General features: G+C 41.5%; 1 protein-coding gene across 1 annotated transcript; it reads left to right on the top strand.

Annotated features, from left to right (window-relative positions):
• Positions 1-48,720: 48,720 nt before the first annotated feature.
• LOC105683952 lies at positions 48,721-117,643 on the top strand. The gene is made up of 5 exons (XM_020851177.2): positions 48,721-50,140; positions 96,255-96,454; positions 101,771-101,906; positions 106,546-106,679; positions 115,842-117,643. The coding sequence occupies exons 1-5, from the start codon at positions 50,059-50,061 to the stop codon at positions 116,181-116,183; spliced, it is 894 nt and encodes a 297-aa protein (XP_020706836.1). The 5' UTR covers positions 48,721-50,058; the 3' UTR covers positions 116,184-117,643.
• The last annotated feature ends 20,478 nt before the right edge of the window (positions 117,644-138,121 follow it).

Below are 138,121 nucleotides of genomic sequence, written 5' to 3'. Positions count from 1 at the left end.
TCCTCATGTGTAACGTATGTACAGGTGGATACGATGTACATATGTACGGCGTGCATGTATACCTGTATGTATAACAGTAATTCGTCCCGTCGACTCGCGACTTTGTCCTATACTCTTGTTTGTACGAATATAGGTGTGTATGTATATATACATGCGTTATGTATTATACGTAGCATGTATTACATGGGCATGTACATACGTACGTAACTTTTTCGTTGTGCTTTTCGTTTGCACAGGTAGGAAAAAAACCACATTACTCGGGCGTCGACCCTACAACCCGAATATATAGTACACGAATATGTATATTGTGTACTTTAGAAAATGCCCAAGTGTTTATTATAAACCATACAGTTCATAAATACTTCTCGAAGTAGCCTCTTTTGGCTTTAATTACGTGCTAATTAATATCGAACTCGTTCACTGTTCAAAATTTGTTTCCTATTATTTTTGTGATTCAAGTATAGAATCAAGAAATGACATGCTCTTTTTTTGACTTAAAATTGAAGTTGAATCGGGGAGCCCGAGCTTTGCTGGAGCCAGCAGCGTAGCGCTTTGTTTTGAGACGTCACCTTCGGGGCTGAGCAGAGGTGACGCCTCAAAACAAACCGCGCGCCCGTGGCTACCTGACTCCAGATAAGCTCGGACTCCCTCGTAGACCAAAAAATTCGAATATTTCGACCCATGCATGGATTGCGATGAATCGAAGTGGGTCTACGACTAAAACCGATCGATATGTCTTATAATTTTTCTGCTCCCAACAGCGAATAATTGATGATTACTCGATCGATTGCATGAGTAGATGATTTTGGCTTTCAGATTTAGATTCCTGAGCTGATTATACGTGAGATTACCCTTGAGAAGCCAAAAAAAAAATTCGATTTTTGAGCAAAAAATAAATCATATTTTTAATTGGGTTTGATATGCTTTTCTTACGTGTTTTGAGCTTAGGAATCCGATTCTAGAAGAAAAATCGATCTATCTCTAAAATTGACCGAGTTATCGCCAATTTTCAGCTTTTTGGGGTCAAAAATGAAAAATTGATTTTATGGTCTATATTGATGTAATTTGAACTTAGAAATACGAATCCGGAGAAAAAATTGATCTATCTGCAAAAATAACCGAGTTATCCCCATTTTTTCGCATTTTTTGGCACAAATTTGAGTATATCTCGAAGGGAAAAAATCGTAGCTCAATTCGGACAACGGATTCGTGTTCCTGAGGTCAAAATACATAAGAAAAGTGCCATACGATCAATTTTAAAAAATAAAAATTTTTGGCCAAAATTTGAGATTTTTCCAAGGGGTACCCCTTACGATTTTTTCAAATTTTGGCCAAAAATTTTTATTTTTTAAAATTGATCGTATGGCACTTTTCTTATGTATTTTGACCTCAGGAACACGAATCCGTTGTCCGAATTGAGCTACGATTTTTTCCCTTCGAGATATACTCAAATTTGTGCCAAAAAATGCGAAAAAATGGGGATAACTCGGTTATTTTTGCAGATAGATCAATTTTTTCTCCGGATTCGTATTTCTGAGTTCAAATTACATTAATATAGACCATAAAATCAATTTATCATTTTTGACCCCAAAAAGCTGAAAATTGGCGATAACTCGGTCAATTTTAGAGATAGATCGATTTTTCTTCTAGAATCGGATTTCTAAGCTCAAAACACGTAAGAAAAGCATATCAAACCCAATTAAAAATATGATTTATTTTTTGCTCAAAAATCGAATTTTTTTTTTGGCTTCTCAAGGGTAATCTCACGTATAATCAGCTCAGGAATCTAAATCTGAAAGCCAAAATCATCTACTCATGCAATCGATCGAGTAATCATCAATTATTCGCTGTTGGGAGCAGAAAAATTATAAGACATATCGATCGGTTTTAGTCGTAGACCCACTTCGATTCATCGCAATCCATGCATGGGTCGAAATATTCGAATTTCTCAATTCACCAGCAAACCCGAGCTTAGCTGGAGTCAGGTAGCCACGGGCGCGCGGTTTGTTTTGAGGCGTCACCTCTGCTCAGCCCCGAAGGTGACGTCTCACAACAAAGCGCTACGCTGCTGGCTACGCTGAATCCAGCTAAGCTCGGGCTCCCTAGTAGACCGAGAAATTCGAATAGTACCCCACTTGATTAATTTTTCATTCAAAGAACGAGTGGGCTACCTCAAAATATCTAGTAAAAAAATTTTTCCACATTTGAAAAATTTCCTTTTTTCATAAGGCACAAATTCTGCCCTCATGCTGAGAAAATGAAAAAAAGAATAATTTTTCTCAACCCACCCTTACGTGCGTATCGCGCACGCAAATCATTGTAGATAACATTTGGTAGAACGCGTTCTACGTGGTTGACTTTATCCAACGATAATTCAGGGGGTCGAAGGGTTTCCCTCTACTAATTCATGAGGGTACAATACCACACATCCAGCCCATAATCTTTTTACCTTTTTTTGCGTTTCCATTTCTCCACTTCATTATGTGCTACATGGATACGTTGTATGTATTTATGTACTTAACGAACAAAGTTATAGTTGATAAAGTTTTCAACTGAACTTACACATAATGAACTTTGTTTAAAATTGTTTAGAGATTAAAGTCCAAACGATCAACGATGGGCTCGCGTTTACAAATGATTCGAGTCACGAACGTGAAATTTAGGAAAATTTTCAGATTTTTCGAAGAACGAAACTAGGTGAAAAAGACAAATTAATAATCAATCCTACGATTAAAATTTTTGCTCGGCTTTGCCGGTGCCTCGGAGTATTTTTTCGGCCATTTTTATCCTGTCCGCAATTAATGGAGTCCGAAATTTAGTTCCCACCTTAATTGTTGTTTTTTGTATGCAATTTTTTTGTTTCCTTGAAATTTTTCTTTCCTCAATTGTTTTCATTTGTTCCTAAATTCGCGCAGCTGTTGAGAGACATGGGTTCATTCTTTTGTTTCTCATTGTACTGTACAGTATATATAATATATACAGATAATTACAAACAATTATTCAACGCTTGAAAAAGTATAAAAGGAGAGAAATTGTGAGTGTGTACGTGGGTATGAAAAAGAATGTAAGAACGAGAGAAGAAGAAGGAAGGAGGAACGGGATGAACGGGAGGAGAGAAAACGGGGCATATGATGGGGTGGAAAAACTTCCATTGAGACAGGTGCGCGAAGGTGTACCGCTGGAAACTGGGAGAGGGAAGAAGTATAAGGTGGGTTTTGCCGGCACAGAGACGATGAGATCTCGCCCTATTTTCACTGGGGAAAACCCTGAGCAGACGCCATCTCTGCAGGGGCAACAGCAACTCCTCTCCTCTCTCGTTTCCTCTTTCCCCTTTTCACCTTCCTCTTCATCCCTCCGAACCCCCTACCTCCCATTTCTCCTACCGCTTATAATGGATCGCTTCAATTTACTCGTCGACGTTGCCCTGACACCCGCTGTGCTGCTGCTACTCCTGCTGCCGCTGCTACTCCTGCTTCCACGGGTTCCAGGATCGAAAATTTTTCCGAGGGAAAAGAGCAGGCCCGCTACACTCGCGAAATAAGAATCGGTGGTAAAAAAGTGAAGAGAAATTCGAAAATCCATCGGTACATTTCATTAATCGCTCGGATGAAATACGATATGCAGCAAGATCGATTCCAAGCCGATCAACGATCACGGTTCAACCGGAGGAATCTGAAAATAACCTCTGTAAAGGACGAGGGGACACGAGATCATATTTTTTTTTGACTTCCGCAAAACGAGGCTCAGCAGTCGAAAGTTTTCACGTTGCATTTGTTCGCGAGGATCGGTCATTGGTGTTCAATGATCGAACGATCGCGTTGGAACTGAACGCGAAAAGTGCGAAATCGCACCGCCAGTTGGCGCTACGGTTCGCAAATTCGCCCGAGGACTTTGACGTGTAAGCACAGAATTGGGACTGATAGAACCAGAAGCGATAGTACGTTATTTTGCCGTTGCCAGTTTTCGTGGCCTTGAGCGAGCGGCGGCCATGTTTTGATCATGTTGATTGGTACAAAATGGCCGCTTGTTTGTTAATTGATGTTCTAAAAAACGCACCAGAAAATACTTGTCCAAAATATGGCGACCACCGTTCAAGGCCACGAAAATTTACAACGGAAACATCAAAGGAGCCGCCGTTATTGTCGCTTCTGGTTCTACTAGTCCTTATTCTGTGGTGTATGGCCGTGAGGATCTGTTTATACGCGACAAGAATATTGCCGCGAACGTATATTTTTCCTCCTACCATACCCGCAAGAGATACCACGTCAATGCCCAGATGAAAACTTTCGGGAAATGGGTTACTCCGCCCATGACTCGCTGCAAAACTTTTCATATTAAATCCCAACGGATTGCGTAGACATATATCCGTGCGCACCCACACTTCAACGGGACTGCCCGTAATACCTGTCCGAGTAATCGGGTTCAATGGATTTCGGAAATTTTGCAACGTTGCGTTTTCTCCAAATGGATTACTGCAGTTTTTTTTTGTTTTTTTTTACCCCCTGTATCGATTCGAAGAAACATATTCTTTCGGTTGAAAATATTTAACGCGATAATTTCTCGATTCTCGACGCCGACCGAGGTCCAAAAGTTTCGGTTATCCGTTCGCAAAAGACCTTAGAGCGGCGTGAAAAGTTTTTTTCTGATTTTTTTCTCATTCGTGGTATCCGGTCGCAGGGGTTGATGGGAACATGTTTGGCGTCATATTACACTCGTTTACCCTTGGCGAGTCTCCCCTTTTTGGATGTGACCCGAGTCTGCCCTTGTACACCGTGCAGGAGGAGGTGGTTCTGCCTCGTCGTTGACGAAAACAAACGACTTCGACTTTATCAAATGTACTCTACCCATGTGATGTGTCAATTAAGGGCGAGAGGAATTATTCGCACCCTCTAGGTATAGTTATTAACCGTACGTAGTTCGCTTCGGACCATTTTACTTCGAGATTGTGTCAGTCTCTCTCTCTCTCTCTCTGTCTCTCTCTCTCTCCGTGTCACCGAATATACGAGGAGGAAATAGCCTCGTCATTACTTCGACGTCCATAACCTAACATTCGTCAAAATCATCCAACACGTGATTGGACGAGCACCCGTAATGGCGGTTCGCGAATCGGAAATCCATTGGTAATAAATGATTCGAACCGACGCACGTGAAAATTTCGAAAATTTTCACGATCACCAGGAGAATCGGAGTCCCATTTTCTCCTAGTATACGTATAACAAATTGTTGTAATCTTCGCCGTTAATTTCTGAAGGGAAAAAAATTGCAAGAAACTCAGAAAATCGTATACTGTAAGATTCCCGCGATATCGCACGCAGATTTTCGAACACCTGTTGACGTACACTCGAGTTCGCTTCGTGTAGCGATTCAAAACAAAGCTAGGGTGACCGAATCACCTCTACGTCGTATCCACGCTGAGCGACTATATTTTCATTCAGTATCGGGCTACAACGCGGTTCGGCTTGTTGTCGTCGATCGGGACTGTGAATCCGAATTCTCTCTTCGAAAATCTCTAGAGCCGATTGAATTGTACGGATTAAAAATCAGTGAGCATTTTCCGTTCATCCAAAAATGGAATCAGTGTTTATTGTGAGTGGATAAATCGACGAGTAGTAATTTTCGCTGATAATTAGTTCCAACCGCTGCGCAACTCCATCAATCTCGCGTCTGCGGAGAACGCAGACATTTTCAACTTCGACATTTGGTGAGTTCTTTTTCTGCATTTGATTCGATTCTACATTTTTTTTCGACCGATAAAATATGAAATTCGTCTGAACCAACTAGACGGTACTCCAGGCCATCGAATGAACATTGTTCAGAACTTACAGAAAAAATCAAATTCGTTCATCGCAATCGAAAGAGTTTATTACATGTCTCAACTCTTTGTTGGATAAGTTGAAACGAAATTCAGATACATTTCATTTTGCTTCTCTCCGTTGTTTCGAAAGCGTTTGTAGGAAATTTTTCACGGGTTTCTCATTCAACGGATACATTAACTCGTGCTTCGTGGCAATTTCTTTTCTTCTTTCCCTCTCTTTTCGGAAATCACACCGCGTTTTTGCTTGCGATTGGAGAGTGCGAACACTTTTCCGATATTCACGAATACATTGGAGAGAAACAAAAATATCCCAACAACTCTAAGATCACAAGCCCAATAAACATGATCCCAAAGCGTGAGGAATCTCGCGGATGATTTTCCTCACCGTCCTCTCCGCAATTTTAAAGGTCATTGTTTGTTATTTCTGGTTGTAAAGTCAATCCGAATTGAAGTGTCTTCGAATTGACTGTGATGTGCAATCTGCTGTAATACCTAATTACATACACCAGGTGCGATTCGCGAGAGAGAAAAAAGACGTTAGGTCGAACGGTAGAAGGGGGTTGATCGAAAGGGCGACTCTGATTTTACCGTATGTTAAATCGCGTCGTGGATTTGTGGGGACAAGCCCTACTTATTCGAAAGCACGATCCGGTTGATTGAATTTAATAGGATTAACTGTACATCAAGTATACATTACATCAGACATTGATTCACCAATGCTATATACGAATGCCCGCGGAACGAACCCCGTTCTCTTAGTTTTTCAATCTCCTCCCGCGCGCGGATGTATTCCAGACCGACTGAGGAGGGTCGAGGAGGCGAGATGAGGTTTGCAAGTACATTTACATATCGAACGTTATCCTTTCTTTTCCTCTCATTTTTCTACGTAATTTTTTTATTTTTGCGTCGACTCCTTTTTTCCCTTTTTTTTTTTTTTCAAATAAGTTATATGCTCTTGTACACGTATATAGAAGCGAGCACTCGCGTGTGCGTAACGCTGTGCAGAATTTAAAATATTCCGTCAAATTCGCAGACGAAGGGAAAACCGTCGTTTTTTTTTTTTTTTTTTTCTTTGTTTTTATCACAGGTATTTTTCACGCATACCTGTTAGTCGCATCCGGTTTATATTTTTCGATCATCGGATATTTGATGAGAAATTGAAAAAAGTTCATGGAAAAAAAAATTTTCTTCGACAAAAACGAAAAAAAAAAAAATAAATAATCTATGCACCTGAAAACGTCGGGGTGAAATGAATAATGCCAACGTTTTATACCGTAATACCGAACTGCTATGTTCGGTTATCTCCAGCTCGGCCAAAACAATTTTACGTGGTGCCAAGTTTTTTTTAAAATGGATATCGAAAACAAACAAAAAATAAAAAAAAAAAACTACGCCATCGCGTATAATGCCGACAACTTTAATTCACCCCTATAACAGTAATTTATTTTCGCGTATCATAGCATTAAATCCCAACAACGATTTCATCCCAATTTCCGATCGACCAAATGCAATAACGTTCAATTAGAATCCATCAAAAAAATATAAAAAACGAATTTCGATCCAAATAAAATCGTTTTTTTTTTTACTTCGGTTACTGTGATTGTTCATCGTTTTTTTTTTGGGCGAGAGAAATTGGGGGATAAATTCTTTCGCGGGTTCGTACTCTCGTGTTCGAGTACTCGATGACTTAATCAATTTTTCGGCGCGGCAAATTCAAATTGTTGCGCTCAATGTGAAAGCTGGGGAGGGGTGGGGGGGGAGTAGTTGAACAGCAGGTATCCGATTGTCATATCGTGTGAATTACCTGACGTGTGCGCGGGTCAGGTCGGAACGGAATGCCATAGAGAATTTGTAGTATCCGCGGACAATCGACATTGAATTCGTGATTTGAGGCGACGTTACGCGACGCGGTGCGCGGTTTTCCCTTGTAGAGCGCGCTCCGGTAGCCGAACGCGCGGAATTGCGCACGGATATATCCACCCGTATAAATCCGAACGGGGAAGAATTCTTCCGCGTTGGTAACCAGCACCAATCTATGTCTAATGTATATATCTAGGTGTATAACTTCACCCGAGATCCGGCGTTATAACCGACCAACAACCACCACCTAGTCGTATCGCCCATTCTATTATATATTTCCGTATTCCGCGGAATCTCTTGGCATTCGCTGCAAATACCTCCTCCTCCTACTCTCGCGCCGTCGTCCTTCCGTCTCTTTCCTTCGCCCCGTTTCTTTTTATTTCCTTTCACATCTTTTTATCTTTTTTCTTTCCCCCCCCCTTCCCTCCCCCTTCGCCGTATATATCTCCTATTGGATGAACACTTGGAATTTACTTCTGCACAGGTAATAAAATTGTCGTTAATATGACAAATGCCGTTCAGATGTACCGTATCTTCTATTCCCATCTTTGGGCCACTTCCTCTTCTACTTCTACTTCCGTTTCCGCTTCTACTTCCATCGCTATACGGTGGGGCGGAGGGTGGCAGCGTCGTTTATTCGCTCCCCTGCTTTTCGTGCTTATTATAGTTCGATATGCCCATTTATAAATACAGATATATAAGGGCATGTATAAATACGTCTGATATATGGGGTGGTTGCCGGTTTATATAATTCCGCAATCGTTTAATGGAGGATCAGTCAGCTTTCTCTGTATTTATTAACATTAGTCTGTCATTGTAGGTCCATTAGCGATGGTCATTAACGACGTAGTCGCGGTATCCCGCAACCGCCACTGTCTTCTTATATCGTTTTCTTGTCCGCGAAGAAATACCGTCCTCAAAGACATAACATTCCCTGCAAAGCCATGAACTATATGGTATAGAGATACGCATTCAGACTACACGGAATTATGATATATCTGAATCTTCCTTTATTCCAGCGTTCTTTTCATTTTTTTTGTCTACTTCCTTTTTGTTCCTTTTCATTTATTATTTCTTTCTTTCTGTTTTTTTTTATCCTTCTTTTTTCCATCGATCCATTTTTAATAAGCGAATAAAAATTTGGGGGGTCCAAATCCGTCTGTAACTGCAGGTACCCACCTACCTGCTGACCTCTCCAATTAACGTTGTAAAATAAAATAATTGTCGAGGGTTCAAATTTTGATTGGGCGGATATTTTGTGCATTTTCTTTTTTTTGGTTCCTTTTTTACTCTTTATACATTGATTCGATACATTCTTCTACAGTACACAGTTCGTGCAGAATGAATAAAAAAAAATCGAATCCATTTTTACGCATTTTCCTTCTTTTTTTTTTTCATTATTATTTTTCGAAACGATCGAGGGTCAAAAGTTGAGGCGATAAAATTCGCGGTACATGTACGAGTGAATTTGTTTGTACAGGTGGCGATAGGGCGGGCGGGGGAGATATTTATAAAAAATAGAATCCAGGGGTGAAAACTGATGAGATGTATTTCTAATTAGAGTCAATACGGGGGTATAATATCAAACGTGATGTCGATTTCCGTTTCCCTTTTTTTTTCACATTTTTTTATGCATCTCACGTACGTATATTTTATTATTTTATCAAATTGATCGTGAAGATTAATTCTATTCAAAATTTTTCACTCTCTTCGATTCCGTGTATAATTACACATTTTCATCTCATTTTTTTCCCCTTTTCTTGTGCTTTTTTCTTCTGCGAATCGGAACTTGTACGCGATGCAATTAACAAAGGGCCGCCGGATACTCGATACTCGCTCTCGTTTTTTTCTATGATTTTTTTCGTACTCTTCATTTTTTTTTTTGTTTTTTTTTTCCGATTCTTTTTTTTCTTTGCTTTATTAACATTTTAACGAGACCGTTTCACTACATTTTTAATGACGCACAATGTGCAAACGATCCCCAGAGTGGCTACCGTATATTATACATATATCGATCGTCTCCTCTCTTTCTCTCTCTCTCTCTCTCTCCGTTTTCCTAGTATCTCTTTCTTTTGCACTCTTTCTCTCTCTCTCTCTCTGTATGTTCCTCCCCGTGTTATATGTATAAATATATACGTACATACGAATATAACCCCCGCGGAGTGGAAAGTGGCCACTTGCACTTTCGCGATTAAACCCTTATACATAGCCGTTCTCTTTTATTTATTTTTTTCATTTATTTATTTATTTTCTTCTCCTTCTTGTTTCCTCGCGTTTTGTTTCATTCTGTTCTATTTCACCTTATTTCACTTTATTTAATTTTATTCGTTTTTTTTTTTTCACTCCCCCTTTTTTTCGTCATCGTTTTCTCCGGTATTCGTGGTTTCGTATACTTTCGGCAAAGAGAATACTAAAAAAAAAAGGAGAGAAGCGAAAAAATAAAAAAATTAATTTTCCCTAATGACGCATGGGTTTTGAAAATGTTTCCCAACAGTGCCGTTTCCACTCTTAGCTGTACGGTGTAGTATAATAGCAGCTATAAATGCTCCCGTGTACAGTACTCTTAGTTATGTATATTATATATAACAGGTACGTACATGTACGTCTGTTGTACATATGTACGCGTGTTTATATACATATGTACTAAAACTTTGGGGCCGTAGAAGAGGTCCCCGTGCACTTTAAAATTCCTTTGGTACGCGCTCGCGTGTGAGCAATGTCGTGTACGTAGGAACGTAGGTGAGTGTGAAAGTTGGTTTCTGAAAAACGAAAGAAACAAGAGAAAAAAAAAAATTTGAAACTAAAAAAAAAATAAAAAATAAAAAATAATGTAATAAATTTGTAACCCCTTCGCTTCTCTCTATTTCATACCCGGTATCCGCGCGTGTGTGCGAAATAACAAGGGAAAGAGTTTTGACGGGGGGGAAAACATCTGCGAACTGAAATGTCGAAACATGCAAAGTCACTTTACCCCCTTGTATGTACTACGTACGTAACAACGCGACATGTATAATGGCGTTGTACATACCCACGTATGGGGAATCTTCATGAAACAAACCAATGACGGGTGGTATAAGTTGCCTCTTACCATATCTGATGGTACCGCGAGGAAATAAGCGGGACAAAAAGAAGAAGAAAAAGAAGAGCATGATAAGCATGCCACATGTCAGATAGCGAAGCGGAGGGAATCGTGGATATCTCCCTCGGCGGTTACGAACAAAAATTTAATCACAACTGACGAAAAAGAGGTTAATCCGAGAAGAAATGAATCGAGTTGCGAGTCGTACGACTAGTTTCTAGCATGCTAGCTCAGACTCGGTCCGCCCTTTCGTGTGTACCGATATTATACTCCGCCGCGTATAAAAGTTGTGTGCTCACGCATCGTGTAACCACCGCTATACATATGCTAACCGATACATAAGTGCTTCTGCATATTTTATGGCTATGTGAGTGGCTTCTGCTCCTCGCACTCCTTCCACTTTTATTACGCTTTACTTCGCTTTTACTCCTTCTCGTATGATTATTCCTTCGGCTCCAACGCTTGGAACACGCGTTGTTGCCCTACATGAGATGCTTATGGGCACAGAATAAGGAATAGTAGAACCGGAAGCAACGATAACGGCGGCTCCTTTGGATGTTCCCTTTGTCAGTTTTCGTGGCCTTGAACAACGCTGGTCGCCATGTTTTGAACAAGTATCTCCTGGCACGATTTTTACAACATCCAATAATGAGCGTAGCGTTGGCGGCCATTTTGTTTTAATCTACATGGTCATAAGATGGCCGCCGCTCGCTCGACTGACAACGGCAGAATATCGTAATGTTGCTTCTGGTTCGTCCAGTTCTTATTCTGTGTTATAGGTTAGGTACGAGGCGTGATGTGCGCTAGTTGAAAACATTTCTAACCTAAAATTGATCTGGGGAAACATGACCGAAAAGGATCATCGGATATTTTCACGAATGGATTCGCGACGTTGAGGCGATTTTTCCAGTTTCTGATTCATCAAATTGGGAGAAATATCTCGACGTCCGGACTCGGATGCGTGAATTTAGCGTGGCAGCCACCTCGACGGGGTTGACGGTTGATTTTTCGTCATTCTTTCCTTCTATTTTTTCATTTTCTTTCGAACGGGCGATGAGGAAACGAGATAATTCTTCGGGGTATATATGTATACATAAATGTGTTGGGGGTATATACTTCAGGGTGAGATAGTGTCTCTTCGGAGGGTTGCAGCCGCGGGGTTCTCCGAAGTTAGTGCTGACATTAAAACCACGAAATGGACTTAACGACTCTACTTGGCGTGTCGGTGACTGTGGCTGTCTTAATCCTTAGACTTGCACCAACACACCAGAGAGCGTACCCTATATCTACACCAAATCCTGTCCGCTGTTTTAGCATCGCTAGACAGAGGCAACCACCCTTCCTTCCTTCCTTCCTTCCTTCCTTCCTTCCTTCCTTCCGTCCTTCCTTCCTTCCTTCCTTCCTTCCTTCCTTCCTTCCTCCAAAGTATAGCGGAGAAACGGTGCCAATACCCTTTGGTTGGCTTTGTAGCCAAAGCTCCGCGACAATGATGATGTGACGTAACCAGAGTCTGATGTTATACGTCCACCCTGTCGCGGCCCTGACGACCTCCCTTAAACAATACAATCTAATCCTCGGCGTCCTTTAAATCCTGCTACGAGCAGATGTTGCCCCTAAATTATTGCGCGATATTCGTCCTACACTAATATTAATTAAGTCATAATTATCGTCATCGGCTAACTCACCCGCGAAATTTAACCAACGAAGCAAAAATAAGCAATAACAGAAGAATAGAAGATAACGGAAGGGGGAAATGACGCGTCGGTATTGGACGCTAAATTATGGTATTAAAGTCGGAATGAGCAGTGGAACTGGAAGAGGTGGAAAGTAGGGTTAGGTCTGAGTCGAGCTGCGGGCAGGTGTGGGGTGAATTTGGGGAGCCAGTAACCGAGGAAACTTGGCACGTGGGTGTCGGTTTCAAAGGGACATTCGACGAATAATGTATTCGCAAGTGAATAAGACTCGTTTCTCGTTTATTCCTCTTCATTCAATACCGTGGGAATGATCGTCCGCGCTCTTCTCAACCTGTACAATTATCGGAACGGGAAAAAACTTCAATGAAAACGCTCGTGTCTTCGGTAACCGTGTTTCTAATGAAATCCCACCGAGGAATTTACGACCGGAATGCGAAGATCTCCGACTATTTAACCTCAAAATTCTCCGCACGGATTCCACGTGACGTCACATCCGCACGTTGAACGTGTGATGTAAATTTCGAGTGAATCCGAATGAGAATTAACATGTTAAATCATACCCGATCACGCGAGATGCGAAAGAAGTATCTCGACGTTGGTATGAATCGTGTATAAAATCGAGGGTGGAAAATTTCATGGTGGAATACGGGAATATATTTTATGTATGAAGGGAAGGAGAGGGAGCCAGCCGGGTGACACTTGGGGTGGGAAAACATCTGGAACTTTGTCCCAATATACAAAACAAACCTTTTCTTTAATATCTCATAACTCATGGGACGCCAAATAAACGCTCGATCAATGGAAAATTTGCTGGGGGTGAAATTGCCCTAAATAATATCAAAGACACGGGCGCTGGTTCTCGGAGTGGGAACGTCGGCCGTCCAAAGGACGAAGGACGAAGGGTTTCCCAGCCTAGACAGCAATCAATGTCTTGACAACAATGTCCCGCCCCTCATTCCAGAACCCATAAATATCTGCTACCACAATATAGGCGCGTCAATATATAAATGCGGTCGACGGTCACCATAGATCAACCGCAACGCCGCGGTCGGGCAGGTTCGAAAACGTTCCATTATATCTGCATAGCAATTATTACCACGGTTGTACGTCGGTTTATACAATAATGCGCGAATGGCAATAAACGATCATCCATCTCAAATTCATGGCTCGGTCGAGAATTTTACAAATAATTTCGCGTTCGTCCTAATCCACTTGATCCGACTTAACCTATCCACAATGCGAACCTGCAACTGGAGACGGATAAAACAGTAGGATGCCCTTCTACTTAAAACTATACACTCCTGGCCTCATTTATACCGAACTGTTCGGAGCACGGCCGTATCAGAAACTGGAGTCTGAAAACTTTTGGAAATCAAAGTGCGATACGCGAGTGATTTAAACTCAGAAAACCGACGCGTTCGACTCGCGAAATAGCCTGGGGCGCTGGATTTCAGTTTTAGAAAAAAAATCTAATGCAAGGACGAAATCGTAGAAATATTGAGAAAGGGAGGGACACGGGTAAGAGAAGTGGTGTCCGACGATCGATCGGATTTAAGGCAGTGTGCAAATTTACAGAAATCTCATCTCGTTCATCGGATATTGCCGTATATGTACACATGGATCGTGTTTGTATGCACGGAGAGAAAAACACATTCGTATGTAATACGTGTACCACCAGAGCACAAAGGCACGTGGATGTCTGATCGCTGTCAGCGCGTGCGGTTCTTTTTCACTTTTGAATTTCGTCCCGCTTTTCGTGTTCCGAAGAAAGATGGAAAATGAAGAAGAAAAAAAAGAAAAAAAAATGAAAATAAATAAATATACGAGGAGAACCACCTATTTCCGGTTGATATATTGAAATTCCGGGATAAAAAAGGGAAAGAAAGGAAGAAGAGGAAAGAGCTCCGGGAAGTAGATGAGTGGAGGAATAAGAAAAAAAGGATGAAAAAAGAAGAGATGAAGACTGCCTGCGACAAGGATCGATCAGAACCGCGAACGTGCACATACGTGTGGGTACACTCACTAATACCACGCGGTACAAACCAGAGAAACCGTTGTAGAATCCGAACTCCTTGGCCCGGCATTCGGATACCCCGAAAATCTTCGGGACTGACAAGAATACCCCTTACTTCCTTTTCATACTTCTTCCGATATTTACTCGGGGTTGATGGATATTTACACAGTCACCCCTTGATTCCCATGTCTGCGCATATTTCCGCGTGCGGGTTCACGTGCGAGAGGGAGATTTCCCCCTTCCGCTTCCACCTCTTCCTCTCATCTCGCCGTTTCCAATTGCTTCGAATTTTCCTTCTCTTCCAAGACGAGGCGCGCAACAAATCCGAACACTCGGGGCGTTGAGGAGGAATAAAAATTACGAGAAGTTGAGAATATGAGCAACAGCGAGGGGCCGTGGAAAGCGCGGAGGTGGAAAGAAAAAAAAAAAATAAGAAAAAAGAAAAAAGAAACTGAGGGAAAAAAGGGGAAAAACAAAAAAGAGGATATGGAGAAGATGCTGACGAAAGGACTCTTGGGCACGCACGCGAGAACGCACGCACGCGCGTGTTACATGTTTAACCCCCGTGCACGTCCAATAAGTTATACCTTATCCTCATGCAAAATGACGTGGAAGTGATTTAACGGATTGAGTGTCACGCGATTGACGGATTCGCGGAATTTACCGCGCGGGGATAAGGCCGTTGGCGGGGGTGGGGTGAAAAAAAGAATGTCGGAAAATTTTCTCAACGTGTTTTTCGTACCGAGAGAATAATTTTGGGTTTTTCACAAAACGGAAGAAACTCAAGATTTCCGCGATTAAATAATTTCCGGAAAAGCCTTCGAGAAAATCTAGAAAATTTGTGTTGACCGAACTTCAGTTCGCTTTCAGTTTATAATCGGATTACTCGAACCAATTAAATAAACTTACTAAGTACCTACTTTCTGACGAAACAACTGTGCAGAAACCCGGCGTGTGTACCTTCCACTTTCTATTTAGCCTTTGCCCAATCCCTCCTGAGCCTGATGAGATCTCGGAGGAAGAATTATATACACACGTTCAAGTGAAATACCTGCGTCCCAAGAAAGGTATTGCGCAACTTCGAATGCATGGAACGAAGCCGAGAAACAAAATTCGTAGGTTTCTGTAATTTCGAAAAATTTGTTTCTTTACGACCCCCAAAAGCCACTCGTCGAGGCCAACGGAGAGTCCACCCTTCGTGAAAATCTGTTTCCGGTGGCTTGGCGATAAAATAAAAGCGTTTTCTATTTTCTCGTCAATTTTGGTTTCTCTCACGACTTTTCACCGGCGAGTGAGGTATTACAGATTTTTTGCGGGGCGCGATGTCCGTCGGAACATGGTTCACGTTGAATCCGAATATATAGATCATTACACAGTTGAATTTCTGATCATGCGCCAGTAATTCCCGTCAAGCAAACGTAGAATACATACCGGATGATCCTTTGTTACCTCGCAATTAACATAGGGTTCGGTATAGCGGGATTACAACGCGATATACATTATACATACTATACTATGCGTTATATCTGACAGGATAGTAAGTAGAATGCGGCTTCGGTTACTACTACGGAGTAGACTCTGAATATGTCCAAATTAGAACCGCTTAATCAAACACTGTGAGGAGAATCGATATCCGAAACTTCACCGTTGGTGTTTTACCCTCATTTGTACTTGCGATGTGGCAAAAACCGAGGATGCGAGAAAAAAAAAAACAACTGGGAAGCAGAAAAAAAAGCGACGATAATAATAAGAAACCGTGCATAAAAGTAGTCTGGGAATACCTCGAGTTTGTTTCTCAAGTTTGGGAAAAATTTCGAAAGTAGAAAAAAGAAAAATGGAGAAATCCGGAGACAGAGAGAGAGAGAGAGAGGAGAGTACCTGCATGAATCTTTGTGATGCACTTAGTTCGTTTAAATTTTAAAACGATGTTTACATCTTTATTCGAACCCCGACTCCCCCTCCCCCCCGGTGCCGTATAAGGTGCTTTGTTAGGTCGCGTTAGGTGGGACAGGGTGGATAGTTTGAACTTCTTGAAAATCCCTCGCCGCTCTCGCGATTCCCTCCCTTGTTTTGCCTCAGTTTCTGGTGTTCGAGAACGAAATCTTCCGAGGAGTTTCAAATGGGGAAACCCCTTTTGTTAGACCTTCCCAACCTCGCACCCTACACGACCATCATTTCACCCTCCGTCTCTCTCCCTCTCCCTCTCCCTCTCCCTCTCTCTCGTTCTCCGTCTATCCTTCTCTTTCTCTTGCCACCCGTACTCCCCGTGTAACCCAATCCTGATTTATATCAGCGACACACGTCATGTCGTATCATAATGTATAAATCACTGTAAATTGCACACCGTATATACTATTAAATTCTGAGGCTGTATATATATATACACACTGCAGGTATATATAGTGTTATGTGATAATTTATACAACGTACATACGTGCGGGAATAAATAAATTTTGTATGTATTAAAAAGAAAAAAAAAAATAATTCTCATGCTCCATAAAAATCGAACGGCGAAATGGAAACGATCATTTTTGAAAAGCTGTCGAAAATTCGATGAATAAAAAAAAAGTAGAAAGAAAAATGAAAAGCAACGTAGCGTTTTAATTGGTCCGGTGTAAAGCATGATTTTATTCTCGTCACCTATAGGGCGTTCCAGTTATTCGATTAAATTCAAAATTGAGGGTAAAATTTAATCGAGGTTATGCACGAGCTACATAGTGGTATTCGTGTGTGTGTGTAAGTGGTCCCTATTTAAGGGTGAGAAAAGTTTATTTTCAGGTATAACGTGCGACAGAAGTGGAAAAGATAAAGCAGAACTTTAATGTTTTCCTTAACGTTGGAAATGGGGAGGGGGGGGTTGGTAAAGAAGAACTTTTGAATTGTACCCGGTATTAAAACTCCGCCGGTTAAATTTTCTCCCGTATATTTATATACGTATGTATGTACAACGCTTTACATATGTATCGCAGAAACAGCTGATTATGTGATTTAAAATTAAAGGGGGATAATTCCATCCAGTATCGGGCGACGGGTTACGACGAAATTAAAATATGAATTGTCGGAGAAATTTTTTAACCTCCAAACGAACTTCGACGCGATCTTCACAAAGTATTAGAAAATTGGAAAAGAGAAAAACGAAACATAGACAGACTGGAAAAAGAGGCTCGTTACAATTGGAGTGAATGGAAAAACCACAATTTTGGCAACAGGAGCGGAAACGTTCATTTTCGCTCTTCCCAAGCGAAGTGAAATCGAGCGTTTTCGCTCCTGTGGTAAAAAAAAAGCCGATGTAAAAAAAAAGATGGAGATGGTGAGTCCGTAAGGATAACGGGGGATCGTGCAGAGTGGGAGGTAATGTGTCAGAAAACTGGTTTGATAATCGTGATGTAAAGTTTTTCGAAAAAAACAATGGAGTCCGTAAAGAGCAACAGTATGTGAAGGAAAGTCGAGCTGGCCGGGGGATGTAAGATAGGAAGTAGCGGGAACGGGGTGTACGGATGAGGAAAAAGTGGGGAAATATAGAGGGAAAAGGGGGTGGCATCGTTATCCCGGGAGAACCGTAATTCAGAAACCACTTTGAAGGTCGTAGGAAAACTTTGGAGGATGCTTGGGTAAGCTAGCTAGCTAGCTAGATGCTGAAACAGGCTTGTGTCTCGAGCAGTTGTACCTGGTCGGTCGGTCGGTCTGTTCGTACGTATATACACGTACACCCATGTGCCCGCGTATACAGATACATATGTACGACGTATAAAATGAAGCAGAGTAAAATTAAAGCTAGGTTAGGTAAAAGCAAAGCGCAAATACACCAACCCCTACCGGTTTTCTATCTTTACAATAGACCGGCCAATTAGCAACGAATGTACAATTAACATCTGTGATAAAAAAAAAAAAAAAAAACAATATATATCTCACTCTATATTCACGTACATATATATTATGTACTCCATAATTTACATACGTAACTAACGCCGGTCTTTCTTACCGCTTCGCGTTATAAATCCCGGACGCGTATACGTACGCGAGATGATAATGCGATTCTCTCACAATCAGGTCGAAATGAATATGAAAAAAAAAAAAATGGAGTCATTCAATATCAGTAATTCTTCGCCGCCATTTTGTTTTCCGCTATTCGCCCTCCATTTTGACGAACGCAGTCGCTGTCGTTGCAACTGTGCACCGCGGTCTGTAAAAGGTTTTCAATAAAGTTCGTTTTTTCTCGTTTTCCATTAATACTTGAATCGGCGGCGTAATATTGTTGTTATTTACGCGCAGCGTCATCGGTATCAAGTGGATATGATGCGCGACGTAGTGGGTACCGCGGTATGCGTGCACTTGAACAATGGCCGGATCGAAACGACCTTTCTGTCCGTTATAATATCTCATCATTCGATTTATGGTTTGATAAATAACGATCATTACGTAGAACGCATTATTTCATCTGTACGTACTACATGGGGGACGTTGCATTGTGTCGTATCTCCAGCCAGACCGATATCCACCATTCGGATACGTACATACATGTATTGATCGATTATAAGAGATTGATTCGATGCTTATTATTATATCGAATCTCTCGGTTTATTGCCCGTTTCATTGACTCGTATAATTTGAGTGTATACATATATATATTACTTTGTGTCATTTCTGCCAAAATCCCGCATTGTGACCTTTTTTTTATTTCCAACCTGCTCTCATCCCTTTTTTTTTTTCTCCCACCTCATATATGTATTTTAGTCAATCGACCCGACCTAAACTGGAAGAGTAGGAGAGCCCACATTTTTAAACAGTGTTTATAGAGCTGTTGAACTTGGTCCGTTGAAAACGGTGAACAAGGCGCGCGCGGTTGCGGCGAGTGATGTTTGTTAAAGCGATGGCCGCCACATTTATATGTACCACATAACCTATAAAGTGCAGTTCGTACTTTTAACGGAGGAATAAAATTTTATCCCGGTAATATATTAAAGTTTCAACATCAAAAACCGAATCGCGAATCACTTCCATATACTACCAGCGGTATAAAATCATCTCGATGAATATTCAATCTACACGGGTATCTGTAGTTCAGATAACCGATACCAACTGTGAAAAAAAAAAAAACTATACGAAATCTGACAATTTGAAGGAAATTCTTTCCAGGATTCCGAGTCAACTCCAAGGTCCAATTAGTCGGTTCTTTCGGCCGCTTTGACACGAGTATTCGTAGCAGACCCTGTATCGCGGTCTTCCAGAAATTTCGGAGGTACTTGATCCGCTACCCTTGTTAACGAATTTCGAGTTAATCGCGGTCAAGCCGTCTGGAAACAGTTTAAGATCTGGGGGGAGAATGTCCTGCTGTATAAATTAGTCGGGTGAGAAGGATGCGGTAGCGTCTGATATTAGGTATGTACGGACGGTAGGTGCAATCGTTAAGTGGTGTAAAAGTTTCCCAGTATTACCTGACAACCTGATTCAATTATTCAATTACCTTTTAATCAATATGCTCAATTAAACAGCGCAATGGGCCGGTATTATGGTGTTCGCGTATATGTGAACGCGGCTGTGTGACTATCGGGGCGACTACGCGCGGCGAAATAGTGTTGGGGGTGGTCCGATAGAAATTAGTAGGAACGTTTTGACTAGTAGCTAGCGTAGTTGTTGAGTACGGAATGATTTCGAGCCCAAAGAGAGGTGCACGGATAACCCAATATTCGACAAAGCGTTCGCCACAACTCGCCGTAATTGGTAACCTCCAGGAATTAAGTGCACGACCGGCTCTGACGTGATGGCCGTTCTCTGTATCCTTCCGCTCGGTCGAAAATCTGGCCGCCATCTCGTTTTCCAAAATTAGCATGTTTCATTTTTTTTCACACGACCCGTCGATGCGCGTGAAAGAAAGAAAAAAAAATACAAATAACCCGACATCGAATCATAGTGTACACAGCGAAGTTTAAAAATCTGTAAAGCAGCTTCACCGGTTGTCCGGATTCCCACACACATCATCCAGACGCGAAAAAAATCCGCCCATGGATTTTTTTAGACGAGTTCTGATTTTCCGTCTCCAAGGTCGTGAAATTTGTTCTCTCACATCTGATTCATTCGTAGCGTCCGATTGATCGATGGAAAAAAAATAAGTTCCTTACAAGGTTTTTAGGTTCGAGATATCACCATCGTTTGAAACTACGTGTACATATGATATTCACTAACGCTCCTATCGATTATTTTAATTAATATCGAAGGTTAATTTACGCTTGACTTCCGATTGGAACCCTAATTCTTTTTTTACGACCACCCGTATCGCGATTATCTTATCTCAGTTCGAACCCCCGTCACCCCGAGGGTACGGAGATCCGTTTTATCCGTCGTACAAAAAATAAGAACCTCGCAAGAAAAAGATTATATAGCTCAGAGGTGATCCTTCGACCCTTACGTAACACGGACCGAGAGAAAAAAGTAAGAAGCGTTATGAAAAAATGTCCAAAACAGCAAAGTGTAGAAATATGTATTTTGGGGTTGAAATCGAACCGCCTTTGACTGGATATTCAAAATACGAGTATCGCTCTCCTCGACGATACGGCAAAAAAGTTTCTCAGGAATAAACTTTGATAATAAAAACGATTATCGTCGAACGATTCCTCTTTGCAAGAGCTGTACAGGGTGAGTTTACTTTGGTATCGCGTGAGGGAGGTGGCTCATTTTCGCGAAAGCCACGCCCCCTTTTATGCATGCTTGATATCTTGATATTCACGCGCCGTAACAACCAACTAGGTTGAATCCTTACTTTCATTTTTATGTAAAAAATATCTCACTTCACTGGACTGAGCATTTGTAGCGTGAGGTAAGTTACTTTAAACGGTATTTGAATACGGAGGTGGAGGTTTTTGATCTCAAGATAGTGAGCACGAGTAGAAAAGGGGCGGAGCTTTGGCAAAAATAAGCACCTCCCTGATGTGACACCGGATAAAACTCACCCTGTATAGACGCAGCCCTTGTAGACTGGTGCCGATCGAAAATAAGAAGAGGCAACAAAACAGCGCAACTGTTCATCGTTTCAAACGGTAAAAAGCGAACGCGAGTGTTCCGTAAAGGTTATACAGAGTTCGCAAGAAGTGAGAAGAAAAAAGGTAAAAAGAAACGGAAAAAAATATTGCTTTCACAGCGTAAAACAAGACATTCCCTTTTAAACTTTTTTAACGATCCCTTCTACACACCCTTCGATACCTTTCACTCTCCGCTGTCCTTCAGTTATTTTTTTCCCCCCTTATTTCGTCACAAACTAGCGATTGGGATTTTTTTTTATTTATTTTTTTTTTCCCTACGTGATAACCAAATTCACTTACGGTATTTTTGATAAGAATGAACTCGAAATTAACTCGCGAACAAGTTTATAGCTTGTTAATTATTTTAAATCAAGATTACAATTAACGTCTAATAAATAAAAATTTTAATTAACAGCGTTAGGGGGTAACACCGCGTGGACCGTTTATTGTAACTCGACAACTTTAATTTATCGTTCAATTTTCGGACACTTTGCGCACGAAATTCGGGGTCTGGTGTATCCGAAAAATTGTACACCAAGTGTACACCGCAGCGGGTGTTGTAATTCGTAACTTTTCAACGAAATTCGATCGGGATCTGAACTTTGCGAAAGAGTCACGTCTCCCCTCACGAAAAAGCTTGTCCCCAAAGTGCAAAGAAATCTAAAGTGTCGAAAGTTTCGGAAAATATCAAATTACCCATTCGAACGGGTTCCCTGGTCACTTGACTTTTCAAAATCAGTCAATCGCTTCCAAATTTTTTTTCTTCACGCGAAGTATTTTTCTCTCCAGATTCATTTTTCGTTGAGCTGTTAGATTATTTTCATCCCAATGGAGCCGTCAATTATGCATGTGTATGATTGGATTTTGAAATAATGTAAAAAATGAAAAATGAAAAAGAAATTGAAAAATTACCGCGCGGTGTTTTACCAATAACTACGCCGTTACATGTTGCACCGTGCGAATAATTTATTTATCATGTTAATACAGTAATAATTTACAGTGTTATTTACATAAATAATATAATACGTGTGTATTATATACAGAGCGTGTTCCGCGTGTGTGTGTATATGTATACGCCTATCGAATCGATTAAAAAGCTGCAGTAGTAGCATAGCAGCAGCGCGCAACAAACGCTAATTAAAATACTTGATTATGTCGACCGGAGCGTGAATGAAAATGGCAGCAGTAATGAAAAGATAAATAAAAATTCAAACGCCACTCCGTACTCAACCGACCACAACGTATATCTACGTATCGAGAGTATAATTTCATTCTAGCTGCACATAAAAATTGCCAAATGGCAGTTCCAAATCTACACAAAGTTCTACGTAAAAACTGATGTTCACTAAATCACAATTCACATCATTTTTCAACAGTTTTCACCTGAATATGAAAAGAAAGAAATTTTTATTCGACTCGAAAAAAGACTGATGATTCCGAAGAATCTTGTTTTCGGAACGTAACTCGATCATCAAAGAACGATTCACAAAGATTGCAACGATGCGATGGAGAAAAAAGGATAAAAAAAAAAACAATGAACACTCCACCGAGGATAATATTATGTTTCAGCCATGATGCTTTCGAGGATGTATCCAATCAATAAACATTGAGCTGCTGCAAAAGCAAACACTTGAAATGTACTTTCGTTCAGCCCTTACGAACCGCCTATTGTTAGACCGTGAGTACTTCTTTGACGTATAGAAGCACGCATTGTTATTCATTTTCGTGTTAAGTACGTCTGCGATAGTAATTACAAATTAATAAAATTTCACATCGCTATCCAGACTGATTTCCCCCATATTCTCGTTACAATCCGTCTGCACGGATATTCGCGAGATCGAATTATCCACGATTCCCGCGAAATTCCGTACCCGCATCACTCGAACTTCACAATGCCTCCCCTTTCTCTTTCTTTCGTTTCGATACTTTTTGTTCGTCCGCTTCCTTTGTATCATTTTTCCGAGAAGAATATCGGACGAATGTTTTTCGAATACATCTTATTTCGAACCAGTTCAACCCCACATCGTTTTTTTTTTTTTTTAATGTCCTAACGGGAAAAGATCGAAAAATGGCATTGCTTCGGAAAGGAAAAGTAGGCCCTTGATTCGAGGCACAAATTCAGACGACCCCATTCGCTTATCCTTGCGTGCAAATGAAAAGATTTTCGAGAGGGCGCGGAAATGAACGTTTTCGCTCCTCCGGAGCGGAGAGAAAGCCTCGTGTTTTTACTTTTCTTCTTTCTTTCGATCTTCCGACGCTTGCGCGTTGGGAATTTTTTTAGGGGTCACTTTTTACCGATATTTTCTCCTCGTACGTATACACAGTTATATGCCAACGCGGTGAACGCTCCGCTGATCAAACACAATTGAGGACCGTTTGCTTTTTGATTCAACTTCATTAAGCGTGAAAATACGATATCAATAACCTATCTATATACCGCAGCGCCACAATATGCATGAAAAATTGGGGTTAAAGGATTTTTTCATTTTCATCGTAACTTTTAGTCGGTGTTTTTCGAACGGAATAAATTTTTAAAACAAAAACCGAAACGTTACCATTTCACGAACTACATGGAAAGGATAATAGATCACTCGGTGTGACGAAAAAAAAAAAAAAAATTGCAACGTCGAAGTCCTTGTTGGTTTTTATTCAAGAGAAAAAAAAAAAACATCCAGGTCCTACCGCTATGTGTGAAAAACATCCCTTTCCAATCCCTTTCTTCCAGTGCGCCTATTGAAAATAGGGTCTTCTCATTGATCTATTACTCGGATCGTTGAAATTTGTGAGTTCAACATTCACGCGCTACACGTGTAACGCATAGGTGTTTTCATACACATAACGGTATGTGAATAAATAAGTATATGTGTGAATAGTTTATGAGCACAGGGGAAAAAGGGAACGGAAAAAAGATCGATTCAAGGATCAGAAATTTAGTGATATGGTGGTAAGGTATGGGTTTATTAGGTACATATGTATATATAGGTGTATGAACGTAGGTACGGGATGTTATATATGTGGGCAGTGATACGCGTTTATAAATGATGAGTGCGTATAGATGCGGTTACTGGTAGCGCTGCTCCTGTAGGATGATAAATATCGGGATGACAACGCGCGTTTTCCATTACATATATATATGCGCCTATGTATACACGTTACGTGGAGATACATACCCACCTACCTACCCCCCTCGTGATTCTGTATCCAACCAAATGTCGTCCTATATAGGTACGCGAGAAAAGAAGGGGGCGGGCGAAAAAAAAAGGGAAAATAAAAATGGAAAGCGAGAGAGAGAGAGAGAGAGAGAGGAAAAATCTACGACGCGATGTCACGTGGTATGGATTGACGATGGTCTGTAATGGTTTCATACAACGAAAACTTAAGAGCAGAAGGGCGTAACCCGTCTAGAATTGGGAATCCTGCCAGAAAGGCGTATCCTTTGAAATGTGAATCAGATATAGGAAATATGGAAATTAAGTTATTTCGAATTTTACTTGGCTCGGACGTTCGGTTACTCGATCACCGATCGGAGGATTTGAGAAAAATTGGAACGACTCGATTTAATAGGTGAATTCAGTCCTCATTTACTCCCGCGGTATATAAAAAAAAGGAGGAATATCGATGTAACGGAAAAAAAGGATCCGATAAAATAATAAATCTATCTTGGCATTTTCAATCACACTCACTTTCGTCCAGTTTTGATATATTATCTCAGATATCAGGGGTATCCGTTATTTGAGACGATTGAAAAATAGCCCGAAAAAACAAGAGTAAAATGTGTGTCAGAAAAAAAACTTGAAACGAGAAAACAAAATCATCGTTCTCGGAATGAAGATGCTTCAAGAATCCATAAAATATCTTTCACCAGTTGTAAAGAGAAGTATTATGTAATTGCTTGTTTGAAATCAAATTTCTATTTCGAACAAAATTGCTTCACAAGTTCTATGCTGCACATACCGTCCGATTCGAATCAATCGAACGTTCAAGTTCTGTGCCGGAAAATAACTTGTCAAAAAACTTTCCAAAATGTCAGCCGAAACATTTTCATCTGCCTGATTATTTATTTACTAGAGTATTTATTATTGTCATTATTTATCTTGGGTTAGCTGTACTGGTATCCTCGTAAAGTATGAAAAAATGTACTCCATCATCCTAACTGGAGAACTCCAACTCAAAAACCGCGATACTACGTTACCTCCTATTCGTCCCTTTCGCCCTTTTTTCTACACATATGTATCAGATGTACACATATATTTATATATATTCACGCGTAGCCGTATTGAAAGTTTTCAGATCCAAAGAAACGTTGAGGCTCGCAAAGTTTTACATATGAATAAAGTCCCGCGTACGCGCGACGAGCATTAACATTTTTTTTGTGAGGTTAGGAAGAGTTGGGAACAGGGAGGATTTTTTGAGCTCTCCTCAAATTCTATCCGCAGCAGGTATCCTTCGTTCACCTTTATTCTCCTTCACATTACCTCGTTGCCCACTGTCCCCCATATTTATTCGATTCTATTTTATTTTATTTCATTCTTTTTTGGTCCAATTGTGGCCTGAGAGTTCTTATATCGTCGGTAAGTGGGATTGATTTTTATCATGCCAAGCCTCGAACTCAATCAGCAAAAAAGCACCAGAATGAAAAGTTTCTTCGAATTTGGGGGCCAAATTTTTGAAAATTTGGCACTCGTATTGAAAAATAGTTGCGTCACCGTATACGTATACGGTTTTCCCCATCCTTGCAGTACCAACGATTCAATTACCCCTGATTCGTTCCGATTCTTGCCGGAAGCACTTTTTCCCTCCCTTTTCCTTTTTCTTCCCTAACCTGAAAGCTTACCACGTGCAATCTTACACGATATTAAACTCTGGATTCTATAACCTCAAAATTAATTCCCTTCAGGTGATCATAAGGCATTGAAAACCGGAAGTTGAAATCCTTAGGGAATTACAATTTCGAGTTGAGTAAAAAACTATCATATCCGAACGCGTCAATTCGGATGATCGGAGAAATTTATTCATTTTTCATCCCTGAAATGGAGCAGAAAAAAAAAAGAAACTGGCATCTGTTTCATTTCCCTCGGTAGAAGGCGGTTGGAAACTGAAAAAAAATAGAAAAGAATTCAAACGATTCTCTGCGATGGCGATGATCACGTCACAGGAAAAACTCAAGAAAAGGCAAACTGCTTTGGTAATACGTTACACGATAATCGATGTGCGGTATGATCATTCAAAGCGGGACGTGAAAAAAGGTAAAAGTAAAAAGAGAACACATCAAAAAACCTGTGAAAAAATTTCATTCCAATTCGGAATTGGAAAATATCGTCCCAACATGAATCCCGCGTGTCGTCGGCCTTTCACGCTGCATTAGGAAGATAATATTTCACGTGGTATGTATACGTTCCAGGTGTATATAGGTGCGCGCATACATATGTACCGGTCGCGTCGCTGATGCTTCAAAGCAAAGATATGATTCAGATTTTTACGACGTGCCCCGCGCGCCGCGGTTATCGAGATTTTTTCTTTTTACATTTTATTTCATTCTACTTTCAGTTCCGTCCCCTTTTTCTTTCTCTTTCACACAATTCCTTCGACGAGTGTATATGTCGCACAGTAGTTCCCGTTACCATGTGGAACGTTATACTTGATCGAACGTTCCACTTGATTGAAATGTATACGTACGATTTACGTGATCGAAAAACACCCCATTTCACCGCGAATCCATACGGTGATTCGTGTGCCGCGATAATTTTAATTCGAAGCTTTTCAAATTTTCCATTTTCATACCCAATCGAAAACTGTTCGTCGTAGAATTAGTCCGCCATGACCGAACAAAAATCCAAATATCTGAACTTTTTTTTCGAGAGTTTGGAAAAGAAAAAAAGAATAAAGACTGGCAGAACCAGAAGCGACGATCACGGTGGCTCTTTTGATGTTTCTGATGTCAGTTTCACAACATGTTTTGAACAAGTATTTTCTGGCGCGTTTTTCAAACATCAATTAATCAACGTAGCACTGGCGGCCATTTTGTATAAATCTACTTAGTCATAAAATGGCCGCCACTCGCTTGAGGCCACGAAAACTGTGAACAGCAAAATAGCGTATTGTCCCTTGTGGTTCGACCAGTCCTTATTCTGTGAAAAAGATGAGCATTAAAACGGATGTGGAGATATCACATCCGGATCTAATAATTTCTCACGATCGTCGCACGATTGAATCGATTTTTGATTCAATTTTTGTATATCTAATTTTTTTACTCACTTTTTTCATCGAAATATCTGAGGTGGATAGGTATGATCGTTCGGGTGGGTATTTTTATCAGCGTCGCGAGGCGTCAAACTAATCAAGGAAAGCTTTTCCAATCCTCTTCAGATTTGAAAGATTACCGGAGGGGCTTTACTCGCGAGTACGTATTCCGTGCGGTGCAGGTGTTGCGTCTATACCGATCCCGGAGTATAGCTGAAGAAAAGTAAGGATCGAATTTAAGGAAACTATCTTATAGGTGAAGGAACGGGAACGCGGAACGTTGGCATCGCGTATAGCTCCCAGGTATCTCCGAGATCCACCTATGGGGCATTCCGGCCCGGATTCCCAACCCCACTTCACCTTCAACAATTTCGCCAGATTTCTCTAATTCTAATTCGCGCTGAAAATTCTCATCCCCGAAACCGGAACATCGCGTAAAAATCGAATTTCATAAAATATCGATCACTCGAGGTCGCGGGTCGGAGATGCGGATTTGGCAGGGAATACCCCGTACACCTACCTATACGTTTTGCATCGCGATATCACATTTCCGATATCATGTATGTATATACCTTTTTCTTTCTCTCTTTTTCCCCCCCTCCCGTTGCTTTTCACCCCAATACTTTGTGACGACGGAGATGTCCTTCCTTCCTCCTTTTATTCTTACATTTTTTTTCCGTGCCCCACCTGAGGCGTCGCGACGCCTTCGCCCCCCTTTCCCACTTTCCCTAGGTCATGCGCGTCGGTGGATAACTCACGGCTGATACGAAGACGAGGTTTATGTACGGATCAAACGCACATATGTACCGCGTACGTCACGTTACATACACGTGCATATAATATTGTAAACTCGAATGTGTGTTACATTTATCACCATTACACATGCGGTGTGTGCAGGCACCAGCGGTATACCTGTGTATGTGAGCTGAAATTCCTGAAAAGTTTGCTCATCCCACCGTGCGGTAGAGTCCGTCTGAACTTTTGGAATTGTAAGCCCCCCTCATTCCCTTTCCATTTCCGTTTACTATGTATACATACGTATAGGTGGGTACGTACGTATATAGATGCCATGAATCTTTTTAGTTTTTTTTTTTTTCGAAATTTTCCTCTTTTTTTTTTTTTTTTTGTTTCCCCCGTGCTCGCTCTATCCCTTTTTATCCCTTTTAACCTCCGTCCCTCTCTATACACTCGTTTGCTATCTGTAAAAACGTTTGGAAGTACGCGACTTTGCAATTGAAATGCGGAAAGTTTCCTCTGAAATGAATTTCACGGAATTTCAAATCCGAATGCCTTTTAGTGCGGTCTTGCTATGCAGCAGAACGCCAATCAACCGGATCTCAGAATGCTCGGGATATAAGAACTATGAGACCAACAGAAATGTTTTTTTCGTCAATTATGCTCTCGGAAATGTGCTACTCGTAATAATCTTTGAGCTACAATCGTTCTGAGAGGTTTCAAAAATTCGTCGGATTTCGTTGAAAATCTTTTTCACTGACTACAAAGAATTCTATGGGACTTTACCAGATTTTGAATACATTAGAACACCCTATGGGATTTCACAGGAGTTCACGGTGAAAATTTTCTATGTAACAAATTAATGGAAGACCCAATTTTTTTTTTTTATCCATAGCAAGCCTTCGGATGCGCGGTGATCTTGACCGATTTAAGCTTTGATTGAAGCCTGAGCAGCAGAAATGGTGAGTCCATTTTTGACGAGTTAGGCTAATTATTAATTGAATAAAACTTGAAAATTTTATCGAAAAAATTTTATCCGATCGGTTTTTCCCCGATCAGATGAATATCGCGAACCCTGCGAACCCCGTTGCTAATTTCAGGTGTAAATAAATGAATGGGAAACACTTGAAAAGATTGTAGGTACTGCGATAAACGCCAGATAAAATTGAGGCGCGATTAAAATCAGAGTACGCTATAACATATATTTTGTAAAACGATCGCTGGGTATTGGGATAAAAGATCAGAAAACACCGAGAGAAGAATAAGATCGAAGGTGAAGAAGAAAAAAAGTGATAAAAAAGAAGATAGAAAGACCGCACAGCTCCAGTGCTTGAAGATATCGATTTTTAACCTCTGCGGGACTCGATTCCGGTTCACTTGGATTCATTACTTTGGTGTTCGCCCTAATTGGAATGAATTACGCAATATCGAAGCTCGTGCGCGCGGACGAGGTTCGTTTAGACGCAAGTCGTTTGCATAAAATTCGAATCCACAGGGACTTTCTTGTCCTCGAGCCGTTCGCACATGCGAAATTAATACGGCGGAAACGTCTGAACGGAATCCGTGCCACCTCAGGATTTGATTCAGACTCCGGTTGTTCCGCGGTCAGAAATGAAAGTACGAAAGGATGGAAAATGAAACGTACGCAACTGAAATACAATTTACCTCCGATTCATCCATGCGGAGGTCGTGCACGTGTGGACCTATATTCCGACGAACGTGACGACCGAGTTTTTTTGCCATGCACATGTTAAAACCAAAAGCAAGAGTTTTCAGATTTCAGTATAATTATATTTTTTAATTGGAATTGCTTGAAGTTTTTCCTTAATTATGTCAGTGAAGTGGCTCAATCGTACGATAACGAATGTTATACACGCGGTTGGTATATCAGACGCGAAAATTTTCCCAACTCTTTATTGCACTTTGAGAAGTGGAAGCGATCCGAAAATAAACTTTTCCTGCTGCATGAGTAATAACAGTAACAATAATAATAACGATGATAATGTCGTTAAGAAATTACACAAATGAAAACGATTATTTGAAGGGGTTTTCAGAAGAGACAGAAAAAGGGGGAGAGCGCGAGTGTCGGGGGCTATGGTACGCGGGAGAGTAATTAATTAGTTGTGAATAAAGGGTGATTTAAAATAAGAGATGCTTCACTTATATATTATGGGCTTCTATCCCATTATTTATTCTAGTACCTGATGTCTACAGGAAATTCTATTTTAATTATTATTCCACTCACAGAAACGGACGAACGGAAGATATAAAAGTACTTGTCATCGAAAAACGAACGAACGAACGAACCGAACTTGACGTAAAGTTGAACAATCGACTGCAGGAATTATTGAATACGTGAATAATAATAACAAAAAACTAAAACGACATCTCCAGTGTTGCTGAATATTCAATCTGTCGATGTTCAACGGAATTGAAACGTCGGACATTTTTTTTTGCAACCCTCGCATTGCACTGGAGTTGATCTCAAAAAGTGAATTTCTGCTTCAATCATTTTACATTTCTGTTTCGGAAAAAAACTCCAAAATAAAAATTCATGAAAAGAACCTGAAAGAGAAAAGTCTGAGCAGTAATTTCGTTTGAGATTCATCCATTCACCAGCATTTCTTCGAAAGTTATGAGCGTTTTAAAATCGATCATTTTCACCGAGAAGTCGATGTGTCGGTCTGATTCTTTTAAAAGGGGTATCATCGAGTCGTGCAACGAGGAAAGTCACAGGAAATGTTGAAAAGAAGCGGTGACCAAATGAGATCATGCGAATCTATCGCTTTATTTTCTTTCGTGGATTTTCTCGCCGTTGATTGGCTATCGATCGAGGGAGGCGTGGCTTCGATCGGTCTCCGCCCACTCGGGACACCTTCGTTGAATCACCCTGTACATAGGGTATTTTCGCTTGTTCTTTTTTTGCTAGTATCTTTTTTCTATTCACCTTCACCACCGGTTTTCTTGTTCTAAGCTACATTCCACGACTATTCCCGAGTCATCTAAGTACGACAACAACCGACCGTTAAATGCTAATAACAAAAAGTCGGATAGGGTGGTTCCCCGGAAACTTGGTAGCTCGGTAATGAAATAGATTAATCAGAACCGTGTGCGGGTGGAACGGAGGAAGTGGGATTGAAAAAAAATACGTGAGAAACTGTTTAAGGAAATATCGAATAAAGTCCGCGTGTCTCGCGCGGCAAAATTTGTCGCAATGAAGACGGAACGATCGAAGGTTTTGTACCCCGCGTCGAGGTATTTTATACTTTCACTCGCTGTCCATTCCCCCCCGAAAGCATCGGCGACATCGAATCAAACGATGTACAGTAATCGGACGGAGTGGATCGAGGAATGAACGAACGAACGAGCGAACGAATGAACAAACGAATGAACGGACGAACGAATGAATTCCGAGTGTTCGATGATGCCGAACCGTGGAGGCAGGACCGTTCGGAAGAGTTATCAGGGTAATTTCGAGGAGCAGCTGAACGAAATGGGAAACTGTTCGAGGAGCTTGTGCCCGAAAGATTTTTCGAAACGAAGTAGAATTCACCCCCCTGCTGTTTATTAGATACGGTCAATCGATCCTCGAGAAAATCTTTGCCTTACCGTTTTTTCCTTCTCCGGTCAACTTTTTTTCTCTTCTCTCTTCTCACCGATTCGCTGCGTATCTCCGGTTTTTTGTTTTTTTTTTCTACCTCTCAATTTCGAGATTTCTGGCTCTCGCTAATTGCCAAAGTACGGTTGTTTTACTGCATTGACACTGTACGTGCGGGATGGTGAAGAAGTTCTTCGAGAACGACATGAGGAAAATAAATAACCGAGACATCGTATAAAAGTTGGAAGACACTGCATTTCCGAATGAACGCCTCGCTCTCCGGGAAGTAAGTAAGAAGTAGGCGGGGGTGGCGTTGCGCGATTGTTCAACGTTGAGTTCCACGAGGTACGTACGTACGTCGGTACCTACGTCAGTTTCTGTTACAACGTTGCAATTTACTTCCGCACGATGTTGCAATTTTATAGAGCCAATATAACCGCGGTATAGCGCGCGGAGAGAGAGATACTCGGTCGGATCGAATTATGGCTTATAAAAACATTCGAAAATTCCTCTCCGATCGATTAGCCGGTATTTCTTACCCGCCCACCGCCCCGCGACTTTATCGGATCGAGCGAACGGTCGGGCGGCTATAAATATATCAATTCGCGATTATGTTTATACGCATCCGAAATTACCCCGCAGTCGTCTTATCGCCGGGTTATTTCGTATTAATATCATTTATAAATTCATTAGATCGTCGTCGGGTGGGATTCGAGCAATTTGTTTAACCCTGCCGAGTCACTCGCCGAGCGAACCTGCGGCCCACCCCCCCACCCCCCTACGCGGGCGCAAGTTGAGAGTAAACGTTCCATTTCTCTTCCCCTTCCTTTTTCAGCCACCCCCCCCCCCCCCTCCCCCTACCCAGCGATGCTCTGGAATCCTAGCAAGTTAAACAGTCCTATCATTAATATTGATTTATGAAGGGTTGATTAACCGACGGTTCGGAACTAACTCCTCGCCAATTCTACATCCCCTTCTCGAAAAACTCGTTGTTCAAAACTGTTTTAATAAACATCGATCTGGAATCGATTTTTTTTCATCCCTCTCTTCCCGGAAGAGTTCAATTATCATTGATAATAATTGGTAATCAACCGCGTCGGATTAGAGCGCCACAATTTGTTGATTGTCCGTCCGAAGAAAGGCCTCTCCATTATCTCGTTGACCGCTACCACCAGGCGTGTATGACGGAGAAGAAAGAAAAGAAAAGAAAAAAAAAAAGACGAAAAAAAGAAAAAAAAAAAACTGAAACGAGACGAGAAAAAAAAGGAAACAGTATAGCCTGCGGCGATGCATCACAGTCGGTGGTAATTTTGAGAAAAGAGCTTTTCTCGCACCAACAGCAGCTACTAGACACACTTGTCCTTGGATTGTCCTGGGATCGGGAGTCGTTCAGGGGTTGAAAATCCCCGTTAAAAAGAGGAAGCGACGCCGCCACCCCGGCGTCTTGCGGATGGCGTTGGGGGCGGGGGGCGAGGAGGTCGGAGGTCGGGAAGGAACGGGTATAACCGATAGTAGGATTTACCCTTTGATGTTCCTCATCCTTGGATATCCTTCTCGGATATCCATTCGACGGTGTTTCGAACTCCCTTTCTTTTATTTGCCCCCCCTCTCGCAACGTACGCCTAGCGCCCTCGCGCGCGGTTTGTTTCTCGACGTATTTTTGTCACGTAGAGAGACACACGACGCCGGGCGAACGAACGCTCTCACCTCGGCGGGGGAGGCCCGGAATACGAGGGCCAGACAACGCCGGAGAATACCGACCGCCCCGTACACCAACCTCGGTCCCCCCCTTTTCCTTCTTCCTTCTACGGACAAACACCGTTGAGAGACTTTGTTCGCGTCAAACATCTGAAATCCTGCAACGCGTTGACAATCGGTGCGTCCCACTGCTTCTCATTCTACTCCGCCTTTCTTTTTCTCCTTCTTCTCCTTTTCCTTCGGCTCCTTCGTCTTCATCGTCTTCCTTTTGTTTTTTTTTTTTGTTTTCTGCTTTCACTTCCCTCCGATACGTGACCGAGGACCACCCGCAAAGCCTGCAGCTTCTCGACGAACGGCGGACCAATACATACCTAAGTCGACGGCATCGAATGACGTACCCGACTAATGGATCGCAAACACAAGAAGAAAGGAAAAAACGAACCAACACCGACGATAACAGCGGTGTTACGGTCTCACGCACACACCGGAGTCGTACCAAAGGTCACTGACTGGGTCGTAACGCACTGGAAACGAGATGTCGCAATTTCGAAATTATTATTTTCACAGGTAACGCCGAGACGGAGTAAAACACGAGGTTGAAGAAAAAAGGAGCGAATGCCGTTCGCTCGAGGACGTGGGAACGGAACGGGGGTGGTTTGTTTTAAGGATGAAACAGCTCGTTTGAACTTACGGTAATAAGAGAACGAAGGGAAAAGTAAAATTCGAGCTTAGGACTGCCGAACAAAGAAGAAGAAGAGGAGGGAGAGAAAGAAAGAAAGAAGGAGCGGAAAGAAAAAGGTGGCGGGGGTTGGAGAAATAAGGTAGAAAAAAGGGGGATCTAGGAGTGAAATCTGGAAAGCTTACGCCCTTTTCGGGGGTGGGGGTTTGAAGCGGTATAGGTAAGATGTACGAAATGGTCGAATTTCTCGTCGACTTGGAATAATCATTAACATAAAGGGAAACTTTTTCATTTCCGAGGAAAGGATATAGGCGGTCGGTCGCGCGCCTCTGTCCTTCTTCGCTCCTTCCAAAGGTTTCTCCTTACCTCAGGTTTGGCGGCGAGCGCGGGGTGACGCGTGGCGGGATGCCGGATCCTTGGATTAAAACGGGAGAAGAGCGTTCAACTTTGCATTTTACAGTTTTCCGGGGCGCGAGATAACACGATGACGTCGGAGTTTATACCCCCCAGGGATTTACACCACTTTCATAAATAATTCCACAAGTTAAGGATATGGTTATACACTTCCTTACCTAGATATCCTCATACACACTTTGTCAACTATGATGCCTTCTTACGCTTATAAACAGCCTCCGAATTGACCTCGTTCCGACGCGAAAAATCCCCGAAACGCCTCTGACGCCGTTTTCCCATGAAAATTATGGAAAAATTCGTCCGCAAACAAATTTGAAAAAAAACAAAATACTTTTCTACGGCGTTATATCGATATCCTTTGGTCCGTACGGGATGGATGAAACCACCTTTACCTACGACGCGGGGTGCGGGGATAAAGAATAGCTGCCGCAACGGCTATCTAGGAAAAATCGTACGTGCATACGAAATACGTAGCGGAAGAGATTCATCTCCATATTGGTTGGTTCGTTCCGAAAAACTAACTAAAAAAAAAAGAGAAAAGGAAAAAAGGTTGGGGGATCGGTAAAAAGTTTAGCATAGTAACATTCGATGGTTATAGTTCGTCCCTGCAAGGGTGTGAGGAAAGTGCATTTTGCAGTGGGGAGGGGGGAGGGGGGCAGGAAAAGCTTGTAGGAATAATTCGACGTGTGCCTTGAATTCAGATTACTTTATCTACATCGAGGTTAGTTTTTTTTTTTTCTCTCTTTTATCTTTATTTTTATTTCTTTCGTTCTCGGAATCTCGAGTCCTCCGTGTCCTTTTTTTCTTTCATCCTGTTTCAACGGAGCTACACGTATTGTCATCGATAACTCGATTCCTTTTTTTTTCCCCCTTCCCCCCCGTCTTCTCACCTCCGAAGGGCGAGCAATTTATCATCGGACCTTTTTTCCAGGGGTTTAATAGCCGTTAATTGCTATGGAATTTGTACAATTAATGGTTTCGCGGTGAAAATCACACTGTACAATGTGTAGAATAAAATGTTGTGCACCGAGGGGGAGAAAAAGAGAACGAAGAAAAAGAAAGAAAAAAAGAAAAGAAAAGAAAAAAAAAAAAGGAAGAAGTGCGGGATGAAGATAGAGAGAAAAGGGTGAAAATGAGGTATGGTACGGGGATGTAGTCGGAGGTGGACTCTGGCAGAACGAGAGAGACAAAGTGTACGGAGTGTGAGTAGCAATTCCGCACGGTATCACGTGCAAAAGACAATAAAAGAAAAGGACTTCTTTTGCCCGCTCGACAGTGACAAGGATGACAAAGAAGGACGAAGAAAAAAGGTATAAAAAGGTGGGGGGAAAGAAATAGGTGAAAAAAATTAAACCAAAAAAAAAAAAAACGAAAAAAAACGAAAAAAAAAACCTTAGAGTAACGGAGCGGTGGAAGGAAGACAAAAAAAAATATACGAAAAGACTAAAAAAGAGAGCAAGGATGGGAGATCGCGTCAGAACTCCGATGCCCATCTCTTCCGCTTTGCCGCTTCTCCTTTTTTTTTCCCCCTACGTCCCAAGACAAAGTGGCGTACATTTTGCAAAACTGCCTTAAGCAAATAAGCTTTACAAATGCGCTATTATCACAGTCGGCGAAAAATCTCACCGATGCGAGCGATGCAAATATATATATATATATATATATATATATATGTCCTACGCGTGTATGTGGGACAGGAGGGGGGGGAGGACTTATTTCCACCCCCGACCTAACCGGCGAACCGGTTGTTCCGCACCGGTTACGTGGAGAGTAAGACCTTATCCTACCCCACCGTGTTCTTGATGCAGCACTTTAACTTCAACTTCATCTTTTCCTTCAGACGCTAAGGTTGACGCCCGGCTACCCCGATTGCAGGTCCTTCGGTGGCGAAGCTCCGCAAGCTCATCGATCTCCTTCCGCAGACACGGAGATTCTTCTCGTTCGGTTCACTCGCCTCGACGCGCTGTATCTACTTTCACACCACTTGTTCGTCCGTTTCTACGCTTATTCGCCGTTTTTGTTTATCCATTTATCGATTTGTCTAGTTTTTTTTTTTTTTACTTTCGCTCTCGAGCTTCTATCCCCCATATTCGAAGCAAGGTCAAAGTCACCGCGTCGTAACCTTCTTTACTTTCGTCCGCGAACCGAGTCGCTTCCGAAATAATTTTGCACTCACCGTCCGCCGAATTTTGGAGAACGAACGAAAATCGTGCTTGCTAACAAAGTTGCGAATCGACGGCCGATTCGAGGCGAGCTTTTTCGTACCCGCGGGCCGACGTTGGCGTCGTTGAAATTTTGGAGCAAAATATCACGCGCTCGCCCACACGAGCTTTCCGAACGCGGAGAGTTTCCGGTTTAAAAAAATTGCGCACGTTTCGGTTCGATGGAATTTGTGTAACGCGAGCTTTTTCCATCGAAAAAAAAAATAAAGCTCGGAGTACCTACTGAGAATTTTTCGTGAGATCACTCGATCCGAATGAAAATTTGATCTCTTTTGTTTTTGTTTTTTTTCATCGAACACTCACTGGCCGTAGGGGGAATCGAATATAGATTAGTCGGAGCTTGTGCCGAAGGAATGGAGAGAAGAGCTTTTTGGCCGATCTGCTTCTCGGCTTCTCTTTCACTCGACAATTTTTTTTCCACTCTTCTGGCTACTCCGAAACCGATATGACGCGGTGGGAAATACGGTGTACGACGAACATTAGCTCAGCCGTAATCGCTGCTACCGAGAAATGACACGATTATGATGTTCGTGACGCTATTTATACGGCGGGGTTCTCGAGTATCTGGTTGAACTCGCCGCTCGAAGTGTCGGTTTCATTTTCTTCTTAGTTTTTTTTTTTTTTTTTCTTTCTTCTTTTCTCGGTCGAGCATCGTTCAAAGCTGCTTATCGTTTTCTCTCCACCCCCCCTGCCCCCCCTGCCCCCCGCCGCTGTTGTCCTGTTTCTTCACCCTTCTTCATTTTCGTCCTTTTTCTCTTCTTTATTTTTACCCCTTCGTCCCGAACTCGTAGTCATTCTTTTTATTCAACGCGCGCGGACGTCTCATGTAAATGACTTCCTCTTCACCGGTGTGATCGCCGGAGCTTTTCGTACCTTTATATATATATACATATTTATTTTTTATTTTCTTTATATGCACACGTATACACACACACGTATACACACGCTTCGTTTTTATTTTCCCCAAGTTTCTTTTTTCTCTCGTTCTTTATTTTCCGTCCGTTGTCTTTCGCTATTCTCTTTTTCAAGACTTCTCTTCACCGACGTCACTTTCTTCCGGTCTCCCATCGCCTATATTTTTTTCCCCATCCCCCCCCTTTCTTTTTCATACACTACCTCGCGTACGTATATCCATTCAAGTTTTATTGCGCCATCTACTTCTTCCGAATGTTTTTTTCTAGCTTCACGTGCCATTGTTTTTTTTTTTTTTTTTTTTTTTTTTTTTTTTTCAAAACATATTGTCTAGCTCGATCGGAGAGATTCTCATGTAAATTTTGCGAATCTTTTTCCCATCGGCTAAACGGATTATCGTCGTAGGAAACGTTCGTTTCTTCTTACCCCTCTATTTTTTTTCTTCTTCCACGTCAGATTAGAAGCCTCCCTCCGAATGTTTTGCAAATATTTTCCGATCCGACAGTTTTGACGCGAGATATCCGAGGGGTTATCAATAATTTTCAACAACTAATATGCGACGACGTTATATATAGAAGAGCGCTGGTAACTTTCCATTGTGAATATGTGTGCATGCGTGGAAGCCCCATATTCCTCCGAAGTTGTGTTACCCGAGCGAAATCTTTGAACTTAGCAAGAACGCTAACTTGTTTGCAAGTTGCACTCTATGCCCGAAGTAGAAGGCGGGTATGGGGGGGGGTGGCTGGCTGGTTTAGTTCCTACTGTTATCAAGATCGTCGTTTGACCCATTACCTGGTGTTTCACGACGGCGGGATACCGTGAAGTGGGTAGTGAGAAGAGGAAGAGAATCGCGCGGGAGGGGAAAGGGGGGCGGGGGGGGGGGGGGGGGAAGAAGGGCATTCGATTGTTTCCCCAAGTTTTGAACGATCGGCTAATCTGGCAGCCACCGTCGACGTTATTACGCGACGTTCTGCAAAACCTGCGCCCGATGTGCGCACAGTCGAAACTATGACGGATGAGCTTTTTAATTTCACGGTTTTCCGAAACTTCCAAGCCGAACGAAAGGAACGAGGGTTGTAAAAAAAGAAATTTTTCCTAGCTCCGAAAACTGTGTCAAAAAAAAAAAAAAAAAAAAAAACGAATATAATCGAAAAACGGGTAAAGCTGCCGAGTTATGTACACGTGTACACGTGTGTCAACTCTATCTTATATATGGGGGGGGGGGGAGGCTGTTTCCTCCGACGGTGAGAAGCGGAGGAACAGATTTCAGATTCCAGCCTTGGCTCCGGGCCACGTACGTATATACCTCGTCACTGTGGAAGATTGAATCTCCTTCATATTCAGACGAGACTAATTGAGCAGCCAACATTCAAAGCCCTCTAGCGTCGTAATTCCATCTCTGTTACGTATGCGACTATACATATCGAGGCAGTCATTATAACGTTCGCGTTCTCTACAAAAGGGATGTCAAAAAAATGTCCCCGAAAAAACGGTTGTTTATTCGAACGAGAAAATTTTTCGCTCCGGAGAGAGATGAGAAAAAAAACGAGAAAAACCGACGAGATCGATTCTTTTTTACGTATCTCCGTTTCGGGTATGGGAGATTTTACACGGGGTCGGTTCTTTCTTGTTTTGTTTTTTTTTAGTTTTGTTTTGTTTTGTTTTGTTTTTTTTTGAGTCGCGTACGGTGTGTATTTCCGACGTCTCCGAGTTTGGGGGGGGAGGGGGGTGGGTGGCATAAGCGCGAGGTGTGAAATAAACACTATGCCGTGATATATCCTAGGGAAGTTAGCGGGGCGGTGTTACGGCGACGGTACCCGTTGAAGTTAACTCGTGCAGAATTCTGTCCCGCTTTTACCGGACGACGACGACGTTGTCCGGATTTCAAGTAAAACGCTATTCTACTCCTCGACCATGTACGTGATTTCTCGCCGGGAATCCCCGAACCATTTCCTAACCCTATACGGTGCCGGTGCTGGCTAACCCGCGGAGAATACATATGTACACTGTACACACGCACGCACACACACAACCACCGCAAGGAGAAAGATAAATACGAAAAAGAAGAAGACGCGGAAAAAAAAGTAAAAAGTGACGAAAGAGAAAAAAAAAAAAATGAAAAAAATGAAAAACGGGAGAAATTCAAACCGCGAAACCGTTTCTACGCCGCTACACGTTATTATATTTTACCTCGGGGTTTCGCTTCTCGCTAAAATCGTCGTCCATCTTTCATACGTATGAAAATTTCTCTACGCCCCGTAAGTCCGGGGAATAAAAATTGGGGAATGAAGTCCCGCGAAATTAAGAGAACCCCCGCTCGTATTTATTGCCGCGCTCCTTTCTCCTCTCATTGTTTTTTTTCCTCTCCTTTACGCCAGTCTCTCCTTTTTCTTCTTCATCGGGAAAGATGAATGGTTTAGCGCCGTGAGCTTCGGGGGGAGGGGGGGGGGGGGGGGCCTCGAGTCTCCTACGGGAGAGGAACAACCCACCAACAATAGGTTCGTTCTAGGATGAATTTGCGCGAGGTGTTCGAACTTCCCCCCCTTCAAACTCTCTGCAGCAGCCCTCAAAGTTTTCGCGATAAAGTGCAGCGCTTCTAGGTTACAATAGAAACCACCTTCTTCTCTACCAAATGACGTTATAACTGCTCTCTTCCCATACGAGGAAAAGCGAGGGGGAGGGAGGGGGGAACGAGTCGCGCTATGTTTTCGCTCGATAAAATATCGAGCGATAAATTTTTCCTCACCACTTTGCTGCGTTCGTTCGTTTATCTAGTTTCTCTCTTTCGTCGTCGTCGGATCGATTCACGTTCCGGTTCCGGACTGGCAGTCACTTCCGGAAAATTTGCGAACCGGATGATCGTCAAATTTCAGTTGAAAAAGTTCAAAGTTTCAGTCAAGGACGTTGGTAATAGTTATACAGAATAACTCGGCGGTGCCTCCCCTTTGCCCCCCTTTTCCCCCCCGGCTTTGCCCCCCAGTAATACTCGAAGAAATTCAAAGTTTAACTGTTTCACTTCAACTGTGAAAATAATTGAATTACACGTTTCAATTGTTTCTGGAAGGTTAGCATTTCGGTAGTTACCCAGTTAGGCGGATCTACCCACCCGCTCACCTCGCCTCACCCATTTCCATACCCGGTCCTCATCCTTCCTAGGATTGATCGCCGCACTACGATAAGTTTCAAGCAGATTTAGCAAGCTGTCTAAAGCTCACGTGAGCATTAATTTCATCAGTATAATCAGTACGAGAGGAGCCTAGCTGCTTCCTCCTGAATTCGCTCGCCAGAGGAATCCTCAGCCAACTATCGAACGGTCCTCAACCATTTTTCTTCTCTTCGTCAATGGTCGAATTTTTCTTTCCTTGGTCTTCGATTCCTCGACGAAGACGATCCGGAGAATCCAGAAAAAAAATAATCCAGAGGCCAAGTACACCCGGCTAAAAAAAATGATAGAAATGAGAAACTAGTGCAAATATAACGACGGAGAGGAGTTTTTTTTTTGGCGAAAATATTTCCGAACAGGACAATGCCTCCCCGCAGGAGTAACTGCGGAGAATTTTTTTTCTCTCCTCCCAGGGATAAAACCGGGGACACGGAATACGAACAGCTATTTTTGGTCGTCAATCTATCTCCCTGAGGAAACGTTTCCAGACCCATATTCATACAGCCATTTCGACTCGCACAATCAGATTGACATCTTGATGTTACCAGATCCTTCCGTCTCTCTTCCCATTTCTGTACACTCTCTCTCTCTCTCTCTCCCTCGCCTCTCTGTGTCGTTTTCTGTGCCGGTGGTCCCCAGTGTTGGGGATGGTTGAAAGATACGTACGTACGTGCATATACGTATACATATATATATGTATACAGACGTGAAATCCTTCTCATTGGTTGTAACACGAGCGAAACGATATACGTACATACATATAATACCTACTATACCTATCCGCTCGGGGGATATGCCCCGCAGATATGAAACTCACTGTGAATATTCAATACCGAAATATAACCGAGCTCATCGTCACGCTATATATACGCTGCAACGCAACACGCGCGAACGTAGGTACACAGAAAATGTGGCTACATATGCGAAGAGAAGGTAGGAGAACATCCGTTAAGTTGTACTGTATGTGTATTGTTTTCTTGGTATTCTTCTCTTTTTTTTATTTTTACCAGACAACGGATGCTCGTAACCGCGAAGAAACTGCATCCCCAAATTAGAGAACGTACTTAAACCTCCAGGGGTGGACATCCGAGCGTAACCCCTACCGGGAAAACGGGGGTTAGATTAATTAAGGAAGACTGTCCAGGACGGGATGTATAAAGTACATCAACTGTGAGGGACACGCGCTTTTTACCCCCCTTGCCCCTGCCGTTTTGTTTCACCTTTTTGCGAGACAAGAAAAAAAAAAATTCTTGTCAAAGATATTTATCGAACTTCATGGAACAATTTCAAAGTTTTGAGGGGTCTCAGTAACCATGCTCGGACGACTTATGAACGCTGATAGTCAAGATTTCCTCAAGCTACGATTTATAGTACAAATTGCAAATTTCAAAGTTCTCGATATTTTGGATATTTCTGCCCTAGTGGACCTTTATTTGAAGGAATGTTTTCCGAATACTCAAACATTGGTTCATTTCCTCCATCTCTGTAAATTCTACAATGAGACAAGAATCAGTGGAACGTGAAAAAGACGTCGATTGAATCAGGTAAAAAATAAATCCTATCGAAATATCCTCGATTTTTTACATTTCAGAGCGACAAGTTGGCGATAACTCGATCAATTTCATAGATAGATCAATTTGGCTCCCAGATTCGAATTCCTGCGATCGAAATACATGGGAATACCATAAAAGCTCCAGTTAAAATAAACTTCGGTTTCTGACCCCAGAATTGAAAAGAATCTAAGGCTGACCCCTCAAAATGTCGAAAAAGTTTCATCAAGTCATCCAAGAAAGTGGCCCGTTCGACGAGAAATGTCCCATATACAGGCTGAGTCATTCCAAAGGTCCGATTTGGGAGGAGCTTCAACTGGCCGAGGCTCCGCCCCCATCGATTGTCATTGGTTATTCTCAAAATTTGGACACACCCTATGGCTCCGCTTCTGCCAGCGAAACCTCCTCCTCAATCGGACGTCTGGTGTGAATCGCCCTGTACATATGTGAACTACCGTCGAATATATATGTGCGGAAATGGAGAGGCGGAACGAGGGGAGGGGGGGAGGGGTAATGGGATGTGTACGAAGTAACTTCGATATTTCAAATATTTTTGTTCACTCGAAAGTGCTGACCGTCAAAGTGGGACATTGGTGTCCAGTTTGGAATATAAGGTTTTCCTATTTTTGAAATTTGCATCTGGGTTATACGCGGACGCTGTACTGGGTGAGTGAAACTTTAGACTTTTCATCTTCGCAGCGCCCATGCATGTTCTCTGTCAACGTTCGTTGTTACCGTACGGGAATTTTCCAACTTTTCAATGCTGCTGCAGCTGTACGACGATAGTCAAGTTTTTCACTAACATCCGGATATGTACATACCTACGATTATCATCCCCGACATTCTCCGACGTTACAAAAGTTTACTTCAGCATTATATATGTATACGTCTCTTACTTACTTTAGCAGCTCGTATTTCAACTCTTCTTAACGTACAACCTTTATTTTTAAACTGTACAGATATTTTCTCGGTAAAACGTTGTCTACGTTTTCTTTTTCTTTACTACACCATCGACTCCAACGCGATACGTAAGACGATATTGAAGGGGATGGAAAGGAATACGAAATATTGGAAGCGGTAGTGAAAAATCGTTTCGCTGATCGATTGCGGAAAATTTTCCGAGAATTTCTGCTGAACCGTAATGGTAAAAGGGGTAACGTTATTGAAAATTTTTATCAAAAGTTCCGGTCGATCCTTCGAGGACAAAGGTGCAATCATATATATATATATATATATATATTCTTAATATCAGATCTGCCCGTGATAGAATTTTTCGTAAGCAAACATTCGATATTTATAATCACAAGAAAAAAGGTACCATTAACTCGGATTCGATTTTTATCTACCTACTTCGAGAGTTTTCAAAGTGTATTTTCTCGGAACGACGAGTTGCCGATAATGGGGGGGTAGTGAAAGAGGGCGAAGAAGAGGTTAGAGGGGATGAAAAACTCGGGGAATCAAACCTACGGGAAAAAGTGTCGGTTTTCCCGAGGAGTGGACAAACCTGAGGTGATTTTCAGCGGTCGTCGCGCGGAGCGAATCTCTTCTTCCGGGGTCGACGACCTTGGAAAAAATTCGTCTCCCGAAAATCGGTCGAAAATTTTCACAACTCAGGGTTGGGAAATACCTTCCCCACGACCTCGCCCACCTGTTCCCGTCTCTCTTTCCCTTCGTCCTTTTCTCTCCAATCTATCGGGCATGCGCCCCGCCAACGGCGAAGGAGAACCGTTTGCCCGAGTGATGTTAAATCCCACTCTTTCGCGTTTTCGTCTTTCGGGAAAATTCACCCCGCTAGAGAACTGGGATCGGAGGAAAGCCCGGCTGCTCCCCTCACACCCCCGAAAATGCCACCGCCGAGCGGCGGCGCCCCACCCCACCCCGTCCCTTCCCGCTCTTATTTTTCGTACACCTACTGCCATCCCTCGCTGGGGAAACTTCGTGATCCGACGGCAACGGGGATCTCCGGGAAAAGGACCCCTATCATCGCGCGTACCCACCCCGAAAATAAATGGTCGCCAGAAGTTAACCTGCCAGTCACCGCGACGCGGTTGGAAGAACGGCCCGCTGGTCACCAGGTAAAAATGAAATTGACCCAACGTAAATACGGTAATAATATTTTTCCTTCCCTCAACTTCGAGGACTCGGAATTGGATGGCACACTCTTCAGGGTGTAGTCGCGTCCGTTTCGCCGATACCGGGAAGGGTGGGATCATCCCCTGAAAGTGAAGCGTACCAAGAACTACGGTAATTAGGCTATTGTCGTTAAAATGTGTAGGGACGACGACCACCACCCAACGTGTGGTACATTCATTTCTCTTGATTATCTTTGTTTGTTTATTATTTTATTTTGTATTTTTTTTTCTTCCCCCCCCCCCCCCCCCCCCCCCGTTGATTCTCCCACATTTTTCTCCATTTTTCTTTTGTTTCGCAAACTTGGGAGTCCGCATTCCGTGCGGCACCTGTTCGGAGGTTACCGTGGGAACGTCCTTCGCTCCGTTACACCGTATAGCCGGGAGTTCAATTATTTTTGACTCAAGTTTTCCTATTTTATTTTCAACATTATTTGCACGCGATATATATATATTTCGTACATAAGCCTATGTGAGCTCGGCCGGGTACATGGAGACACGCTGTGTGCGTGCGCGCAGTACTATGTACGTAAATAAACGTCGATGCATGCTTATAAAAATTCTTTTAACCCCGCGATGAAAAATATTTCGTCACAAAGGCGATGCGAAACGTGGTATCGCGGGGGGCTGTACTTTGAACCGTCGGAAATCCGATAATCCTTCTTAAGCGTCGAACGATTTGTACGTCCAATGTTTTGCACACCGTTCATTTTTCACATTTCTTTTTGTCATTCTTTCCGTACAATCTTTTCCCCACACAGCCGTAGAACGTGGGTAGGTATGCATAACCGAGAGGCGACGAACGCGAGAACGAGAGAAAAAGGAAAATCGCGAATAAATTAATTCGAAAAACGAAGCAAGGGAACAAAAAAAAAAAAAAACAACAAATCCGCCGTCTTTCGTTGCGGAAGACTTTAAAACGTACACACATAACTTCGATGTCGTCGAGAAGTCGATAATGTAATTGAGTGATTCCTAATTAGCGGCACAGAGAGGACGTTAATCGATCCGCGTTAATTTGATTTAGAGTAGGTACGCTCTGTACATGGACACGTGGGTATGTGCATGTGTATATACACGTATATATATATATAAATAGCTGTGGGGATTTGGGGTACCCTTGACGACTACATAAATGTACCGTGCAGTTGAACAAATTCGAACGTTTTATGGAGACAAACTTAAAAATCGATCGCCCGTAGGTTGTTGCGTCGCCCGTTATTCGATGATTTTTGGAGTGGGTGCCCAACTTGTTCTATATTCGAATGTAAATTGAAGTTTGATTCTTCGGCCCCCGGAGGGGGAGAATATCCCCCTGCTGAAAATATGAAACGTTCGCGTGCTCCGCTTTCATCGTTCCATAGGCGGGGATACGTTTCTTCGGATCACCCGTTGGAATTTTCAGTCGAAAAAAAGAATACACGTACGGTACGTAGCTGCGTATAAAGCTGAACTACAGACCGTTCGCATTAGCTACTCGCGGGAATCTCCTGAATACTGTTCCCGAAGGAGTCATACCGCCGAAATCTTCAACTTCGTTTCGAGAGGCACGACCGAACGACGTTCAACTCTCTCTCTCTCTCTCTCTCCCTCTTTCTCTCTCTCTCTCTCTCTCTCTCTCCGCATACTCCTCGCTCTCGACTCCTCCGCTCTTTCCTCGCTAAATTCTATGCCTTATGTACGGGTTCTTTTACCTTAGATTATACACACACCTTCAGCCGAACGGCCACAGTATAGAGCAGTTTTCTTGGGGAATCCAAGTCACCTATGTACGTATATAGAGGCCTATGTATGCGTGTCCCCGTATATATATATATACATAGTATAGCTGCAAAGTGTACTGGAAATAGATTTGCATAGTAACGACGTCAGGACTAAGAATCCCGACCGTAGGCTCCTGCGCTGCTCAACCCTCCCGCAAACTTCGTATATACCGCGCGGATACCGGAGGCTGGGCCAAAAGATACAACGGAGAAATATGCGGCTAGCCCCCATTCATGATGCATGACCTCCTGTCTGAAAAGTTTTCTCTATATAATATAGAGTCTGATTGTCGCGTCGTTGTTTCTCTCACCCATATTACTTTAGCCCAGATATTTCGTACTCGCATGTGAGGATCTACTGTAAAAGAAAAAAGAATTTCCGACGCTCAAAGATCAAGGAATATATCAATTAGTACTCATTACGGTGAACGGATACGCAAAAAAAATTGTGTACCGAAAGCGAAAACACTTTACGAGGCTCGAAAGCCCGTTTTTCTCGACAGCGGAGCGAAAACGCGTGATTTCGCTCCACTCCAGAGGAGTGGGGATGCTAATTTTCGCCCAGCTGGTAAAGAAACATTTTCTTCTACCATTTCGCTCGACATCTTGCTTCGCTTGAAAAAAGTGAAAACGCCCATTTTCGCTCCGCTGACTGGGAAAACACAATTTTTTCTCCAAATTCGAAAGAAGTTTTCGATACATCTATACCCGCGTTCGCGTGTAAACGATGGAAGATAGTTTTCAGTAGCGGCAGCGGCGGTCGGAAGATAATCCGTAAATCGTGATGTGCTTCTTTTTCAGCCCCGCACAGCTGTATTCCCGATTGCGGAGTGTTTTAAAAGATTTTTATTTCATTCGTTTATTATTTTTTTACGTTTTTTTTTTTTCCATCCATCTGCGTACGGAAAATGAAGCCAGATATCATACACTGCGGACAGTTATGTCATTCGACCGAATTGGCGAGTCTTTTTAAAAACTCCAGATGTTGGTACTGCGGATATATGATTTTCATCCGCAACATATTCTGCTCGGCTAGGTTCGTTATATTCGACGACTCGTTTTATTCTCGTATAACGCTCGCTTTATGAATTTTCGTGTGAAACACTGAGAAATATATTTACACATGTATACATTTACGTACACGTATACGTACGATGATGAAGAGGAACTATGATGAACATCGTACCTGAACATACCCAAACCCGCCTCTAATACGACCGTATGCAACGTACGCGGAATGCGCCATTTTATCCTAGTTCCATGTGCACGTAGATATAGCAATTATATCCCCATTCACTACAGGATTTTCACTAAAATACATTCAGATATTAACTTTCATACGCGATAAAAAAAATATGTATATATATAATATTCGCGAACACGCCGCCTTCCCGTATCCGCCTCGCATAAATTGCGATGCAACGGAATTAATTTTTTTCTCCAAACAACGGCCGACGTAACCTAAATTTTATACAACAGCCCGACCTTAATTCACCTCATCTGATTCTCAAACCACCCGAATACCGACCTATACGAACTGTGCACTACGGGATTGCCTCAGGTCAGTTTTTTTTCGGTCACCCAAGATTCGTCGTGACTTACGTTAACTGAAAGGGGCATTATCCTCCATCTTGTTTTTCTCCGACTTTCTTCACTTCCCGTTTTTATCTGCGGATTTCGATAAAATTCGAGGTACGATTGAAATGAAAGAAAATTCTATCAGATCCGGTGCGAAGAGTTTGAAAAACGTGTGTCACCTTTTTTTTCTTCGTCTTCTTCAAGGTCAACTGACCCGATTCATATTGTCTCTCATAATCATATGATCATATTTTCAAATGATCGATGATCGATGTGCAGTTTTCACAGAATGTGGGGGCAAAAAATGTCAGTTTGTTTTTCGATAATTATCGTGACGGGTTTTTGGGGTGGTTTTTTTTTGTTTTTCATTTCGCAATATCGTCGGCATTGTTTCCGATCGGTGTACACATATCTGGAGGCCTAGGTGGGTCCGAAGCATCCCCGAAGTCGCGGGTAGCAGCATCCCCGGCCGTTGCGCGGGCTTCTAGTCGAGGTCGCGAGGTACGCCCACTCTTTGGTATAACCAGCAACCAACCCCTCAGTAGCGCCGGGTACCTCGACGCGATAACACCTTGGTAAAGATTCCGTTAAACGTTATCTTAACAGAGGAACAAACCTGCAGGGGATCCGCCCACGCAAGTGTCAGAATCGCTCGAAACAATAACCGAGAGCCCCGATAACCGCCTTCCCCGCCAAAAACGATCGTCGGAAAAAAATTTAGCTAAAGAAAATTAAACCTGAACGACTTGCTGTTAAAGGAAATAAAAAAAAAAATGAAGAATAGAGAAATTCATTAAATTCTATCAGACCGAATGCAACTAATAAGTAGCATCTTCGCTATCACATATGTACCTATTTGCAACTAACAATTTCTCAACTTTTAACACATAACTTTGGTAATTTTATATCGATTCATCGGAACTACGTACCTACCTTTTTATTTCACTTTCTCGTTAATTACTTTTTCTTCTTTTCTCTTTTTTTTTTTCGATAACCATTTTCTTTTTTTTTCCCATTTCGTACGTATACGAGTTGAAAGAAAGAAGAAAAGAGTGAAAAAAAACTTTTCTCGACGGCTTAAAATTTACGTATCTAAAAGTTACTTGAATAAAGTTTTCGCACACGATATACGTGCGATATCTGGTATACGGATTCATGTGCAGTGATCCCAAAAATTGAACCAACGTGCTTCATTTTTTGACGTTGTTGAAAGAGAAAAAAAAAATTTTTTTTCCAAACATTCATCGTGATAAGAAAAATTGAATTGAACTTTTTGAAGTTTTTTATGTTTTTCTGGGGTTTTTTTTTTTTGTTTTGACAATCTTCGATACACGTGAATACCTCGTGAACGATAAATAAATTGCGAAGTGTCGATCGAGATTAAAACAAATGAGAATAAAAACGAAAAAGTTCATCGGAAAATTTACAACGAGATAAAGTTTAACCACCAACCCCCGTCTGAATAATTTCACGCGATGGCTTTGCGCCGGAGAAAAGAAAGGAAATATTAAAATTTACAACGTGCGTTTCACTCTGACAGTGTCCTGTGTCTATTTCGTACGAAACGATTAAAAAGAAGAGAGAAAAAGGGGGAAAAAAAAATAATAAAGTTCAGTTTTTTCAAATGTGAACACGGTGACTCCGGTTTCAGGATTGGGAATTAAACCGTACGTGCTGCAAGTTTACAAACAGTGAGAGAATATATATAAAAAAAAAACAAAGGAAACGAAAAAAACGAAAGTTTTCATCCCTTGTGCGGATGTGGGGGTGATATCCGCTTTTCGAAGGCTCTTTAACCACTGGAATTATAATAAAACAAAACTAAAAACAAAAAAAAAAGCGGGGGAACGAAAATCAAATAGAAAGAGGAAAAGAAAAAAAAATCGCTCGACCACGAATATGTCGGGCTTCGTCATCGTCACCGTTCTCCTCATCTTCGAGGCATTTTATCTACCCCTTTCGCACACCCTCTCCACTAAGGGTAAGTCACACTTACCCTCGGTATTAAAAATATTGACACTGTTGCGTTATTCTCTCTTTTGAAAACCACACGCGATATGTGCTTTGTTATCCTTTCGAATTACAATTTTTTTTTTCTCTTCTCGTCTTTTTTTTTTCGACAAATTTAATATCCGCGGTGATCCCGTTGGTAGGGATGAAAACGAAGGGAGTTTTAGAAATAAAAGAAAAGAACATTTCACCGTGAATTTGTCGATAGAGTTTTTTTACCATGCGGTGGGTAGTTTCGCTTGAAATTTGATGGAAAGAAAAACGTGAATAAAAGTAGAGAGAGAAATATGTGTAGTAAAAATTCACGCGGATCGTGCAGCAGGATTATGACGGATGGGGTTGGCGGTTTATAGGCGAGAAACAGTCGCGGATAGAGAACGTGCTGGTGATTTCAATTTGATCGAAGGAGACCCGGAGCCGTACTTCTCCGGTTAATTTTCGATCACGGCTAAGCTCAGTTCGGAAGTTTCTTCCGTTTCTTTTTTTTTTTTTCACTTCTGCAGTTTTTTGTTTCACTCGTCCTATTTTATTTTTCCCACCCCTCCCGGCTCTCTCGCTTTTTTTCGTTTATTTCAACTTTTCGACGTAAAGTTTCGTCCGACACTCCGGCTCTCGAATGTCTACGTGGCTTTGAAGTGAGAGGAAGAAAAAAAAAAAGAAAAAATTAACAAGCAATTAAATCAAATCTGCGGAGAATCGAAAATCGGTGATCCTCGTCGATGAACGAGATTTAAGAGTTGAGGAGAAAATCCGTATTCTCGAATATTTGCGATCACAGTTTTATCACAGGGGAAATAAAACACCCTAGACGCCCACCGATAAGGGGCAAGGCGCGTGGCTCTTTTCTTTTTTTTTTTTTTGCGGCATATCCAGATCGCTGACGTTCGATAACTTAATATTGATAAAAAAATTTGTAACGAAGGAATAAGGCGATAAGTGACGACGTCGGCAGGCGGGTTTGAGAAATGAAAGAAAAAAATAAGAAAATAAAAAAACTCGGGTCCGATATCGCGACAAAAGACCTCCTTCGTGACTCGGGTGAACCTGAGGTATTATAATTAATCGTTTAATTGGGGTTCGTGATGCTTACCGTGGTGTTGGTACCTCCTCGTCGTGTAGCGAAGTAACCCAAGACTTTACATGTTTACGTATTCCCGTGTAAATTTCGTACCACACATACGCGAAATTCAACGATGGCTAATTGATCAAAGTCTCGGTTTCGATCTCGATGATATTTTCCAGCTGAGCTGAAAAGTCGGATATAAGCTGGCTCTGACCTTCCAAGGACGTTAAATTCAGCGGACCAGTTTCAAAGAGAAAAGTTCCGTGCGAAGTTCCGGAACTGATAGGTCGGGGCTGGGGGGGAGGAGGGGAGGGGCGTGGTCGATCTTAGACGGCAACGAATTTCAAGCTCGTGCCCGGACGGTCATTTTTTTTTTTCTCATCTTAATTTTAATCTCGATTTTCGTTTTTCAACCTTTCCCCCCCCCCCCCCCCCCCCCCTTCTACGCGCGTCCCTCGGGTTTTTTGCAGTTGATAATTTATTCCCTCGTAAAAGCGCACCGGCGAATATCGACGCTACTACGAAATGAGAAAATAGTGTAAAAGAAAAGTGACGACGACGGAAAATTAATTAAGAGAGTCGATTTTCAAAGGCGTTTGTGAATCTCCACTGCGAACGGGCGTTGCGTATAACGTTTATAGATAAAAGGCGGGAAGGGTCATCCCGACGGTTTAATTCGAAATCTGATCTCCGTTACGAGTTTCGAATTCTGAACGGTATGAAATACGTCTAGTCGTACAATTTTAAAGTTCTCCGATCGGTTATTTTTGGTTGTTTTTTTTTTTTTTTTTTTTTTCCTTTTACTCACCTCTGTGGACACTCGTAATGAAATTCTCGGCGACGATTACATCTTCACGTAAATAATAAACCCATTGAGGTAGGGATTAAAAAAAAAAGGAAACATCCTTTGTCCTCAACGTGTTTTTGTGTAGGTAATATCACGTCATGATCCGCGATCTTTTTCCGTAAATTCAACCGACACGCAAATCAGGATTGATTCGAAGTACAACGTCGTCGTCGTTTCTTTCTTTTGTATCTGATTAATGTGAGACTCGAGGTAAGAGAAAATAAGAAGGGGAGAAAAAAATATCCTCAATTGTAAATCGATCACCTCACTTTTATTTATTTGAAATTATTTTTTCTCCTTGCATTTTTACTTGATTTATTTCTTTTTATATAATAAATATCTTACAGCTAGTATTGTATATCTATAGTTTCCTTGTACACCGCTGAACCTCCAGTGCATAGCATATCAGGAATAATGAGATGTTCCGTCTTACTCTTGGCGATATTTTCTTCGGCTGGTTTTTCGGTATAACTGAAGTGGCGGCGTTCGTTAGCCGTACGGTTCAACGGACAAATCAAAATATCAAGCGAACGGAACGGAATAAAAAAAGAATGTGTACATAATATATTTATATAGAAGAAAATAATGTTGAAAAAAGAAACGAGAAGAAAAAAAAATCACGTCTCGGAATCGAATGAAAAAAAAAAAGAAGTAATTCGAGAGGAAAGAAGGAAAGGTGGAAGAAAATCGGAGGAACGCGATTGCAGTTTTTAGTGATAAAAAAGCGAGAGAAAAAAAAGAAGCGGACCATGACCTTAATTGAGGAGGAAATGTAGGATAATAATGAGGGCTATTCGCAGAATGAAACAAATTGATAACGAAAATATGACGATATAACGTATCGATGAAAAAAAAAGAAAATTGTGGGGGGTGAAGAAAATTGGTAGATTTCACAAAATTTTTACCGATATATTTTTGTCGCATTCGGCGCCACATTACTCAGCTCCGTCGATTATGTAATACGAAAACCGAGCCAAACGCGAAATAATTATCGGCATCGAATGCTTCCTCGTTTTTCGTTAATTCTTTCGTTCGTCTCATTATTATCTCAATTCGTTTCTCAGATCGTAATTCGATCTTCGACGAAACCGACCAATTATTAATCGCGAAGGTATACAATTTCATTCTGTTTTTAAAACAAGTTCCGATAAGGAATACTAATTCTCGACACGAGTATGATGATCGTTATAGCTAATCATAATTATCGAAAGATTCTTCTTCGGTTACACCAGGTGGATATCGTGGCACACTCATCTTTGGAGTTTGCTTGCAGCTGAGAAACCCTCAAGTTTCATATTGTCCTAGTAGTTGGTATGTATCGTATGTATCGAACTTCGGATTCCCGGAAGTTAGTCGTCCGACGCTGTACGCGCAATATCGCAGCATCGGTATACGTGTGTGTGCATAGATATACCAATCACTCTATGTGCAGCACGAGAAGCCGGAGCTGACGTTACCGCTAACGGAAACCCGATCGCTTCGTTATCGGACCTCGTATGTTCGAAAATATTTCGGTCCTCGGCCGGTGCATCCGGAGGAGAAGGTGTCTCGAAGCGAATCGCACTTTTCGGATCGCCTCAATTTTATCCGCGGGATGAGCGGCGAAAATTGCTTTTGGATGCACGAGTACATATTATGGAACGTTGGTTGTGTGTTCGCGAGTCCGGTTGACTTGGTTTTAGTTGATACAGTTAACCGAAACTCCATGGAGTTTCGGGCCGGGTACATAAGACGTCAGTTTGGCGTGTACAACATACCGTATAATACCTCGTGCCATAACTGTACCGAAATGTAAGTGAAATTTGCAGGTTACCCCCCCCCCCCCCTGTTTCGGGGCGATACGGATATACCGCGTAAGGAGAGTACCCGACCTGAACCTATAACCGTACATATTTACCCCTATCCTATATAGATGTGCGGGTGGATTTCGCGATACCGCAAACATCGAGGGTGTGTACGTACGTTAAATATAGTCATCCTTGATTAAATCCTACGGCATTCTACGAGCTACACATATCCTGGAGAACATCATGTAGTAATGTTCAAAAACAGGTGCTGCAACTGATGCACAGTTTGCAGTTTACGTTTAAACTACGATACACACACGCACACACACACCCCATCACTCGTACCCACACCGTTCAACGGTATCGCGCTGTTCAATTTGTGGTGGAAGATTTAAATTTACGAGCCACGCTTATTAAACGCAGTTGAAAGAAGGGAGAAAGATGAAAAAAAAAATATATATACATACCGCGATGGTTTGATAGGTAAATTGAGGAAGTTTTTATTTTTCTTTTATTTTTATTATTTTTTTTTCATTTTTAGTTGATGTTCCAGTCACTGGATACGTAGGTACATGGGTGTACGTGGTGCGGCGGAGTATAGCGTGTATATAGATTTTTACGCCGCGCCGACGTGTCGTACGTATATCCCGGAATATATATGGCGCGGTTCTTCTCATCTTTCAGTTTTGACGTTTTCACGCCACTCTGAACGCGGAAATGATCCCTATTTTACATATTGCTTCGACAGTTTTGCCCTCTTGAACCTACCGCATATCCCTCTTCTATCATACCGCCAAAAAACGGCCAATTCCTACCCTCCCTCCCCCCCCCCCCCCCCCCCATCCGGCCCACACTATCAAAAACTCTTCGTCTTCTTCGACTGACATGTGCGAGAATATCTACGCCCGAACTCGCGCGAGGAAGAAGTTGTCTCTTTTGTCCACCCGCTGCGCCGTCTACTAGTTTTCCATGTTCTATGGCGCTGCGCGTTAGCGTGCGACATTTGCAGAATTTGAATCCTCTTTTCTCACGTTAATTTCGCGCCTCAATCGTCGATTTCCGAAAGCTCGTAACTTTTTGTAAAATGCACTCAGAATATCGGTATTAGATCCAAATCGAAGGTCGAACCTTCGGTTGCACGAATGCAATAACTGGTCGACGAGTCGAGAGATGAACGGAAGTGGACGAGGTCGTAGAAGTTGAGATAGAAAGGATAGGTTGGTTTTACTTTTCAATTTATTTTCTCAACTCGGTTAATTAGTTGATTGTCGCAGTCGCGTTGCCGCTTCGGTTTCGACGCAGTGGATGTAGCGAGTGTACCATGGCGTTGTCCCGGTACTTTGAGCCTCTTCGCATTCCCGAAGGATTTGGTATAAGGAGTACTCCTTTGATTTACCAGCTAGCTAGCTACCGGCGATGCGGCGGGCCAACCGACCTCGCGGAGATGCCTTGTCGTTGACCGCGATAAGCGGATGAAGTCCTCGAAGAGGAGCGAATAGTTGCTCCTAGGAAGAAAATCGATTTCATCCCTTGGCGACCCTGCGATCTGCTGCTATAGTTACGATGTTTGGTAACCCGCCCCACCCGACGTAACGGTGTTCCTATTTCTTACGATCGAAATATACACCTGCCCCCGATGTACCACGGAATAAGGACCGGTAGAACCGGAAGCGACGATACGCTATTTTGCTGTGACAGTTTTTGTGAACTTGACCGAGCGGCGGCCATGTTTTGAACATGTAGATCAGTACAAAATGGCCGCCTATGCTACGTTCGTTGATTGATGTTTTAAAAAAGGCGCCAGAAAATACTTGTTCAAAACATGGCGAACAGAAAATACTTGTTCGGAACATGGCGAACAGAAAATACTTGTTCAGAACATGGCGAACCGAAAATACTTGTTCGGAACATGGCGAACAGAAGATGCTTGTCCAGAACACGGCGAACAGAAAATACTTGTTCAGAACTTGGCGAACAGAAAATACTTGATCGGAACATGGCGAACCAAAAATACTTGTTCGAAACATGGCGAACAGAAAATACTTGTTCGGAACATGGCGAACAGAAGATACTTGTCCAGAACATGGCGAACAGAAAATACTTGTTCAGAACTTGGCGAACAGAAAATACTTGTTCGGAACATGACGAACAGAGAATACCTGTTCAGAACATGGCGAACCGAAAATACTTGTTCGGAACATGGCGAACAGAAGATACTTGTTCAGAACATGGCGAACAGAAAATACTGTTCAAAATATGGCGTCCTTATTCTTTGGCTATACCCTATTACATAACCACCGACCTTGAAGCTACTTCCGCTGTACCAACGTTCGGATAAGGAAAAGAAAAATTGGAATCATCCTACGACTCGGAATGCCGGAAGGAAAAGAAGAGGAAGGAGAGGTGGATTGATTTCGTGGGGTAAAGAGGCCATAAGTTTACATGGGTTCGGTAAAACTCTTCTAAATCCGCACGCAACACTTTCGGGCGAGTCGTAAACGCTTGAAGCCCACATGATAACGACACGCCGCGGTCGTTAACGTGAATCCAAAGGGGTTACGGCCTCTGCAATTATTCCAGTAAATTATTTCGCTTCCAGAAACTTAGTTAATCCGCACTACCTGCGCCTCATTGTCCTCCGTTGGGCCGATTCGATTGCTCTGATGATCAATTTTTACAGAGAAATTAAAGCCAGTCAACGATCGATTCTTTTGCTCGATTATTTTCAAAACGGATGACGAAAAATGAGGAGAAAAAAGCGTAGGAATGTCGAGGAAAAAAAAGACGATGCCTAATCCAAATTAAAAGGCCAGAGAATTCGCAGCGGCCATAGTCGAGTATAAGGGTCTGTGGAGAGGGGTAACGGAAAAAAGATCCTCTTAACAGAGTCATCAATGTGTTCCGGCTGACGGAATCTTTTCTACGACAAAGTTCGGTAGGTCGGGAGAAGAGAGTGAAAAAAAAAAAAAAAGAGGAAGAAAGAAAGAAAGAGACCGTGCGAGGCCCTGGAAAAAGGAAAGGGAGAGGGACTGGGAAAAGGAAAGAGCGAAGGGGATGGGCCGCCGTAGCGGAGAATGTGGTTTTTCTTTCTTACCAGGGAAGAGCCGATTTTTCTTCATTTTTCCGAGACACACATTATTTTACCGTAGTTTATCACCATTTCCTTTGGCGTTGCTTGGTTTTCTCTTCCAACATTCGTCGGCGGTTGTCTTTCCTCCTGTTTTTTTTTTTTTTTTTTTTTTTTCTTCTGTATGCACATATATTTTTATTTGTTTATCTTCATTATTATGACTATTTTTGTTTTTTTTTTCAATTTTATTTGTCTCGGCCATAAATATCATATAATACAAATGGGTTCGCGACCAACAACCACCCCTTTATGCTTTGCTGCATCATATACGTACGGAACTCGGTAACGGTTAACGTCGTTTTCTTCGTTTTCTTCATTTTCGTCCTCGACTCGAGTCCCTTTCAAATCAGCACAGGTATACGACATCGCATTATGTCCCTGAAAGCTATAAAACAAAAATCGAATGAAAATAAAAATGAAATTCAACCCAGAAAACTGAAAAACTACGCATCACGCGATCACGTCACTCACGCGGAGAATTCTATCGCTCCTCATTCGAATTCGTATCCATCGAGGAAAAAAAATAATTACATCCCAAATTTTCACACACTACGGTGAGGAAGACGTCCGAACGTGGGTCGCAATTATTTTCGTACGACGACAGGAATTTTCGCTCGATATTTGACGAGGGAATTCGAAAAATTCATCGAGCAAATAAAATTAGGGGTCGGAATCGGAAGTGAGGAAGGTAAAAAAAAACAAAAAACTGAAAATAAAAACAGACACACGCGAGAAACAGCTATGAAAAACGAGCGAAAAAACGAGGGAGGGTGTGCGGTATTTCTGGGGGTAGCCAATTGTTCGGTCGAAAAATTTGAAAAAAAAAAAAAAGGAGAGGAAAACGAATGGAAGAAAAAAAAATTTCATCGCCTTCCCGATCGACTCACCTCGACGTCCCGTTTTCCTACGGATCCATTATACGTCCGCATATGCTCGTACGCGTACACGGGACACGGAGACTCGGGGAGAAACGAATAGGAATTACACTCGGATGATTTAATTAACAGGGTGGCAGGAGAAAAGGTCCGCAGCCCCTCCTCGATGCTCGACGAAACATTCTTCGTCCTTTTTTTTTCTTCCGTTCGTTTTGTTTTCTTGTTTTCTTTTCGTTTTTCTTCCCCCTTCGGCCACCCGATGTTCCTCCATTTCTGAGGGCGGGAACTTGGGTTCAACGACTATACGCAGTAATTTCCATCTTGCAACACCACCTACGGTACCCGGTGCACCGGCACAGTACTGGGTAAAAGTAATATTTACCAATTACTGCCAACTGGAGCGTTTAATGCTCACCCCCCTCCCCCCCCCCCCTCAACCCTCGACGGTATGACGACAGAAAAATGTGTGCTTATACTACGTGTTTTTCTCTGTTTCTGTGTGTGTGTGTTTTTCACGCCGTTATACCGGAGGTAGATGTTGGCAGTCTCCGGTAATAAACGTGTCATTAAAACTCTTAAAACTAAACAAAATTGGAACTGCAATGCGGTTTATAAAGTTCGAAAAAAAAAAAAGTATTTTTCCTTCTTCTTTTTGTTTTTTTCATTTTATAAACTTAAAAAGTTAATTGGCAGTATTTTTTTCCCTTCATTTCCATGGCCAGTCGGCACATTTTGACAGTAAGACCGACGCTCCGGATCGTGTCACAACAAAGTTTAATTAAAAAAAGTACACTTATACATATATATATATATTTCTACGTAGATTTTCTATTCGGATATTTCGCGGAACGCGAGGCGGAGAGGAATATGAAAGAAAAAAAAGAAACGGAAGAAAAAACCGGGCGCCGACTGAGATGGAATGATGCAATTAGTGTCGACTAGATCTCTGAATGGGTTTGGTGTGCCCGGACACCCCGTTGACTGAGGGAGATGACAGCTAAACTTCCCCACTTCGGATGAGGATGAAAAATAAACGTTCCTTTTCTCTTCTTTAATATGCGTATACATGACATACGTGGAGTCGCAATTTTTTTTTTTTGTTTTTTTTTTTTAAAAAACTCGAAAAGACGCGAGAGGAAGAGAAGCAAAAAAGAAAAAGGCACACCGTACGACGCGTGAAAGAATATTCACCCCTCATTTCGTCCCTCTTCTTTTCAGTTTCTATTTTCTGAGAGAAATGAAATAAGGAAGTGGCTCGAACCGGTATGAGGAGCAGAAAAAAAAAAAAAAGGTTGGATACGAAAATGTCTTCCATTACCATCAATTTGAAATAGGAAACGTCCGAACGTCAGATTATGGGGAGGGGGCGGCGGGAGGAGGGGACGGAAAGTTTTCGGCTTTTCACACCCCGTGAAAATTGGGGGAGGGGGGGATGACTCACGGCGGTAGCGGATCGGGGTCGGAAAGCATGTTCATATGGGGCCAATTCGATAGAGGAAAGGCGGGATAAAGAGGAGGAAGAAGAAGAAGAATTATAAGAGGGTCGATTCATCCTTCTCGTTCAGGGGTTGCGTTCTACCGGCAACTCCCAAGAGTGCATTACGTTGTAGGGAACATTCCCAGGAGGATTTTCGTCATGGTTTTCTGATACGAATTAAACGCGCGTGTAGAGACATCGCCTATTATCGTTACACTTCCGATGCAATATCGCCGTTCTCGTGCTCCGCTCCTCAATTTATCTTACTTACAAAACGACCTATGTGCCGAAACGGCGCACGCGACGCCCAAATTTATCGCTGAATCGAAACTACGCATTTTGCGTCATTACTTTGTCCGATAACAATGACCGCGCACACCAATCCCGTTAACGAGGCATTGACGATCCAAAGTCTCGATAATTCACAACGGTATTATATCGACGTCCTGAAATATCCCGTATACACAAGCGGAGATCGTAAACCACAAACAAAACCGCAATCCTCCGACAGACAACGAATATTAAATCGGATCCCGATGCTCTCTGGATCACGGTTGGATTTCTAAACTCCCTCGATATTATTCGATGCATCGGAGTGCGGTACGAACCGCCATTTTCTTTTTTCTGCCAATCAAAAAGGTCGACGAAATTCCTTGCGGGGTTTCCTCTCTACGCGAAGTTGTGCGTTCGTGGTTTCGAATCCATTCGCAGAATCCGAACGTTCGACGACCTTGAACCAGTTCTTTCTTCCTGTACTTTTTTTTATCTCGCGTTTTTCCTTTCTTTGAATTTTCTTCTTTTTTTTTTGGATCGCGTTACGCGGTGGGTACGTACAAAAGACTCCTTTCGCATGTGCATATACGTACGTGTACGTTACGCCCCAATCGCTCATGCGAGCGTGAAAACCCGACCAGAAGAGAGACAACGTTGAGTCAACTCGACAATTTGAGGTGTTGAATTGCAAACGACCCAGCTGCCTCCGCGTATATCCCACTTCTCCAACATCCATCGATCTAAGCGGATCTTTATTCAAACCAGATGCATACTCACGTATTATACGTTCAACGTAACAGAGGAAACCTCCGAGCGAAGTGGAATACGTTATTCACATCCTGATGATACCTTATCTCGACCACTTCAACTATTAAGTTGAAAACGACGTGCATGTACATCGATAACGCGCTCCACATACCGCGCATCCCGCGAGAGAATCGGGGAATCACTCGAACTTGGCCACGAAACAGCCAGTTTCAGAGAAACGCAATCGACTCCGTGAAAAAATTTAACTCCAAAAAACGCTCCCTGACAGCGCACAAAGATGGCGTCGCCTGGCTCCTGCCACCCTGAAAGTGAGGTTGGGTTCGCGAGCCAAAATTTTGACGTTATTCCTCGTTTCCGAGGACTTTAGGCACGGTATAAAGACTGGTAGAACCGGAAGCGACGTACGCCATTTTGCTGTCGCCATTTTTCGTGGCCTCGACCGAGCGGCCGCCATGTTTTGACCATGTAGATTATAACAAAATGGCCGCCAATGCTACGTATTGTTGATTGATGTTTTGAAAAACGAGCCAGAAAATACTTGTTCAAAACATGGCGACCGCCGTTCAAGGTCGCGAAAACTGGTAACAGCAAAATGGCGTATCGTCGCTTCCGGTTCTACCAGTTCTTATTCTATGCTTCAGGCCCAGAACTGGCCCAATAAAACTTGATTTCGCGTAACTTTCGAAAGGTGATGTGGTTGTGAATAGGTGAACACCTTATACCCAGACGTTTTCGACTAACCTGCAGTTTTGTTCGAGTGGAAAATTCGGTGCACTTGGTATACAGAGTATATATATACGCGTTTGAATCTTCGTTTCGCATGGATGAGCAGTTAAATTTTGTTGCAGATGTACAATACCACTCGTATATACGTATACATCGGTGTGTATATATAAATGTGGAGATACTGCTGCTGCACCGGCAATCTGTTGTCTCCGGGTTGTGTTGCTCGTCGAGAAATTTCATCAACTGCAGTTATACTATACATACATGTACCTATCTACCTGTACCAACAACGCGACTAATTACAATTCCATTCGTGTTCCACAAATCTCAATACAAAGGACGATACCCGTAGCGGAGAGTTCCGCAGGTCCGTCTCGTTAGTTACATAAATCAGTACCTGGAAAAATCGCATCGAAAAATCGAGGAAAAAAAAAAAAATTCACTCTCGTCCAACGGTCGAAAAACATCGCACCCTTGTTCCGCACGATGCCAGTTATCTACCATATAAATTTTTTAGAAATGGAAAACAAAAATTGGGCAACTTATTTTCGAAAAATCGAGGATTCTTGAAGGTCGGTTCAAAAGAGGGTGTGAAAGTGTCCTGCTGAAAGATCCCGTACAACCGTCGTTCGTTACGACGGAAGTGTAGAATTGATACACAACGCCGAGTAGAAATTCAGAGAGCAGTTTTCCGTCGTAGTTTCCCTCAAGCGTTCCGTTGAAGGACAGAAAGGCACCTGTCAGCGACACTATGCACACTTATATATCCACCCTGGGCGCTAGTCGAGCCACGCCCTGAAATTTGCTGCAGATCCTCGTCCGTTAATATCCCGTGGTAAGAATTACGTACGCGCGTATTTACGACGTGTTAATATTCATGGGGTCGGAGAGGACCGTTTAAAAGTCGCTCGATGAGGGACGCCGGCTGTTTCGGTACGATTCGTTTTGATCTCCTAGTTTAAAATATCGACCTCTTTAAAATCAAGGGTCGATTCTCGCGGCCTCCGCGTACCCTCGCCTCGGTCGAGTTACCCGCGCGTTTCCAAAGGGTGCGTGGCTCGCCGCGGCGTAGATATGCGGAAATTTACGACAATAAACGCACCGCCGAAACCGCCCCGATTCCGCCGCCTTGCCAGGAACCGAACGAATATACGTACGCGTATATACGTGTATATTTATACGCGCCGATAAGAGGTGTTTCATTATTTTCCTTAATCGAGCCCCCCGCGCACGCCCCGAGTGTTTATCAACGATTTACTCCGGCTGGTTGGCCGGAGAAATTTAATTAAAGTACTCGGTCGAGTGACTGGATGATTGGCGCTATATGTTTCACCTCCGGTCGTAAGCCGGTTGCTCCGAAGGGAATCGATTTCGTCCGATCGAAAGTTCAATTTTTAAAAAGGCGATTCCAGCTCCCCGCCCGGTGTGAAATATAAATTTTGTTCCGCTGAAACAAACTGAAATAAAAATGAGAGGTGATGGGGACCGGTTGGAGTTTTTTTCCTCTCTTTTGCCAGCCTATTCAACGATTTTCAGCGGGGTGTTGCAACCCGTATTCGCTGCGTCATGGAAGACAATATTCTGATTTGCATATATTCTTCCATGTATATACAACTAGTTTTGCTTACAGGATGCTCGTTCGCTTAGAATATATCCCTATATAGCCCCGGGAGACCCGGTTGTTCCATCTTCGTGTACACCATGTACATGTATCAGGTATTACAACCCCTCATTTATTATGTAGACCCCTTCATTTGAATAAGGCTATACCTAGCTACGCCCTATACCTCCGTATGATGATGCAGACCCTATAGCTTCTTGTCCTTTACCTATATATATATCTGTATATACCCACGCCACGTGCATTATATATACACACAGGTATACGAACGTCGAATACATAGAGCCTCGAGCTCGATGATAAAAAATAATTAATACGAAAGACCGGCTTCTTTCCAAAGCTTGCGAGCGAATTTCGAAAAAAACTTCATTTTATCTCAAAATTCTTCGTTGCCCAAATTCAAAAGTAGCTCTCTTCATTTTTAGTCTACATTGTTTTTATTTTCTTCGTTTCAACCATCCTGTGTTCGCCACTGGAGATTCCAACCCCTTACTCTCGAATTTCTCCTTTTTTTTATTCCCGTTTATTTTTTAATTCTTTTTTTTTACACAAATATTGGAGGGGTACGTTCGGCGTAATCCATCTTTTCACGATATACAATACCCCGTGGTGTACAGGTGTGTAGTATTTGGCGCGTACTCGGTCGTCTGTGATGTAATTTTATCGGCGTTAAGTCCCTTGACGCGATTTTCAAACACGGTGCACGATTTTCAACGCGAACCAGGAACAAACCCGTTTCACTTGTTTATTGGTCAATAGAATATTTCCGCTGAGAAATGTGTACACGTATACTGTCTCGTGTACGTATACACCCATCAGATTACACGGGGTTTATTTGCGGTATCTCCCGATATCTCTGTGCACGTCAGATTTCGGTTCTCTCTCTCACTCTCATCCCTTCATCTCCTGCATCCACGTCGTGTCATTGTACGACCGTTTTCTGATTCACTCAACCGCAATGTTTATCTACAATATAACCGACCTAACCTCAACTTCGATTTTCGTTGTGCGAAGTATTTCGAGTTTCCTCTCGGGTAAACACGTCGCCCCACCCCCCCCCCCCCGTATCGACGGAATCTTTCCTTATCTTTATTTCATAATTGAATAAACGCCCGAATTTACTTCCTGCGATAAATATCATTCCAGGCAGGAATGTTTTTTATTTTCCAAAAAATGGAATCAGGATTCACGGAACAAGGACTAAGACCCCCGTTGAACCGAGTACCGACATAAATTTTCCTTCCAATCGCATCACGCACCTTTGAAACGATATCAGATGGAACAATTGTGCAACGTTAATTGTGTTCTGCATTTCAAAATGGCGGAATCTTTTCAAAATGGCGGAATCTCCTCAAAATGGCGGCTCCTCGTGTCCGAAGATGATAGTTGAGCCTACAGCGAATCCAAGGATTTCTGGGCTGGCTAATTTTTTCTATCTTTGAAATTCAACCAGAATTTCGAGTTTGAGGTTAGGGTTCAACTTTCAAACGAACTTGAGAAGTTTACGATCGATAAATTTTGGAAATCTTACGGGGGATAATCGTATTCGTACAGTTTAATATCTTTACACCCGATATGTATAGTGGAGCGAACGGTTTTTGGAATAGATAGGCAGCTGGTTTGACACATTGCCAAACGATGGCGTTCTATTACATCTTAATACGTGAAGCGTGCCAACGACTGGCAATACCGTCGTACCCGACCAACCCTCACTTGGTGCCTGTATATCCGCGTGCCCGGAGGGTCTAGATGGATGACTTATTAATAACCCTGCAGCAAAACGTCGGGGGATTCGCGAAGAGAAAGGGAGGGGGTAGGGAATGGATGTAAAAAATAAAAAGAGAAGAGGACGGGGAGCGAGATCGGAAGAGAGGAGAGCAAAAAAAGCTTAATTTGGCGACCCGATGGAACGCACTTTTTCTCGCAAAGAAAGCTCAGCTGGCCTATCGTAGGTTATCGCGAAGCGGAGGAACGAAACGGCGCAGGTGGAAATAAAAAAAATTGAAGAAGCCAAGGAGGGGAGACCATGGGAAATTCGGGGAGATGAAAACAGAACACAAAAAACCGTCGAATAAAATAAAAATAGGTAGAAAAAAAAAAAAAAGTAAAAAGCGATTTAATTCGCGATGAACACTGATGCCCAGGGATACAGAAACAGATCGAGATAGGGATTCGGCGTTTTCTCTTCTTCTCCTTTTACAATACCGAGGCCGTTTCTTCTCTGGTATTGCTATACTTGCTTTCATCCTTGTTCAAGTTAAACGAGTGTCTTTGGCTCGTTTCCCCAAAAAAGCTAATTTTGGAATCCTCGATGGTAGTCCTGATTTATGCAAAAGATTTTTTTTTTCCTTCTCTCCTCCACTTTCTCTTATCCCACTTTTACACCGTTCATCCCTTTTAGCATCGGGCACAAAGTAATTCTCCCAACAAAGGCTCCATAAGGACGAATTCGGTTTAAATGAAATCGTTGCGCAATATTATACGAGATATTATGGCGGAAAAAAAGGAGAAGAAATTTATTTTTCGCCGAAAATTAATATAATTTCGCGTCGCATATCCTTATCCTGAAAATCGTCAGTTATTTATCGCTTTCGAAATTGTATAGAGAATAAAAAAAAAAAAGAAAAAAGAAAATGGCCGACGGCAGAAAGAGGAAAAGTTTTTTTTAATCATATACGCAATTAGTAGGATTATTGAATAAACTTTTTCGGTTATAAATTCAACGTAACAAGGGAACGAGTGATAAAAATCCTCGCCTCATGACTAAAGGGGTGAATAAAATGAGCGCCCCGTTATTATAGGACATGAGGTTTTATTTTTCAACTAGATGGGCGTAAGGATATCACCATATTTTCCAAACTACCGCGCGGCAATATAACTCCGGCTGGAGTGATAGGAGAAGATCCTCCGCTAAAAAAAAACTTGAAAAAACGAAGTAGAGAGGGAAAGAGAGGGAACTAAAAATCCCTAAAACTGAGGGGCCCTTGAATCCCAGCCGCGGTGACGCTTACGGTACTCCGGTGAGCCCTGAGGAGCAGTAGTGAAACTGGTTGGAAAGGAGCACCGGGAAAAAAAAGAGAGTCAATTGAGTCCGCGTTAGAAAATGGAAGTAAAACCCGTTGAAATTTTTCATCGGTTCATATCTTGAGGGAACGGTCGCGCGGCGTTATCAAATCCCCGACTCCGATACGTCCTCGCGCTGCGACGATAAGCACGAATAAAAGGATGAGTAAGAACGGAAAAAATATTGCGGCGAGTGGAAAAGTACAGGAAACTCAGCCGGCATAAAAGTAACACTTTTAAGCTTTATTAATGCGAGTTTATACCGACGTATATACGCGTGTGGGAATATAATGGCGACCGGCGTGAAATTAGGTTTATTATCGTCACAAGTGTTCCGTTGAAAAAAAAAGAAAAAATCATGAAATTACATATTTTCAGATATATCCTCAAGGAATAATAACCTCCTCTTTATTGTACTGTAGAAAATATATACGTACGCGAAAGTTTATTCATAGAGGGTTATAAAACGAATGTTATTGCGTCAAATGTTTTTTTACGATTTACGTTTCCTTTTTTTTTGTTTTTTTCATCGCGAACTACGGTATAATTATCGTCAGACGGTTGAATATTTTTTAGAGCAACGCGCCCAGACCCCACTTCGGGTTCCGGGTAACCCAATTAATATTATAGTAATTAAAAATTTTTATCCACGATACGCGTGTATAGACGTACACCGTAATGAACCACATGTACAGCTCGTCACTAATTCGGGACGTATCACGCGATTGCGAATTTCAATTTGATTTCGTACCCTCGTGTAACGAACGACTGAAATTTTCTTTGCCCGAACCCGCGACCCCTCGTACCTCTCTGCCTAATAATCTTGTTCGAAATCCGACCCGGTATACGAGCGTGTGCGACATCGAGGACGATTCCCAACTACGCGAACTACCCACATTCAATTTCCACTCAATTATTATTTACATAATATCGGTACAAACATAATTATGGAATGGTTTCGAATAACGTTCGCGGTCAAGTTGATGTAATCATTATCGTCGTCGCGATCGTTATACGTCCCTCTGTTTAATTAGGCTTCGACGTTTTGCCCGCAAAGTCCGGCTCTCGTCGTCCGGCAAAAACGCAACGGAATCGGCAACGGGAAGCCATTAGGGTAGGAAAAAAAGGAAGAGAGAAAAAAATCGGAGGGAATTAAGAAAGAAATTTATGCACCTACAACGCAATTATTTTAATTTTACGATCTACGTATATTTCATGTATCCCGCGATCAACACGCGGCTTTTACTCGTGATGTATCAAACTGTGGTTAGCGTGTTTCGACCGATATGAATCATATCGAAAAATTTTCGTGTGCCAGCCCTGCGGCCACAAAATACGTGCGACAGGGGTATACGGATTTTACTGCCAACTCTGTAGGTGAGGAAAGATGGAAAAAATAGATTAACGGTGTACAAAATGTACTACTTTACTATTTAATTATTGCTATGATTTATTATTATTCTCATCAACAAGAAGCCATTATAAATTTCTTCGTAATTCTCGCGGACGGTGGTGATTCGTAATTAGTGAAAATTTCACATTTATTTGTATGAGTATTAAATTACCTTTGTGACTCGTAATTTTTACTGGATAATTCGTTGAGAAACGTCAAAGTGTCGGAACACTTTACTATCCCCCGAAACTTTTTCGCAATCACGAAATTTTCGTCGGTTTTTTTCTCATCTTCTTTTTTGAGTATTCGTAAAACAGAACATTGTGCGGCGAGAGCGTTTTTCTCGAAGTTCACGCACTGTTTTCTTTACCGACGGAGTAAAGATACGAGGTTTCGCTCCGCCGGTAAAGAAAATAGAGCGTAAAAACAAACGTTTTCGCTCCGCTGGCGCTGGTGAGATAAAAAAATGTCAACGCCGAGATGCGTATCTACACAGTAAAATGGGTTTCGAATCAGTTTGTTCGGTAAAAAACGCGAAGATCGTTTTTGCAACGGCAGAAAAAATGATACTGGAAATGAAACGAGTGAATAAAAACTTCACTTCGATCCGAACGCTCGTAGGTACAGAAAATATAAATCGGAAATCGCGCTCAAGAATTTCCGGTGCAAAATGTACTTCCCTAGCTCCGTAATATGAAGAATATTTACCGTGTATGGTATATATTGTCGTATTCAGAAGCCCCTCGTTTTTTTACCTTTTCTCTTCGTTGTTTTTTTTGCTTCATGAGAAATATTCCAGTAACAAGAAAAAAAAAAACGAAGGAAAGCAAAAATCGGGAACCCTCGTGCAGATATATGAATAAATTCTCTGTGATTTTTTTTTTCGTTTTTCAATATTGATATACAACAAAACAAAAGATCGGCGTACTCTGGTCCAATAGACCGATGTGATGTGGGGCGACGTTCGTAAATTGTTTAAACGATTTTCTCCTGCGGACCACGGCGCTTATGCCGAGTTGTAAAAGCGAAAAGAGAAGAGTAGAGGAGGAGGAGGAGGAGGAGGAGGAGGAAGAGGAGGAGGTTCGGAGTTTATGGGGTTGCAACGGTGTAGAAGCAGCTTAGCGTTTTGTGTCAATTTCGAAACCCTTAAATTAATAATTTCAAAGCTCTTTGTGTTTCCGAGTTTGTTTGTAAACCATTAGCGGATAAGAGGTTCTTCTCGCCTGGGCCAGACGGTGTTTGACAGATGCTGGACTCGTCGGCTGCAACCCCTCGCTCCGCGACATCCCCCTTTTCGACCCCCTCCGCCCTCCGCCCTTCACCGCGCCTCCATATTTCCCCCTCCCTCCACTTCTCCTTCTCTTTCTCTCTCGTAAAGTCGCTAGGAAGAGGAAGGAGAGCCTCGAAATCTCCATCGAGAAAATACGACGTCGTTTCTATACCTGTATAAGTTTGGATCTCCGGCTCAAAGGATATTAATTTTTCAAACGATTTGAAACCCCGCGTTTACCGTTAGCGACAGGGAATGAATGAAATAAGTAAGAAAAAAAAAAAAAAAAGGATCGCAGGAACAAAACGCCAATCGGGACGGGAGAAACTTCACCAACACAAATAATCTAACCCTACGTCTTCTTTGCCGTGTCCGTTCACCGTACGAAATCGAAAGACAACTGTCATTTGAATCTACCGTGCAAACCGAAAACCACCCCACGGCGTTTACATCAAATTCTACACGATATTTTCAAAGGAGTTCTTTTCCTCTTTCCTCTCCTCTCATTTATATTCCAGTTCGTCCCTCTTTTCTTTCTGCTCTTCGCTTCTTTTTTCTTCTGTTTTTTTTCATCCGCAAAATTTAATCCTCTCCGATCTTCACCCTCAAATCGCGCTGAGATTCGGTTGGTTATTTATCGCACAAGTTGAACGAATTTATAAAAATCCCAAAAAAAATCAATCGCTCCCCTCTCCATCCGTTATTTCATTTCAAGTTATTCGTTTTCATCGGGGTTTCTTTGTTTTTTTTCCTAACGTTTTACCGTAAACGGATTTCTTCATCGCATATCCAGATTCCGAACTGCGATACCGACTCATTACACGAATTCTTTCCCACCCTCCCGCACCCTCGTTGCCACAGGAGAGAAAAAAAATGGAAAGAAAAAGAAGGGATGGAATAGAAACGAAGAATAAGAAAACAAAGTAAGAAATAAAAAACAAAAAACGAAATAGGAATAACTTTGCGGAATCCCTATACACATATAGACCAAGTCCTAAGAAACTCCTTGTTATCCGTTGAGCTCACTCGTTCAAAAGGATCGAACTTGATCCGACTCATTTTCCGAATTACAGACTACCATATATAGAAATACCCATCGCGTCTGTGAGGACGAAAAAAAAAAATGAAAGAAGAATTGAGCAGACGAATGAAAATACCGAAAAGTTTTCTTCTCTTTTTTTACTTTCGAAGTAATGCCCATGAATCTAGCCGACGTTATTACACCTATTCGAAATTGTACGTGTGCGTGTAGGTGCAATAACTCATCGCATCTAACAGCTGTTGTAAATCAATTTGAATGAATTTCGGCGTGAATTTAATGAGATTTGCGTGTAGATGAATAATTCACTAGATTTGGGCACATGTATGTGTGAAAGGGTGTGGGAAAAAATCGAATCTTTTTCCCTCATTCGCTATCCTCATTTTACTTCGATTCGCACGCGAATGTACGCGAATGGGAGAAGAGGTAAAATTATTCATAGGAGAAACAGAAGAAGAAGAAGAAGAAGAAAATGAATCGGATGTGTTTGCGCAATAATCGAGTTGGTGAAGAATGAAATTTATTGGGGGAAAAAGAGAAACTGGGAAAAAAATCACTAGCGAAAAAAAAAAAATAACTAGAAAAAAATGGCTACCAACTGTAACGGGAACGCGAAAGAAAGTATGTAAGTAAACTAACTAAGCGATGCAAATTATAATATGAAGATAGGTACTATTAATTTTTCGTTTTATATTCATATAACATGCGATGCAGACGCGATATACCTACCAAAAGACCATAAACTCGCGAAACCAGCTCCGCGTATATCCAGAAGACCCTGCGGGATGTTCTCCTCGTCTATAATGTTCGCTGCACGGGGTATAAACTTTAATACACCTTGCTCAGGCAAATTTGAACGAACAATTTTTTCTTCTTCCTTTTGTTTTCTTTGCTATCCCGAATCCGTATCTTCTGGTCTCTTTTTTCGAACAAATTTTTTCGTTCTTAAATTTGGAAAAAAAAAGTTTACCGCTGGCAGAATGAGGTATTCCGAAATTTAGTGTACAGTATAGCGCAGTGAGAGCGAAAATGCTCGTTTTCGCTCCGCTGGTAAGAAAACGACTTTTTTTCCATCGCAAGTGGACGTAATATAATCGAGAGAATTCAATTATCATTCTGTCGCAGCTGAGAGTTGAAAAAATGGTGGAAACTGCTCTTCGCGTTTTGGGAGGACCGAGGGGTTATGGGAAAAAGGTAGAAAAAAATTCTCATTCGATGAAAAATTGGAAATTTATATTTACAGGCACATCGCACGCGATTATTTATATCAATGTGATGTAACGTTAAAAAATGAGACAAAATTACCGGTGGGAAAGTAACGCGGTATAGGTAGTACAGCGGCAGCTGCGACGCGTTCGCAAAATTGCCGCTTCCAATTACATGAAAACTTATTCGCGACAACAAAATTCTTCGGCTCCTGCGCTCTCTTCGGTGTAATAATAGTTACACGGGCTGCAGGTGCCTACTTCCTGTAAAGTTATAACCTAGGAACAGAACAGAGAAAATGGGAACCAACGAATAAATATAGACAGAAAATAGAAGCAACGAAGAAAGCAGGAGAAAAAAAAACATTCTATTCGGGGAGAGATTTCAGAAAAAAAAAATTAATAATCAAACAAAACAATTTCGTAAATTTAACGGGTTTTTGGAAAGTATAAAAAAAAAAAAAGTTGACGGTTAGTTCGATGCTAATGAGTTTGAAAACGAAAAAGACTTGTTCAATTTGGAGGAGAACTATATCGCGTCGTGCATTAAGTTAAGGAGTTGTGTAATTGTAATTGCAAAAAGCATCTTAGACACTTCTGTACATATATACACATGCATACCTAGATAAATTTCTGGAGTGTATTCACTCAAGGAACTACGAGATAAACTAAATATCCAGGTACACGTATATAGGTGGGCTACGTGTACGTGTGTATGTACAGTGAATTCTGCGCTGTCTGTCAAACTGTTTGTTCGCCGCAAACATCCGCCCTGGAAGAGAACAGAACGGAACAGAACGGAACAGAACGAAACAGAACGGAACAGTATAGAATAGAATAGAAGAGAGAATGAAAGGAAATGGAAGGGAAGGAAAGGTGGGGGGGGGGGGGGGGCGAGCGAAGGTAACTAACTAGGGGTTCGAAAATTAGGGGTGGATAAATTAATTCGTACACCCGAACCACTTGATGATACAAAGGATGAGAGTTGAGAGCGAAGGAATTATAATGCTCGCGAGAATTTCATTCATCATTATATATGTACTATACATATATATACATATATATGTGCGCAAATTACACTTCGATGAGTTACAAAAAATTACTTCCCTTCATTAACATTTTTCTTCGTTTTTTTTTTCCGATTCAGTTTCTTTCTCGTCTTTTTGTCGAAGCTTCCCATTAACGGGTTGGAGGGGGAAAAAAAAGAGATGAATTTAATGCCAATGAAATCACGCAATTAGCTACATACGTCAAGATAAGGAAAATCTACGCGAGTTTTTCACCGAAAATTTATCTTCTTCTTTTTCTTGAACGACCTTTCTTTGTACTTTGATAACTTATACTGTTCATCCGTTTTCTTCTCCTTCCTCATTTAGCGTTTCTTTTCATTTCTGTCGTTATTTTCTGCTGAATTTGGAAACCGAAAAACCTGAAATAAAATTATAACTCCCGCGGCGAACGAAGTGAGAGAAAAAAAAATTGAAAAACGTAGTAAATTTCTATTAGTTTCAATTAGCCATACCTATATACTACATGTATTTATAGAGTAGACTCCGTTCTCCGGGAAACAACAAGGCTTTTGGTATATTAACATCATAAAATTACTCGGTTTCTCATCACCCCCCGGGTTTCGCGAAGCTTCTTCACTTCCTTCCATTTCATTCCATTCCATTCTATTCCATTCCATTCCATTCCATCTTCTCGAGAGAGATACGAGATATAAAAGGCGTAGGTATGAGAAGGGAAGTTCTTTTTTTTTTCGCCCCAGCCGTTGAGATGATACTTGCAGCGATGCCTTCTAGGTGATTATATATTTTTCAAAAAATTCCTTCGTTGAATTTTTTTCAATTACCTACTTCTTTGTTTTTTTCTTTCGTTTTTCTTCGTCATTTGTTTAGCCGGCTTTCCCCTATTTTATTTCGTTCCATTCGGTTTTTTGCTATTTTCTTACCCACTTTTTCTATTTTTCGAAACAAACTAAACGCACACATAAAGAACAAAGAAAGCTTTTTAGGTTTCGACAATATTATCGCATCGCCATCACGTGCAGCCAGCAGCAGCAGCGGCAGTAGCAGCCACTGCAGAACAAAGGAACTTTTTATTCCAACCCTCCCCCCCCCTCCCGGAGAGAAAGGGAAACAGTGGGGTAAAAGCGAAAGAAAAAAAAAAAAAAAACGAACAAAGTACTCCACGGTTGTCGTTGTAAATTTTACACTCTAAATCCCGTCTATCAAAATTCACTTGCACACCATAACGCCGCCGCATACGCGAATTAAGAAAAATGAAAAACTTGAATGAAAAAGACGAAAAAAAAAAGTAGCCCAGACAATCACCACCAGTCCAGGAGCGCACTAATTTACTTTAATGAATCGAAATTGCAACGTGAAAATTAGCAACACCGTTGGCCGCCGGTGGATATTCTGTAGTACTACCACTACCACCACTACCGATGCTGCTACTACTTTGTCGCTGAATACAAAAGAATTCAAAATATTTTTTTTAACCCCCGTCCTCCGTTATATTTATTTTTCTGCGGCTGTAGAAAAGAGAGGGAAAAAAATAGAATAAGGGATGGACAGATTTTTTTGTTACATCTCGTTTCGCAACGAGTGCGATAATGACTTTGGTCTGGCATATTTTTTTCGGTTCGAGCTTTTTCGTTTTTTTTAATATATATACATATGTATAGGTAGATATTTATCGTGCCTGCGATTTTGGAGTGCGTTTCATTGGAAGTGCAAATTAAATTCGCGCAGTCGTTTCGAAGTGGGAGTTTATAAGGGAGGAAAAATAGAGTAGGTAGTACATACCCATGTATGTGAGGATATGTACACGTATACATACCTATGTACGTACGTATTACGGGAGAGTAAGGAGCCAGAATCCCGTCGCCGCATCGTTAAAAGTCGTTAACCTCGGTGACGTCATAGACAATTGAGATAAGCTCTTTTTCTCATCCCTCAGATTCCCGCCAACTTCCATTCGCTTCGTGATTTTTTGCCATCTCTTTTGTACCACACTGGGTGTGTCCCCGCAAATCTCCACATTCATCTGCACTGCGGGTAACAAAAACCAAAAACGAAACCGAATCATTAGTCATAAGATTATAAAAACTGATTGCAAAAATCGAATGGATCGATTCAGACGAATTGAATCAAAGTATCCAATGATTGGCGCGAAGATGATCTTTGATCGAGATTCGTAGCTCTAAATAAATTAACCTTCTTTTTTCTCGCTTTTTGCCGTTTTTTTTATCTTGCGAATCGCCGATCCGAACTCGCGGTTCTCTTGAAAAAGGATTCTCCAAACAAAGAAGCTCTCCAATCGAATACATAAAATATATATACATAGATATGGATGTATATAGTGGAAAAGAACCACTCTGACTTACCCTCGACGCGTCTACGGGGGTTGGGGGAAGAGGGACAAGGGAAGGGGGAGTCCTTCATTCCCGAAGAAATATAACCAATTCCGAGAAAAACTTAATCGTCCGTAGCCGGGAATTATTTTCCCCCCTCGTTTTCCTTTTTCTTTTATTTTTCTTTTTTTTTTTTATTTCTCTCCGTTTTCTTCAACTTCTCTTTCTTATATTCTTCACTTTGTACGTATTGGTAATGCTCCTTGTATAGCCGACTCATTTTTACCCCGTCTCTTCTTATATTACCTAGACATTGGCTATAATTTTGTAAATTTTTTCGCAACCAACTTCCGACATATTTGCTGGACATCTGTAAAAATCATTTCAACGAAAAAAAAAAAAAATTTCACCCTCGATAGTAATAAAAAAATGAATATTTTGGAGAGCGGGGGATGAAAAGATTCCTTCTTTATCGATACGAAAAGTTTTTCTACACGTTTTTTCATTTTTCTAACCTCAAATTACGAATTTCTGTTTTTTAGGGAAGTCGAAATCTTACTTCTGTTGAAACAATATGAGTAAGCCTCTTACGAAGAAAAAGAAACTTTGACGACGTCAAACAATTAACTTCCAAGATTGTTCGAGAATATTTTCAGTTTTCATGCCGATTGAATTAATTCTCTGGTTTTTCTTCCATCGCAATTTTCCACTGCGATGCAAGCACCGCAATCCGTGAGAAGAAAGAACGATCAAAGGAAGGAGGGGCAAGAAACCAAAAAAATGTTGAAAGGATAAAACGGAAAGCGAAAGAAAAAGCACGGAATACAATGATAATTATAGAAGATCGTGCGAGTGGGTATTTCTACACCTTCGCCTTTTAGTACGTATTTCTAACACCTAGCGTGTGGTTCTGTGGGGGATGTGGGGGGGGTGAGGTGAGGTGACTCTAGTCATCGCAACTCCGCATCGCATCGAGAAGGCCTTGGGGCTCTCTTTTCTGGTTCGAAACAGCGGGAGCAGCAACCAAGGGAAGCGTCTCGACGTTGGTATGGTATTTCGAAGCCGTCGGCGCTGCTGCTGGTGTAATAATTTCATTTATTTGCTAAATCCTGCCACGTACGTGCCACAAATGATTAACGCTGAAATCCTTGTCTTGCTCTCTTCGCACGATACAGCGAAACCATCAGGAGGTACACCCGTATTATATATATGTAGACGTAAACATATATAGATATACATAGATATATATATATATATATCGCCGTCCTCCCTCGGGCTGCCAAACTCCAACTCGAACTTACCAACTACCAACTCCAATCCCCGGCCACTCCCGGTCTCGTTGATGCTTCGTTGATTCCGCTACCGCCCGGAAGAAATAGCTGGAGACATACAAACTTATACTTGAAGAAATAGAGGAAGAGAAGGAGGAAAAATTGAGGAGCGGACCGGTAAGGCAAGGAGAGGAAACTAAAGGGTTTTTGTCTCTATATAAGAGTTCAAGGTGTATACCAACTTTATTCATAGGTATATAGTACACTAGACCGTATACATAATTTATACAAAGCTGTTGTCATGAAAATTTCCCTTGACTTCATCGCGGATATAAATTGTTAGGAATGGCTTGTTTTATATATATATATACACCGCTGGAATTGAAGATTCTGTATATTATAATTCGGAAGGAGACGGATGCGAAGTTACGCTTATATTGAGCTCGACTCCTTCTCTTCGCTTTTCTTCTTCTTTACGTTTTTTCTTCTGTCTTCAGTTTCCGTCCGCACCTGCGAAGTACGACCTACATAGTCGGCGAGTAGGTAGTACCACTAGTTGTTTGATCATGCTTGAGCAAATAGGAGACATCGGAGGACGGGATATAGGTTATAGGTTAGCTAAGGTAACTAGCGGGATACGAGAAACGCTAGACTGATTATTCCGGTAGTACAAATTCATAGAATCGCGAACCAGAGGGTTCATACATTCGGAATATAGGTTTCTATCCGCGCACACACTGCAAACAATTACAATGATTCGGAATTATGAAAATTTCACTCCGAAAATTTACATACCAATATTCATCCGCCATCTCGAATCGGCGGCCATTTTGTCACGTCCATTTTCTTTTCCATCTCGATTGCGACATCGAATATCACTACAGGTTAGTTTTTTCGGTCTTTCCTTCTGCTTTTCTTTTTTTGTTTCTGTTTTTCGGAACATTCTTGACTCTGGACTCTATCGTCCGGATTTATGAGAAGAACTTTGAAAAAATGAAGACAATTCGGGCGGGGGAAGGAAGAATTTACAGATTTCGAGATCTGTGAGTAGCATCTATACCCACAGTGCGGTGCATGCGGTGAAGTTTTTTCTGTTCCGGAAAGGTCGTAAAAGTGGGGCAGGGGGGAGAGGGGGGGGGGGGTCGAGGAGGGGGGGTCGAGGAGGGGAGGGGAGGTACGGAGAAGAAAGAGGACGTCGGACGTTCGGCGGTTCCGGAGGAGTAAAAACTAGCCCAACCCGTAAAGCTAATCTTGGTGGTAGCCTGGCATCGAAGCCAACCACAGTGCAGACCGGGGTAGAGTTGTACGAGATAAAGATGGTGGATAGGGGTAAGAAAGGATGGCGAAGCAGTAATCCCACCTTATACCAAAGACCCATTCCCGTTCCCATTCCTTCCCCTTTTATTCCTCTTCTTCTTCCCCACACTTTGGTCTGCTTCTTCTGCTTCTTCTTCTTCTTCTTATTTTTCTTCTTCTTCTTCTTCTTCGGGGGGAGGAGGAGGACGCCTCACCTTTTCCTAGGTAGTTCACTGTATAGGTGGAGTGTGGAGGTCTTTACCCCGTATACCTTTACCGGGAACAGTGTGAGATTTCTTGGATCTGGAAATCTAACAAGAAGAAGATGGCGGGGAACCGAGGGAAGGAAAAGGAAAAAGCAAGAAGAGAAGAAAAAAAAAAAAAAAAAAAAGAAAGGGACAGGAAGAGCGGAGCGGGTCTTCTAAGCCGAAAATAATTGTGGTTGGGCGAGTAGAAGCGAGTTTGTGGACGTGAGTTGAGTATCGGCCAAGAAAACCTACGCGAGTAGGTAGATAGGTGGTTGGGTAGGTGGGACGCGAAGGTTAGAGTTTGGGGGTTACATGGGGCACCCTATACCGCCTTAACTCCACCGCCTCAACTCCCATAACCTCCTCAATTCTTCTTTCCTACTCACGAACTACACTAACCAACACCAATACCGTCTTCTCGCTCGCAATCTCTTTGCCAACATCCATAGTTACACCCCGACCGCCGTATTACGATATATATATATATATGAAATGCTTACTTATAATTCTTCGACAGCTTCGATATTTCTCTAATAACATATCCCGCGGAGTAACGCGTCATCTAATAAAATCTCTTCTTCTCCTCTGGCGAGAACCGGAGGAGCAAAGAGAAAAAACAATCTTAAATGAAATACAGAAATATCCTGATTACGTGTGTTACCGAACTCCGGAAGAGAATCAGTAATCCCTCCAGTTATTAACTCGAGACGAGAAAAAAAAAAAACGTTCTCCCGGGATGAGCCGAAAAAAAATTAATCCCCGTGCCTCGGGAAACGCCTTCGATTCCGGTGTCGTTCACTCTGTTGCACGCGATGATTTTAGAATTACGTGAGCTCTGAATTCAGATCGTTTCCAATTTATGTCAGTTTGGAGTTTCCTTTTTCATATAGTCGTCTATTTTACTCTTCTCGTCGTTTGCTTTTTCCCAAGAGGTGTTGATACGCGATCGGTCGGTACGCTTGTGAGGGGGAAAAGGGATGAGAGTAATATTATATACGATGGAAAAAAAATAAACAAGAAGAAAACAAAAAAAAAATAACCTGAAAATATGAAAAAGGAAAACCATTTTGATGCGGAGAACATAACGTAATCAAACACCTAGCACAAACCAACATTTCGAAAGATCACCGGAGGCGGAGATCTTGGCAGAGAAATGGAGCTACTGTTTATTAAGGCTCCCTCGCATCCCCCGAGGCAAAGCTGCGACTAACCTTTTCCAACCCCCTTTCACCTAAACCTCCACAAACTCTGCCCTCCCTCCCTCCCTCCCTCCCTCTTTCTCTCTCTCTTTGCTGTTCTCTCCGCGCCTCACCAAGCGACAAAGGTGTACGCCCTACAAAAGACGCCTCCTGGAATACTTAACGTATATATACCTTATACCACCGCCAATTCTGGTGCCGGTGCCGCTGCCGGTGCTTTTTTTTTTTTTTTGTTTTTTTTTTCAACCTCTAACGATGAAGAGGGCGAAGAAAAAGAAAAAGACTTGCTGACGATGCTCGGTTAAGAGCATAACACTGTTTATTATACCTTATATTACACGCATACATACCCTACTCAGAAGAAACCGGGCGTTCGGATAAGTCCGAAGACAAATTTTTTCCCTAAATTACCATAATATTTAGTCCGTCGAGACGTCCGCAACCGGAATATATTCCGTTCTCCTTAATCGGGTCACGTTAGGGTAGGAATAACGCGACCGGCTCGAAGGATCTTCCGACTAATTTCCGATTCGAAACCGCAAAAAAAAACTTTTTGGACAAAATTTGGATCTGTAGAAAAAAAACAACCAACCCAAAGATGACACGGTCGAAAGTTACCACGACGAAACTCGAGAGCGACGGAATGAAAATGGATGGATGGAAAAAAGTAACGTCGAGGCGAAGAATCCACGTTGAAAAATCGAAAACTCGGACGCAAATTGATCCAAGAATCTTATGTATATTAATCTCTCGTCTTTCCCCGAGAAGAATGTCGCTTTTCCCATACCGTGGAAGAATACCCGCTCACACGTATATACCTACCCGTACACGAGTACAATGCATACGTATACGTATACGTGTGCTCAGGTAACAAACTTTTTACCTCTCCAATGTGCGGCAGTCTCCCAGTTTCAGATATTTTATGTATTATACGTATATTTGTCTACTCTGCAGCAGCATCAGCAGGAGCAGCAGCAGCAGCAACTATACATTCCGTGTGTGTGCGGGTGTGTGTGTGAATGGCGAAGGTATGCGAATATGTAGATAGGTGGATAGGTGTGCGTACGTACACACGTGTGCATTTGTATGTGCTTTGAAATTGTCTTTGTTCAGTTGCAACGAGTGACGGGGAGGGGGGGTGGTTTTCATGGTAGAAAGTGTAGGGTGGGAAGTGAAGGAGAATGTTGGAGGAGCGGGGAGGGGGGGGGGGGGTAGGGGGTGGTATCGTTATATACGTGTGCGTGCACTATATACCTGCCGCGTATACGTGTATATATCCTTCTCAGAGTTCAGGGGTTAACGTTTTACCCTGTACTTTGCTTATGAATAAAGACATAAGCCAGGTTATGCAAACTGGGAGTAGCTCCAGGTATACGTATACCGTCGTATAAGGTTATACTATACCTTAGGAGGTGTACGTATAACTTCCACCACCCCCGGCCCCCCTACCACCTCCGCCGGTACCACCCCGACGTTGAAATAAAGTTAACTCCAAAGGAACTGAACTTCTTCGCGACCCATCAGAAGAATGGTAGCGAAAAAGAGAGAGAGAGAAAAGAAAGAAAAAAAAAGAATCAAGAAAGATGGAGGACGGAAAAAGAAGGGATTAAAATACATCGGATTGGTACGAAGTACTCATTTTCTAAAAATCGAAAAGATTTACTCCCGTTAACGAGATCATCCAACTGTCCAAATACATAGTTGGACTTTCGGTCGTTCCGAGTAATGAATTTTTTTCCTCAAAATTGCTTTTTCATTTGTGTCCGGAATAACGTTTTCGAGCAGACGGACGTATCGGCGATAGCGAGCGAGGATTGAGAACGAGAGAGAGAGAGAGAAAAAAAAATCGGTAGATAAATCAAAAAATAGAGCGTATAATGAGTCGAAAAATGAAAAAGAAAAAGGCTTGGCGTAGATTTTCATTATCTGAAAATAGGGTAGGCATAGTTTTAATATTATGCGGAATGGTATCTATCGGGATTCGTAAAACGCTCGCTACACGGTATTAATTCATTAATATCAAACATGGCGAACTGTAACGATTTTATGTAACGTAGTGCGTTCGTTAATTAACGAGAGGTGAAGGACAAAATGGTATTTGCGGTTCTACAATAACCGCATAAAGGGGTTGGAAACACGACACAAATCTTCACCCCCCCCCCCCCCCTCCCCCTCCCCGCTCCCCTTTTCTCTCTATCTCGTTCCCGCGGACTCTCGGTCTCTCTTAGTTTGCAACTATACGGAAACCAATTCCCCTTTTTTAGTATAATACACATAACCAACCGGTTTTTGGGACCGTTAGCAACCCAGGAATTCCAACATGGAACCTGCACTTGTGAATTATATCCGGAGACAAAGGATATAGCGTGGGATAGGTAGGGTGAAAGGTTGGAGGGGTGGGTTTGTGTTCGCTACACAAAGCTATCACGAAGTGGCAACAAACCAAAAGCCCAGAATTTTCATTTCAATTTTTATTATTTTCTGTTTTTTCCAACCTATCCGTTCCTGTTTCACTCTCTTTTATTTGTTTCCTTTCTTCTTTTCCTCGCGCTGCGCGACGAGAGTGCTTAATATATGTTTTACCTACGTACTACACACACACACACACACACACACACATGTATATATTCATGAAGTATACGGTAGCGGCAACCTATTATTATACCCATACTTGGAACTAACGTCGGTAACCCGGCTAGGTGTACCAACTTATTGTATGTATGATATTTTCTAGTTTCTGCAACGCTGGAGAGCAACCAGAAATTTTTCATAACGTTTTATTACACCTGAGTCTAAGTCTCAGAATCGTCGGAATGATACAAAACCTGGATTTTACTATTTCTCATATCTCTCTAAGTAATGAGGAGAATAATAATTCACTTTGTTGAGGTTATAAACATGGCCTCAACATTTATTCCACCACCTTCTCCTTCTCTTCCACATCCGCGCGTTATCGCCGGACAACTTCGTCGTCTTACGTTTAGTTCAGTTTCGCATGTAATTATTCCAACAACTACACATCCGATCAGCTCGGGATACGGACACACCTTTTCGTTACCTTTTCGAACCATCGAACCCACTGTAAATAAATCACGCGTTTTGATCTTCCGATTGACAGTCGAGAAACGAGAATCTGAAGAACACGAGTTGCGCTTGCAACAAAATGGCGGCCGACGGCGGCCATTTTGATGCTCATGTGAGACTCTAACTTCCCAAAGTTATCGAAATCAGAAAAAACTCAACTGACTTTTCAACTGGCGTTGAAAAAAAGTTTGGAAAGTCGCTCTTTCAGATTTCATTCAACTCTGGAGAGTCGCGTGTGTCCTCATTATTTCGATAATGATTGAAATTTTTTTCCTGAAAAATTGTGTACGAGGATAAAAAAAAAAAAAAAAAAAGCACAAAAAATAAGGTTCGGATTCGCATTACGAATCACGTTCAAACGACGAATTCGCCAGCGGTGAAAGTCAGTAGAGGAGAACGTTATGAGGGGGTTCGAGTATCCTGAAAAGAGGAAAAGCGGGAAGTGAAGTTAAATTTTGGGGAAAAGAGAGAAAGGGCGTCGGCGAAGTGGGGTTGGAAACTTGAACCAAAACAGCATCCACTGCTCATCCTGTAATTAAGGCAAACAATGTTTCATCCAGTCATTTACCTTAATTCTGATGTACATGGAGACGCGATCCTGCCGGAGAACTAAACGTCAACGGGATAGATAGGGATAATAAAGTGGATGAAACATTTGTCCCCGAATGAATGAAACTCACAAGTTTCGAACTATGAGCATTGAAGCATCGACGGAAACAGGTTCGCGTCGACGCGGTGCGCAGGATATCGTGAGCTAGGGAAATTCATTCTCACCCAACGTAAAGTATAACCTAATTTGACAACTTGACCTTATCCAAGATCGCGGATAGAGCTGTAAGCGGGGGTGAAATAGTTTTCGGTAAACGCGCAGCGACCCAGCGGGTTCCGGAGCGAACGCCGGACGGGATCACTTTCCGCTAAGCGTTGAGTTGTCGGGGGTTAAAATTTCCCCACAGGTAGATAGACGCGTGGATGTGATATACCCGTGCGTGTGTATATGATACACAGAGACATAACAATTCGTTATCCTTTCGTCGAAACCGTAGGCGCGTGTGTGCGTCCCCGCGTAGCGTAGGTGTTACACGGAACATACGCACACGTTATCCGTCGGACGACGTTGCGCCCGTTGGTCGTACGGCGCCCACCGTACTTTAGATTTTCCGGTCGCGGGCATATGCTCGGGATCCCGAAATTGCGGAATGCCCTGTTTGCCCTCCCCCCGCCCTTATTCGTACCCGTCTCTCTCTATCCGGCGTTCTCTCGAGCACCGGCACACGCTGGTGTTATATTCGCTTCTCGGTTGCGCTGTGCTTGGGTCGCGGAGATCACTCCCGGCGTCAGATAACGGGACGGGAGAGCCTACGACACCCCGGGGAGCGCTCGGAGGTCGTGCAAATAGTCGAGGGGCTCCTATACCGCGTCCTCCGGCCACTACCGAGCGGCACCTTTACCTCACCTACGGACATTCCTGGTCAACGAATACATAACCTAACTTTACCTCACATCTTATATCTCGTATACCTCCTGATACCGCGTAGAACCGTTTGCCAAGATCCCAAAACAACCTTGACCAAATTTTCCAGTAGCACGAGCAATTTTCAAAATTGACAAACATCCGCAAATATCGTACCTAACCTATATCGCTGAAACAATTATCGAATTACAGTAAGGCAGGGTGAAGACATGAACATGGGAATAATGGAGGCGGGTCGAGTGAAATGTGCTTCGGAAAGTCAATAGCCCGGATTGATTTAGATTTTGAGAAATATGCCCTTTCGGCATCGCGGGAGTAACCATGAAATTTATGAAGCGGAAGGTCACATGACTTGGTGAAAAGTGACGACGCTGTCCCACGAGGGCGTTTCGGGCGTTGAATTTTTTAGGATTTCCCTTTTTTGCTTTTAATTTTTTTTTTTTTTTCTCACCGTCGCTACAGGTTAGCCATAAAATCTGATAAAATTGTTACCGAGTCGTTGAGGATATGCAGGTGAAATTCACTTATTCATTCGAATCTGAGTCTCCCATTCGTTTTTTTTTTTTTTTTTTTTTCACCGTCATTATACGACCCATGAAAAACCCGGACCCGTCCTAGTTTGACACCGACCAACCCGTTCAATTATTTGTAGAGGAAATTTTGAAACTGTCGAAGGACATTCGATCCTTTGATTGAGGGTTGTTTATTCTGAACCCAACTATTTGGAAAAACCTTTTTATAAGGACATGCTACCCAGCGTTGTAAAGGGTGCGAAAAATTTCCAGGACAACAGGATTTGGGGGTGACTGAAAAACTGTTCCTCGATATTCGACTTTTCGAAATCTGAATAATTCGCTTCGAATCGTTCTCACAAGCCGGATGAGACGGGAGGACGGAAATTCTTTCAATTTCGAAAAAAAAAATCATCGAAAAAATGTCGACTCGAAATCGGACAAGAATCCACCGACTCCTTGTTCAACTAACCTTGGCACCGTGAAATATTACGGCATACGAAGTGGGGGGGGGAGGGGGGTTCGGTATTATATAACATCAAAGAAAAGGGGTTTCCAGATTAGGTTACTAGTTAGCCTTGGGCAATAGAAAGTACCTACCTATGTACGCGCATGAGGAGGAGAATAATTTGCTTAATTCGATTCCTACCTTGAACCAACCTGATGGATTACGTGCTTAACGAAAAGTTGATTACACGGCAACATGACGACTGTCAGTCAAAGCCAATTACCTTGTTCGACTTTTTCGAAAATTCGTTCGAAATCCCTTAACGATTTTTCTTTTTTATTTTTCCTTCACTCCATCGTTTCATCGAATTTTTCGAAATCATTGACACGCCCCTGAAAAAATTTCGAAAATAAAGTTCACCTCTGCGACGTGGTGGTTTTCGGGTGGTGAAAAAATCAGACATCCTTGCACGTTAATCAAATTTTTTTTCGTCCGTGATCAAAAAATATACGGAGTAAAAAAGAAATATTATTTTTACAACTCTACGAATCGCGAGCGATTATTTTACGTCTATAAGTAGCATATATATATATATATGTACCTATATTACATAGGTATATACACACATATGTCCGCGTGGTATATCCAAAGTAAAATAACAAATGCATGTTATCGCAAGTCACTCGAGCGAGAAAGTTGAATGAATGAAAAACAAAGTTAAACTTCCACATCGCCGATGGTCATACATAGAAAATTTGTTACCGAAGTAGAATTATATTTCCCGCATGAGTGGACGCACATAACTGACCCCGTAAGTGCACCTGATCCACCGACGCGATGACCGCGACGAAAAAATATCATCTCTTATTTTTCTAGCGAATAGGAGAAAAAAAAACAAAAAAAAAAAAACTGAAAAAAGACAAAATTAGATATACGAAGGAGAAGAACGATGTTATACTTCGTATGACCATACGTCAATTTGAATAGCAAAAAAAAGAAAAGAAGAAAAATTTTATTCCAAACGTACCACATAGGTATCGCTGTATACCCGACAAAAGAAACTCACCATTCAAATGCGATTCATGTGCGCCGCGGCTATAAGGCTAATATGGCGCTACTCGGTATCGACGATACAGAAATGATAAAAAAAAAAGTGATACGTTATAAAATATAACGCGTGTGTATTTCATTTCTGGTTGTTGAATTACTTGACAGTCGAGATCGTTGTAATTTGGATGATTTCAACGATTTCGATGATCGATTCAGCGCAAAACTTTTCGACCAACGTCGCTGAAAGTCGAGCTTGCGGCGGGAGATTTGTGAAGAGATTTTTTTCTCTTCCGTTTTCTCTGAAATCCGGTGAATTTCGCCGCGTGAATCGTCGAGGACCTTGAACTCGGGAAACGATAATACGAGCATATTTTCAACGTCTGACGGAGAATGACAGACGGGATTGCAATATCCGAAAGGTCTACATTATGTACCGAACCAAACCTGCCTATCCGGCTATAGATATACAAATAACCTCGCGTAGGGCAATATCCGCTTTTCATTGGTCCGAGGAAAAGAAGAAGGGGAGTAAGAGAAAAAGATTAAAGGAAATTAGAATATCGCGAACGAGGACGAAAGAGTCCTTCCAATTTGTCGAAAAAGGAAGTGAAAAGGCTTCTTTTTTTTTTTATCGACAGTCCAAAAACCGTTCGGATTATTTTTGAAATATTCGCGAAATTATTGGAGGTGGGAAACGGAAGATGGCGCGGAAAGGATAGTAACTGTTTCCCGAAGACGAGAGGCCGGGCGGTCGGGTTGAGAAAGGGGAAAATGGCAGGCGGATTTTCAGATCCGTTTTATCCAGATTGTCTATGTGTATAGAGATATGGATGATCCCCGGGATCCGGGACGTTAAGGCGGGAGAACCATAAGTCCCGGGTATCCTTCCAATTCATACTTTACTAGCTCTTATCTCGCGATGCTGTAACTACACGGAATCTACATAGCGGAAAATGAATTTTACAACACGAATTTTAGAAACCAAAAGTGAAACTTTTGTTATCTCGTATTGGATTAAATCTTTCTGATTTCTGTATTTCTATTCCATTCGTATTCGATTCCACAAAATATTCAAAAACTATTTCGGATTCTTCTGTTTTCGCAAAAATTTGAATCCCAAAATTTTTCGAACGTGACTGGACGAAGCGACGGGCGCGATTCGGCGTTCGAACGGAGAAGGAATTAAAGCGAAAATGGTTCCTCCAATTTTTCACGAAAAGCCAATAGGATTCCATTGAAAACCGTGTAGCGGATCTAATGTAATTTATAGTATTCAAGATTGGCTGCATGCGGGAAGCGCAGCGATGTGCAGATCTTGAAATACTAGAATATATCCGAGAAGAATAATCCCGAAAGAAATATATATATATCCGGGTATACCAACACCGTCGGAGATTCCATATAGTATTCGGCGGGCCACACATGCTGCGAAGAAAAATCGCGTATCATATACCCCCTACGGCGAATCAATATGATGGTATTTCACACCGGGGGATTCAAGATTTTTGCATCAGACAAAACCTAACACGCTCATATTTTTCCATGGGATCAATGCTCGGTGCACCTCTCGCGAGTTTTTTTTTTTTCTTTCTTTCTTTGTTTTTTGTTTTTTTTTCTTTCACCCTATTCCTTCTCTACCGCACACATGTACGTTAGACACTCCGGACAAGAGTCCTGCAGGTATCTTTATCCGGAATCCCGCTAACCAATCGTTGAAATTCCGTCCGAGTACGTAAGGGGGATGTGTATCGGTTATCGGGTGGGTATACACTTGAATATTTGATTTCGGATTTCTTTTTGCCAGATTTTTACCCCCTCTCCCTCATTTTTCGTTCATTTCTTTCCGTTCTTTGGTTATCGATGAGGATCGCGGGCGGCAGGACCTCCGCGAATTCGTGATACGCGTAGACGGGATGGCTGGTCCAGACGTTGAAAACTTTGGCATGCGTCGTTCGAGCTCGATAACGATATCCGAAATTTCGGGAAAAGTTCGCCACTTCGGATTCTCGGTGAAAATGAACGGAGTTTTATCTGCGGCGTATAGGGAGTATATCTCTTGGCCACCCCGCGCTGAAACGAGTCCCGGGAAATATAGATTGAAATTAATGATGGAGAAACTCTGAAACGCTCAATAATTCAACGTTTAATACATGAAAGATTTTGGGCCGAGGGCCGTCTCTCTTTGCTTCACCTCGCCGAAGATTAATAAGAAGCTTTCTCATTTGGTTTTTCCTTTTTTTTTTTTTTGTCCCCCCAAGAAACTTGAATGGAAAAAAAATAGAGCGGATAACAAATGGAGAAAAATAAAAAAAAATACATCACGACATCAGCGAATAACTGACAGAGTTTGGAAAAAAAAAAAATTTTCGGATCGTTAAAACTAGCCCGGATAATTCGACTATGTGGGATATATTTTTTTCGAAACTCTTTAGTTCGACGTGGTACGCAAGATCTTTGCTGAAAAGTTTCTGGAAATTTTTTCGTTCGGTGGCGCAGGACGAAGGGGGTACGGAAAAGGAGCTGCAAGACCTCGTTTTTTCCTCATTAAAAACTAATATTAAATTTCAAGGTACTCGAAGGGCTGGGTTAAAGTTTTCGTATCGAATTCGAGTTCTGAAAAAAGTTGGACGTTGTTTTTTTTCGCTCTCTTTCATTCGTTCGTTTGTCGAAAAGAGGAAGCTGTCCGGATTCGCAAGGGTTGAAAATGATTTTTGAAAAAAAAACTTTGGAAAACAATGTGAGATTTCATTCTCTGAATTCGTCATTATATCGCTGCAACAAAAAAGGTAAATTTGATTTGAAACCGCGCCGCGCGTCGGCCGGATAACAATAAGAAGGCTTAAAGTAACGAGTTAACTTTTCTGAAGCAAGCTCGTTTAAGGGGGAAACAACAAAAGCTAGTCAGAAATTTTAGAAAGCGCCCCGCGGTTACAATATGAATTTAAATACCTTCGACTCCCCCTCCCTTTTTCCCCCATTGCCGCACCCCGACCGCCGCCACCCTTCACCTCGAACCTCCGCGGAATGAGGAATTAAATGCGGAGAAAATTGAAGAAAAGCTATACATGTATTTATACATTTATATTAAATGTGTATAGACGTTATACTCGAATAATGAAAACGACGTAATTCGCGAGGGATGAAAAAAAAAATTTTCGAAGAGCGTCGCGACGCGAAGAACTGAAAATGAAGGAAGAAAAAAAGAGAAAAAAAAAAAACATGTGAAAAGAAACGAAAGGAAAGTAGGGAAAAAAATTGCTTGTTGAGCTGTTCCTGAGGGAGGATATATATATATATATATAGGAGTGGGAGCGTGATGGTTCGGTATGAACTATTAGACGCACGATGTCCATAGCCAATTGTTCCCTCCGTATTCAGCTGTTTCAGGGCTGTCGTTGATGGGGAGACATAAACTTTCATGGCGTACGTCCCGACGGTAGCCGGGTTATACAAAAATAAATGGATCCTTTTTTCCAGATTCTTTTCGCCTCACCGTTGTCCTTCTTTTTCCACTCTGTCGTCATCTTCTTTTTGTTCTTACTGCGAAAATGGCCGCCTGACGGCGTCACCGTCGCCGGTCTTCTCGCGGGCAACAACCGACCGACGCCTACGTAGGTGTACACGTAGCGATGCTGCTGCGAGCATCCTTTGAACGTGTTGTATAATATATGGAGGACAAAATGGCAGAAAAAAAAAAAAAAAAAAAAATAGAAAAAATTACGCGTACAACGAAAGCGAGGGAATGAACGAAGGAAAGAAGCTAGAGCGACGCCTTATGGCCGCTTCCATTCCAATGAAAACGACATTTCATATAAAAATCGAGGAGCGGTCCGCACCCTCCCGCAGTTCCGTATACCCGTTTTACCGTTTTTCCCGTATAACCACATGTCTTTCTGTCTCGCATATTTTTCCCCTTTTTTTTTTTCTCTCCGCTTTCTACTTTCTCCACTTCCATTTACCTCGCGACACGATCTGCAGTTTTTTTCTTCAAGATACACTTCTACTCTTCCGTCGGATTTGAATAGATGTGCCACGAAAAATATATATACATACGTACGTATCCTGCGAAACGACCGAAAGCTCTTTATTTTAACTTTACGAACCTCGACTCCTACTTGGTTTTTTATTTATTTTATTTACTTATCGTTCATTTTTTTTCCACCGAAAATAAAAACGAATTCCCCTTCGAGTGATACGAGGGAAGAAAAAGCGAGAGAAACTGTTTTTTTTTTTTTTTTTTTTTTTTTCTTTGGTTTTAATCGGTACAAGTTTTCGACGTTTTGATTTTTCTTTTTTTTCTTCCATCTTTCTCGTTCGGGTTGCGAATAAAATTCGAAGAGAAGAAGGGAAAGGAGTAGAAGTGGAGAAAAATAAAAAGGAGGAAGAGAAAAAGAATTAATGGTTTTATCTTGCGTAATATTTCGCAATTTTTTTTTCAACCTCCTCCTTTTTTTCTCTTTAGGTCGGGCTACTATATTATACAGCATTTTGGCGGTGCGCTCGTACGAGGATCAGATGGTCGGTTGGGTTCTTCCTGCGAAAGCTCTCGCGCTCGATAAATCCCGCATTCATTTGTTATGCCGCCATAATTCATAGAGTTGATAATAAACCAGAAAGGGGTTTGGCCCACTTCCCCTTTTCTCTGTGACCAGCTCGTACTATTTGCCAATTCGCAAATACGAATTTATATTTACCATATAGAAATAATGGGATCGACGGATATACGTTGCGCGGGTGTGGTGAAGCGAGCTTGTTATAAAGCATTGTCGTCGCTGGTATATGTGACGCGTGTGTACACGTGGGCACATGTAATGCTCTCAATTTTAATTTGGTTACGTGAAAAGTTACGGTTCATTCGACCGCGGCGATTTGCCCTTCCGTTTTTTACCCACCAGGAGGGGCCGCGGGGTGGCGAGAATTCGGGGGAAAGGAGGAAAGGAGACTCGTCTCTTTTTATAAGGATTCTCCAGTGGAGTCGTAGCTTTTATCCAGTCTTCTTACTTCGAGATTTCAGATTAGTATGAGATTTACCAATCGAGCAGGATATCACGCTCGAACGATTTAATTTTATTTGTTTAAACAAACTTTCTACTCGTCTCTTTTTACCTATCAACTCGAATCACATCTCCCTCTCTCTCTCGCTCTCTTTCTCTCTCTCTCTCGCTCTCTTTCTACCGCCAAACTTTACGACTAATTTCATCCTCCCTCTCCCTCTCCTCCTCCTGCTTCTCCCCTCTCTCTCTCTCTACTTTTACTTATTCCCTTTTATTCAAAGAGTATAATTATTATTTCCCGGGGACGAATCACTTGAGGTAGATGAGCGGATAAAGAAAAAAGGGAAAATTGTTTCCAATTGCAAAACAAAATTCAAACTTTCGAAAGCTTCGGGCCTCTCACTAGACCATAGATAATCGTGTTTTTCGATTTTTGGAAATGATTCTCTTCAATTATCCAGTTTCTTCGAAATCCAATCGACTAAAAATTTGACGAACCTCCGCTCGCTTAAGGTTTGTAAAATATTCCGAAACGTGAGTGTCGGTTACACGCGATAAACTTACGGCTTACCACCTTTTCCCAAATTTATGTAGCCACCTGTGAAATACCCTGAATTATCCAAGGTTAACGAGACGACACGGTTACGTACGTTACACGCAGCCGAAAGCACACGTACATTCGAACGTCCTTGTCGGAGGTGCAGCGGTCCTTCTTCGTTCCTAACCAGATCTCACTCCGTCTGGAAATGACCTAGCGTTAGCTAACCTCGCGAATGTTAACCTGACCCGACTTAGCTCGGACCGTAGCCCAAATTGAGAGCGCCGAAGTTCCGCGAGGCAGGTACGCGGGGGTCTCGTCAATCTCGTACAGGTGTTTGCTCACGTGTTCGGCATCAAACAAACACGAGGGATTATAGCTACAAAGCTACGATAATTCGACGAGGAAATGTCATCGTCAACCCTAACCTATGCGGTTCATCAATATGGCGGACGAGCTGAAAACCGGCCAATGACGCTCCTGCGGAAACTATTTTATCGGTCGTTCCTCCCCCCCCTCCCCCCCTCGCTCTGGAATGATTTTCAATTCGGAGCGAAATGTTTTTTTTTTTTTATCCCCGTTTCTTTTTTTTGTCCTAGGGAATCAACAATCAAGGTTTGCGGTGACGCGGGGTCGGGTCAGGCTCCCATCAGATGGAATACTAAAATCCTGGGACGGTTTTTTCGTTCGACGGGGGATGCGTGACAAGCCGCGGGAAGTTCTCGTGTACATTTTAACGTTTATAACGAGCTAAATGTGCGTAGCGTTCGCGTGTTTTTCGGGTTACACTGTACGTAATACGCGCGGGTGGGCGAGTAAAATGACATATTGATTTTATATGGAACGGAGGGAGTCGAAAGCGACGTCGGCACAGGGAAAAGCACGGTGTGGAATAGCCGGCGAAAGCCAATTGTCTCCCTCGTCCCCGAACGCGCGAATTTGCGGGTATGACGAATCACTTCGGTGTTTCTACATCCAGTCGTACCCCCCCGCCCGCCCGCAACCCTCTTCCGAAAATCATTCCTCCGGAGTCTCACGTTCACCGTCGTATACAGACTCGATATCAACGAGGGAGATTTCGTTAGTTCTCCGTCGGTTTTAGTTGGTTTAACCAAAAGTTTTGTGTCCCCGCAGTAGCGCGAAGGTGGGGAAGGTTTTCGTTCCGCGGCAACGTTAGCTAGCTAGCTCGCTCGCTCTCTTTTTCCCACTCCTTACTTTCCCGCTCGTCGCGGAACGCGGGGAACGACGACGCGACGAGAGAAATAGGATCCGAGGAAATGAGTTTCATGGGAGTTTCACGGCAGTTTCAAAGGACTCTGATTGAACCGAAACCGTAAGATTGCCGGTCCGGCAAACCATCAAAGTGGCGGGGGAAACGTTCGCACACCTCGCAACTTGTACGTTGCACACGGCCGATAGAAAAATGCGCGCATCGAAACTGTTTCGTTTCCGTTGAACTTTTTTTTTCTACCGCCCCCCACTTTTTTCGGTTTTAATTTCTTGTTTCGGGGAGGGGGCGCGTTACCTTTCCGAACGCGCGGTGTACCGCGTATTTAAAATCACGTATTCCACGCGTACGTGTCTCCTGCCCCGAAAAATCCATTTTTATTATTCAATTACGCACGCACGGAGCACGTAAAACCTGACAATATATGTCGCAGCTGTTGCCACGCGGTAGACAATAATTTTACCCCTCAACTTCCGGCGAATTTCAGCAATTTAAGTGCTCGACTTTTTTCGACCTATCGGATTCAGTCTTCGGGGGATCTGGGCCAATGGACGATTTCGACCATCGAGTAGATCCTATCTGGAACGACGACTCCATCTTTTTCCAAATTTCGCCCATAAACTACAATACGGATAACCTCGAAATTCCACATCCGGCTACTCGCGTGCTGACACTGCGACAAATCTGGACCGAATCTATTTTCGTTCTTCTTGTTTCTCAACGTCCGGTGAGAACGAAGTATGTAACCGAATAACAATTTCCTGGAATAACCGATCGTCCGAATCGAAAAGAAGAAAAAAATTGGAAAAGTGCCTGTTGGCTCCGTGTCGTGTGCGCTTTCATCGATAATTGCACTTTTCGATATTTTTATCCTCGAAGGATAACTTGCCGTGCATTATTCGACGCGTTCGTCGTTCCACTTATGATTCGAAAGTAGGAGAGAAAAAACTCAATCAATGTCGGCGCAGCTATCGTCGAGCGTTTAGCCCGGATCTTTAGTACATATTTCCTCTCTTTCATGGGGTGGAAATTGAACGTGGAATGGCAGTCATTGCCGTGAGTCTAAAGCAGTGCAGAAACATCCGTATAGCCGGGTATACGCTGAAGAGAGACGTAGTAAACCAGTTTACAGTGCTAAACGTCAAACGAAATTTATTATTCCGACTGGTGCGGAACTGCTACCGGTCCACTACCACTGCTAGCTCCGCACTGAAATCCCCGGCTTTTAGCTCTCCCTATCACATGAAGCTGTAATGGTCGTGTAACCCCCCATTTCCGTCACGACGGTAACCCTCCCCCCTACCCCCCCTGCCCCCCACAACCAGACGTCGCGGAATTCCACCTGCATTTGCACTCCGACATCCGACCTCTTTTTGAAAGCCGTAAGCCACGGAGCCGTTCGTTGCTATACGTATATCGGCAATCTGATTTATTCCCTAAGAATTATTACTGCATCACGAAACGAACCCCAGCAGTCCAGGAGTTGATGGTACTAGGCAAGGGGAGGGACAGGGGGGGGGAGGGGGATGAGTGATCAGATTTTCAAAGACGTTTTACAGAAGATATTCCCCTTTTACCGCGACGTAACTTATAGTCCGCGTCGCCGTCGGCGATTTTTTTTTTTCGCGTCTACGAATAATCTTGGAATTTTCACGCTTTGTAGGTTAGGTGGTCCGAATCGGTCGTTATAACGAGTTCGAAAAGTTGTTGAAAAGATCTCCACACGGTATACGCGCACACACCGTACATACCTGTTTTCGATATCATTGTAAAAAAATTGTGGGACAAAAAAAGTGGAAGGAAAATTGGAAAAAAAAAAAAAAAATTTGCTATATTATAATTACATTTTCCACGGCGTGTACACGTACATCGATACGAGGTACACGAACATAAGCATGCGGAGCGACGTTTAAGTTGATCTTTCATGAAATTGATCCACCTTGATAAGAACTCTGTGCTGATGCTGTTTGCTCAAGGAGTCGCCATCTTTTTGCCTTTGGGTAGTTAAGTAGGAGGGATGGTGGATGTAAGAAAAGCGCGGGTGGGTGGGTATAGCCGGGATATAACCTTGTGTATCCATCCCGGGGTATGTACACTTTGATACTTGGATTCTGAAATTGTTTACACAAGACTTGCTTTGGCTCAAACTTAAGAAATCCGAAAGTATACATCAGGGTATATCCATAATCTATAGCAATTTTGAGCAAACAACTGTACACGTCGTACGTTTTTGCAGTACAACCATTTTTTTGTCTTTCGCCATTTTTCGTATTACCTACGTTTGTTTTATTCAATTTTTCGTCACACAGAAAACCGGACCTCCTTCTCAAGTGGCGGAAAAACCAAGCTAACCACTGCGGGGCGTAATTTATAAGTCTCTCGTCTAGAGATAATTAATGCTGCCGGGTCTAGAAAAATTGAGGGATAATTGGGGGAGGTCACCAAGTTTTTAAATTGCTAATTACCAACCCCTTGTACCGTTCACAATCAGCTGCGGTACGTATACTCAAGTTTGAGCGAAGACTAACGTGAAACGGGGAGAAACGTGGTTTTATTTATGAAATTTATAAACAAAAATATCTACGGAAAAACGAAGATGCGTGAAATGTGTTGGAAAGAAAATTGAATCCCTCCGCAAAAATTTGAGAGTGAAGGTAATTTCGTAGTTCCGAACATCCGCGATGACGTTTTACCCTGGACTTCTGACGTACAAAAACAAACGACAGTTGGAATTTCTGGTCTTGAAGGGGGTAGGGAATTAATTAAATCTATGCGTTCCGAAAACACATTCTTCTTCTCAACAACGGCTTGAGGTCAAACGACGGATAAATAGGTTTTCGAACCGGCTTGTTCCCCCCCTCCCCTTCCCGCCCCTTCCATTTCTTCCGTCTGTAATTCCATGAAAATCTCACCCACCCAGTACCCTCATACTATTTCGGACAGTGGTCCCGATGACGACGACATTCTTCCCGGAGATAAAACCACTAAATTCAGATATCGGGGTAAAGTTCTGGAGAGCCGAGATCGCGAGGAATGATAAGTGGCAACCCCCTACAGGACAAATGTGGCCCGTAGATCCCTCGGCATCGCCCCTTATTTTGAAGTATTCGCCGCTCTACTCCCTACTGTCCATGGATGTTGAACCCTCATCACCGTATCGTACGTACGAGGGGATTAAAAAAAAATATTCGACGACGAATCGCGCAGCGGATCATTTTTCAGCCGTACGTCGCGAAATAATTCACTTTCTTCGACGACGGAGCGAAAACGCTCGGTTTCTTTACTACCGAGCGGAGCGAAAGCTCGTGGACTTGCTCCGTCGGTAAAGAAGACATCGTGCGAATGAAATTTTTACTATTTTCGATCACGTGACCGGTGCAATTCGGTTGCCTGCATACAGGCGAATGGGACGTGCGTATTTACGCGGATGGTGCTCTTTCTTTCGGTTGAAAGTATAAAGTGAGGACAATAAAAGAGCCCCTTTTTTCCACTTGGAAAAGTCCACGGCGCGTCTCTTGAAAACTGCTTGTTGAGCATCAAGCGAGCAAGATAAGTTGTGGGACGTGCTGCGGGTTATCTTTTATGGATCATGGATCTCAATGATGTGGAAATTACCGGTATGATGAATCCGGCGGTGTGGATGTATCAACAAAAAATCGTGGTCCTTTCCGCCCAATTCAAACAAACAAGAAAATAAAACTCCGACAAATCTTTTGGGATATGTGAAAAAATACTCGAGTACATACCTGACCTTCGATAGTTCTCCTCGAATCATTTCGAACTCTTGTCAACTCGGTCGTAGATCGCGAATCGAATATTTTCTCAACATTTTGATGAAATAAAATGGTGAGATTGTCGACACGCAGATACGATTTCGAATAAATGAATTGATCGTTAATCTGAATAAAAAAAAAAAAGGAAGAAAAAAAAAAACTGATGTTATTGTAATTACAGTCGTGAACTATATCGCTGTTGTACAGGCTATTCAATTTAATTTTTATTATTGCCTGCACAGCCAGAATATAATATGCCCAGTTCATTATCGATATTGCGAATTTTATCCTTTCCGACTACACATATCTACCCCATTGTTCCCGGGAGTTGCTCGTTTCGAATTAATATACTGAAATTGAAGTCGTAGTTTATCTGGAGCGCCAGATTATCGCCTGTACTCCAGATTATGAACTGGGACAGTAAAAAAAAAAAGAAAAAGGAAACCCATTTTAATTTTTCTTCTTTTCTTTCTCAATTTTCCCGTCAACAATCGCTTCCACCCCTTACTGTATACGGTCGCCGTGACATGCGGCGTTTACAAGAAAATAACTTTCTGTTTCGGACGTATATCCATTATTTTTTTGTTTCCTTTTTTTCTTCCCCGCTACTTACTTACAGTTCTCCGTTGTTTCTTCTTTTTACCATAATGCGTATAGTCGCCTCGCTCGACTCTCGGTTTCTAAGATCCTAAGCATAAGCTGACGCCCGTAGAAGCCTGGGTTGGAATAAAAGTGCTTCGCTAATTGGTTAGATTGTGTTAAGGTACTTTTAATACTTGAAAGCTTTATAATTATCATCATGATATAATTTTAAAAAATTAGCTCGAATAAAACCGTAGAGGGTTGGTTCGTCGGCACGGCTCGTTTCCATATTTTTTTTCCCCGTCCTTTGACGTCATCTCTGATAAGCTTGGGTTAGCAGCGTCGCATCTCCGACCCCTTTTTTTTCCGTTTATTTATTCATCCATTTTTCCATTTCTTTTTTTTTTTTTTTGTCGTTACTCCTAAATCCAACCTGACGATAAATCCCATTGAAATCCAAATAAAATAATCACAACCTCGTCTCGTGTTTCAGGTGACATCAAAGTCGAAGTTCGTGTTCCGAAGGAAGCGGAAGTTGGTAAAAAGGTCAACCTCACATGCGAATGGCGGCTGACCGGTACCAGTAAATTATACACGGTAAAATGGTACAAGGACGATCACGAGTTCTTCCGATACGTACCGGAAAATCATCCGAGGATACAGACTTTTCCACAGCCCGGAGTATATCTGGACGTGAGTTAATTTGAGAATGAAAAAGTGTATTGTGTTTTTGTACAATAATTATACCTAATGTGCGGAGTTTTACGTACGCGGGACGTGGTGTACGTGTAACATGTACGAAGAGCGGGCAACGAATGGAATGAGATTAAAATAAATGTTGTGACCGTTGGGTCGTCGAGGTGCTCCTACCGGGCTATAATTTAATTTCATACTTTTGTCACCGCAATTTATTGTTGTTGAGGTTCTAGTTAAATCCTCTAATTTGTGGTATATGTCCTAAGTTGGTCAGAGACACTTCAACACTTCACACTTGGATATACAGGTTATACGGGGGGGCGGGTTGGTGGTTGTTGAAACGTTGGTGGTTTAACGGATAGCGGTACTTTACCAAAACACGAATTTCCTTTTGGTTACAAAACAAAGCAACGCCATCAAAGACTTGCAGCAAAGTTCACACCAACCGTACCGTAGAGTGAGAGTCATCAACTTACTTACTCCGTGCCCAACCCCTATGACTACGACCAACAATTCCACATCTTTGATTTGTAGAGGTCCCCGCGTAAACTATCCAAACCTCAAAAGTTTGTTCGCCGTTAGTCGAACAACGACGCAACACCGCGACGAATCGAAAACTGATTCGAAACAGACGCGAGAACGGCGCGCGGTATCATCCGTCAAAATATTTTTACACGTCAACTCAACGATCCATCTGATTACTTAATTAATTTCAACCGCGGTGATACTAATCTTAGGTACTACGGGGATCGAACAATCGGGTTTCAGACACCGGATTCCCTCATGTATATCTGAAATAACGTAGTCGAAATTAATCTACCCGAATATATGGATGATTCGTTGGAAAGTTTCGAATACTCTACTAGCAATTTCCAAATTGCGATGGGGTGAGGTCGGAGTAACCAAGGTATACCGCGTTTCACAGTTATGGTATAGGTAGCGGGTATTAAACCTTCTGACAATCAACTCTACCGGTTGCATATACACCTGGATAAATCCACTCTGTTGATGAAGGGAAACTCGAACAAGAGATTGTTCGAGTGGTCAGTATTACATTGTAGGTTATGTACACCGTACAGTTAACCGCATGAATGCCTCGGGTTTTATAACCTGATTGGAAATTTCCGTACTACTTCCGGAGTCTGTTTTCACTCGTTAAATTCGGATAATTTTTGCTATCGATGGACGCGACGAGGACCTCAGAAAACCTCACGTTAGTAGTCCGAATTTAATTGATAAGGGTGTCAGTTGGACGGCCGGCTGCGGTAACCTGATCAAGTTCCCATCAATCAATCATCCAATTTCCCATGGTACCGTGTAGTTGTTGCGATTGGTTAGCTTTTATTGCTAGTCTAGCGAAGGTTGAATAAAGTAAGGTTAGTAAAGGCGCTGAAATAGCGCCGGACGATTCGAAAGCGGAATTGGTCCGATGTAACAGATTCACGTTTGGCGAGTACTAATTGGACCTTCGATGTGGCCTAATCGAACGTGAGCCCCGAACGCCAACGGCGTAACAAAATTCAATGGAAGAACGAACACGCGAATGTACCACATCAGAATCGCTCGCATAATTCATTCTAAATTTATTTTTCAACCACTCGCACGGAAAATTCGATCACGAATATAATTTTTGAGTATGAGAGTAGCGAGAAAAATTCATCTTTCCGTGAAAGAAAGAAAATCGTAGCTGAAGCTGCATAACTTTTTCAAAATTTGATGTATTCTTGAACTGAGAAAATGTGAGATTCAAAATTTTTCCGTCATTTTTGTTAGGGAAGCGTCGGGTTTGAAAATGGCGTGAAACGAGGTAGGTTGAGAAGATGATAATTCAAGAGGTAACTATAAAGCGCTGTACGCGTGATAATATTTGAGGATAACGAGACATAGCCCCGCAGGTGGCTTCCTCGTAATAGTTGACAGATCTTTGAATTATTATGGTGTGAATCTGAAGATCCTTTTGTCTATTCAAAGTCTAGACTATCTAGACATACTCCGCGGACGTGTATGGAAGATTAGAACTTCATCAAGTCAGCGGGTACTCGTATTATGCAAGTTGCAGGCTACATCGGAAAATTCACATCCTAAATTCATGGTTTCTCACATACCCATCTGTGTACCCGTCGCATGGTTTATGTTATAATCATTACATCGCCGTTCACTGTTCACCACTTACATGTACTTGAACGTACATAATTTATATATATATATATATTTATCCAGAAATCTACGCTTCTGCTGATACATATATTCGCATATCATTTACTGTAAATACATACCTGCTGATACAAATTTCACGTGATGCAAATTGCATTAAATTGTTACCGGTTCGCCATAGACCATACACGTTGTATATATAGTCCACCAACCATATCGTTGCAATTAGTCATAGTTAATGCAGACGTCATCAACTCCGGGTCCGGTTACACGATGAGTCGAATTCAAAATGGTATGCGATTACATTACGCAACATTAATTCCAAACTGATTACATTTTCAACCTTCTTCCTTCGGGCCAATTTTTTTTCATTTCTACTTTTTTCTTTCTAATCATTTTTTCGTCGGCATTTTCTACGGAGGGAACAAGTATAGATTAGCGTGATCGTGATTATACACAAACGCGTGTAGTCGAGCGTCGTTCTTTTTTATCATGTCTTTTTTTTGTTCCTCTCTCTTTTTCATTTTGCTTTTTTTTAGTCCTGAGCCTTAGGGGTAAAAGAAGTAGGCACTGAATATTGATGCTATACTTAAGATCCATTAAAAGTTCATACAAAACCTTAGGTACTTACGTTTTTTTTCCTTCTTTTTTTTATTCTATCTCACGCGGTCGTAAATCAATTTGATTAAAAAGTAGTGGAAGAGTTTTTCCTTTTTTTTTTTTTTTTCTGCCTCTTCTCCTTTTGTTTTTGCACGATACCTCAGTCGACGCTAATCATTTGTGAACATTTGAAAATCCTTATAAAAATTATTATCCTTTGAATAATTCAACAACTGACGTTATCCGCTTGCGCGGGAGAAAAAAGAAAAGGATAAAAAATTGAATGAAATTTGAAAATCTGTATCAAAGTTACTATCGTTCGAATAATCCATACACTGATGATTTCCACGTGCGCGCAAGAAACAAAAAAAATTGAATGGAATTCGAAAAATCAAAAAACAAAAATTTCTGCACATCATCGAATGTTCAAACTACGGAATAACTTTTCTGCTATAACAATAGGGAAACAAAGGAAAAAAAACAGGATGAATGGACCAAAAAAGAGGAAAAATCACAGGTTATCTGTATAAAACGAATCGCGAAGTAGGTATATACATATATGAACGTATAGTATAGGTAGTTATGCGAACATTAAAAAGTGCTTTGTTATTCGTATACTCGACATTCTATGGGTCGTATGTATGGAAATTTAAATCGAGGACATGCGTTGCAGTACTGCAGTCGTTTCGCAAATATGTGGTTGTAGTTTTCACTTTTTTTACGGGCAACAAGAACTAAGTATATCGAACGTTATGAAATTTTTATATATGTAATATCGTATCTCCGGCGTTGTACGCATGAGTATCATGTAATATTCATTTTTTGATCTTTGAAAAGATTTAACAACTCTGACGAGAGAACAAAAAACATAAAAAAAAGTAATACCCTAGCAAAGAAGAAGCGGTGGAGGAGCGAAGAACAAAAAAAATCGTAAAACAAAACGGGGAAAAAAACAAAAAAAGATGAAAAGAAAAAGTAAAAATTTTGTATCCTAGGGGGGTAATTTTTCTCTTACCCGGGCGATGTTGTTAAAAACAAAAAAGTTATATAAACCGAGTTTTTTTCCGCCCGTTCCTTTTTTTTTTTATAACCAAGTCTGGTGCAAACCGATGTGGAAGGAAATTTTTTTTTTTTCGGTCGATGTTTTTAGAAGAAAAAACTAAAAAAAATTCTAAAAAGTCGCGTCCAATTTGTACTGCTTTATATTATGTATGTGTATATATTATAATTTTTTTTTTCCATTTTATTTTAGTTATTTTCTTCTCTTTCCTTGTGTCTTTTTTTATCTCCTGCGGGACTTAGACTCGCGGCAGCTCCACAGTAAAATCTCTTATCAAAGTAAGCCCTTTAAAGACAAACGACCGAGCATTTCGCGGTTTCAGCTCCTCTTCTCCTTCTCCTTCTTCTTCTTCTTCTTCTTCGCCAGGAGTCTCTGCAGTCACACCCCGTTTTTGACCCCAACAATTTGTCTCCGAAACTCTCACGGGGTGGTTTCAGCACAGTGTCAACTGGGAATAGAATGAGTTGCGGATACCGATAAAGTAGACGACTAACGTCAACGTCGACGGATTCTAATTATCCGTCTTTTGTTGCCCGAAAACTGGAACCACGTGATATTCATTGTAGTTTGTATGATATGAAAAAACAAAAATCATCAAACATAATAAAACAATTACAGGGCGTTTCTCGATATTCGTTTACAATTTTTTTTTCTTCTCGAGATTCTGCTCCATTCAATTTTCTTCGCAAAACTTCACATGCAGCACAACCTCGGTATGCTATATTCATTGCTTGTGATTAAGTTAAATAAACACGCCACGAGTGAATGTTATAAAATTTTACACACCGCGTATACCTTGAATAGCACCGAGGTTTTTCATAAAAAATTCATACTTTTAAATAATATAAAAACCCGCCGTCGAGATTGCTCCGTCCATACGTACGTATACATGTACCGCTAGCTTTTATAAGTATAACAAAAGTTTTAAATTTTACCGGTGCAAACAGACGCGAAAGTTCTTTTTTTTTCCATTTTCTCAAAAAACCTACGGTTGTATAAATAAAAAATTATCGAAAAAAGAAAAAGAAAGGAAAGATATTTTTTGTTTCATTTGTAGAGATCTGACGCACGGCTCGTCTTTTCGGTTCAGACCACGAAATGAGGGACTAGTAGAACCAGAAGCGACAATAACGGCGGCTCCATTGATGTTTCCGTTGTCAGTTTTCGTGACCTTGAACGGCGGTCGCAATGTTTTGAAAAAGTATTTTCCGGCTCGTTTGTTGAAACATCAATTGATGAACGTAGCATTGGCGGCCATTTTGTAGTAATCTACATGCTCAAAACATGGCCGCCGCTCGCACGAGGTCACGAAAACTGGCAACAACAAAATGGCGCGGAAAGCTGTACAACGTCGATGAAAAACAATGTCGCATGTAAACGCATATACCTGGTGAAAAAAATGAAAAGGGATGAGGATGTACATGAGCGGAGGGGATGTATGAGATTATGTGCCCACTCCAGCGCCATTACTTGAACAAACACATTTCGTTTGTCCTCAGAAACAGGCCAACACGGAGAACTCGATACGTCTGACAAACCTAACACTCGAATCATCCGGACAATATAAATGCGAAGTATCGACGGAAGCGCCATCGTTCGCCACGACGTTCTTATCGGCGAATCTCACCGTTGTTGGTAAGCAATAATTAATTCATTAATTGAGCAATTGATTAGTTGTGTCATTCGTCTTTGAAAGATCGAAAACAATCCTGATTATAATCATAGTGACCCGGTTGTTTCGGAGTGGAAAAAAAAAATTACCTTCGGTGGTGCGACTATTTCAACTTCCGTTAACGCGATATCCTCTTTTGAATTGAAATACGAGAGTACAAAAGGCAAAAAGAAAATTAAATAAAAATGAAAAAAAAAAACTAGAATCGAATAAAAACTAAGAATGAAAGAAAGAAAAAAGAAGAATTAAACAAAAGAGGAGAAAGAGGAAGAAGAAAGAAATTCCCTCAACGCCAAAAAACTTTTCACACTTCTTTCTAAAGTTTACCACAATCGACTCTGCAGTCGACGCCGGCAGGTCCTGACACTTCCATGTATACCCTATGCTATAGTTATTGGAATTCTTTACTCGGATGTCCGATAACGTTGGCTCTCCCGTTCACGTTCACGTCGCCGATGCGCTCGTGGTTGAGGAAAAAATAAAATAAATAAAGGTGGGAAAAAGGAAAATTAATAAAAAATACATTCGACTTCTTCTTCTTTCTTTATTTCTTTCCCACCAAAATTTTTCCAGTTTCATAATTGTTGTACGTACAATGTGCGGCTATCGATAAAGTATATGACGAAATAAACGTGGCCAAAAAAAAGGGGTTGACGAGGGAGAACGCGATAAAGAACCGATAATATTAAAACAAAAGCAAAGGGGGGCGGAGGGGAAAAAAAAGGTCAAATTTCGGTGTCGCGAGAAGGAGGTTAGGTGGTCATATAGACGGTCATATCTCGTCTGGGCTGACCATGTCAGCAGTGAAGCGCGTCGTCGTCGTCGTCGTCGTCTTTGAGCGATGAGGAGAAAAACAAGTGACTTCGTTGCCGGAAAGAGAAAAGAGGAAGGGAGGGGTGGCATGAAAAAGGAGAGGAAAAATAGGAAGGAGAAAAAGCATCGGGGCAGAGGAAGATAGCGAGGAGGAAGGGGTTACAGGAGATCTGGAGGACGGCGGATGGCCTGTATAAGCATAAGAGGAAAGAAGTCTTCGGGATGGGGGGGGGGGGGAGGGGGGTTAGGTTTCGGTTTAGTGGAAGGGCGGTGGAAGTTGGCGGATGCTATTGCCAGGTTGGCGCGGGGCCAGCATCAGTCAATCAGCAGTAGATAACCTACGGATTCGTCTTGCCTAGCTGGCATAAAAACTATTGCGGCTTATACCAACCCGAGCAAAGAAAAACCCCTTCAGGAAACTCCCTATAACGCTGCGCACCCACGGGATACACATCGTCCAACATCAACCGCTAACGATGTTTTTGTCAATCCGTACGCACGGACCACATGCAACCGTAACTCGGTTCGGCTTCCTCTTCCCAGACATCTTGACAAATTTTTCATTCCCATTTCTTCTTCTTCTTCTTTTCGTTATTAATTTCGCGACGTTTGTTAGGTTATGTTTGTCCTAAAACTGCTCGTACGCATATGATGAAAATATTGTGCCCACGGAAACCGCTTGCGAATCTCCTCCTCACCTCGTCTATGTCAGCCGCACGAGTGCGGTAGCGAACTAATACGAGTAATTAACTAATCTCGCAATTAGTCGAACTCATTGCAGGTTATGCACATCGTGCAAGTTGCGGCTCTCGACGTTGTTCGGATGCAATTATTTCAATATCCTCGTTGCTAAAAAAAAAAAAAAGAAAATATCCGCTGACTTTTCCGAACTGCCGCAGTTTCGGGATCTTCTTTTTACTAGAACATGTGAAACGGATGAAAATCATCCGACGAATAAATTCGGATGCAAGGATAAAGATGGCGTGGAACTCCGATTATGAAAATGTGTTGGAGAAACGAATTGGGAAATAAAGGAACAGGAAGTGGAAAGAACAAAAAAAAAAAAAACGTAAAAAGATAAAAATCTGTACCAGAAGATTAAACAATTGTATTCACCGAGTAAGGGAGTAAACGGTAATTAAACAAAGACAAAAGGCGTAACATTAATCGTCGGAGCCTGCGGACTCGCCGTCGTGATATACAACAGCGTTGGAAACAGCAGCACGAACGCAAGAATCGTGGGTAGGGTATTTACGCAGAGGGTGTGGGTCGGCTAACCTGGTGGGTGGTTGCTGTTTTTTTTGAGTTAATAAATTTCGTCCCCACGGTGTAAAATTGAGTGCGGTAGGTGGAGATTCCGCGGCAGAGTTTGCCTAATATCAATGAAGCCATATGTTCCGTAATGTCGCGATTTCTATGATAACGCGTCCCACGCTTCGGAGGTTTTATATGCCCGCCACCGACGAATATTCCCGGAAACGGACTTATCTTATTTTACGCAACCCCGAGTTTTCCCAAACGCGTATCTACGCACACATCTCGAAGGCAGGAAGAATAGGTGACACTAAAAAAAAAAAAAATTTCGAAAAATTGTGTCGACGCGAATTTTGAGTTTGCAACAATTTTTTTGATTTTCGTTGTTTGACAGTTGAAGAAAAAGTAAAAATGTCCGCAGACGCGCGATAGATTTTATTAGATTTATTTTCCTCGCGTCGAGAAAACCTCAACCTGGTATTTTTTTTTTTTTTTTTTTTCTCTCGTTGGCATCCTCCGGCACGTCGCTTACGGCGATAGTATAAGTACAATAAGCACGCGCTATAGATGATTCTTCCTGAACGAATCCGAAGCCGGAGATTAGATTCGATGGAATAATGAATTCTCGAGGAGTTCGCGGGTGACCTCGATCAACGGATTAAGGAAGAGGAGAACTGCTAGTTTATAATACAACGAGAAAAACAAGGGCATATAATATAATACGCGAGATTCCGAACTTCTTTTTTCTCTTCTATTTTCTTATCCTCACGTACTTATTTCCGGTCATCTTTTTCCGCCTGGGATTCCGAAAGTCTCGATATCAAAAGTTTTTCCCCCACCAGCGGAGGCGTTTCGTCCCGCGGCTGAAAAATCGCACCGTCATCGTCATCGGGATTTGTGAAAAATTCTAGGAATTGACGCCGCTCGACTGTACGTAACCACGGGGTATATACGCGCGGCTAGATATGCAACCGCGCAGATAACCCAGTTGCAGATGGAGGCGGGGGGGGGCGACGGTGAGAGTTCGAAGGCGGGACGTCAAGGATCATCGGGAAGAAATTAATTAAATCGGGTTCGGATAATCGATTGCCTCCGATGACCCGGGATTTAATTTGATTTATAAATCGACAAGAATTCAAAGACTAATTTTCGGATGATTGAACGTCCGCGTCAATGTCACGAGATCCTCGGAAAGTTTATAACCAACCTACACGTACATCCCGTACAGATGGGGCTTCGATCGGAGCGAGCGATTCACGATGCGAAAATCTTCTTTTCTTCACTAAAATTGTTATAATTATTGCGACCCGCGCAATCTTTACATGTTCGGAGGAAGTAAATAAAATCTCTCCGCCCCCCGCCGACAAATGAACTTAATATTTAACCCACGTGGCGGCACTTTAGGTTTTTGGAATTAAAAGAGGTCCCTACTACGTGCCTGGATTGGATTTAGTCCCGGTCAATGAGGGTTGAAGAAAAGGGTAAATGGGTTCCTCCTTTTGCTCAGTGGATTATTAACTCCGAATCCACTTCGTAAATACGACATAACAACAACTATTTATATAGGTACATATATATACAATATGTATGTACAGACCCATTCACCGCTCCAGGTAAAACGAATCGAAGGGGTGGGCAAAATACGTGATGGTTTGTTATTCGTTTCACCTGTATTCCCCGCACTCGGATGAAAATGAGAGTGAAGAATTTTGAACTTGAAAAAAAAAAAAAAAAAATAAAAAAAGAAACGGAGAAGGAGAAGGAGAGAAGTTGTTGACGAAAATGAATCGCCTTACCCTCGGTGTAAACATCGAAAAAGAGAAAAATAAGGCAAAAAAAAAAACACAAGTAAAGAAGGTCCTACTTTTTTTTAGGGGATGATAAGCTGCGGAGAGCTTCTTTTACATCTCGTCGTCCCCCGGCTTGGGGTTGCCTCGTATCTCGTTCGGTTTAATGAGATGAGAGCGGGTCAAAAAATCTCGTTTGTTCAATGAAGATTATATACGATAGCGTATATGGAGAGTCGGTAGAATTGACAGAAATTTAATTACCCCGTGGGTTCTTGAAACAGACGAGTTCGCGTGCAGAGCGGCGTATACCTGCTCCCGTTGCCCACGGTGTTAAAGCAAGCTAGAGAGGACGACTAAACGTGCGGATATCTACCGTAATCCGCTGTACCAATTAACGCCATTAGGCCACCAGGCCACCTGATAAACCTAATTAAACCTGATAACCGTTAATAGCCCGAATAATGCTAGCGTCACACGTAATGACGTTACGCGCGATGGGGGGAATCGAACGGCGTACTCGTTCGAAAAATTTCAAGGAAAAAATATCGACGAAATCGAACGGAAAAAAAAAGAAACAACGGCGACGAACCCTTCGAAGAAGAAGCAAAAAAAAAAAAATCCCCGCGAATATCGGAATACGGAGGAAAAAAGAAACTTGCTACCGTTTTCAAATTTTTCTCACCTTTTCTTCTGATAATGAATAATTCGTAATTGTTTTTGTTTTTTGTCCATTGTTTCATGAAAGCTCTTCCGGAAAGACCTCCGGAAATAACGGGTCTGTCCTCTCAGTATGCCGTTGGGGAAAATGTAACGGCTAACTGTACAACATGGCCGTCACACCCCCGAGCATCTATGTCCTGGACTATCAACGGTGAACCGGTGAGTATCAAATCGCCGTCGGCAATTACGTTAAGGGGGTACGACTGCGTATATCTATATAGATGGTATGTGTGTCCCGGTTAGGTACGTATATAATATATATATATGTATATATGTAGAGGAAAAGAAAACATGTTTCAGCTATCTGGACACTAATGAATGAACATCCCATCCGCTCGCAGGTGGTTGCCTTTCCGCTTATCCTTCCAAACGACGGAAGAAAAATGCAAAAAACAAAAAAAGAAAAGAATTGCAGTCGAAGAAAGAAACGAAAGATACTGTGACCGGTTTCGAGGCGGATAAATAAATAAATTTTTCCGAAAATGCTATAATTCGTATATTTTGTTGATTATCGTTGTCGTTATCGGAGCAATTAGTTTTGTTGTTTTATACGATACATATACAAGGCAAGGTGTACCCACCGGCCTACGTACCCTCGTTAAAGTTCGTCCTTAAAATCCTTTGTGACAAGGTCCTACGGAGGGATTAGCGAGGCCAATTAGCGAGCCGGTTGCCTCGTGCAGGTCACCGATCAGCGGGAAGCTTAGCCGAGACTCTTGAGTTGTTTGTTGTATCAAATAAACTGCCTTTGAATGTATATTCGGCGATGATTTGAAGCCGGTAAGAAAAGTGAAGCGGAGCGGGACCGGTGGCCGAGAAATTCATTTGTTTTTCATACGGATGGAAGGCGAAGAAGGCGAAGAAGGAGAGCTTGGGAAGAAAAAGTTCGTGAGAGAAATACGAGAAATACACTCGCTTTCGTCTCTACTCTGTTTCTCTTTCTCTAACGAATTCGGGTACTTGAAAAGTAAAAATCGTAGCCCTAGGGATTTAATTTCGGTAAGACCGACCGCCTACGTGTACCGAATTTGCCCTTTTTTCTCTTCTTTCTCGTATAAATAGGAGATCCGAGAGCCGCGTGACTACGAACAAGGATAAAGTAAACGTGATAAATAACTAGAAGTTGTAACCCGCGAGCCAGTCTGAATAAAACAACTTCGGATTGCTAATCGGGGACAAACGAGACCACGTGCCCGTACGGGCCGTTCCAGACCCTCCAAAAATCGTTACGTTTACCCTTATTATACACCCCCCCCCCCTCCCCCACCCCCAACCCCCTGTCCTCCACCAGCCCCACCCCTACGCCTTATACACTTAACTCCGCTGCTGTTAACTAATCCATGCAAAAGCAGCCTGCTGTATATAAATTTACAGCAATCGCGGCCTGGAACGTGATATTGTATAGATATATACATCCTACCTGTTTGCAATTTTCGTCTAAATTCTTAAGAATTCGTCTCGCGACCGAAGGATGAAAACGTTTTGATCTTCGAACGGTGCTCGACTCTCGGGGTGATTTCGAGTAAAGCTGCGAATCTTTAATTTTCGGAAATTTTAGCCCCTTCACGTTCGAGGGATGGGGTAAAATTATCCCGTAATGTCCGACGCGGTGTGATGGATTTCGTTAAATTGAATCGCCGTTGACGTTATTCGGTAAGCGAGGGGGTTACGTTGCGAAAGTTGGCGGAAACCGCTCCGGCATTTTCCGTGGAAAGGTTTCCATTGAATCGTACGCTTTTGTAAACCGCGACCCGACAAAAAACCCGAAGATGTCGGCGAGGTCGGCGATGGCATAACAACATCCGTACATTAACTAAAACCGAACCGATCTCTTCTTCCGCCGCTTCGTCTTCTTCTTTCGCTCATCCTTTTTCCCGTACGGGGATAGAGGAGTACAAGAGAACCCGAGGATCTAGAAATGGGCTCTTTTTACTTGCGGAGCGCGCAACGACATGCAGCAGTCGATCCGCTAAGCGCTCTCTTATACCGGAATACCGGCACTATAAATGGGGGATTCTGAATCTCTCATGTCTGCCGAGTATTTCCTGAAGGATTCTAAACATCTGAGGGTGTGCAGTGTAAAGACGAAGGTGCATTCTTTAGGTACTTACCTATACCCACCCACCTATTCCGGGCTGCTCCTCTCGCCTAATGAGACTCCCGCTTTTCTACTTCTCTTTTTCATTTTCGTCTTCTTGCTCCTTTTCCTACGTTTTTTTTTTGTTTTTTTTTTTCAACCGCTTTCATTTTTCACTCCAATTACAATCACATCCAAGAATGGAAAGTCGAGATCACGTGGGAATCGGGATCCGGAAAACAATCACCAACTGCTTTCTATTTAGAAATCGAAGCGGATCCAAATTTTTCAATTATCGCGTTGAATTCCTAACGATAAGTCCTCGTCTATTGTTGGTTTCGCTGTGCGATTCCTACCCCCGGTTCGGTTTGTCCTTTATTCTCATTTTTTTTTTTAATTCTTTCAATGACAATAAAGCTCGACTAAATACCGCGAATTCTTATATTCCGGCAACCTGTGGCTCCGGCGGAAGTCACTGCGGAATGCCCGCGACGGGAGTATTAAATTCGATAAAATCATCATAAATTAAAATAATTTATCAGTTCATTTCATGCCCCCGTATAATAGCTGCAGTATAACGATTCGGTCCGCGACCACGGAGAAGCACATTCCTAATTAGGTTCCATTAAACGCGCAACATTCATTTTCGGAGAATCCGAAGATCCGTTTCGGTATTTTCGAGGAAATATTCGTCCGGACCGAAGGGATGAATTTTAATTAACAAGGAAATCGTGCTTACCGTCATTCTGAACGCCTCTCAACTCTGACGATCTTTGAATATCGTCTTCATTCGCTTCTTCTTAATCTTTTTTGAACGTGGTCGGAAATATTGATTCTCTTTTTCTCGCCAACTATTCCAAAATTTCTCACCGATTCTATTTTCCGACGCACAATCATCCGCTTCGTACGTACACGGAATTTCAAACTCTTGTAGCTTTGTCAAAAAATGCACCATATACACGTACTTGGGTATATCCATATACTTGGCTATCCTTGGTAAATGTGTCCATCAGATGAACGCATACACTCAATGCCCCACAAATTTATCTACACAATTTCTAATCGCTCGCTTTGTCGGGAAAGGCACCATATATACCATAACCTCTAACACCCCGAGTCGTGCATGAAAATTGTCAATTTTCAAACGCCCATAACTTTGTGAAAAATGCACTTAAATCAATGAAATTTGAACCAAATTGAAGGTTGAACTTTCCGTTTTCATGCACGTATGACTGAACTGAGTTTTTTTTTTATCTCTTCCGAGTCACGATCTATAAACCAATCGATGCGCGAATTAACTTTTTTAGGAAAAATTATAAGTTACGCGTGATTCGTTCACCTCTCTTTGACGATTAACGAAGTGTTAAACAAAAATTAATCCAAAGTTTGACGAATTAAGATGTTTCGAGTAAATATATATTTTGTCTGTAAATGGTGTAAATATATATGAAAGTGAACTAGCGTTAGAGAGGTGCAATTTTGTGAGTTTATTACTTTATAAGTTTGGAAACTCTTTTGATGAAACCGCGCGCCTCGGCTCCACGACATCTTTTCAGCTATCAAAGTAGCTGCAAAGGGGCATAGTGGAGGAACCCTTGATTAACATCGTTTCTGAAAAATATAGCATTAGGCGGAGTAAATATCCACGATGAACTATGAAATTTTTATATTTTTTATTCGTTCGTATATTTCTTTTTTTTTTTCATTCCCATCCTTATTACCGGTCGAATTTTCTTTTTTATCCTCATTTTCACTTCGTCTATTTTATTTTTCATTCATTTTCCGCAACTCGTCTACTTTTACATCGAGACATCTGATCGTACCGAGAGTTTTCCGTGTAGCTGCTACTGCCGCTGCATACGGCGAACTCTGGTAGAAGTTTAATAACCAGACCTGCAGGTGAAAAAAACCCTTTGAGAAAGCTTTAATCTCGTGCGACATAAAAGAAAAATAATAATAATGACGATGAAGAAAACGAAAAAAAAAAAAAAAAAAAGAAATAGAATAATTTTCTTCTTTTTTTTTTTTGCCAAATCTCACTCGTGGACCTGCGGAAAATATGGCGCGAACGTGGATGAAACTTAATCGAGTTACGTCAAAATATATAAAACTTCCATAAACTCCGCATGATGGAAAAAAAAGAAAAAAAAAATGAGGAAACGGAAAATTGAAAAGGAGGAGAAGAAAAAAGAAGAAAAAAGAAAATTTAATTATTGAAATAATTGAATCGTGCCGTGCGACTTTGAAAGGGTCATTTTTGTACGCAATGTTTCGTATACATTGAATAAAATTGACCGACGTGTGCCGAAAAACGACCACGGCTCTCGCTCTAAGGATAAAAAGGGGACGACGAGAATTTCGTTTCAATTTTACTCAACGCCACCTTCGTCAACTCCTAATATCGTCAACGGCGTCGCATAGCCATAACCTCTTCGCATCACACATATCGTGCATTCGGACAATGACGCGGTCGTGATCAGCGTCCATTAATAAAATTCACCATAAATGGCCGACCGTCTGTTCTAACCTCACTTTTCCAACGTTACACAGCAGATAAAAATGGAAGACACAGAAGAAGATGAGGAAGACTTTATTTCATATGACGCGTTTAAAAAGAGAAAGAAAGAGAAAAAGAAACGATAAAAATGAAAAAAGAACACCATAAGTGGAAACCGTAGGTTGCGGTCTCGAAATGTCCAGGTCGGGGCAAATAAGAGTGCGGTAGATCGTCGTGATCACTTTTTTTCTCCAGGTATGGAAAGGAGGGGTGGAGAAAAAAGATAAGAGAGAAAACGGGAGGAACAAAAAAAAAAAAAGGAAGAGAGGAAAAGTAAAAGTCCTGGAGGACAATGTTATGCCCTATACACGGTCGATGGTGATGAGGGGTAAAGCTAGCTGAGGGATTCCCTACCGCAGCGCAAAGATTACGAGGTAAAGAAAGGGAGAAAAAGTAGGAAAGTAAGGGGCGAAAAATGGAATGATCTCTTCTGTCCTCACGGTCGTGACCGGTACTCTCCAACTTTCCCTAGGGTAAAATAGGTCTCGGCCCGTTGCGTACTGCCCTCATAAACTCTTCCTCCAGGGCGTGCTACCTGAAATATTTAGTTGCGGACTTTTCTTTTTTACGATACTTCGCGCGTATAATGATCTATGGGGCGATGTGTTTCAACGTCCCGTACACGCGTTATCGTACCTTCAATTTTTCTCATTTCATTATATTCTCCTCTCCTCTTCTCCGTACTATTTTCCCTTCTCGCGCGCACATCTGCTTTTGCCCCCCAGCGCGAAAACACACCACCCCGAAAATATCACATCTTCTCGTACCTACCGCGAGTAGCAAGTTATAAGAACGACCCCAGCTCGACGTTATCGTAACTCACGACCTTTTCTTTGTACATACTTTGTCCTCATCGCTTATACTTCTTTCCATTTTTCCTTGCTTCTTACTTTTTTTTTTTCGTTTTTTTGTTTTGTTTTTTTGTTCTGTTTTCAGACCCATCTCATGCATGTATCGTGTGGGCTGGCGTCTCACTTTGCAATTTAATTCTGAAAAGTTTGAAGAACCTTTTTCGGAATAAGTTGTCCTTTGTTTCCGTGTCCTTCTTTTTCTCTCTTCTTTTACAAACTTACAGTTTCGTACGTCAAACAACAAAATGACACACCTGATCGAAGGCAATTTTTTACGTCGTTCTCGTCCCATTTACAAGAAGAAGAACGATTTCGATCGCTTTTGAGAATTTTCACATCGAGCTACACTTTTTGAAATTGTCATACACACCATGTTCAATCCCATGGGATTTTTACACGTGAGTTTTAAGTTTTTTGTTAAAAAAAGAACGATGATTATCTGGCCGATGAAATACTCGTTGGTGAAATTGAAAAATAATTTTGGTTTCCTTGCATCGGTCGATTCACCTGCTCAATACGTGAAAGTTTAACGTGACGTCCACCGGACGTGGAACAACCGCAAGACTTCCGTTCTTAATTCAATTTCAAACGTAACTCAGAATCTAAGGGAGCTTTGGGACAACGAAGTCTGCGAAGACTGAACTTCCGTTATATCGACAGAAGCCTTCAACCACCCGAACATTCGTCTGGGTGGGAGAAAAAAGTATTTTGCATCTAGAACGCCCCGGATTTCCCTGAACGTCAAACATAACCTGTACACTATTTGACGTGCGGTGGAAGAGGAAACGGAAACTCGGGGTGCGCGCGGGCAGGTTTAGCAAAATTTGCCCTTTCGCTAATTGGAGGCTCGTTTAGCTCGCAGCGGACTGACTGGCTCTCTTTATCCGCATCGCACTAGTGCCTTATAGTAATAATTACTATGGGCGTATTGAGCTTGCACAGGTACGAAGCTCGCCGCGATATACACGTGACGATTAATTACTTTAACGAAGAGGCGTTTCGTGGGTGGAAAATAGGGAGCTCTCTCTCCGGGTGGTGGTGGTGGTGGTGGTGGTGCGGGTACGGTATACGGAGTGAATTATTCTCAAACAATTGTCTAGCAGCGGCAATTATTGCATTTCCACCAGATTATGTACGAAATTATGATACATGACTCATCAGATATTCATAGATGCACGCGTACATTAGCCTTTCCTGCTTGGGTTTGACGAGCCGTGTGTACGTAACCGTCGGCTTCGCGCGTGTAGGTGCGTGTCGAATCGCTGCTCAGGTCTGTTGGGGAAGGTTGTCGAAATTCCGGGGGATTTAGAGATGGAATTCCAAACAGCGATGGCGACAGCTATACCCCCAACGTTCGGTAATAACGCCAACAAGAGATTGACAAGGTGATTCAATCATTAGGTAGGCACGGGAGTGTGTCGGGTTTCCTTTAATTACCACCACCGCCATTGTTCTCGCCGCGTGACGCAATGCAGACTGCAAATCATCGAACTCCCTGACAACAAAGCGGCGGCATTAAATACATTATCATCGATATAACCTGCACAACTACCTGTTAAAGATACCCAAACCAATCTGATCTCTTCGTTCATTTTACCGCCAAATTACCTGACCCTGTTTTCCGGCATGCCAACGAAATTCCCCGGCAGAATGAAAAACGAATGAAAAATTTGTTTTTCCCTCCCTTTTTTTCCTCTTGCTCACAACCGATTTCGAGATTATCCAGCTTAAGTTCTACGCAACGTCAATTATTCCTAACCTTCCATCAATTTTTCATTTTTCTTTTTTTTTTTTCTTTTCTTCTGTTCTTATATTGTTTTTGCGGTTTATCAAAAGTTTGTAAGCCTCTTCTCCTTCTTCTCTCCCTTCTTCCATTTATTTCCCTTCAATTTAGCACCCCTCGGTACAAGACTAAATTCTTTATGGAACGATTTCCTGAGCTCCCGAAGAAAAAAGGGAAGAAAAGGAGAGAAAATGTGGATCTCTCTTCGCGATTGGAATCCGCCATCGACATGAACTGTACCCATACCAAGAATGAAAAACGTGCGGTAAGAAAAGTGGAAACCCGAAGTAAAAAGAAAAAAAAAAAAATCAAATTCCCCGCCGTCACCGAACCGGGACTTGATTACCGATGCATGAGATCAACAAAGCTCCGCTCCGGGGTCAGGACATTGAGGGTCCTTTTTCATCCACTATAAGGGAAGAATATACGGAAACCGGAAATGGGCAGGCGGTAACTCGGAGGGCAGGTGCACGTAATCGTTCCGAGGTATTCGAATCCGATGCCACGAATGGGTGGGGCGTATAGAAAAAATGAAAAAAAAAAAAAGAGGGGAGATTGAAAAAAGTCTTCGGAAGCTTGCGCGACCCTCGCGTCAAGTGTTTCACGTACGACCTCGAATTAAGATAAATCAACGAATGAACAAACGAACGGAAAACCATGTCAAAAATTCTGTGGCAAACGTTTCGCGAATAGAACCTTGTATATAGGTTATGTAACGAACGTACATTGCCGCCGCTGATGGTGGCGGTCGTACGTATGGTTTGAAGTCAAGCCGCAGTGCGCCTCTTGAAATATTCAGCAACATGAAAATTAAATAGCCCGTTTCTACCGATACCTACAACCTACCAGAGATATGCATCCGTGGTATATGGGTACCGTCCTGAAAATTCCTGTGCAATTTTAAAAACGCAGCCAACAAGGACTCGCAGAACGGCGGAAAAAAATGTTCGACAAAAAAGACCCGGAGGAGCGGAAATGCCGGGAGAATTTTTCCATCTGGGTTTCTTTCACTCCCCTTTTTTTTTCCCCCGTAGCGTCATCAGTTATTCGAGTCATACGATTTCATATGTAACGTTAGTTTCTTCTCCCAGTCGATTAACCAGAATTAATGGAGAACCACTTATTCTCATTGGATGACAATACAACGTATTTCATCTTCCCGTTCTATTCCATGCGCCGTTCCATTCTCCAGCAGGAAATGAGCCAAGTCTCGCTATGTATATACGTTCTTGAAGAGTTAAGTATCCGTGTCCACCCTGAAATGGAACGGCTATGCCGCGGAGTGTATTTCTGGTCGGAGAGAGGATAAGATACACGAGCTTCGGAGGCGAAAGAACGAGAATAAGAAAAATTTGGATTCAACAAGTCGTAAAAACTGAACAAACTACCGTAACCAGATATCTCGGAGGCGAACAAACCGGAAACAGCTGAAATCGCTCTCGGCTGATGAAAAACTGTGCCGTCCGATCCTACGGGAGCGAATCCTGCGTAGGTTACAAAAAAAAAATGACACCGAATCATTATTCATGCCGTTGTTATCGTCATCGCGTCGACCGTCTTGCTTATTTTGCCGCAATATTTTATCATCGTCATTTTCATTATCGCCATTATTAATGGTTATGGTATTGCCGGAAGCAACATGTGGCACAGGGTTTGATATATTAGAGGTTCAAGAGGCGCGGGTGGCTCAGTGGGGATATATCCATGGCCTAAAACACAAGCCTACGGTATAATTTAATCTCAAGTGTATAGTTATACCTGAATGTTACAAATATTCCTGTACATATATGTATGTGGGTAATATGCGTACATATGTATCCCTATATATTAGACAGGAGAGTGACGTTTAGTGAGTGAAGTAAGCCGTTGATTAGCAGTTCACCACTTCAAAGCACCGTCTCTCGATCTATTTGCCGCCATTTTGAACGCGTCGGGCCCTCGTCAAAATGGCGGCCGGTATCCCAGGCTCCGCGGTACACCTCGGAATCGGATTTGTTTCCGACATACTTCTATTGCGACGAACATTGAAATGTTTCGTTTTTTCTGTCCACAGGTGCCGGCGGAAAATACAATAATCTATCGTTACCCTTCATTCTGGTCTTCGGTTGGATCCAGGGGGATTTTAGGACTCCGTCTGGAAGCGGACGCTCGTTATTTCGAAGGTGACGGGGGCACAGCGACTTTACGTTGCATCGCGACCGTCGGTAGTCGTGAATACATTACTGAGAATCGAGTTATAATGGCGCACGTTAATAATCAACGTCTCAGCGCTGGCGATATGCTGAGAGGCTGTGCTTCCGAAATTCGAAGTACACTGAATCCTACGATCATTTTATTTTCGATACTTTTCCTATTCATGTTTTCCCATAGGGTCGATATTCTCTCAACGACGTGACCATCTTCGATCGGTCTCTCACGAAAGTAAAACTAATTAATTGAGTATTTTATTTTTTATCAATATAATAATTATATAAATATATCGATATGGGTATGTGTATGTACATACCTATACAACATATATATATATATATCTAGTATGCGTGACGTACGGTCGTTTCAATTACGTAACATTAAATCGTCCAATATATTTTGAAACGCCCTCATTAATTTATTATTACTAACATTATAATAATAATAATTATTATTATTATTAGTATCGTGACCGCCATTTCAACTTTTGGTATCATCATTATGAATTCCATTTTACCACCGATTCGGTTTATCTCATTATGAAAGACCGTCTGTACGCGGTTTGCCGATCGACATGGCGTGCCCAAGCTTTACTATAAATAGATAATTAATTATTTCATTCATATATTTTCAATTTCTCCATTTACCCGGTGATAAAAATATCCGAAATTGTAGATCCGTAGGAGCGCCCTGTGTGTACGTTTCATCAAAGTTTAATGAGGAAGAAGAGAGGTGAAAAAAAAAAGAAGAAAAAGATAAAACCTGTTGAATCAAGTTTTGTACAGTTATTGATATAGTAGTGTGGATTTGAAATTTGATATTAATATCCTTCATTATCCGAATAAACAATCGAGTGCCGCATCTGGGCTGTGTAAATAGAATTTCACGGTTTTGCATATTAAGTGTTCTAATAACGCACGTATGCAATATGTATGTAAAATATGTACCAAAGACCATGATACTTTTTTTACTTTGTATTATCTGATTTTTTATCCGGAAAGAACGAGGAAATAAAAAACCGACGAATATACATAGGTATATGTACCTATATTAGGTAACGGATACTCCTTTCTCTTTGAAGAATAAATGATTGATGATTCCGGCGATCGATAATATACGTGTATATGTATATAAAATATTCAACAATAAATTCACTGATCTGTAATCGTCTCGTTAAATTTTTACATTTTTGTATGTAATTGTATAACGTATATGTATATACGTATACAGCATTAGAAAGAAAAAAGTAATGAGTTGCCAAGAAATAAAATTTTAAAAAATATAGTAAAGCCTTGGCCACGCGTTGCCGTTGCAGGAAACACCAGATTATGTAACAATTGGAACGTGGATTGAGGTTCTGTGTGGGAAAAAGAAGAACGAAAGAAAAATTTTCAATTATTTTTTAATTCTCTCAGAAATTTGATATATTGCACTACATTAAATAATCGATATGATTATATAACTATGAAACGTATACAGAAATTTTCGGCGTTATATCCAAAAGCAAAGAAAAGAACGAATGAAAAGAAAACCAAAACCAAAAAACCAAAATCCTCACAAATAAGTCGAATGTAAGTAGATATCTCAATATTTAAATAATTACACGATATGTAATAGAGATGTGTGTATGAATGAAGTGTGTTGTAAGTACGAATGAAGAAAAGATGGACGCAATTTGGATGAAGAAAATATAATGTGAGACTGGCCTCGCTGAACATATCACGCCGTCATCCCCGTCATTTCATTGAAAAAAGAGTAAAGAGAAATAAATTATTGATAAAGAAGATTAAATGAACTTAATAAATAATTAAAATAAAAACGCACTCGCAAAGACTCAAATATTAATTTATTGTCGTAAAAGTGTTGCGACTATGTTAATAACGCGATTAAAAAATCACACGATTATATGCGCGAACGCGGCTTCGTCGCGAATCACAAGCAAGCAAATCGAACGAAATAAAGAAGGAGAAGAAAAAAAGAACCATCAGCATATTCATTCGCCTCCTTCGGTCCAACGAATAAATAACTACGTGATATTTCGCGTACGATATCTCATTAATATTGATAGCGCGATTCAGAACTACGGCCGTTGATATACCTACACAGTAAATTACCCTTTGTTATGTATGTAAAATTCGTATTTATATGAATTGTGAAATTCAGATTGAAGATAACCTAGTGAACATGCGGTGGCTCAAGTACCGAGGAAAAACCGAAGATGGCGAAGTTTCCGGTCCGGAAATACCTCGGAAATAAGTCCCCCGGTTTCCGGCGTTTGAGGTTATGCTTGATGAAGGAATAAAAAAATCAAACACAAATAGAAAGAGGCGAAGAAGGATACCACTTTTTTCACCCCCGCTCAAACGATTCCTATATACCCAGATGCATAACGCACGTGGAAATACGTATGAATCTGTAAAAAAAGTAAAAAGTTTCATCGGGAAATCGGCGTAACCATAGAACTGTCAGAGTCCAACGGAGATGGTAGGCCCTGCGTGCGATTTTGGGCTCTCGGTTTTCGTTGGGGGTTCGGGTGGATAGATGGAGCGCGTGCGGGTGGATATGAAAAACGTATAAAGGTGGAAATAGTTGGTTTGGTTTGATCGTTCGGTGGGAAGGGGAGACTAGTCGGAGCAGCAGCTCGTTTTCTACCCTGCCTCTCCAATATAATTCGCTGACGGTGTCGATCGGTTTAACGCCCATTCCACTACCTACATAGCTGTTCCGATATCACGACGAGACTGCGGACCCGATATCAACCGATATATTTTATTGCTAAACACACTCGGATAATAAACGCCCATATAGAACGGTTACAGTGTCCGGCGTAAAAAAAATTGAAGGTAAAAAAAAAAAAAAACTCCCCTCCCTCTCTCGCTCAAGCGGACACACCGGTTATGGTCATAGCCCACAATTTCATATAGGTATGTATATATTTTGCAGGTAAAATTGTTCGGTTTATCGAAACGATCGATAAGTCAATGGGTGTGTAGTGGCTGCGGGAGCAACAGCAGCCAGCAACCTTTCGGTTTAAATATAATACGTATGCACACATGCCTCTGCACGTATATATATTTCTATAATATATACGTGGGGGGGGTGGGTGACATTTGTCGGCAAATATTTTTCATATCATTTTTATTTTTCACTCGCTCTTTATATATACATGTACGTTCGTTTTATTTTTGTAACCGAAAAATGGTAACGGACGCAAACTGCTGCAGTGATCCGATTTATTCTATTCCGTTAATATATTTATTTTCGTTCATTTTTCTACTTTCGATTAATCATAGTTTCACGGAAAATTTTCTACGAAATTTTCTCTATTTATTACTCAACTTTTTTACAACACACCCCCGGTATATGTATAGGTATGTACAGTAGGGTGGGTTGAAAAAAAAAAATTTTTTTTCTTCATTTTCTTAGCATGGGGGCAGAATTTGTTCCTTATAAAAGAAGAGAATTTTTCAAAGGTGGAAAAAATTTTTTACTTGATATTTGGCGGTAGCCCACTCGTTTTCCAAATAAATGATCAATCAAGTGGGGTGCTATTCGAATTTCTCGGTCTGCAAGAAAGCCCGAGCTTAGCTGGAGTCAGCGTAGCTAGCAGCGTAGCGCTTTGTTGTGAGACGTCACCTTCGGGGCTGAGCAGAGGTGACGCCCCACAACAAACCGAGCGCCCCTGGCTACCTGACTCCAGTTTAGCTCCCTTGTAGACCGAGAAATTCGAATATTTCGACCCATGCATGCATTGCGACGAATTAAAGTGGATCTACGACTGAAACCAATCGATATGTCTTATAATTTTTCTACTTCTAACAGCTAATAATCGATCGAGTAATCATTAGGTGGAAAAATTTGCTTTTTTTATAAGGTACAAATTCTGCTTCTATGCTAAAAAAATGAAAAAAACAAATTTTTCTCCAACACACCCTAACGTACAGTAGGACAGAAATCGCGATCAAATTCCGTGACAAATTTATACTTTTTAAAAAACGAAAGAAAAACTAAAAATAGGGGGAAAAAAAACTGAAATAAATGAAACGGATAACGGTTCGTAGTGTACGTGAATCGAAAACAAAAATGGGAAAAAAAAATCTTCTATATTGCGCTAACGAAAAATTATCTGATGCTGACACGATATTCGATCACCGTGAGAAATATACGTAAAATACTTAAAAAGAAACCAAAAAATGTGATCACGTATAAGTATATCTAATGCATTAAGAAAAAAAAACAAGGGAAAATTATGAAAGTCGAAACGAAAAGTAAACCAAAACTGTAGAAAAAAAATACCAAAAAACCCTCCGCCATTATCTATACCTATATAATAGTAATTACGAATTATCATATTGAAAAACTTAACGAAGAAAGCAAAAAAATTTGAAGACTAATTTTTAATCTCCACGAGGGAGGAAAAAAAACGACGACAAAACTTACATGATGCAAGAACGAAAACGCATGCGACCGCATTATACGCCCTATAAAAAATTAATAACATTAATAATAATCATAATAATAATAACAGTATTGAGCAAAGTACATTAAAAGGAAAAGAAAAGCACAGAGAAAAAAGAATTGACGAAGTATATAATTATATAAATTATAATATTATTAATACTCGAAGCATATACTAGTAATTGATAATAATGATATTGAATGTATAATATATGAAAATTTCAATGAAATATTACCGTCTAAATAATTAAGAGAATATGAAACGAAGAATATAAATAAGTAAATAAATAAAATATGAAATGATTGATATGATTATCAAAAAACAAAACGTACGATACGTATTATAAATTATCTCTCTCTATTAATGCATACATATATATATATATATATATATATATATATATATATATTATATAAATGTGTATATAACTAGTTGAATATAAATAAATTATATCTACAAATATATTATATACATAAATTTAATCTCGATTGACCACACCGGATAGGGAGGAAAGAAAAAATTTGAAGCGAAAAAAAAAACCTTAACACAGACACTTTGCAAGAAAACTGATAAATTGAATGAAACGAAGATCATGTAATAGATAAATAAAAAAGTTGAACAGAGGAGGAAAAAGAACAAGAAAACAAATTATATTTTAAGCTATTAAAAATACGTATGTGTATTATTTATTACGATTGATTGTAAATGTATAATATAATGATAAATCGAATGACATATACATATATAATATATATATATATATACATAATATGTAATATGATAAATGAATATAAATATAATAGATAATTATGAATATAAATATATATTTAATATAGAATCAATTAATATAAAAGGAGAATTAAGTTTGATTGATATAAGTATTATATATCTATCTTTATATAATACATATATTACATGGATCGGTTTTGTATAGGTGAAAATAACAATGATTACGAAATAATTTTTATTTTATATATTTATCATTTGAAGATTACGAATTATTGCTCTATGTGTCGGAACTATGTGCACCAGATCATCGTCGTCATCGTCTCATTGTCAAACTTGGTCTCCATTTTGTGAAATTTTTTTTCATCTCCTCACCGCCATTAAGCGCGAATGCCGCCATCTAGACAATTCTGCGGAATGATGAGAAAAAAAAAAAGACTCCACGCGTGTAATACATAAATCCACCTACTCAAGAGCTAAAACGAAAGTATAACCAGCTTCGGAACGAAGGTGAATGGCACGTGACACGGTTACAAATTTTACAATTAGTCAATTGGGGTTATGGGGGTTACAGGCCGAATGCAAGTAGACCCGGAACCTTTTGTTGCCGTAACGATGAGGTAATGATGTAGCAATTATGCTCGTATTCGCGCTGGCTCGGCGCTCGGCAATCGCGTACCTGAAAAATACTACAGTCGATACCTAACATAACCTTACTTTTATTTCTTGTCGTCGCGTCTCGGATCACCACCGACTCGCGAAACTATACGCGTACACACGAACCCCTACGTGTGTACGGGCGACATCTTGCCTTTTGCAGGTTCACGGAACTTGGCAGGCGTTGCGACTTTAACCCGTCATAAACATACGTCATACGTGATATTTACCAGAGATTAAACTACACGCGGATAAATAATCCACCCCAGATATGGTCTGGCGCACAAAAAAAAAAAAAAAAAAACGTTATTAGATAGGAGGATACTTTTTATTACTGTATATAATGTACTGTGTGAGTAACGTGAAAATTACAATGATCGTATAATACATGAATTTGCGCGTGCGTTTTTTTCATTTACTTCAAGTTAAATTAATGAAAATCTCATCGATCAATTAACATTCTTTTCTTTTCACAATTCGAAAAAAAACGGGCTTCTCATTCGCAGAGAAGACCTGGACGGAAAAAAAAAATCAAGATCGGCGTGATAAAATGAAATTCCTCGGGTATTTTTTGAAGTTGAAAGGTGATTGAATAAAATTGTCCTCTTTTTTTTTTTTTTTTTAATTTTCGTGCGACCGCTAACGAGCTTTTTTCATTCATTGAACATACATATTCAATTCACCGACGAATGAACCGCACGCGCGAATATGTGTCTATACTTAATTAAAAACAAAGAAAATACCAAATAAAAAAACAAAAAAAAACGAGTATTAATTATACGTATATGATATAAGATTTACACCAACAAGTCCATACGCATCAGACACACTTTTCAGATACATATATACCTTACACCATAATACATACTTCTATATCGAGTAAGACGACAAACAAAAAAAAAAAACTAAAAATATAAAAAACACGAACGTGTATCTTCGATCTCGAACAAAAAAAAAAAAAAAAAAAAATGAAAGAAATAAAATGATAGGTATTTCAGATTTCTTGTTATATGTTTATTCTCGCGACGAGTCTCTCACTTCCGGTCACCCATTTCCTTCTCTTTTTTTGTCATCCCAATTTTTTTCTTTTTTTCACTCCTTCAATGCTGTTTCCATTTTTTTTTTTTTTTTTTTTTTCTTCCAGATTTTCTAACCCCTAGTCGTTTCGGCGTCCCTCGCTATGGGATCGGCAATCCGCTAGGGGCGACCAATTCTGCAGCAGTCCCGAAGTCCTGAAAGGAAAGAGAAATAGAGGAAGGGAGATAGAAAAGGTAGCGGTCAAGGAGAGCGAGATGGAGGAAAACTAAAAAAAAAAAAAAAAAAGGAGAGAACCCTCCGATGGAAGGAAAGGAGGCAAAAATCAACCCCTCATTGAGGAATACCGAAGGCATTTTCTACTACTGGCGTGTGTAATTTTTGGTACAGAAAAGACGACCGCAGCGGGCAGCCGACCTCCTAAATAAATAAAAAGGTTTGGGGTCCAAATCCACCATTCTATAAATTGTGGACACAAGTTCGATAGAAATTCTGCCACCGCCGATGCCGCCTTCCCGAAATAGGGTAAGGTGCCACCACCCATTTCTTTTTCGCGGTAAAGTAAACTGCACTTCCATGAATAAAACCCAAAGTAAAAGGAAAAAAAAAGAAAGAGATATTCACAGCATACATCTTTTCGTCGATTTGAATTGGAGTAACCGAAAAATAAATTGGCAGATGAAAAAAACAAAAAAGGATTGACTGACACCGCCATTTTGTTGTAACCCTGAAAATTATTCTCAATTCAAACCAAGGATCAGTTTCTGCCATTTTGTATTCTCGTATTGCATAGTTCAGATTTCGTTTCCTTTTATTTTATATATTCATCGTTTTTTTTGTCTTCTCCTTTTTTTTTTTTTCTTTTGTTAGCCTTTCCTGCAAGCAACAAGGCGCATAACTGATATCTCCACGTCGCTATCCCGCATATTTGTGATCCATCCGGCCATGAACCATAGGATACGTAGTAGAGAGGTTTTCAGCACTGAAGAGCGGCAATATTAGAGCTACTCGCGGAAGGTGGTGGGGGTGGGGGGAGGGGAGTGCAGGGTGCAGGGGGCAGGGGGTGGAAGAGAGAGAAAGATCGATGTCTGCTATTTGCAGGGGAATATCGTTGGGGATAAAAAAGGGGCCTCTTGGACGTAAAAAGGATTGAAAACTCGTAAAACGTAACGTTGGTCAATGTCAGGGTCTGCGAGACAGCCACGGAGTTACAACGTACAGAGGCGGGCACGCACTTGTCCAACCAAACCCCATCTAAACTATACGCCCGGGATAAAACCCGATACCGAAACCGATACGAATTTTATCTCTTCAGAGCGCCCCTCCGTCACGCTGCAGATCCCATCTCCCGACAAAAAGTGAAAAAAAAAAAAACGAGCAGACGATTTTATTCCTTCGCAAATACAGAAACGAAAGAAAAAAACAAACTCGAAAAGGAAAAACTAAGTCGGAGGGGGAGTCAAAAAAAAAATGGGAAAAATGGAGCAACAGCTTTAATGCGCGTTAGTTTTGTTTGGTTTCCACGCAAGTACATCTTGATAACACCTAATACGTAATACGAAAGGCCGTTCTGACCGCAGGTTGGCACGCTTCCAATCAGTTCTGTGTTATATGGTAACAAACTACCCCCTCCCACTGTTAACTGTACCACACACTGCATACCCGCAAAACTACCATTCCGAAGCGCCGCACACCTCGGCTTTGCCAACGTTACTTAATCTCTCGGCCAAATTCGGATCGAACGATCCAACAAATTCCCCTGGATGATGTAAAACCTCGGTACCCATATCGCAGAATTAAGGACTGGTGGAACCAAAAGCGACAATAACGGCGGCTCCTTTGATGTTTCCTTTGTCAGTTTTCGTGACCTTGAACGGTGGTCGCCACGGTTTGAACAAGTATTTTCTGGCTCCTTTTTTCAAACATCAATTGATAAACGTAGTATCGGCGGCCATTTTGTTATAATCTACTTGGTCATGACATGGCCGCCGCTCGCTCAAGGTCACGAAAACTGGCCACAGCAAAATAACGTATTGTCGCTTGCTGATTCTGTCAGTCCTTATTCTGTGACTATACTGTAGGCGTACGCGATTCGTCATCGCCGAATTTTTTAGTTTATAGTTGGGTGCTAACAACCAACTTCAGAACGACACTTCCCCTGCACGGTGTTTTAGCGAAGCTGGAAGCACGCCGTAAAAATCACCGGTGCAACTTTTAAGAACTGACCAGAGAGCTTGGAGATCTTCGAGGTGAGAAGAATTTCTCGGTAGAAAATCTTCCATAATTCAGATTGGGAAGTTCGAGCACTCGAATTACGAGAAACGTCCCCTTAAATCATAGCGGAGACCATCATTAATCTCACGGCAAGAGGGTTGGTCTGTTTTGTTTTACTCGTTTTTTTCGTATCCTTATCTGGCTTTTATTGGAAAACTAAATTGCCCAGAGCACTTTGCTACTGTGTAATATATTAGTATTGGTTTCTATTAATTGCCGTAGGGAGGAAACAACGCGAGGTGTGCAGGAATGTATCTATGGAGTATACGGTAGGTAATATGGAAACCAATGGGCGGCTCAGAATTCCCATTAGAATGTGAGGTGCTTTTGTGGTCAATTCACGCGAGTGGCTACCACCAAAGTACACTTTAGCCCTTCCGAAACCAGCTCGTCCTGGCGACCGAACGGTTCCGAAGGGATGAGAATTAATCTTAACCTATTACATCAACTCGGAAGAAATGAGAGAGAAGAAAAAAAAAAGATGGGCGGACGGGACGGAAGAAGACCGAGTAGATCCAGAAAAAAATCGTCCAAAGGGGAATCGTTTGTCCGGAGGCGAATCAACGAAAAATTTTCGCTCATGTTATTCCATTTTTTTTTTTTTTCCCACGACCGGGGAACCATTTTTGCGAAATTTTCATTCGGACGTTCGAATCCGTCCGGATGAGACTATCTTTCGCGTACGTAGCCGTATCAAAGCTTCGTTTCCGGTGATTTTAATCTCTTCGAACTTTCGGAGGTTAGAATTTTACGCCATTTAAATTTCATCGTCGCCGAGAACAAAGCCGTGAAGTTATTCATCGCGGAACCGACTGCTTTGTTAGTTTCTGATATTCCAGTCACATCGTTGGCATAACTCTCTACAGCTTTATTACGAAACGTCACGAGATTTTCAACGCTCTCCATTTCTCTCCCTCTTTCTAACCTCCAACGCCACGCGACGATGACAGCCCCGCTTAAAAGATGAGAACCGAAGGTTGAAAAAAGGTGGTATATGTGTACGCGCATTGTGTGCCATTTCATAAGGAGATATATGGGAATATCGATGTCAGGCGAAGTGGAAATATGCAAAGTAAAAAAATCTGCGGCGACGAGTAAAAAGGAATTAGCCTCCCCTCCATTTTTTTTTTTCTTTTCTTTTTTGTCTTCCATTTTCTCGGGGTAGCGGTGCAAGTTTTCGATTATTCTGGTATATTTCCACCGACGGTTCTTCGAGAGAGAGAGAGAGAGAGAGCGAGCTACGGCGATGATGCAGGTCCGCAGTTTGTACCTGATGGCCGATGGGATGGTACGGTGTGTTCGGGTGTAGCTTTACTTTCCTTCGTCTCGAATACGCCATCTATCACTCGAGGCATGGCATTTTGCGAGAATGGGACAGACCGGCAGTAGCACAGCCACCACGGTGCCCCGGCAGTTTGAGAGAGTCGCTAGCTAAGAGGTCAAAGGTTCTCTCCGATGGGATGAAATTTTTCGCAAGCAGGCGTTAACGTTTGCGTAAGTATTGGAGGTCTGTGTGTTAAGAAGAGGAGAAAAAGGACCGCGGGAACAGGGGCGAGCCGGGAGGGATGAATTCGGGGATATATAAGGGATGAGAATATGGTGAGGGTGGTGGTGGTGGTGGTGGTGGTGGTACGTACGAGGTCTAAGGTCTGAGGTATAAGGTATGCTGGTGTTAAATCCGCTAGGAGTTGGGGAGGAGGAGGATGCGAGCGGCGAAAACGGGGGATGAGGATGAAGGAGGAACAGAACAGAGAGTGAATAACTCCAACTACGTGATGCCGTCGTCCTCCCGAAGGATTGATGTACTTCTCCTAGGTCGCCCCTCACCCCTCGATTCTTACACCGTCACGTACCATCTTTACTCGACGGTTCATAAGTTCTATTCGGGGTATAGGTGGGTACCGTGTATACGGTACGCCCACACACGCACACCCACACGTATGTATACCTGGTACCATCGGTCCCGTTTCTTTCCACTTCCAAAAATCGCCAAACAATGCCTTCCGTAATTCAACTCTCATGGGTAAAGAATCACTCGGTATTGTACGAACACGTGAGATCCGTCAAATCTTTCGGGAAGAAAAAAAACACGCACACCGATCCTGCTCAGGATACTGGAAACCTTCGCGTAAAATCTTGCAACGTTCGAGAATCACTTCGAATTTTCTAACGAGTTTTGAAATATTCCCACGAATTATATTCGATTTCCACGAAATTCGTCTCGACGAAATTTCGTACATGAAATCTTTACGAAGTCTAATGAGATCTCGATGAATCCGAAAAATCCTACAAAGTCCTGCGAAATTTTAGGCGTCCCTTGAAATCCTCATGAAATTTTGACGAAGTTTCTTGAAATTTTCCGAAAGTCAAACAAGATTTATATCGGTCACACAAAATCTCCGAAGTTCGGTGATTTGAAACAACAATTTGTGAATAATTAGCACCATTTTTTTTTTTTTTGTTCCTGACAAAAACAGAACAAGGATAAAGAACAATATCGTCGAACGTATTTCCTCTGAGTCGTCTTTACATCTGTATTCATAAATATATATATATTTTGAACACCCCGAGCGTAAATTTTCGAATAATCCCTCGCAATATGTATATTTAAACGAATAACGTGAAAATAAATTTCCAATTTCACACGCTGGTTTAAATTAACCTTGCAAATATTTATACGCGATTTCTCCTCCCTGCATCAGGCGTCTAAATACATATATATAATAAACCAACTCTCGATAAATTCTCTCACGCGTTAATCAAATTTTACAATTTTCTCAACCAACCCGACTACAACTCCGACTGACTCACTCGCTCTTTTACTCCGTTTACGAAATATATTTGCAAAATTTTCACTCACTCTAAGAACCGCATCAGAGAGAGGATGTTTGATTTCTTTTTAAAATAAAAGCAAGCTTTGAAAAAAAAAGAAGAAGCGAAAAAATCGAAAGCATTTATGCGTACGAAGACAAAACGAGTGAAGTTGGAAGAAAAAAAAAAAGATAAAATAGAATGATGACGGAAGAAAATTTGATTCAATTTTTAAATTTTAATAAATTTATACAGTAGGTATAATATTGAACTTGAGATCGTTTGTTTGCTAATTATATCCAGCTGATTTCGGACAAACGGTGGACTGATTAGCGAAGTGCAGGTGGGGCGGGGGAGGAGGTTGAAAATGAAAAATTAAAAGGCCAACAAAATGGGGTTTGTATATAAGGGAAGGGAGTTATACAACGTTTCGAAGACAAGCAATTAATAATTGAGGATTACGACGTTTTTTGGAGAGGGGGGTTGATATTGACGCGTATATACGTATATACAATCAAGTTTATTGGGAAAGAATTTCGGGGCGAAGCGGACATCGAAACACGATAGAATAAGGGAGAGGAAAAAAAAAGAAAAGAGAGAGAGAAAAAAAAAGCTAATGAAATAAAAAACGAAAATCCAACGCAGCTCTCAAGTTCGCACTGGACAATTAATCTTCGTCTGTACATACGCTGCGTTAGATATATCTAATTTCGTTATAGAACTTATATCAACCGGAAACTGAGTTATCAGAAAAATTTTCGCAAGTCATTCAAGTTAAAGGTGAGGCGTACGAGATATACGGATACCGAAGAACTTCAAAAATTATTTCCTGCCTAACCCCAGGAACTAATCACACCTGAAAGTAAAACCAGCTGTTCCTGAGTCGCCATTTTCTTTTTTTTCTTTGATCACTCACCCCATCTATCGGATCTTCGAAAACCCAATCGTAGAAAAAAATATTCTCCGATCTCAAGAGATTCATTTGCAGTGAATTCGTGCAGAGTGAAAGCTTGTAGTATTTCTTTTTTCATTTCCATTCTTCATTTTTTTCTCCATTTTGTATTACAAAATCGACTATCCGCTCGTTGGACTTTGAATATGGAGAAAGATGAAAAAAGCAGCGGAAGTGAAACGAGAAATAATAAAAGACAAGAAAAAAAAAAGAAACAAAGAAAGAAAGAATAATAATAAGGAAGCCCGAGTATTTCCAACCCTTCACTCAAGAGGTATTGAATGTCTCCCGACGCCTCTGAACTCACCCCCCCGAATTTTCCCATCTTCGATACCCTTCCCGATTTATATAATATACCTAAACCAGTCGCACTACGCGAGATGTGTCGAAAAAAACCGTTCTGAAGAAGGAAAAAAAAAAAAGAAACGAGAAAAGGGGAGACGAAACGAAAAAAAAATATAAAAACGACAGAAGAAAATATCGGTAACAGATTTCAACAACCTGCAGGATCTTCGCAGTTTTTCCTCCAGTTTTTTCGTTTTACTTTTTTTTCTTTCTTTTTTTTTTTTTTTTGAGGGATTGTCTTTTCACTTTGCGTGGATTAGCAAGGGTATTATAAAAGACTCCGGGGTGTGAAGGTCGTGCGGTGAGTAGATTTGAAAAATAAATGAAACAAAAGAAGTGAGGTCAGGGGGATGATGAGGAATAAGAGATAACGAAAAAATTAGAAAAAGTCGTAACGTTCAACCGGAAGATTGCCGAAGATATTACACAAGTATACAATCTGTGTAATTTTATATCTATGGCTGGCGTGACAGAAAGAAAAACTAATCTCCTGCAAACTTTTATTATACGATACTTTATTTTTCACGTCACCGCAAAAGAAAAAAAAATTATCTGCACAGCGATATCGATGAATAATTAATAACGTATCTCTTCGACGGCATCAAATTTAACGAAAATTTAATTCCCACGGTATATATATATACAGTACATAAGATTGCAGAGAAACGTTGAGAATAAAAACAAAAAAATGGAAGAGAAGAATCAAGTTGAAAAGTTTATTTTTAAATCTTTCCTTTTTTTTTTTTTTTCCTATACACCTACACAGCCGCAAATTTCGCAGTCAGAATTACATCATCGCAACCCGCGGTCGTCGATTGAAAAGCCAATTATTACGGCGGCTATGTTCTCTAATTATAAATCGACCGTTGAAATGAAATATTCCAGGGAAAATAAACTCTCGCTACATGCTGCAATTTCGGATGAAATATATTTCCGCGCCGATGTCACGCTAATTATTATATTTCTGTCATTTGATCATTATTATCATTATTCACCTCGACCTGTACACATCCTACCTATGTACGCACACGTATGCACCAACGATACTACGTGCGTACATCCGAAAGTGATGATGTTGATTTTTTTTTGTTCTCACGTGTACGTGAAAAGAAAACACGATGGATTAATTAATGTAAATTATTTATCATCGAGTTACTTGGAAATTTAAAGAGCGTTATACGATATTGTAGAGTTGCGTACATACATACGTATGTATATGTACGGTGGGCGTAACCCGATATCTGCAGGATTTTCAACAGCTTGACTCCACGGTGGAGCTCCGCAGCTGGTGGGTCCGCGTGTTTGAAAGCATCAACTTTAATTTTCAAATATCAGCCGCCGGTAAGTAATTCGTTACGTGTCATATAATACCTGTTATCATATCGTATTATGTAAAACATTGTACGCAGTGTAAATACAATGAAACGAAAATGTGTTTCGTCGAAACGAGCGATTATTATTTTTCGAAATTCTGGCGACGGATGAGAGAATAAGGTGAAACGCCGCGAGGCGAAGAGTCGAATAAAAGACGGAGGGAGGAAGGAAAAGAAAATGTGTAGTCCAAGGTGAACGTGGAATGGAATATTATTCACGCAGAATAAGCTACTATCGCTGGAATTGGTATGCTGCATGGTCATGAATTTTCAAATCGGTCGTTCTACCGTTTAAACGACATTTCTGTGGAACGATTTCAGAACTCAGAAGGTCCGACGTCGCCGCGCTAACCCGGGTTTCTTATAGGTAAACTAGAAATGTTTGGTATACGAACTACTGGGCGAGATTAATAGTCGCAGTCTCGAAAGTATAGCGGAGCGGTAGCGAGAACCGGGAGATAGGATGGAACGAAACCGATCAGGGGATGAAACTTTGCATGAGAGTCGAAGATGGAAATTTCCGGATCCCGAAACACCAGAATTTCGATTTAGGTGAACCCCGGCAGCGTGGAGCACGTCGCGCGATCCTCGGGATCGGAAATATCGAGATTCCTGTGAAATTCTGATTCTCACATAAATTCTTCTTTTTTTTGTCGACAGCGAACTGACCTAATTGTTCTCACCTGCGGTTGTCCAAGGGCTAATTTCCTACACGCTAATTTATAATCTTCCTCTTCCTTTTGTCCCTCTCGGTTTCTCTCTCTCTTCCTCTCTCTGGAGACACTGAAAATATATCGTGTATCTTAGCTGGGACTTGCGGGACTTAATGAACTTTCCTCGTTAATATTCCTTAAACTTTCAATGATTATAACAAATGTATAAGAAGATTTTATGTACATTGCATAGGTAGGTTATTACCCACCGCATCGTATTATATATAACACGAAGAGGATCAGTCAACGTCAAGATTCGCGATATTAAAACATTAATATTAATAATAGAACAAGGAACGTATAAAATAATAAAATATAATGGGACAAAATTAATCATATCTTAATGTGAATGTGACACGGATATTATTTTATTTTGTTTTTTTTCAAATTACCTGCGCCTCTGTCGATTCATTATACGCGTAGAAATCATCAACTTGTATCGCGTGAATTCGGGAAAAAAAAAAGAAGAAAACGGAAGAAGAAAAAAAGAGGACAGTCCGTTCACGGTTCTACCGAACTGCAATGACGTATGAGAGCGATGAAAAAGGAATTCAACGAAATGAAATGAAATAAAATGAAATAGAAATAAAATTCAATGAAACAAAATAACAAATAAATTCTAATTTTACGCTCGAACGTTCGCAAAACGTGATTGGCTTGACGAATCGAACGAGCTTCGGCTGAAAAACTAAATGACAAAAAGTGCTACGAAACAAAAAAAAAACAAATAAAATAAAATTGAAAAAAGAGCAAAGTACAGAAAGACGTGTACAGTTAATTTTGACGGATTTTGCATCACCCGTTCAAATCCGTTCAAAAATCCCCCTGCACTTTCTGCATTTGATTTTTATTTTTATTTTTATTTTGGTTCAATTAAAAATGGAAAACCAAAAAAAAAAATTAATCCGAAATGAAAGCAAAAAAACAAACTAACTACCGCGTTAACGGTGCATTCATTTATTTATTCATGGTACACTTTTGGACTAATACTTAATTAATCCCAACGAGTGTACTTTATAATCTCGTTGTTAATATGGTTCGGTGCGGACGCTACTAGGTAGAGCTACATACGTCGCGAACGTTTGGAATTAGAAATGTCGAGTCTAATAACTCCGCTAACTCCTGGTGCAATTAGGGGGTCCCTTGTAGTACGAACATACCTATGTAGGATCTAAGTACATACGCATATATAACACTCTTATCAGTTCATGGGACTGAATTAAATAAAGGAGGTTATTATCCGTACCCACCCCGTTTTAATTAGCCCTTGAATAAACTGTAACCTGAACCTAAACGGGCAATTATAATTTATCTAGAAAAAGCATGGAAAACTCTCCATTTTGTGTGTCGGAGAAAAAATATCCCTAAAAAAATTGGATTTAAAATTAGAACACCTACGCTTAGGGTGTACTAATTCTCTCATGTGTTTTTTTTTTTTTGATAAAAGAAGAAGAAGAAAAATGTCGATCCGAATTTACATTTCACGACCGAGTTTAGACTCAGCTGAACAAATCGGAAGTTAATTGCAAAGAGAAAAAAATTAAAAACAGCCCTCCTCATCTCGTTGCTGACCAACGAGGTAATTTTTCGACACAAATATAAATAGCAGAAATGAATTACTTTTGCTCGGACGAGAAAAAAAAAAAGAGGAAAAAAGAAAGCTCTTGATTCCAGCCCCTGATGATGATGTATAAGGGTTCAAGGGTAAAGGGATGAAAATTACACAGCGATTGATCGATGGTGTTTGAATTCTTTTGTAAGATAGTCGGAAAAGGAACGATGTGAAATTGGCGTTTGGGAGTAGGTACTTTGAAGAAAATTCCTAAGCGTAAACAGAGAGTGAGTTGAGTCGGTTGAGGTTATGAGGTATGAGGCTGTGGGCTGATAGTTTGAAATTTAGATTTCGAATTCGGTACCGGTGGGATCCTCTTGAACGTTCCTTATAAACCGATGCTAATGGAACCGACGGACCGTACGACGTGTTTGGGTCACACAAAAAACCACCGCGTAGCACTTTCTCGGAACGCTTCGAATCCCCCCGAGTCGTTGCACCTATTTACATTCAAAAATCCATCCTTATATAAAACATATAATATACCCTCCGTGTACACGCTACTCCAACTTTATATCCTCAGACTCGAACATTTTTCCAACCTCGCTGCGAGCTGATTCATAATTCAAGGTAAAAGAAAAAAAAAAAAAAGTAAAAAGAAGAGAAAAAAAAAATTTCCAACCAGAATTAGAAGCTTTTTCGTGGGACGTTTTGATATTTCAAAGATAAAGGACTTTGAGGATAAGCGGTTTTCAATTTTTTTTCTTCTTTCTTTTCTTCCTATCTCTTCCTTCGTTTCTTTTCCTTTTTTTTCAAACGAAATTTTCTTCTCTTTTAGGCACTCTTTGAACCCGTTTCGCTTCCTTCGTGATTTAAGAATTGCCCGACGTAAGGGTGTATCCATGTATATGAATACATGCGTTCAAGACCTTCTGGCTAGTGGTTGGTGGCAGCTGAGGGGTTGCTTTGACTCTTAAGCTGCACGGTATCTGGAAGTATTTTTTCCTCTCTCTCTCTCTCTCTCTCTCCCTTGTTCTTCTTTTTTTATTCTCATTTCTTCGCTTCTTCCTGTACCTCCTTATTTCCTTTTTTTTCCGTTTCCATTCTCTCCATCCTTGCGCGAAACCGAAGGTCCTAGAGTGGCCCGTGCGAAGAGCGTGCATCGAATCGTAAAAATTGCAACAGCTATCAGCGCCCCCGCGGACATTCGCGATGTTAATCACCGCGTTGAATCATGGGAAATTTTCGCGTCGCGACCCCCCGCGGAAAAAAAGAAACATCGTTATAAATATTCGCTGAACACAAACGTCTACCCGAACTTGGGAAGGCTTCGATCTTACCTTTGTCTTCCTCTCCTTCTCCTTCTTCTTCTTTGCGTAACTTTGGCACGACTATAGTTATTTGGGTATAATATGTATATCGGTCCCTTTCTCTACCTGGCTTTATTCATTAGCTATTCATGAACCTTTATGTATAATATTTACTTCATAGGTATACCGATGCGGGACAGAGAATCTTCATCATATTCTCAAACCACCGCCGCCGCCGCCGCCGCGCTCACGTAATTAAGAGTAATAATTACCACCATCGCGTAACGCCTCTGTTCAGAAATTACCCCGCGGCAAATAACTTCGAATGAGAAGAAAGTATTAAGAAAAAAAAAAAAAAATGTAAGGCGGGGGAAGAAGAAGAAAAGTAGATTTTATAAATATTTCATGCACACGGTATATGAAAAGGGGTTTACCATTTTCATTAGAAGAGAAATCAAAACAAAAAAAAAAAAGGGAAACTTTTACAAAAGTCCAAAGCTGAACCAATTTGAGACCGGTATGTACATTATTTTTGTTGTTCTTCTGTTTGCTTGGAAGGAGCATCGCGCTAGTGAGAGAAAAGCTCGTCGGTTGGTTTCGGGGCGAGTGGCATCGCGTCGCGGCGCTGTCGGGTGGGCGTCAATCGTCAAAGCAATCGAGTTTCGTTCAGGCAGAATCGTCTTGCGGGCAATAGAGCGAAATTCAATTTAAGCATAATCGGAAACCTCTTTGATCGCTACTAACCCCCTATAACTCCCTTCCTCCCGCTTTTCGCCTCGCCTTCTCATCCTCATCCTACAGGACGAAATATCCCAACTGGGGTTAGGATTATCCCCGCGTTATGTATCATCTGTCTTATATAAATCGACGTACGAATCATCGGAGATAATTGACGAGTCTCTGAATCGATGTATTTACAAGACGTCCCGGTGGACTGAGAAAATTCTACGAAAATTATCACGCCCCGAAAAATCCCGATGAATCTTCTTTATTCCATCACTGGAGAACCTCCTCCCAATTTCTTTTCTAATTGAATCTCCAAGACTGTGACTTTTTTTTAACCTTACGAAAGGAGATTTTTTGACATTCTTGAAAAAATTACATCAATTCTGTGGATGATATAGAATCGCAGAACTGAAACCCCAAAAAAATCTAAAGCAAAATTTTTTCCAAAGATTCTCCCAGCATGAATGTCATTCGGATATCGTTTTTCGAATTGAAAAGATTTCTTAGAAATCGAATCAAGAAATAGAAGAAAAATTCTGCCCACATTTCGGCAAGTAGAAAGTTGTTCTGCATCACCCACAGAATTATCGTGATCATTTTCAAAATTTTGAAGAAGGTCCTTTTTGCAAGGCTGAAAAAATCCATAGCCCCGAAGGCCTAGATTGGTAAAAAAAATCGGAATTCTTCTGAGACGGGACAATAAGATATAAAATTAAAAACGAAATCGGAGATGTGGAGGTCTGGGGCCGCGTCGAGTTGACGTGGACAGCCCCATATATACAATACAAGGGAAGTGGAAATAAAAAGATAAGTTGAAAGCTTTTGCGTGTCGGTATTGTATGCCAACCGCGAATTACTCGGTAGGATTCGAGTTGGTGACGTTACGTCAACTCCCGCAGGTAAGAAGCCTACTCCAAGATGTACGTATGTAGGTTATATGAGTCTAGCGAAACTTTGTTCGTTCCCAGTGCTAGTCCATCTTACTCGACCCTCATTCTTTTTTTATTCCATTTTATCTTATTTTCTCTCGTCTTTTTTTTTTTTTTTTCCTCCTCTTTATTTCAAGACACTTCCGTTCTCGTTCCCGTTATACTCTTCTTGTCCCAATTCCTATGCGGGACTCCTTTCCACCATTATCCTCGTTTACGTCCTGCATAACAGAAGCCACCAACGGTTACCACTTCATCCTGAATACGACCTGCGTAGTATAGATCGATCATAACCCTATACTTCTCTCTTTCTCTTTCTCGTCCAAAATTTCATCTACCACCTATTCGCCTCTGCATTTCACCACGGCTAACCTAAACCGGAGAAATTGTTGTGTTCTCGGTTCCCACAATATCTGCGACCCCCTTTGCAATTTTCATTCCAAGAACGGAGCTATTAAAAAAGAAGGACAGGAAGAGAAAAACTTTCCTTGAAATGCCACCGCACGCGTTGGGTATATGTATACGTATAGGTTGGGGACGAAAGGGAGGAAAGAAAATCGCGGAATTTAGAGACGGTCCGGATTGCGTCAATAACCGGAATCGAAGGTGAGGTAAAATCGTGTAGCCTAAAAAGGTTATGGCCCTGTCCCATCGTTTCGTCCTTCCTATCCGCACGTAGGTTAAACTTGGACGGCGGATAAAATGCGCGAGAGAGTAAAACTGAAGAGAAATTCAGCGTCCGAGTTTAGGCTGTACTAAAAGAGAAGAAAGAAAGCATGAGACATGAAAAAGAGAAAAACATTTTTTTGGCGCCACAGGCGAAGCCAGGAGTCAATGACTGGTGAACAAAAAATGGCCGTCGTAAAGGAGGCAATGATCTGTAACCACTTTATATACTTGCCCCAATCAGAACGAGGACTGATAAGTGTCGCAACAGCGACGGACAGGTCGAGGAGCGGAGATTGGTTCGCGGCAAAAGGAGGAGAAAAAAAAGTGGGCGGGGGGGAGGGGTAGAGAAACGAGACACGTACAAGATTTGGTAAAAGTTTTATCATTTGACAATTTTCTTCTTAATTTTTTTTTTCCGCCGAAAATAGAAGATGAAGTTGTTGGTGTACGGCGAGGTAAACTGCGGTCGGCGATGTCTTCTATTTTCTTTTGACCATAACTACCGATGAAAGAGTCATAGTAAAGGTGAGTCAGGGCGTCCTGAGACCCCGACAAACTACAAGAACCGTTTCATCGATCGCAATCTCAGTTTATACTCTACGTAGGTACCCCGCGGTGCCATCCGATTCATCGGTGGTGGTAGTGGTTGCGATATTTGTGGGTGGTAGTGGTCCGCGGACACCGAAGGTAACGAATATAGTTATACATCGGTACGTATAGCGCATACGGTCTTTAAAGAGAAAAGCTGGCCAATATATTTTCCAAGGAAACCTTTTCGCCTGCACACGTCCCAAGTCACCAGTTCTCGTTCTGCTGCAGCGCAGGACTTTCGACAACGTGTACGTATAGGGTAGTCGGACCACACAGCGACTCCTGCAGCCTGAAAAAGGATGTAAACTGGGTCACAGTCCGCATCGTCCGCTATAGTTCCGTACCACAGCCATGAAGTAAGTTTACCGTCTCACAGTTTCCGAAAATCTGTACAACGAATAAATTCGGCGAGCTCCGATCATCTTAAAAAAAACAAAAACTATATCGAATTGAACCGAATGAGTTCTAGTCTCATCTCGTCTTTTCTCGATCAATGAAAGAGAAAATCAAAGAATTAGTCAGGATCCGAAAAAATCACTGAATAATTCCCTCGGATCCTCAGGTTCCCGATTCACTTTAAGTTGCGTGTTATTATGACTCGTCTTTTTTTTCCTCTCTCTCTCTCTCTCTCTGAAATCAAGACGAGATAAATACGATATAATATATATCGAGGAATAAAGATTGTCTAAATTGCGGCGCGCGATGAGATGTTGAGAGGTTATAAAGTGCGAATGGGGGGGAAAAGGAGTGGCGGAAAGGGGGATGAGGGGGGCGAGAGACGGGGCTCACTTTTTGCCTTGCCAATTAAAATTTCCTCGGGGGTGAAATACGATTTTGCAGATGATTACTTTTCCACCCTGCCTCCACTATATACATTTATACGTGTATATATATATATGTATACAACACTGCAGCACCTTACACACAATTCCGTTGAGGAATATAACTTCCCATACCTAACTGGTTATGTACGAACGAATAAGAATATAATAGCTGAGGCAAAAATTCTAATTCAACTGGC

This window comes from Athalia rosae, chromosome 5 (genome assembly GCF_917208135.1).
Source record: "Athalia rosae chromosome 5, iyAthRosa1.1, whole genome shotgun sequence".
Taxonomy (NCBI): domain Eukaryota; kingdom Metazoa; phylum Arthropoda; class Insecta; order Hymenoptera; family Athaliidae; genus Athalia; species Athalia rosae.
The sequence above is the reverse complement of the archived record's forward strand: the minus strand, read 5'-3'. Positions and strand labels throughout refer to the sequence as shown.

What these genes read in the sequence shown, in the direction of transcription:
- LOC105683952 (XM_020851177.2), top strand. Translation starts at nt 50,059, where the DNA reads ATGTCGGGCTTCGTCATCGTCACCGTTCTCCTCATCTTCGAGGCATTT. An exon ending in GCACACCCTCTCCACTAAGG is followed by an intron (nt 50,141 to 96,254) that starts GTAAGTCACACT and finishes CTCGTGTTTCAG; the next exon opens with GTGACATCAAAGTCGAAGTT. An exon ending in AGCCCGGAGTATATCTGGAC is followed by an intron (nt 96,455 to 101,770) that starts GTGAGTTAATTT and finishes GTTTGTCCTCAG; the next exon opens with AAACAGGCCAACACGGAGAA.